Source organism: Anolis carolinensis, unplaced genomic scaffold (assembly GCF_035594765.1).
Source record: "Anolis carolinensis isolate JA03-04 unplaced genomic scaffold, rAnoCar3.1.pri scaffold_15, whole genome shotgun sequence".
Taxonomy (NCBI): domain Eukaryota; kingdom Metazoa; phylum Chordata; class Lepidosauria; order Squamata; family Dactyloidae; genus Anolis; species Anolis carolinensis.
In genome coordinates this window covers 3959338-4083127 of record NW_026943826.1, presented here as the reverse complement: position 1 = coordinate 4083127, position 123790 = coordinate 3959338, and the positions used below count along the sequence as shown (strand labels likewise).

The 123790-nt window shown below is 43.4% G+C and overlaps 5 protein-coding genes across 10 annotated transcripts; 3 read left to right on the top strand and 2 right to left on the bottom strand.

The window, feature by feature from the left end:
* Positions 1 to 20580: 20580 nt before the first annotated feature.
* Positions 20581 to 29998, bottom strand: fbxo2 (F-box protein 2). Of its 2 annotated transcripts, none has more exons than XM_003229330.4 (6): positions 29848 to 29998; positions 26997 to 27249; positions 25411 to 25537; positions 23045 to 23140; positions 22795 to 22930; positions 20581 to 21118 (listed from the first exon to the last, which is right to left on the bottom strand). In XM_003229330.4, the coding sequence occupies exons 2-6, from the start codon at positions 27247 to 27249 to the stop codon at positions 20984 to 20986; spliced, it is 747 nt and encodes a 248-aa protein (XP_003229378.1). In that variant the 5' UTR covers positions 29848 to 29998; the 3' UTR covers positions 20581 to 20983. The 2 variants fall into 2 exon arrangements, with proteins under 2 accessions (XP_003229378.1, XP_062821580.1); XM_062965510.1 differs by having other exon boundaries at positions 29767 to 29918.
* Positions 29999 to 32862: 2864 nt separating this feature from the next.
* On the top strand, positions 32863 to 42928 carry LOC103281550 (F-box only protein 44). The gene is made up of 5 exons (XM_008123363.3): positions 32863 to 33364; positions 35533 to 35813; positions 36467 to 36710; positions 36863 to 36983; positions 42400 to 42928. The coding sequence occupies exons 1-5, from the start codon at positions 33315 to 33317 to the stop codon at positions 42604 to 42606; spliced, it is 903 nt and encodes a 300-aa protein (XP_008121570.1). The 5' UTR covers positions 32863 to 33314; the 3' UTR covers positions 42607 to 42928.
* A 3713-nt stretch (positions 42929 to 46641) lies between these two features.
* LOC134292297 (F-box only protein 44-like) lies at positions 46642 to 75871 on the top strand. 5 transcript variants are annotated; one of them, XM_062965505.1, is made up of 6 exons: positions 46642 to 46781; positions 62986 to 63133; positions 68138 to 68418; positions 71902 to 72157; positions 72324 to 72441; positions 75348 to 75871. In XM_062965505.1, the coding sequence occupies exons 2-6, from the start codon at positions 63117 to 63119 to the stop codon at positions 75567 to 75569; spliced, it is 894 nt and encodes a 297-aa protein (XP_062821575.1). In that variant the 5' UTR covers positions 46642 to 46781; positions 62986 to 63116; the 3' UTR covers positions 75570 to 75871. The 5 variants fall into 5 exon arrangements, with proteins under 5 accessions (XP_062821575.1, XP_062821578.1, XP_062821574.1 ...); XM_062965508.1 differs by lacking the exon at positions 62986 to 63133 and adding an exon at positions 74023 to 74156 and having other exon boundaries at positions 46653 to 46781; positions 75348 to 75483; XM_062965506.1 differs by lacking the exon at positions 46642 to 46781 and adding an exon at positions 46782 to 46911.
* Positions 75872 to 79679: 3808 nt separating this feature from the next.
* LOC107983900 (F-box only protein 44) lies at positions 79680 to 100896 on the top strand. The gene is made up of 7 exons (XM_062965965.1): positions 79680 to 79913; positions 84235 to 84524; positions 85498 to 85828; positions 85978 to 86098; positions 93729 to 93934; positions 98580 to 98716; positions 99604 to 100896. The coding sequence occupies exons 1-7, from the start codon at positions 79882 to 79884 to the stop codon at positions 99759 to 99761; spliced, it is 1275 nt and encodes a 424-aa protein (XP_062822035.1). The 5' UTR covers positions 79680 to 79881; the 3' UTR covers positions 99762 to 100896.
* Positions 87242 to 92519, bottom strand: LOC134294440 (uncharacterized). The gene is made up of 2 exons (XM_062965503.1): positions 90748 to 92519; positions 87242 to 87519 (listed from the first exon to the last, which is right to left on the bottom strand). The coding sequence occupies exons 1-2, from the start codon at positions 92293 to 92295 to the stop codon at positions 87478 to 87480; spliced, it is 1590 nt and encodes a 529-aa protein (XP_062821573.1). The 5' UTR covers positions 92296 to 92519; the 3' UTR covers positions 87242 to 87477.
* Positions 100897 to 123790: the final 22894 nt, after the last annotated feature.

Below are 123790 nucleotides of genomic sequence, written 5' to 3'. Positions count from 1 at the left end.
TTTGAACTATTTCTAATGGATCGCACATACCTAATAGTTACCTGGCTCAGGAAATGGCTGGAGGGATTCTGCAAACCGGGTCACAGAGAGGTGGTTACATTTCACTAACTATACTTTGGAGACACTTTGGAAATGAAGCCCCCCAGTTTGGTAATTGCTTTTGAACCATTTCTAATGGATTGCACATCATCATCATCATCATCATCATCATCATCATCATCATCATCATCACATCACAGAGTCCTAAACACTTCGGCAGTATTTGACTTGTGATTTTGTGATACGAAATTCAGCATATCTATCTTGTTTGCTGTGTCAGGCTATGTCGTTGTGTCAATAATAATAATAACAATAACAACTTTATTTTTCTATCCCGCCACCATCTCCTAGTAGGAACTTGAGGCAGCTAACAACAGGTGAGGCCCGAGAACAATAAAACATAGTAAAACAGATTGAACATATTCAAATAAGTAAAACACAGTAAAACCAAGCACGAATACAAGTACAATGCTATTATTTTTATTATTATTATTATTATTATTATTATTATTATTATTATTATTATTATTACATCCCTAGTAACCACTTCTCTGTGACCCGGGTTGCAGAATCCCTCCAGCCATTTCCCAAGCCAGGTAACCATTAGGGATGTGCGATCCATTTAAAAAATGGTTCAAACGTCATTTCAAAACTGGGACAAGCTGGTGTTTTGTTTTTAAAGTGTTTCTAAAGTATAGTTATTATTATGTTCTTGGCATTAAATGTTGCCAATTGTGTAAGCCGCCCTGAGTCCCCTCAAGTGAGAAGGGCGGGGTATAAATTCTGGAAATAAATAAATAAATATAGTTAGTGAAATGTAACCACCTCTCTGTGACCCGGTTTGTAGAATCCCTCCAGCCATTTCCCAAGCCAGGTAACCATTAGGGATGTGCAATCCATTTAAAAAATTGTTCAAAAGTCATTTCAAAACTAGGACATGCTGGTGTTTTGTTTCTAAAATGTTTCTAAAGTATAGTTAGTGAAATGTGACCATCTCTCTGTGACCCAGTTTGCAGAATCCCTCCAGCCATTTCCCAAGCCAGGTAACTATTAGGGATGTGCGATCCATTAAAATGGTTCAAAAGTCATTCCAAGACTGGGAGGCACTGATATTTTGTTTCTAAAGTGTTTCTAAAGTATAGTTAGTGAAATGTAACCACCTCTCTGTGACCCGGTTTGTAGAATCCCTCCAGCCATTTCCCAAGCCAGGTAACCATTAGGGATGTGCAATCCATTAAAATGGTTCAAAAGTCATTACAAGACTGGGAGGAGCTGGTGTTTTGTTTCTAAAGTGTTTCTAAAGTATAGTTAGTGAAATGTAACCACCTCTCTGTGACCTGGTTTGCAGAATCCCTCCAGCCATTTCCCAAGCCAGGTAACTATTAGGGATGTGCAATCCATTAAAAATGGTTCAAAAGTCATTACAAGACTGGGACACGCTGGTGTTTTGTTTCTAAAGTGTTTCTAAAGTATAGTTAGTGAAATGTAACCATCTCTCTGTGACCCAGTTTGCAGAATCCCTCCAGCCATTTCCCAAGCCAGGTAACCATTAGGGATGTGTAATCCATTAAAAATGGTTCAAAAGTCATTACAAGACTAGGAGGCACTGGTGTTTCATTTCTAAAGTGTTTCTAAAGTATAGTTAGTGAAATGTAACCACCTCTCTGTGTCCCGGTTTATAGAATCCCTCCAGCCATTTCCCAAGCCAGGTAACCATTAGGGATGTGCGATCCATTTAAAAAATGGTTCAAAAGTCATTTCAAAACTGGGACATGCTGGTGTTTTGTTTCTAAAATGTTTCTAAAGTATAGTTAGTGAAATGTGACCATTTTTCTGTGTCCCACTTTGCAGAATCCCTCCAGCCATTTCCCAAACCAGGTATACACATACACAGACACGGATTGACCGGAAGATACCTTCCAGTTCTAGGATTCTAAGCATTATAGAAAAACTTCTTTTTGCAAACAAATCAAAACCAGTTGTACAAAAAAGGGGGCGAGAACAACCATAGAAAGGGAAAAATCTAATATGTTTCTCCCCCCCCCCCCCTCATTCAATTAACAACGTCGCGATAATTTGCCGAGTTGGTGCCATTAAGCAAATGCACTTTAAATTGATTTTAAATTAGCAGATTAATGATTCTTTCCCAGATGGGCGAGATGGAAAAACCTTTTGATTCCCCAACTAGGTGCGCTTTAATGGGGCCTTTTTTTAAAAAAAATCACCACCCGAAACCAGTAATTGGACTTATTTTATACACATCAAAAGCAGGAGGAAAATACGAACTGCTGACTTTCTCTCCGGCGGGAAGAAGAAGGTTTTGTAAAAATAGTCAGGATCAGCATTTTATTCTCCGTTAAGAGCATCCCGATAAAGGCGCTTTAATGCCTCCAAATTGACGCGGCATTGTTAAATAACCTTGTCATTTATAGCTCCATTAAAAGTTTATTCCATTGGATGTGGGGCACTGTGGCCTTTATAAAAATGGGGCCAATTCGTGAATCGGGGGGCAAAGCGCTGCAATGAAATGCCAGAACAAAGCCTTTGGAGAAGATAATACGAGCCAGGCAGCAGAAACATCCTCTACGAGGAACGTGAATGTCTTAAAGGGTTCTTTTGGGGGGGGAGTGGGGGGCTTTCTTGTCGAGAGAAAAAAGGGGCAAGACTCTCGTTTTAACTGGAAAAGGCTGGCGATAATTCAGCCCAGCCGAGAGGAGCAATTTGATATCGCTGAGCTGGGCCTCGGACTGAACAGAAAATCGATGGCAGGCGCTGGATTTGTGTCAGAGGGGAAAAGAGGAAGACGAGGAGGAGGAGGAGGAAGAGGAGGAGGAGGAAGAGGGGGACGAGGAGGAGGAGGAGGAGGAGGAGGAGGAGGAGGAGGAGGAGGAGGAGGAGGAATACGGACCTGCTGAAGCTGCATCCTCCTTCCTTCTTTCTATCCATCTCCTTCCTTCCTTCCATCCACTTCTTGACTGTTTCCCTTCCTATCCCTTTCTATCCATCACCTTCCCTCCGTCCATCCATCTCTTAATTGTTTCCATCTTCCTTCCTTCCTTCCCACTAGACATGTCCAAAAAATCGTTTTGAATTGTATATTGGAATTATTTCAGATTGTTCTCGCTTTTTGATAGGCATTCCGAGACATTGTCTCACAGCGCAACCAGCAATGTAATTTGAACCATTGTTGGACCATTCTCTAATTGTCTCTTAATGTTTTGTTAATTTTCCCCCCCCCATAAATTTTTTTAAAATATATATATATATATATATATATATATATATATATATATATATATAAATTTGTTTCTGCAACCTACCTTGAATGGGAGCTTAGCGCAGCCTAACGTGGCTGCCGCTCCCCAGCCAATCAGAAGCTTCCACGATGGATGCAAAGGTGGGGGCTAACGTCCTCTGTGTCCACATGAAAGATTGCCATACAAGCCCGGTGTGTAGCGATTGCGCATGCGCGTCCGCCATTTTAGAAACATTTAGAATCATTACGAATTTTCGGAAATATCCGAAATTTTTGGGTGAAAAAATCGGAAATACTTTCTATATCGAAGCGCCAGCGCCCCCTACTTTAGAAACGAGAATTGAAACATTTTTTTCATCGATCGGACATGCCTACTTCCCTCCTTCCTTCCTTCCATCCATCCATCCATCCACTTGATTGTTTCCACCTTTCCTTCCTTCCTTCCTCCCTTCCTTCCCACCTTCCTTCCTTCCTTCCTTCCTTCCTTCCTTCCTTCCTTCCTTCCTTCCTTCCTTCCTTCCTTCCTTCCTTTCATCCATCCATCCATCCATCCCTCCATCCACTTCTTGATTGTTTCCATTCCTATCTCTTTCTATTCATCTCCTTCTTTCCTTCCTTCCTTCCTTCCTTCCTTCCTTCCTTCCTTCCTTCCTTCCATCCATCCACTTCTTGATTGTTTCCAGCTTGCTTGCTTGCTTGCTTCCTTCCTTCCACTTCTTGATTGTTTCCAGCTTGCTTGCTTGCTTGCTTCCTTCCTTCCACTTCTTGATTGTTTCCAGCTTCCTTCCTTCCATCCATCCATCCCTCCATCCACTTCTTGATTGTTTCCATTCTTCTCTTTCTATTCATCTCCTTCCTTCCTTCCATCTATCTCTTGCTCATTCCCATTCCTACAACTTTTTGCTTTCCTTGCCTTTCTCAGCCGGAGGAAAGCCCAACACCTGCTTGATCCGTGTCCTGATGGACCCATTGAGAGAGGCGAGAAAGGGGGCTAGATGTCCCTACTCTTGTTTTCCAATGCCTTGACTCCCCAGTTTTGCAAGATCTGAGTTGGCCACAAGTTTTTGCTTTCCTTACCTTTCTCAAACGGAGGAAAACCCATCACCTGCTTGATCCATGTCTTGATTGATCCATTCAGACAGGCGGGAAAGGGGGCTAGACATCCTGACTCTCTCGTTTTCCAATGCCTTGACTCCCCAGTTTTGCAAGACCTGAGTTGACCACAGGTTTTTCCTTTCCTTGCCTTTCTCAACCAGAGGAAAACCCAACACCTGCTTGATCCGTGTCCTGATGGACCCATTGAGAGAGGCAGGAAAGGGAGCTAGACATCCCTACTCTCTCATTTTCCAATGCCATGAGTGTGGCAATAAATGCCTTTTTAGTTCTTCGCCAGTGGCTTTCTGCATCATGCATAAAAGAAGAGTGATGAGATTTCATCACCATAAGGTCAACTCGGCATATTCTGAATATATCGCCGGCGATTATGTCTGGACGCCTGGCCTTTCCGGCAAGTTTGTAGCCCGAGAGAGAGGTCGGAAGGGCAATCTGCGGTAACCTTTGCAAAAGTGGACTCAGCAGGAGATGCAAATGGCTTTGACATGGCTCTGTCTCATGTTCGACCTTTTCCCACCGATGTGCAAAGCACTCCCAAAAGAGGCCCATCCAAACAGTGAAAGAATCCTTGAGAAGGTTTATTTATTTATCATGTCAGAAGTAAATTGAGGGTACAGATGCATCATCCGTTCTGGGTTGTAGTCCAAATTTTAAAGATGTGAATGGACAGCATAGGGCAAAAGTTATATATACTTTTAAGGGATGAAATTGTAGTTCCTACTCAACTTTTCCTGGGTTTAATAACTCATTGATTTCCTCCTGCAATCGCCTTTTAACTCAATAGAAGGCACTTGATCCGATCAATAAATGGCCAGGGATTCAGACTGAGAAAGGTGTCGACAGTTGAAATGACAGGCGTCTTGCGTTGTCGAATTAATGCTCCTTGAATTGACACAACTCAAGACTGAGCCATCCTGGGAGTTGTAGTTTGCCACAAGGACCTCGTACAACTACAACTCCCAATTTTTTTAAATGGCGAGAGAGTCACCTTTGCATCAAAATGCACCCAAGTACGAGGGTTGAATGAAAAGTAATGCCTCCACCTTCGTTACTTGGGTTTGGATGGGAATATTTTAATAAATGAAACGCATAAACGATCCTTAGAATGTGCTCTTTAACTACCACTATTCACTTTATTCACTTTAACTACCGCTATTCACTTTTCCACATCATCACCAGACAATTGGATACATTTCTGCCAACGATGAATGGGTTTTCTGAAGCCATCACAGAAGAAGTAGATACTCGGTTTCTTCAACCAGCGTCTCACAGGACCCATCGTGCACCTTACTCGCACAGTACTCACATCAACACAATCACCATAAACAACTTGTATTCTCCGATGAATCTCCTTTGCGGTGACGCCTTCTGCTGTTAAGAATTCAGTGTCTGCATGTTGCTTAAGTTGCATTGACTGACTGTCTGCACAGGGTTCCATACTTCGCCCTTTAACAACACAACCGTTCAATGCTAAGGCTTCCCCGTCTGCGCAGGGTTCCATAATTCGCACTTTAACAACACAACCGTTCAATGCTAAGGCTTCCCCGTCTGCGCAGGGTTCCATACTTCGCACTTTAACAACACAACCGTTCAATGCTAAGGCTTCCCCGTCTGCACAGGGTTCCATACTTCGCCCTTTAACAACACAACCGTTCAATGCTAAGGCTTCCCCGTCTGCGCAGGGTTCCATACTTCGCACTTTAACAACACAACCGTTCAATGCTAAGGCTTCCCCGTCTGCGCAGGGTTCCATACTTCGCACTTTAACAACACAACCGTTCAATGCTAAGGCTTCCCCGTCTGTGCAGGGTTCCATACTTCACACTTTAACAACAAAACCGTTCAATGCTAAGGCTTCCCCGTCTGCGCTGGGTTCCATACTTCGCCCTTTAACAACACAACCGTTCAATGCTAAGGCTTCCCCGTCTGCGCTGGGTTCCATACTTCGCCCTTTAACAACACAACCATTCAATGCTAAGGCTTCCCCGTCTGTGCAGGGTTCCATACTTCACACTTTAACAACACAACCGTTCAATGCTAAGGCTTCCCCGTCTGCGCTGGGTTCCATACTTCGCACTTTAACAACACAACCATTCAATGCTAAGGCTTCTCCATCTGCGCAGGGTTCCATACTTCGCACTTTAACAACACAACCGTTCAATGCTAAGGATTCCCCGTCTGCGCAGGGTTCCATACTTCACACTTTAACAACACAACCGTTCAATGCTAAGGCTTCCCCGTCTGTGCAGGGTTCCATACTTCGCACTTTAACAACACAACTGTTCAATGCTAAGGCTTCCCCGTCTGCGCAGGGTTCCATACTACGCACTTTAGCAACACAACCGTTCAATGATAAGGCTTCCCCATCTGCGCTGGGTTCCATACTTCGCACTTTAACAACACAACCGTTCAATGCTAAGGCTTCTCCATCTGCGCAGGGTTCCATACTTCGCTCTTTAACAACACAACCGTTCAATGATAAGGCTCCTCCGTCTGCGCAGGGTTCCATACTTCGCCCTTTAACAACACAACTGTTCAATGCTAAGGCCTCCCTGTCTGCGCAGGGTTCCATACTTCGCCCTTTAACAACACAACCGTTCAATGCTAAGGCTTCCCCGTCTGCACTGGGTTCCATACTTCGCCATTTAACAACACAACCGTTCAATGCTAAGGCTTCCCCGTCTGCGCAGGGTTCCATACTTCTCACTTTAACAACACAACCATTCAATGCTAAGGCTTCCCCGTCTGTGCTGGGTTCCATACTTCACACTTTAACAACACAGCCGTTCAATGCTAAGGCTTCCCTGTCTGCGCAGGGTTCCATACTTCGCACTTTAACAACACAACCGTTCAATGCTAAGGATTCCCCGTCTGCGCAGGGTTCCATACTTCACACTTTAACAACACAACCGTTCAATGCTAAGGCTTCCCCGTCTGTGCAGGGTTCCATACTTCACACTTTAACAACACAACCGTTCAATGCTAAGGATTCCCCGTCTGCGCAGGGTTCCATACTTCGCACTTTAACAACACAACCGTTCAATGCTAAGGATTCCCCGTCTGCGCAGGGTTCCATACTTCACACTTTAACAACACAACCATTCAATGCTAAGGCTTCCCCGTCTGTGCTGGGTTCCATACTTCGCCCTTTAACAACACAACTGTTCAATGCTAAGGCTTCCCCGTCTGTAAGTCATATATACAAGCTTTGGGTCCCATCTCCACGGGATCTCATAGCCGTAATGTCTCATTATGCATATGCAAATATTCTCACCGCCAGTTATCCCCAGTCTGTGGATGATGGGAGCCAGCGTTGTGTTTATTCTTCTTCTCTTGAATGACAGGAGTGTGACCGAATGCCTTTGGAATTATCTTGATTTTAATTTCATTCGCGTCTCCCGCTAATTGGCGTCAGCTGTGTTTGTTTCGGCCGATGCGTAATGGGTTTCCGCCACCATTGTCTGGCGGAAATTACCCTTTAAATATCCCCCCAAAATTGCCACCTGGACATTATATTTCCCTCCAGATGTTCCGCAAAGGATAAAGCCACATTATGCGCCATGCAATTAAAGGGAAGCGCATTAAGAGGCCTTGTCCTTGCTTGGCGGGATTGCATTCCTCTCTCTTCCTTTGTCTCTTGTTCGCTCCCTTCTTTACTCAACAATTCCAACATTCAACCATTCCAAATCCCTTCTATATTATTATTATTATTATTATTATTATTATTATTATTATTATTATTATCACCATCATTAAGTATTATTATGTATTACTAGCTGTGCCCGGCTACTAATACTATTAATAACAAGTATTATGTATTAATAGGTATTATTATTAATTATCATTAATATTATTATTACTAATAATAATTAATAATAATGAGGATGATAATAATATTCCAAATCCTTTCTATATTATTATTATTAAGCATTATATTATATTATATTATATTATAGCATTATTATATTATATTATTTATTATCTATTAATATGTATTATTATTAACTCCCAGAATTATTATTAATACTTAATAATAATAATAATATTTTCCAAATCCCTTCTTTATTATTATGGTCCCCATGGGTGGTGGGCAGGATGGTGTTTGTGGAGGACACTGGTGGGGCTCTTGAACATGTTCATGGCCATTAGTGTCTCCACACCAATGGAGGGAGTCAGAAGCACTGGGATGTCTGTGGTGGAGGAAAAGCAGAAAACCTAGGATGAGATGGTCCCCTCGGGTGGTGAGATGGTGGTTGTGGAGGATATTGGCAGGTTTCTTAGACATGGGCCATTGCTGTCTCCACACCAATGGAGGGAGTTAGAAACACTGGGATGTCTGTGGTGGAGGAAAAAGAGAAAATCTAGGATGAGATTGTCCCCTTGGGTGATGGGATGGTGTTTGTGGAATACGTTGGCAGGGCTCTTGGACATGGGACATTAGTGTCTCCTTACTAATGGAGAGAGTCAGAAACACTGGGATGTCTGTGGTGGAGGAAAAAGAGAAACTCTAGGATGAGATTGTCCCCTTGGGTGATGGGATGGTGTTTGTGGAGGACGTTGGCAGGGCTCTTGGACATGGGCCATTGCTGTCTCCACACCAATGGAGAGAGTCAGAAGCACTGGGGTGTCTGTGGTGGAGGAAAAGCAGAAAACCTAGGATGAGATTGTCCCCTCAGGTGGTGGGATGGTGTTTGTGGAGAACATTGGCAGGGCTCTTGGACATGGGCCATTGCTGTCTCCACACCAATGGAGGGAGTTAGAAACACTGTGGTGTCTGTGGTGGAGGGAAAACAGAAAATCTAGGATGAGATGGTCCCCTCGGGTGGTGGGATGGTGTTTGTGGAGGACGTTGGCAGGGCTCATGGGCATGGGCCATTGCTGTCTCCACACCAATGGAGAGAGTCAGAATCACTGGGTGTCTGTGGTGGAGGAAACACATCAAGATTGGTCCCTGAAGGCATCTTATTCCTTTTGCTGCTCTTTCACGAAGCTCTATTTCTGACAAAGAGGGAAACCTCAAGGATTTGACTCAGTGTTTTGTCCTTTAATTATAGGAAGAGGCTTTTCCCCCCTGCATTAAAGCCTTACGGTAATGAGAGCCTTTGTCAAAGGCTTTGCGCCACAGGGAGAGGAGGAGGCTGCCTTTTAGAGACGGATTAAAAGCATCTATCCATGAGCCTTCCCCCCCTGAAAGCATCGCAATACACGACTGCTATTAATCTCGCCTTTTTTCATCAGAGGCAGACCAGGCGTTTTGGACCCAAGCTTTGAGATGTTCTGCCCCGGGAATCGTCTTTAAACAAAGCCTCGCCAATGAAATTGATTTACTTAGCGCCCAAGAAAGTGTTTCCAGATATTTATTATTTACTAATTTGGGTACCCAGGGGGGACGTCATTCGTGGGTGTCGCAGTGGTCTCTGTAAGTGAGTGACGGTACTGCAAATCCCATCAGGGGTCCATGTGCCAAGTTTGGTCCAAGCCCATCGTTCGTGGGTGTCGCAGTGGTCTCAGTAAGTGAGTGAAAGTACTGCAAATCCCATCAGGGGTCCGTGTGCCAAGTTTGGTCCAAGCCCATCATTCGTGGGTGTTGCAGTGGTCTCAGTAAGTGAGTGAAAGTACTGCAAATCCCATCAGGGGTCCGTGTGCCAAGTTTGGTCCAAGCCCATCATTCGTGGGTGTCGCAGTGGTCTCTGTAAGTGAGTGAAAGTACTGCAAATCCCATCAGGGGTCCATGTGCCAAGTTTGGTCCAAGCCCATCATTCGTGGGTGTCGCAGTGGTCTCTGGAAGTGAGTGAAAGTACTGCAAATCCCATCAGGGGTCCATGTGCCAAGTTTAGTCCAAGCCCATCGTTCGTGGGTGTCGCAGTGGTCTCTGCAAGTGAGTGAAAGTACTGCAAATCCCATCAGTGGTCCATGTGCCAAGTTTGGTCCAAGCCCATCGTTCGTGGGTGTCGCAGTGGTCTCTGTAAGTGAGTGAAAGTACTGCAAATCCCATCAGGGGTCCATGTGCCAAGTTTAGTCCAAGCCCATCGTTCGTGGGTGTCGCAGTGGTCTCTGTAAGTGAGTGAAAGTACTGCAAATCCCATCAGGGGTCCATGTGCCAAGTTTGGTCCAAGCCCATCATTCGTGGGTGTCGCAGTGGTCTCTGGAAGTGAGTGAAAGTACTGCAAATCCCATCAGGGGTCCATGTGCCAAGTTTGGTCCAAGCCCATCATTCGTGGGTGTTGCAGTGGTCTCTGGAAGTGAGTGAAAGTACTGCAAATCCCATCGGGGGTCCGTGTGCCAAGTTTGGTCCAAGCCCATCATTCGTGGGTGTTGCAGTGGTCTCTGTAAGTGAGTGAAAGTACTGCAAATCCCATCGGGGGTCCGTGTGCCAAGTTTGGTCCAAGCCCATCATTCGTGGGTGTTGCAGTGGTCTCTGTAAGTGAGTGACGGTACTGCAAATCCCATCAGGGGTCCATGTGCCAAGTTTCGTCCAAGCCCATCATTAGTGGGTGTTGCAGTGGTCTCTGTAAGTGAGTGACGGTACTGCAAATCCCATCGGGGGTCCATGTGCCAAGTTTGGTCCAAGCCCATCATTCGTGGGTGTTGCAGTGGTCTCTGTAAGTGAGTGACGGTACTGCAAATCCCATCAGGGGTCCATGTGCCAAGTTTCGTCCAAGCCCATCATTAGTGGGTGTTGCAGTGGTCTCTGTAAGTGAGTGACGGTACTGCAAATCCCATCAGGGGTCCATGTGCCAAGTTTGGTCCAAGCCCATCATTCGTGGGTGTTTCAGTGGTCTCTGTAAGTGAGTGACGGTACTGCAAATCCCATCAGGGGTCCATGTGCCAAGTTTGGTCCAAGCCCATCATTCGTGGGTGTTGCAGTGGTCTCTGTAAGTGAGTGACGGTACTGCAAATCCCATCAGGGGTCCGTGTGCCAAGTTTGGTCCAAGCCCATCATTCGTGGGTGTTGCAGTGGTCTCTGTAAGTGAGTGACGGTACTGCAAATCCCATCAGGGGTCCATGTGCCAAGTTTCGTCCAAGCCCATCATTAGTGGGTGTTGCAGTGGTCTCTGTAAGTGAGTGACGGTACTGCAAATCCCATCAGGGGTCCATGTGCCAAGTTTGGTCCAAGCCCATCATTCGTGGGTGTTGCAGTGGTCTCTGTAAGTGAGTGACGGTACTGCAAATCCCATCAGGGGTCCATGTGCCAAGTTTCGTCCAAGCCCATCATTAGTGGGTGTTGCAGTGGTCTCTGTAAGTGAGTGACGGTACTGCAAATCCCATCAGGGGTCCATGTGCCAAGTTTGGTCCAAGCCCATCATTCGTGGGTGTTTCAGTGGTCTCTGTAAGTGAGTGACGGTACTGCAAATCCCATCAGGGGTCCATGTGCCAAGTTTGGTCCAAGCCCATCATTCGTGGGTGTTGCAGTGGTCTCTGTAAGTGAGTGACGGTACTGCAAATCCCATCAGGGGTCCGTGTGCCAAGTTTGGTCCAAGCCCATCATTCGTGGGTGTTGCAGTGGTCTCTGTAAGTGAGTGACGGTACTGCAAATCCCATCAGGGGTCCATGTGCCAAGTTTGGTCCAAGCCCATCATTCGTGGGTGTTGCAGTGGTCTCTGTAAGTGAGTGACGGTACTGCAAATCCCATCAGGGGTCCATGTGCCAAGTTTGGTCCAAGCCCATCATTCGTGGGTGTCGCAGTGGTCTCTGTAAGTGAGTGAAGGTACTGCCCGGAAAACCCAAAACAACCCTGTGTTCCAGCCATGAAAGCCTTCGACAACACAGTGGAGGAAAGGCTTCAATTTCTCGGAGACCTTTGAAATCGATCGGCTGAAACAAAACCCCGGGAAGCCGGCCCTTCGGAGCCAGAGAGGCGGCTAATGGGGGTCATGTCTGCGGATCGATCCGAAAGTGTCAAGGCTGAGATTTCCTCCCCGCTGTTCATTTCGTCCTGGAACGAGAAAGAGATGACAGAAGAAGAAAGGAAGGAGGGAGAGAAGCAGGGAAAGACAGGGAAAGAGAACAAGCGGGATAAACCACCCAGTTGCAGTAAATCTTGCCAGTTGAAAGGTTGATAGTTCGGGTGATCTCCTGGCTGCCACCTACGTAGCGGTTCAAAAAACAAAATGTGAGTAGATAAATAGGTACCGCTTAAAAGCAGCAAGATATTTTAAGGCAATGCCAGAAAAATGTCTTTGGCAGGGAGATGGAGCAACAGCGCCCCCCTGAGGCCGAAGCAGAGCACAATTGTCCTTGATGCCAAAGATGGGAAAAGCCTATATGTACATCTATTCTATGTACAATTGTCTGTCTTGTCAGTGTTGAATGTTTGCCGCATATGTATATTCTGTGATCCGCCCTCAGGTTGAGAAGGGCCGAATATAAATACTGCAAATAAATAAATAAAACTAGGCATATTGGTCTAACAACTGAGGAACCTAAACTGCCTTGCATGAATACTTGTGGATATTTACCACTAAGGAGAGGATTGATTCAAGCGAGAAAGTACAGAGTATAAATATTGTAAATAAAATAAATAAAACCAGGGATATCAGTCTAACAACTGAGAAACCTAAATGGCCCTGGCACAAATACTCGTGGATATTTACCACTAAGGAGAAGATTGACTCAAGCAAGAAAGGGCAGAGTATAAATACTGTAAATAAAATAAATAAAACCAGGGATATGGGTCTAACAACTGAGAAACCTAAATGGCCTTGCATGAATACTCGTGTATATTTACCACTAAGAAGAAGATTGACTCAAGCGAGAAAGGGCAGAGTATAAATACTGTAAATAAAATAAATAAATAAGAAATGATGCCGAAGTTGGAAATACTCCCATTGACATCCTTTCTGTCTCTATGCTACCCTCTTGTGGCTGCTTCCTGACACTGCATACGACTATTGTTCATTTTGGGGGCTTTGTTCCCAAAATGAGGGAAAAAATTAATCGAAACCCAGCCAGTATTTTAAGTTAGATCCTGAAGATTTTGTGTGCCAACTTTCGCCCGGATCCATCTAGACATTTAGGAACCTTTGTGGATCAAACCAATGCACAAACAGGTTGCTTTATGGATGCATTGCCTGGTATGTTGGGGTGGCATAGTAGGCAATACATCCGTATTGCACTTGAGTCAACATACCACTATATATTTTTAATTGCATCCCATAGGAGCCAACTTCCTTTGCAATGATTCAATTTTACTCTTCGTTCTTTTGCACGAATGTATAGTTTACAATCCAATTACAGCCAACTTTAATAGAGTTAGCCGAAGGCCGGGATTAGTCACCCCCGAGTTCTGGCTTCCTTTCTTCAGATGAATTTGCTAATTTTCTAATTATTTCCTCTCGTCTTGGAGGAAAGTCATAGTATCGCTCTATTCTTCTTATGTTAGGCCTCACTTAGATCAATGGTCATTATTATTATTATTATTATTATTATTATTATTATTATTATTTTATTTTAACTTTCCATGCAATGTTTTGTTGTGCCAGCTGTCAGCTCTAGTTTGTAGTGCGGTTTTCTTGTACTGCTTATTATTATTATTATTATTATTATTATTATTATTATTATTATTATTATTATTATTATCAACACAACGACGTTGTATGGCACAGCAAACAAGATAGATATGCTGGATTTCGTTTTGCAAAACCACAAGTCGAACACTTCCCAAGTGTCTAGGACTGTGTGATGTATTTTCTGATGATGTGTGCAGATCCCAGTAGGGTGGCCTTTTGCAGTTGGCAGATGGTGATTTTGTCAATGTCTATTGTTTCCAAATGCCGGCTGAGATCTTTTAGCACGGCACCCAGTGTGCCCATCACCACCGGGACCACCTGCACTGGTTTCTGCCAGAGTCTTTGAAGTTCAATCTTGAGGCCCTGATAGCGGTTGAGTTTTTCCTGTTGTTTTTCATCTATGCGACTGTCACCTGGGATGGCGACATCAATGATCCAAACCTTGTTCTTTTCCACAACTGTGATGTCTGGTGTGTTGTGTTCCAGAACTTTGTCAGTCTGGATTCGGAAGTCCCACAGTATCTTTGCGTGCTCATTTTCCAAGACTTTTGCAGGTTTGTGATCCCACCAGTTCTTTACTGCAGGGAGGTGATATTTGAGGCATAAGTTCCAATGAATCATTTGGGTCACAGAGTTGTGCCTCTGTTTGTAGTCTGTCTGTGCGATTTTCTTACAGCAGCTGAGGATATGATCAATGGTTTCGTCAGCTTCCTTGCACAGTCTGCATTTTGGGTCATCAGCTGATTTTTCGATCTTGGCCTGAATTGCCTTTGTCCTGATGGCTTGCTCCTGGGCTGCAAGGATCAGGCCTTCTGTCTCCTTCTTCAGGGTCCCATTCGTGAGCCAGAGCCAGGTCTTCTCCTTATCAGCTTTTCCTTCAATTTTGTCAAGGAACTTTCCATGCAATGTTTTGTTGTGCCAGCTGTCAGCTCTAGTTTGTAGTGCAGTTTTCTTGTACTGATTCTTCTTCTTCTTCTTCTTCTTATTATTATTATTATTATTATTATTATACAGGCGAAACCGCAAACAGAAAGGGCCAATGTGATTCTAGGCTGCACTCATAGGAGTCGGGATGGAGGGAAGTCATAGTGTCGCTCTATTGTATTTATGTTCATCCTCAGAAACATGGTGAATATCTTATTATATTTATTATTTATTATTATTTATTATTATTATTATTGATAGAAGAAGGAAGGAAAAAGTGGATGGATGGACGGGAGGAAGGAAGGAAGGAAGGAAGGAAGGAAGGAAGGAAGGAAGGAAGGAAGGAAGGAAGGAAGGAAGGAAGGAAGGAAGGAAAAGTGGATGGATGGATGGATGGAAGAAGTAGGATAGATAGATGGAAGAAGGAATGGATGGATGGATGGATGGATGGATGGATGGATGGATGGATGGAGGAAGGAAGGGAGGAAGGAAGGAAGGATTGGTGGATGGATGGGTGGATGGATGGGTGGAAGAAGGTAGGATAGATGGATGAAAGAAGGAATGAATGGATGGATGGATGGAGGAAGGAAGGGAGGGAGGAAAGAAGGATTGGTGGATGGATGGATGGATGGAAGAAGGTAGGATAGATGGATGGAAGAAGGAAGGATAGATGGACGGATGTAAGAAGGAATGGAAGGATGGATGGATGGAAGAAGGAAGGGAGGATGGAAGAAGGTAGGAAGGATAGATGGATGTAAGAAGAAATGGATGGTTGCGTGGACGAAGGAAGGAAAGAAAGCAGGGAAATGGAAAGGGGGAGAGAAAGAATGAGAGAGAAAGAAAAATGAAGAGAGAGAAGGAGAAGAGAAGGAAAGAAAAAGGCCGAATGGGGAAAAACAAAGAGAAAGGAAAATGGAAAGGCCGAGAAAGCCCAAGAGCCAGTCGGTGGGGAATTATGATGATGATGAATGGCCGAGGCGGCCTTGTCTGCTCTCAAAGGGTGAAATGAGGCAAATCCATCGCGAAAGAGGGTTTAATCACCATCCCCGGCGCTGACATTTAAATTACAGATGGCGTTTTCAATTAAACAGACGCTCCCGGCAGATTTGATTCAGCCATCCGTTCTGCTCGGGGATTTATTTATTCCTTTTCCCCTCCCAACACGACAAAATAATGTTCAAAAAGGCAAATAAATAAACAAAGGCACCAAAGGGGGAATGAACGGATGGCAAGAGTGTTGGGTCGAGGGGTATGAAAATAAAGTTGTTGTTGTTGTTGTTGTTGTTGTTGTTGTTGTTGTTGTTGTTATTATTATTATTATTATTATTATTATTATTATTATTATTATTATTATTATTATTGGTACCCTAATCCCACCAATTCTGCTCTAAGTTTCCATCATTCCAGGCCAAGTTGTTTCCTTATTATTTTCCTTGTTCTTTGGGATCCTGGGAGATATAGTGCCCTAGGATATAGTTTCAATACTCTGAGAGATATAGTGCAATAGGATATAGATTCAATGCCCTGGGAGACATAGTGCTCATAAATGCAGATCCGAGACCCTAGGAGACATAATGCTCATAAATACAGATCTGAGACCCTGGGAGACATAGTGCCCTAGGATATAGTTTCAATACTCTGGGAGATATAGTGTGATAAGATATAGATTCAATGCCATGGTGCCATAATGCAATAGGATATAGATTCAATGCCATGGTGCCATAATGCAATAGGATATAGATTCAATGCCATGGTGCCATAATGCAATAGGATATAGATTCAATGCCCTGGGAGACATAGTTCACTAGGATATAGATTCAAGTCCCTGGGAGACATCGTGCCCTGGGATATAGATCCAAGGCCCTGGGAAACAATAAAATAAAATAAAATGAAATAATAAAAATAAATTTAAAATAAAATAAAATAAAATAATAAAACAAATTAGAAATTTTAGAAGTTGTTATTATTATTATTATTATTATTATTATTATTATTATTATTATTATTATTATTATTATTGGTACCCTAATCCCACCAATTTTGCTATCGGTTTCCATCATTCCAGGCCAAGTTGTTTCCTTACTATTTTCCTTGTTCTTTGGGATCCTGGGAGATATAGTACCCTAGGATATAGATTCAATGCCCTGGGAGACATAGTGCATTAGGACATAGATTTAAGGCCCTGGAAGACATAGTGACCTATGCACATATCCTAATGCACTATGTCTCCCAGGGCCTTGAATATATATCCTAGAGCACTATGTCTCCCATAGCCTTGATTCTACATTCTAGAGCACTAAGTCTCCCAAGGTTTTGAATCTATACCCTAGGGTACTATGTCTCCCAGGACCTTGAATCTATATCTTCTCAGATATAGATTCAAGGTCCTGGGAGACATAGTACCCTAGGGTATAGATTCAAAACCTTGGGAGACTTAGTGCTCTAGAATGTAGAATCAAGGCTGTGTCTCCCATGGCCTTTATATCCTAGAGCGCTATGCCTCCCAGAGCCTTGAATGTATATCCCAAGTTCTTGAATCTATATCCTAGAGCACTATGTCTCCCATGGCCTTTAATCTATATCCTAGAGCGCTATGCTTCCCAGAGCCTTGAATCTATATCCTAGGATACTATGTCTCCCAGGGCCTTGCATGTATATCCTAGGGCACTATATCTCCCAGGGCCTCGAGTCTAAATCCCAAATTCTTGAATCTATATCCTAGAGCACTGTGTCTCCCATGGCCTCGCATCTATATCTGAGGGTACTATGTATCCCAGGGCCTTGAATATATATCCTAGAGCACTATGTCTCCCAAGGCAGTGATTCTATATCCTAGAGCACTATGTCTCCCAGGGCCTTGAATGTATATCCCAAGTTCTTGAATCTATATCCTAGGGAACTATGTCTCTCAAGGCTTTAAATCTATATCCTAGGACACTATGTCTTCCAAGGACTTTATATCCTAGAAAACTATGTCTCCCAGGGCCTTGAATCTATATCCTAGAGCGCTATGTTTCCCAGAGCCTTGAATCTATATCCTTAAGATATAGATTCACCCAAGGCTTTAAATCTATATCCTAGAGCACTATGTCTTCCATGGCCTTTAATCTATATCCTAGAGCACTATGTCTTCCATGGCCTTTAATCTGTATCCTAGAATACTATGTTTCTCAGAGCCTTGAATCTATACCCTTAGGATACGATGTCTCCCAGGACCTTGAATCTACATCGTATTTGGATCCCAGTGGCAAACCGCGATTTACAAGGTAGGTTGTCCGAGGATGATGGGACTCGTAGTCCCATGATCCGGAGTTTTAGGGAAACAATGTTCTTTTGGAAATGATGTGTTTTTGCATCTTGTGCAATTGGTGCAACCCAAATTTCCTATTTAAAAGCTCCTTCTGCAAGGAGTTCCACTTTGCAAAGAACGGATCAATGGCGACATCTGTGGGCTGCTTTGGGAACTCACATTTGATGAATATTTATTCAGTCCATGGAAAAATCCACTTTCGTGGGTGTCCCGAACTCACAAGGAGGCCTATCTATATATATAAAAAATTGCTGTGCCCGGCCATGCGTTGCTGTGGTGAAGTGGTGGTGGTATTGGTTAAAAATTGTTGTGTAATTTTTATTTGACGTTATTTGTATTTTTTAATTAATTTTATTGTAAATTATCTTTATATTTATTATATTTTATTATTTTCTTGTATTATTTTTAGTTATTTTCTGTTATTATAGTATTTTATTGTATTAATTTTTTTAGTGTTTTTAATTATTTTTTAGGTTTTTTTAGTGTTTTTTATTGGGTTGCTAGGAGACCAAGTTGGAGGAGCATAGCCTTCTAACTGGCAACAATTGGATAAAAGCAATTACTCCTCTCCCTCTAATTAGGACTTCATTTTTCTTTTCTTTTTGTTGTATCAACCTGGAAGCATGGATGATGGGTTGTGTTGTCAAATTTCGAGGTTGGGGGACCTGTAGTTTTGTTGTTTTGTGGGTCGCCGTGATGCCATCACTCTTTTATATATATAGATGTAATGTGTGTTTTTCCCATGGAGTAAACAACAAAACCACCGAACCGAATTTGGTGTGATTTGGTTCGGTGGTTTTGTTGTTTACTCCATGGGGAAAACACACATCCCAGAATGCCAAGGTATATTCACAAGCTTTAGGAAACAACCTATACTAACTACCACCAATTCCTTAATACTTTATTTCCCATACCACCACACTTCACCACAGCGACACGTGGCCAGGCACAACTAGTTTTATGAGTTTCAACTTTTTTGACTTTCGTGATAAGGTGACTTGGGTCCCAACTGGAAACAAAGTTGAGGGTAAAAATAAAGTGACGAACGGATGGAAAGCGTTTTAAAAGTTCGGACTAAAACCCAGAACGTAACGCCTTAGATAGTAATGTCTCCTGAACCTCTTCCTCCATAACCACATTTTCCCTTTTCCGTGAGAACGTGACTAGAAGTCAATCCATACTCATCGTCCACTAATAATAATAATAATAATAATAATAATAATAATAATAATAAGCCCCATGGCCAACTGAACATACTGTAGGGGTTTGTGATAATGGACTTTGATATTGCGAGTTGTAGTTCACCCTTATCCAGAGAGCCCTGAACCCAGCCATCAAATGCTCCACGCTAATAATAATAATAATAATAATAATAATAATAATAATAATAATACATCACACAGTCCTAAACACTTGGGAAGTGTTTGACTTGTGATTTTGTGCTACGAAATCCAGCATATAGATCTCGTTTGCTGCGTCATACTATGTCTTTGTGTCAATAATAATAATAATAATAATAATAATAATAATATGAAATCCAGCATATATATCTCGCTTGCTGTGTCATACCATGTCTTTGTGTCAATAATAATAATAATAATAATAATAATAATAATAATAATAATAATAATAACAACAAACAGAGGCACAACTATGTGGCCCAAATGATTCATAGGAACTTATGCCTCAAGTACCACCTCCCAGCAGCAAAGAACTGGTGGGATCACAAACCTGCAAAAGTATTGGAAAATGAACACGCAAAGATACTGTGGGACTTCCGAATCCAGACTGACAAAGTTCTGGAACACAACACACCAGACATCACAGTTGTGGAAAAGAACAAGGTTTGGATCATTGATGTCGCCATCCCAGGTGACAGTCGCATTGACGAAAAACAACAGGAAAAACTCAGTCGCTCTCAGGACCTCAAGATTGAACTTCAAAGACTCTGGCAGAAACCAGTGCAGGTGGTCCCGGTGGTGATGGGAACACTGGGTGCCGTGCATTTGTGTCAATAATAATAATTATAATTATAATACAATAATAATAATAATAATAATAATAATAATAATAATAATACAAAATCCAGGATATATATCTCGCTTGCTGTGTCATACTATGTCTTTGTGTCAATAATAATAATAATAACAATAATATCGTAATAATAATAATAATAATAATAATAATAATAATATCGTAATAATAATAATAATAATAATAATAATTATACGAAATCCAGGATATATATCTCGCTTGCTGTGTCATACTATGTCTTTGTGTCAATAATAATAATAATAATAATAATATGAAATCCAGGATATATATCTCATTTGCTGTGTCATACTATGACTTTGTTTCAATAATAATAATATCATAATCATAATCATAATCATAGAGAGATCTTTAGAAATACCGAAACACTGGAAGGCTTGCGGTGAGATATTTATTTGCGTGTCAGTGTGCCTGTCCAAGGAGACTTGGGTTCGAATCATTATTGGCCATGGAGACCCATTGGGTGGCCTCAGGCGAGTCACACTCTCTCAGCTTCAGAGGAAGGCAATGGCAAACGGGGAAACCCTGCCATAGGGTTGCCGTAGGTCAGATACAAGCCAGCACAAGATTGCGACTTTCCATTGAGTCTATTATTTCCAAACTCAACAGGGGGTTGGCTTGGACTACAGTGCCCAGCATCCCCCCCTCATATGGGCATGTGGTGTTCAAGCTATGCGTAGCTGCATTTCTATGAGGAAGGCAATATTGGATTGGGGAATTCGATAGGATCCTGTTGTCCCCAGAGGTCCTGAATCCCGTCGAACACTCTATTCGAGATCCTTAGGGCTCGACCGTGACGCTGCTGTGAGTCACCCGCGCCCCATACCATCCCTTCCAGAAACAGGTGTCCTGGCCTCCATGTTCGAAGCGGATGAAGCGGGCGCCCGGGCCGTAGTCGCTGAAGGTGTGAGTAATCTGTGGGGACAGAATAAGACACGGGTTAGAGTTTGAGAGCTGGACTTCTAGAGTTATCATTATGTAGAGTAAGAATTAGTTTGAGTCAGATTTAGAGTTTGTTTGAGCTATAGTAAGACAGAGTTAGACTTAGAGAATTCAAATTCGTAAGAGTTAGAGAATTACTTAGAGTCCTAGACTTAGTTAGAGAGAGTTAGAGTTTTAGAGTTATATTTAAAGTTAGTTTGAGCTAGAGTCAGATGGAGGTAGAGAATTACTAAGATTAGAGTCGTAGACAGTTAGAGAGAATTAGAGTATTAGAATTATATTTAAAGTTAGTTTGAGCTAGAGTCAGATGGAGGTAGAGTTAGAGAATTACTAAGATTAGAGTCATAGACTTAGAGAGAGTTTGAGTTTTAGAGTTAAGAGTTATATTTAAAGTTAGTTTGAGCTAGAGTCAGATGGCGGTAGAGAATTACTAAGATTAGAGTCGTAGACTTAGAGAGAATTAGAGTTTTAGAGTTAGAGTTATATTTAAAATTAGTTTGAGCTAGAGTCAGTTGGAGTTAGAGAATTAGAGTTCATAAGAGTTAGGGAATTACTTAGAGTCCTAGACTTAGTTTGAGAGAGTTCGAATTTTAGAGTTAGAGTTATATTTAAAGTTAGTTTGAGCTAGAGTCAGTTAGAATTAGACTTAGAGAATTAGAGTTCATAAGAGTTAGAGAATTACTTAGAGTCCTAGACTTAGTTTGAGAGAGTTCGAATTTTAGAGTTAGAGTTATATTTAAAGTTAGTTTGAGCTAGAGTAAGACAGAGTTAGAGTTAGAGAATTTGAGTTCGTAAGAGTTAGAGAATTACCAAGATTAGAGTCCTAGACTTAGTTAGAGAGAGTTATAGTATTAGAGTTAGTTATATTTGAAGTTAGTTTGAGCTAGAGTCAGATGGAGGTAGAGTTAGAGAATTAGAGTTTGTAAGAGAGAATTACTAAGATTAGAGTCCTAGACTTAGTTAGAGAGAGTTAGAGTTTTAGAGTTAGTTATATTTAGAGTTAGTTTGAGCTAGAGTAAGACAGAGCTAGAGTTAGAGAATTAGAGTTTGTAAGAATTAGAGAATTACTAAGATTAGAGTCCTAGACTTAGAGAGAGTTTGAGTTTTATATCTAGAGTTAGTTTGAGCTAGAGTCAGAGAGAGTTAGAGCTAGAGAGATAGTCTGAGTTACAATAAGAGTGACGGCCCTTCCACACAGGCTTATATCTGCTTTGAACTGGGTTTTTTGAGTCAGATAATTTGGGATTTTCTGCCTTGATATTCTGGGATATAGGGAAGAGCTCTTAGAGAGTTAGAGGCTGGATCTATAATGCAATTAAATGCACTGAATCAGATGGTCAGTGTAGACACATATCACGCAATCCGAGCTGCATTATTTGGCAGTGTAGATCCAGGCAGAGAGTTAGTTAGAATTAAGGTTGGTTAAAGTTTTAGAGTAAGAGTTTTAGAACTTTAGAGTCCTCTCTGCTTTGGGAAACGGACAGCTCTGAGTGTGTCCTTAGCTGACCACTCTCTATCTGTTGTTCTGGTCTGGATTAGGTTGATTCGCCAATTGATGGGTGAGTCAACTCTTAGCTCAATCCCATTCATGGAGTGGGGTCGCTCCGAGTCTCCTCCTGGCCTCCTCTCCCCGTAGACAGGAGACGAACCTCGTTCCATTCGCCTTCATTGTCCTGGGGGACCGCGATGGTGTCGCTCTCGAACTCGGCCACCACGTCCTCGTTCTCGGAGAGTAGCTTGACCTTCAGGCTGTAGAGGCAGCCAGCGTCGCATCGAGCAGCGTACCTGGCGGGCATGAGAAGGTTTTGTTCAGTTTTGAAATCTAACCTCCTTTTACAAATGCCTTTTTACATCCAAAATGAATTGTCAACTCTCTCTCTTCCCCTTCTCTCCACTTACCAGTCTTTCACCACAATTTTGGGCTGGACGGTGTCCATCAGCTCTTCCCAGTAGCCCTCAGCCCGGAGATCGATGACTTGAGCCTTGCTGCACCAGCTGTGATACAAACAAACATAACAAACAGGTGAGCCAGCGAGTGTGAACTTTGCTGTTGAGACAGAACTCTGAGAGCAATAATAGTCAGTGTTCATTCTGTTTGTTTTGTCAGGGAGGAAATGGAAAACAGAAAAGAGGGAGGAAGTTGGGCAGAGTTCAAGTGAGTTAGAGTTAGTTGAGTTATAGTTAGAGCTAGAGTGAGTTAGAGTTAGTGTCAGAGATGGAGTTAAAGTCAGATAGAGTTAGAGTTAAATTGACTTAGAATTAGAGTTAAAATTAGAGTTAAAGTGACTTAGAGTTAGAACGTTAAAATGAGTTAAAATGACCTAGAGTTAATTAGAATAAGAGTGAAAGTGATGTAGAGTTAGAGTGATTTAGAGTTAGAATTAGAATGAGTTACAGTTAAAGTGACTTAGCGTTAAAGTTAGAGTTAGAATGAGTTCAAGTGATGTAAAGTTATAGTGACTTAGGATTAGATTGAGTTAAAGTTAGAGTGACCTAGAATGATCTAAAGTTAGTTAGAATGAGTTAGAATTAAAGTTAGTAGTGTGAGCTTGACTTAGAGTTAGAATGAGTTAGAGTTAAAGTTAGAGTTAAAGTTAGAGTGACTTACAGTTAGAATGAGTTACAGTTAAAGTGACTTAGAGTTAGAGTTAAAGTTAGTTAGAATGAGTTAGAGTTAAAATGTGTTACAGTTAGGGTGACTTCGAGTTAGAGTTAGTATAAGTTAGAGTTAAAGTTAGTTCGAGTTAGAGTGACTTAGAGTTAGAATGGGTTAGAGTTAGAGCGACAGTTAGAATGAATTAGAGTGACTTGGAGTTAGAATGAGTTAAAGGTTAGCGTCAGAATGAGTTAGAGTTAGAGTGACTTAGAGTTAGAATGAATTAGAGTAAAGGTTAGAGAGAATGAGTTAGAGTTAGAGTGACTTAGAATGAGTTAGAGTAAAGGTTAGAGTTAGACTGAGTTAGAGTGACTTAGAGTTAGAGTTAGAATTCTAGTTCTAAGTTAAAGTGACATAGAGTTAGATTGAGTTAGAGCTAGAATGAGTTAGAGTTAGAATAAGAGCTAAATTTTGTTAGAGTTAACTTAGAGATAGTGTTAGAATGAATTACAGTTTGTTTGAATTTTGAAACAGTTGAAAACCAACTCACTAATGCCTTGAAAGACGTCTCCAGCTACTACAAAGAGAACCACCTGAAGCCTAACCCTGCCAAGACACAAGTGTGTGCTTTCCATCTACGTAACCGTGAAGCCAACAGGAAACTGAAAGTTACTTGGGAAGGCCAAGAGCTCAAACACTGTTTCCATCCTAAATACCTTGATGTGACCTTAGATCGAACACTAACATATAGGAAACACTGCATGAACACCAAGCACAAAGTAGCTGCACGCAATAACATCCTGCGGAAACTGACTGGCAGCGCATGGGGTGCAGACCCACAAGTAATAAGAACATCAGCCCTGGTCTTGTCTTTCTCAACTGCTGAGTATGCCTGTCCTGTTTGGCACAAGTCTGCCCATGCAAAGCAGGTGGACATAGCACTGAATGAACATGCAGAATCATCACGGGATGCCTTAAACCTACACCTGTTGATAAACTCTACAAGTTAGCTGGCATTGCCCCACCTGACGTGCGACGGGAAGTTGCTGCTAATGGTGAGAGAAATAAGGTCGAACACTGTGAAAGCCACCCACTGCATGACTATCAGCCTCCTCCCACCAGACTCAAATCAAGGAAGGGCTTCATGAGAACCACCACTCCTCTTGATGTTCCTCCAGCAGCAGCAAGGGTGTCCCTCTGGGCAGCTAAACCTGTCAATTCCAACTGAATGGCCCCCCCATGAAGGTCTTCCTCCAGGGGCAAACCAGGAATGGACAACTTGGAAGTCCCTGAACAGACTCAGAAGCGGAGTGGGCAGATCTAAAGACAACTTGGCAAGGTGGCACTACCTGGAGGAATCCTCCACCTTGTGTGACTGTGGAGCAGAACAAACAACTCCGCATATGTATGCTTGTCCACAATGTCCTGCCTCATGTACAGAGGAGGAGTTGCTTAAAGCTACGGACAATGCAGTTGCTGTTGCCTGCTTTTGGCCTAAAACTATTTAGTTGTTTTGTGATTTCCTCTATTTTTTTTTCATCATTTTTAAAATGTATTTGTTATGCAATGCTTTTGACACAAAATAAATAAACAGTTTGTTTGAATCAGAGTGAGTTAGTGTTAATTGGAGCTACAGCTAGTTTGAGTTAGAGTGAGAAGCCAAACATACCCAAAGGATGAGACGAAGTACTGATGGACGTCTTCAATGGGGAAGTCCTTCCCAAAATCTCCGGGCAAGTCCTCCGTATTCCACCCATCGCCCCCGTTCTCCAGATCCACCCAATGTTCCAAACCCTCTGTGAGACAACAGAGTTATTGCTATTATTATTATTATTATTATTATTATTATTATTATTATTATTATTGCAGTTTACTTTTATGACACCATCAATGGTAGTTTACAAGCTCCAAAATCATGCCAAATATGTATGATGGAGGTGAGGTGGATATATTGAGACACTTACAGCTGTCCGTCTCAATACTCCCCTCCATCCGGCAACTCAGCATCTGCCTAGTAGCACGAACAAATAAAACTGCATAGCTGCCAGCCAACCCGGCTTTAATGTATTTTATTTACACCGCTATTTACATAGACAGCAGCCGGAACTGCTCGCACACATATTTCTCCGACAGAAGATTAATGGTGACTGCACGAACTTTTATCAGTAAAGAATAACTCCTACCAAATTCCATCCTCGGTGACATGTTTCCTTCTATGTAGGCAACAGCAGAAGTTTCATTCCTTTTCTATCTAGGCAGTAAATCATTGCTCTATGCGATTAACTACTTCAGTCCTGGATTGCCTACCGAAGCACACACATATTGTAGGCAACAGCAGAAGTTTCATTCCTTTTCTCTCTAGGCAGTAAATCATTGCTCTATGTGATTAACTACTTCAGTCCTGGATTGCCTACTGAAGCACACACATATTGTAGGCAACAGCAGAAGTTTCATTCCTTTTCTCTCTAGGCAGTAAATCATTGCTCTATGCAATTAACTACTTCAGTCCTGGATTGCCTACCAAAGCACACACATATCGTTGGCAACAGCAGAAGTTTCATTCCTTTTCTATCTAGGCAGTAAATCATTGCTCTATGCGATTAACTACTTCAGTCCTGGATTGCCTACCGAACATTCCTTTTCTATCTAGGCAGTAAATCATTGCTCTATGCGATTAACTACTTCAGTCCTGGATTGCCTACCAAAGCACACACATATCGTTGGCAACAGCAGAAGTTTCATTCCTTTTCTATCTAGGCAGTAAATCATTGCTCTATGCGATTAACTACTTCAGTCCTGGATTGCCTACCGAAGCATACACATATCGTAGGCAACAACAGAAGTTTCATTCCTTTTCTATCTAGGCAGTAAATCATTGCTCTATGCGATTAACTACTTCAGTCCTGGATTGCCTACCAAAGCACACACATATCATAGGCAACAGCAGAAGTTTCATTCATTTTCTATCTAGACAGTAAATCATTGCTCTATGCGATTAACTACTTCAGTTCTGGATTGTCTACCGAAGCACACACATATCGTAGGCAACAGCGGAAGTTTCATTCCTTTTCTCTCTAGGCAGTAAATCATTGCTCTATGCGATTAACTACTTCAATCCTGGATTGCCTACCGAAGCACACACATATTCACTTTAACAATGAGTGAACATTACACACACTACAATAACCATTACTCTGACAAATCAGACATGACTTCTCAGCACACAGTGATGAACCCACGTTCACAGCTACTCGCCTTCTCCGTTTGGGTTCTTGATGAGGTTCCTCTTCCTCTTGTTGAGAAAATATAGTGTCTGCCAGCTTTCAGCGCTGTCCTCTTCCGCCTCTTGTCCTGCAAATCCTTCTTGCTGGCATTTCAGGAGCCAAAGGGCCGCCCCGTCAATCAAGGCCTTCCATTGAGAGCAAACCAGGCGACACACCAGGACCAGATCCACCGCCGGCAAGAAAGACAGGATACGGAGCAGCAGTGGTTCGGGAAGTGTCTCCATCTTTGGACGAAGGACAGAAAGGCTTAAACAATCCTCCAGATACGTGGGAGAAATATGTATCACCTGCTAATCTTCTAAGATTAGCAAGACATTGTAAATACAACCCATCGTGGTTCCGACATTGTAGGAGAAGTCTGTTGGATTGGAAGAGTCGGATCTGGTTGGGCAGGAAATCCGCTCAAGGTTTTGGATAGTTTGCAAGTAGCTCTCCAAACCGAACCAAAACCTGGCATGAATGGGCTGCCTGATCTGCTCTTGGATCAAATAATAGATCGATAGACAGATAGCTAGATCAATAGGTAGGTAAGCACTCTCAAAAGTAGATAGTAGCTGGATGGATGGATAGATTAGGCAGACAAAAAAATACGTGGGTAGGTAGATAGATTGTCTAATGAATAGTTAAGAGAAAAAGATCAATACATAGGCAGATAGGCAGACTAAAAGGTAAGCAAGTAGATAGCTCATTAGGTAGACAAATAGGTAGGTAGCTAGGCTAATAAATAGGCAGGCAAACAGTCTAATAGGTAGGTAAGTAGATAGGTTGGTAAATTGACAAAAAGATAGGTAGACAGGCTAAAAAATAGGCAGGCAAACAGTTCAATAGGTAGGCAAGTAGATAGGTTGGTAAATGGATGAATAGATAAGTAGCTAGGCTAATAAACAGGTAGGCAAACAGTCCAATAGGTAGGCAAGTAGATAGGTTGGTAGATGGCTAAATAGATAGGTAGCTAGACTAATAAACCGGTAGGCAAACAGTCTAATAGGTAGGCAAGTAGATAGATTGGTAGATGGACAAATAGATAGGTAGCTAGACTAATAAATAGGTAGGCAAGTAGATAAGTAGGTAGCTAGACAAATAGATAGGTAGCTAGGCTAATAAATAGGTAGGCAAACATAATAATAGGTAGGCAAGTAGATAGATCAGTAGTTGGACAAATAGATAGGTAGCTAGACTAATAAATAGGCACGCAAGTAGGTAGGTAGGTAGCTAGACAAATAGATAGGTAGCTAGGCTAATAAATAGGTAATCAGACAGTCTAATAGGTAGGCAAATAGATAGATCAATAGATGGACAAATAGGTAGTCAGGTAGCTAGGCTAATAAATAGGTAGGCAGACAGTTTAATAGATAGTCAAGTAGATAGGTCAGTAGATGGACATATAGCTAGGCTAATAAATATTTAGACAAACAGTTGAATAGGTAGGCAAGTAGATACTAGGTCAGCAGATGATCAAATAGATAGTCAAGTAGGCTAATAAATAGGTAGGCAAACAGTCTAATAGCTATGCAAGTAGATTGGTTGGTAGATAGAAAAATAGGTACTCAGGTAGCTAGGTTAATACATAGGTAGGCCGATAGTCTAATAGGTAGGCAAATAGATAGGTCAGTAGATGGACAAATAGATAGGTAGCTAGTGTAATAAATAGGTAGGCAAACAGTCCAATGGGTAGGGAAGTAGATAGGTTGGTAGATGGGAAAATAGGTAAGGTAGCTAGGCTAATAAATAGGTAGGCAGGTAGTGTGATAGGTAGGCAAATAGAGGATAGGTAGATGAACAAAGAGGTGGTCAGGTAGCTAGGCTAATATATAGGTAGGCAGATAGTGTAATAGGTAGGCAAGTAGATAGGTCAGTAGATGGACAAATAGGTAGCTAGACTAATAAATAGGTAGGTAGGTAGACAAATAGATAGGTAGCTAGGTCAATAAATAGATAAGCAGACAGTGTAATAGGTAGGCAAGTAGATAGGTCAGTAGATGGACAAATAGGAAGCTAGACTAATAAATAGGTAGGTAGGTAGACAAATAGATAGGTAGCTAGGTCAATAAACAGGTAAGCAGACAGTCTAATAGGTAGGCAAGTAGATAGGTCAGTAGATGGACAAATAGGTAGCTAGACTAATAAATAGGTAGGTAGGTAGACAAATAGGTAGGTAGCTAGGTCAATAAACAGGTAAGCAGACAGTCTAATAGGTAGGCAAGTAGATAGGTCAGTAGATGGACAAATAGGTAGCTAGACTAATAAATAGGTAGGCAAGTAGATAGATAGATAGATAGATAGATAGATAGATAGATAGATAGATAGATAGACAAATAGATAGGTAGCTAGGCCAATAAATAGGTAGGCAGACAGTCTAATAGGTAGGCAAGTAGATAGGTCAGTAGATGGACAAAGGTAGCTAGACTAATAAATAGGTAGGTAGGTAGACAAATAGATAGGTAGCTAGGTCAATAAATAGGTAGGCAGATAGTGTAATAGGTAGGCAAGTAGATAGGTCAGTAGATGGACAAATAGGTAGCTAGACTAATAGGTAGGTAGGTAGGTAGGTAGACAAATAGATAGGTAGCTAGGTCAATAAATAGGTAAGCAGACAGTCCAATAGGTAGGCAAGTAGATAGGCCAGTAGATGGACAAATAGGTAAGCTGACAGATAAATAAGTCGACTGAGTAATAGGTAGGTAGGCCAATAGGTAGAAAGTAGGTAGATTAATTAATAGATATGAGGTTCGTGTCTATACCTTGCGTTTCCGATTGATTTTCTCAAATGAAGTAGGAAGAAAGGAGAAGGATGTCGAAGCTGCAGAAGAGGAAAGCGTTACCTTTGCTGTCGGCGGGGTCTTCCAACCCGCAGGCGAGATCAGGGTGCTTCTGCCTCAGCCCTGAGAGTGACACAGCAAGCTCTGAGCTGCTCCTCCGTCCTCTTTTTGGCTCTGAGCATCCTCTGTACAGGCTCCGCCTTGGAGGACCGGGCCTGTCGCAGGCAAGCAACTGCTGGCAAAGACAAGAAAGGGTTTTGCAAGCCATGCATCTCTGGGGAGCAAGGCCCCAGGAAGCATTTCTGCAACATCAGCTCACATTGAATGCCCACTGCCTCTCCCTTAACCCTTTCCTACCCTTTCCTATGGGACACAGCAAACAGAGAAATTGATCAGCAACAGCAATTCTATGGGGAGAATGATTTATAGGAGTTGTAGGTATGTATAGTTCACCTGCAATCTAAGAGCACTCTGAACTCCACCAATGATGGATCTGGAACTCACTTGGCACTCAGAACCCCATGACCAACAAAATATACTGGAAGGATTTATGGGAATTGTAGTTCACCTACATCCAGAACCCAAACAATGATGGATCTGGACAAAACTAGGCATGCATACTCAATAAGCCCACATTTGAATACTGGTGGGTTTTGAGGGGAATTGGCCTGGACATTTTGGAGTTGGAAGTACTGGGATTTATAGTTCTCCTGCAATCAATGACCATTCTGAACTCCGCCAAAAATGGAGTTGGGCCAAACTCGGCACATGGAGCCTCCATGACTGGCAAAAAAATACTGGAGGTCTTTGGGAAAAATTCACCTTGATTTGCAGGAGTTGTAGTTCACCTACATCCAGAGAGTACTGTGAACCCAACCAACGATGGATCTGGACCAAACCTGCCATGGATGATGGGATTTGCAGTACCTTCACTCACTTCCAGAGATCACTGCGACCCACACAAATGACAGACCTGAACCAAGCTTGGCACAGACTCCCTATGACCAACAGAAAATACTGGAGAAGTTTGAGAGAAATTGACCTTGATTTATGGGAATTATAGTTCACCTCATCCAGAAAAACTGTGCCCCCCACCGACAATGGATCCGGACCCACCTTGACACAGAGAAGCCCCATGACCAACTGAACGTACTGCAGGAGTTTGTGGGAATGGGCCTTGATTTTGGGAGTTGTAGTTTGCCTGCATCCAGAGAGCACTGTGGACCCAAACAACGATGGATCTGGACCAAACTTGGGATTTTCAGTACCTTCATTTATTTCCAGAGACCACGGTGATCCTTGTTATTGGGAGTTATTGAGATATTGGAAATTCGCCTTGATTTGTGGGAGTTGTAGTTCACCTACATCCAGAGAGCACTGTGAACCCGAACACTGATTAATCTGGACCAAACTTGGTACACAGACGTGATATGCCGAAATTTGATGACTGGAGGGGTTTCGGTTAGGGTTAGGGAACTGACTTTCCTTTCTGGGAGTTGTAGTTCACCCACTACCAGGGTAACTGTGACCTCCACCAATGATGGATCTGGACCTAACTCAACACACAGAAGCCCCATGACTAACTTAACCTACTGGAGGGGTTTGAGAGGACTGACTCGCCGTAGTGGGAGGAAGTGACCTTCCTTTCTGGGAGTTGTAGTTCACCCACAACCAGGGAAACGGTGACCTCCACCGACGATGGACCTGGACCAAACTTGGCACATAGGACCTCCATGACTAACTCAACCTACTGGAGGGGTTTGTGGGGACTGGCTCACCATAGTGGGAGTTGTAGTTCACCCTACATCCAGAGAACACACTCAACCCCACCGATGATGCATTCAGAGCGAAGTTGCCCAACATCACAAACTTTTAAGTCCTGATGGAGTTTCTAGGGGTTCACCTGGCATGATGTGAGTTGTAGTTCACCCAGGTACAATAATGTAAATAATAATGTAAACATAAATAATAGGCACGTCCGATCGATGAAAAAAATGTTTCAATTCTCGTTTCTAAAGTAGGGTGTGCTGGCGCTTCGATATAGAAAGTGTTTCCGAATTCTTCACCCAAAAATTTCGGATATTTCCAAAAATTCGTAATGATTCTAAATGTTTCTAAACTGGCAGACACGCATGCACAATCGCCAAAAAAAAGGAACCCGGGGGGGACTTTTACAGGGCTCTCCCGCCCTCATTTCTTGAGCTATCCTCATCAAATTTGGTACAGTGGGAGAACACATTCAACACTCTTAGCTCAACAAATTGCAGACGTTTCCTGTGTCCTATGATTTTTGGCGAATTTTCATAACTTTTTATAATACACTATTTTTTAATATTTGAAGAAACCTGTTCCTGGTTTGAAAGTCTTATTTCCTGTTCAATTGGGTACTTAGAAGTAGTCCCTCTTCTACTTGTGTATCTTTGTTTTTGTGGCTGGAAATCCGCGAAAATTGTGGACATTTGCAGACTTTGAAAACTAGAAATTCCCTTGATATATTTTTAAGCAAGAAGGACACTGGAAATCAATGGTGTCTCTGGCTATGTGGTCCCACAAGCCTCAACCCAATGCCTTCAATTAGAAATGGACCAGCGACCACCACGTCAAGCAATGCCCTGGCAAGGTGTGCAAAGATACTTTGAAAACTAGAAATTCCCTTGCTAAGAGAAGGAACCAGCAACAAAACCCTAACCCTTTCTCCAAACCCCTCTCTGGGAACAGCCAGACCGAGCCCCTTCACCCTCTCTCTCCCTCAAGACAGGAGGCTTGCTTGCTTTCGGTTTGCAGACCACCACCCTCTCCGCGCAAAAAAATTTGGGGGGGGGGGGGAATTAACGAAACATTAAGAGACAATTAGAGAATGGGCCAACGATGGTTCAAAATACATTGCCAGTTGCGCCGTGAGACAACGTATCGGAATGCGTCTCAAAAAGCGAGAACAATCCGATATCAATCCGATATAACATTCAAAATGATTTTTTGGACATACCTAATAAATAAGCAATTTAAAAGACTATAAGACCCTCTAAAACTAGTATGGGATCATAGGATAGAAAACAAATTGCGGGATCCTGAGATATAGAGCAAATGATGGGGTTCAAAGATGTAAGGCACGTAATAGGGTCCGATGATGATGATGATGATGATGATGATGATGATGATGATATATGGCAAATCATGGGATCGTGGGGTATTGTGATGTCTATTGTGTCTTGTCAAAAGCTGGCCCTTGGAATAGCCTTGAATTAGGCCACGGGAGACCTGGGTTTGAATCCCCGCTCAGCTCTGGCTGATGCTGAGCATGTTGTGTTCCTTCTCTTGGAAGGAATAATTGGAGAAGGCATCAAGAGATGAATCACGCAAGGCAGAGTTCGCATGGCTGGGCGTTGTGCCAAGCCACAAGTCCGCTGACGTCTCTCCACTTCCCGGTTTGCACGGCATGAGCCACTCCTCCTGCTCACTAAACAAGAGAAGTTAGGAGCTGAAGGCATTTCCCAGGCCCTGACTCCCTTGACTCCTGATCCCATCATCCCATGCCTTCCTCTGGAGGTGACCACTGCTGCCTGCCTCTTCGCCAACCCAGGTAAGTCTCCCACACTGGGTCCCTTCCAAGTTCGGACTAAAACCCAGAACCCATAAAAGGTGAAAATCCCATAAGGAAGTCCCTTGAAATCTTAAGAGAGCAGACCAGAAGGAGGTCAAGAGTTTGTCCAGAGGTCTCTCCTTTTAAAGTTTGGATGAAAAACAAGAGCGGACACCCAGTCTCCTTTGGATAATAATAATACGGCTACTGCAACTGTCATGGCTGGATGATGATAATGATGATGATGATGATGATGATGATGATGATGATGATGATGAGGCAACCATTGAACTGCCATGGCTGAATGCTGTGGACTTCTGGAAATTGCAGTTAAGATAGCCTTGCATTTATACCAGGATCTGACTATTAATGATAATGATAATTATAATGATAATAATAATACGGCCACTTGAACTGTCATGGCTGGATGATGATGATGATGATGATGATTATGATGATGATGAGGCAACCATTGAACTGCCATGGCTGGATGCTGTGGACTTCTAGAAATTGCAATTAAGATAGCCGTGCATTTATACCAGGATTCTGGACTATCTATTTTATTATGACACAACAAACAAGATATGCTGGATTTCGTATCACAAAACTACAAGTCGCACACTTCCCAAGTGTCTAGGACTGTGTGATGTATTTTCGGATGATGCGCGCAGATCCCAGTTGGGTGGCCTTTTGCAGTTGGCAGATCGTGATTTTGTCAATGTCTATTGTTTCCAAATGCCAGCTGAGATCTTTTGGCATGGCACCCAATGTGCCCATCACCACCAGGACCACCTGCACTGGTTTCTGCCAGAGTCTTTAAAGTTCAATCTTGAGGTCCTGATAGTGGCTGAGTTTTTCCTGTTGTTTTTCATCAATGCGACTGTCACCTGGGATGGCGACATCAATGATCCAAACCTTTTTCTTTTCCACAACTGTGATGTCTGGTGTGTTGTGTTCCAGAACTTTGCCAGTCTGGATTCGGAAGTCCCACAGTATCTTTGCGTGTTCATTCCCCAATACTTTTGCAGGTTTGTGATCCCACCAGTTCTTTACTGCTGGGAGGTGGTATTTGAGGCATGAGTTCCAATGAATCATTTGGGCCACATAGTTGTGCCTCTGTTTGTAGTCTGTCTGTGCGATTTTCTTACAGCAGCTGAGGATATGACCAATGGTTTCGTCAGCTTCCTTGCACAGTCTGCATTTTGGGTCATCAGCTGATTTTTCGATCTTGTCCTGAATTGCCTTTGTCCTGATGGCTTGCTCCTGGGCTGCAAGGATCAGGCCTTCTGTCTCCTTCTTCAGGGTCCCATTCGTGAGCCAGAGCCAGGTCTTATTATTATTATTATTATTATTATTATTATTATTATTATTATTATTATTAATTGCCTTTGTTCTGATGTCTTGCTCCTGGGCCGCAAGGATCAGGCCTTCTGTCTCCTTCTTCAGAGTCCCATTCGTGAGCCAGAGCCAGGTCTTCTCCTTATCAGCTTTTCCTTCAAGTTTGTCAAGGAACTTTCCATGCAGTGTTTTGTTGTGCCAGCTGTCAGCTCTAGTTTGTAGTGCGGTTTTCTTGTACTGGTTTTTTGTCTGCTGTGCTTTGAGGAGTTTCTGATTTTTGGCTTCAATCAAAGCAGGTTCTTCACTTTGCTTTACATATTCTGCCAGGGCATGTTCTTCTTCTTTGACTGCTTGTTTGACTTGTAAGAGTCCTCTGCCCCCTGATCTTCTAGGCAGATATAGCTGGTCAACATCACTGCGAGGGTGCAGTGAATGTTGAATGGTCATGAGTTTTCTTGTTTTTCTGTCCAGATTGTCCAGTTCCGCCTGTGTCCAGTTTATGATGCCAGTAGTATATCTTATGACAGGTATGGCCCAGGTGTTTATGGCCTTGATGGTGTTGCCTCCATTGAGCTTGCTTTTGATAACAACAACAACAACAACAACAACAACACAACCGCTTGAACTTCCATGGCTAAATGCTATGGACTCCTGGAAGCTGAACCCCCAAAAGATCTGGAGAACCTCTAGTTTTGAATGAATTGTTTCTTAGCAAAGTCCTCTATCCCTCTTCATCTTGTTTTGGTGGACGGTGGATGATAGTGTGGATTCCAAACTCATCTGATCTTTGGTTCGTGGTTTCGTTCTCATCCCTGTTTTTTCCCCACCAGTTGGATGCGATCTCTTCTGAGGAAAAAAGTGACCATCTCAGACGTCCCAGAGGAGCTCCTCCTCCACATCCTCTCTCTGGTCCCAAGGAAGTACTTGGTCCTCAGCTGCCGCCGGGTTTGCTCTCGCTGGAGGGATCTGGTGGACCTCCCCATCCTTTGGAAGCACAAGTGCCGGCGGATGGGCTTCCGCATGGAGGGGTCAGATAGTGGCCTCCCAGACTGGATGACCTTCTGCTTCCGTCAGAGCCAGAGGAACCTGGTCAAGAACCCCTGCGGAGAAGGTGGGTACTGTCTTTCCAAAAATCTCCAGATCTTCCATAGAGCCCCCTTGGAGACTCATTGAAAGATCTTCCATAGAGTCATCTTGGAGAATTGAAAGAACTTCCATAGAGACATCTTGGAGACCCATTGAAAGATCTTCCATAGAGTCATCTTGGAGACTCATTGAAAGATCTTCCATAGAGACATCTTGGAGACTCAATGAAAGATCTTCCATAGAGACATCTTGGAGACTCATTGAAAGATCTTCCATAGAGACATCTTGGAGACTCATTGAAAGATCTTCCATAGAGACATCTTGGAGACTCATTGAAAGATCTTCCATAGATTCACCTTGGAGACTCAATGAAAGATCTTCCATAATCTTGGAGACTCATTGAAAGATCTTCCATAGAGACATCTTGGAGACTCATTGAAAGATCTCTAGATCTTCCAATGATATCCCTTGGAGACTTACTGAAAGATCTCTAGGTCTTCCATAGAGACACCTTGGAGACTCATTGAAAGATCTCCAGATTTTCCAATGATATCCCTTGGAGACTTACTGAAAGATCTCAAGATCTTCCATAGAGACACCTTGGAGACTTTAGTGTGTTTTGATCTGCATATGAATAGGTATGGAAACTACTTTTTTTTATTTCGGGCTTTTTTATAGCATTCTTTGATTTCTGGGAATCAGAGAACCAGCCACATTGGGAGGTCTCCAAGCACGTTCTGTTGTGGGATTGCACCCAGTTCTATGAAAGGTGCCTGAGGATTCCCCATCCGCTGCGGGAGATCCAGAGATGCTTTGTTTGTAACAGGAGTGGGATCAAGCGGCAGCGGATTACTTTGCGGGAGGAAGGCTACTCAGACCGGCTGATGGATGAATCAAGGCCCAAAATCATCGTGAAAGATTGGTGAGTTCCGGAGAAGAAGGAGCCTGATAGATCCCCAAACATAATATGTCCACACTGTCATGACTTTAGTGTTGAATGTTGAGTCTCGGGTTTGAATGCCCACTCAACTGTGGAAACCTAATGCTTTCTTCTATGTCTCCCTCTCCAAATAGGCACTATTACAGCTGGAAGTGTCATAGCCAACTCCGTGTGAAGCTGCTGTCGGCTGGATTGGAGGTCCTCCAAGAATGCACCCTTCCAAATGCACCCTTCCATCATGGCTTGTGGGATGAGGTACAGCTATGGATGTAATATTATACATCTATATATATAAAATGATAAAGTTGTTTGCGCAGTGACTATAACAACAAAACTAAACATCCCAGAAATACGAAATTTGGCAACACAATACAAAAGGCTTGCCTCCAGGTTACAACCGCACAACCACACCACAAAACCACACCGGACCCACAAAACTCACAACAACACAACATGACTATAACAACACAACTAAACGCCCCAGAAATACGAAACTTGGCACACAACTAAACGCCCCAGAAATATAAAACTTAACAACACAACGCAAAAGCCTTGCCTCCCGGTTGTAACAACACAACCACACCACAAAACCACAATCCGGACCAACAAAACTCACAACAACGCATCGTGACTATAACACAACAAAATGCCCCAGAAATACAAAATTTGACAACACAACGCAAAAGCCTTGCCTCCCAGTTGTAAGAACACACCACAACACAAAACCACAATCCGGACCCACAAAACTCACAACGCATCATGACTATAACAACACAACTAAACGCCCCAGAAATACAAAACTTGGCAAAACAATGCAAAAGCCTTGCCTCCCGGTTGTAACAACACAACCACACCACAAAACCCACTTTCAGGGAAATCATGTGATAACCCATCGGCTGTGTTCCTGGCCTGCTCGTACCTCCTTATATGGCCATTTCCTCCTACCCCTTCATTCCTGCCTTAATACAAGTATTATATTTTCCCAATACACCTTCATCTATCTAAATCTAATCTAAATTTTCTAAATCTAAATCTAATCTAATCTAAATCTAATCTAATATCTAATCTAAATCTGTCTAATCTAATCTACATTTAATCTAATCTAAATCTATATTAAAAGCAAAAACCCATATGTGTGTATGTGGCACGGACGTCTGCTCACATGGCGGGGCCATGCAAATTCCACAGCAGTGGAGAACCCTGGGATGCCTGCCTGTGGTGGAAGAAAAAGCAAAATCTAGGATGAAATGGTCCCCAAACGAAAGCATTCCTTGGGTGGTGGGCCATAGTGTTTGGGAAGGACATTGGCAGGGGCTGGGATACATGTTCATGGCGCTCGCTGTAACCACAATGTCAGTGGAAAAGAGTGACTCTTCTGAACCCTGGGAACTGTAGAGTGTTTGTGGAGGCTGGAGGCTGTCTAACACTCTATAGTTCCCAGGGTTCAGAATCTAGCAAGTCACTCTTTTCCACTGACATTGTGGTTACAGCGAGCGCTATGAAAATGAAGCCCAGCCCCTGCCAATGTCCTTCCCAAACACTACAGCCCACCACCCAAGGAATGCTTTCGTTTGGGGACCATTTCATCCTAGATTTTGCTTTTTCTTCCACCACAGGCAGGCATCCCAGGATTCTCCATTGCTGTGGAATTTGCATGGCCCCGCCCACTGCCCTTTCCTTTCCAATTTCTCTGCATAACAAACACAGCAGAACTGAGCTGCAACTAAACTTACTGGAGGAGTTTAGGGATTGACTCCACATGCTGGAAGTTGTAGTTCACTGTCACTCCTACTGGGGAATATAGAGGAGTTGTGGTTCACCTACACCCAGAACGCTATGAACCCAAATAATGATGGCTCTCAGCCAAACTTCCCATGCAGACCCGATAGGCCCAGATTTGACTACTGGCGGGTTTGGAGGGGAACTGGACTGGAAGTTGAGGAGTAGTAGTGTGATGTCGCTAAAGCCACTTGGGAAGACTCAAGCCAATTGTAATGGTGTCAAATCAAATAGTAAATGGCAAATGCTGTTTCCACTGCTGAGAAGATTTTTGAATCTTTTAATCCCTCTCTAGATTATATATATATCACCTTTATATGAGGGGAAGGATTACAAGGGGTGATCTTTATTTCAAGATCCCAGCCTCTGTCTCTGTAGTTAGGGATTTCTGTGTTGTTGTTCCCTTTCTGAGGTAACTGTGACTATTACTCTTCCCCAATTAGGTGATTTATTAAAGTAACTGCCACCAACGTGAGGCTTTTGAATTATCACCGATGAAATTTGGCTCCACAGACGCAGATGAGATGAAATGAGTCAGTTGTTAACAAAGAACAACAAGTTTATTGCGTACAAAGATAATGGTTGCAGGTTAATTGATTTACTTATGGAACTTTAGATAAACAAGTGGTTTAATAACTCTTATAACCACCACAACAGTAGTCTCTGGTGTAATTCCATTCTCACTCTCCTACTGATGATATAAATTGTAGCGAACTCTAACCTCAGCTGAGCTCCTTAGTGAACAATGTCCCAACTACAATAAAAGCCTTTAATTTAATCTACTATCGATCAAATTCCTGATCACTAGTCTTTCCCAACTAGCGATCTTGACTAGGCTCCCTTTAGTCTGCCTTGACTAAAGATTTTTGGCCAGGCTTGTCTCCTCAGCCCTTCTTGACTGAAGAAAAACCTCCAGCCACCCACGCCTCCTTCACTTCCTCCTTTTTTAAAAAAAAAACCTCCCCTTTTTCCTTTTCTTGGCTCCGCCCACTTCTCCCTCTGGTGAGCTAGCCAGCTCCGTCTCCTTGGTAACAGCACTACTATGGATTGAAACAAGATGGCTTCTGTTTCAGCTACTGTGTCAACTAAACACAAATACATACTCTAACAGTTAAAATTAAGCATAATAACTATGACTTCTCCACAAGAAGCAACTGGGATTTATAGTTCATCTGCAATGAATGAGCATCACACTTGGCACACAGAGCCCCCATAACCAATACAACATAGTGGACAAGTTTGGGGAAAAGGGAGTTATAGTTCACCTGCAGCCAGATAAACACTGACCCCCACCGACAATGCACTAGGAGCACACTTCACACAGAGAAGCCTCATGACCTACTGAACATACTGCAGGTATTTGTGGGAAGGGGCCTTGATTTTGAAAGTTTTAGTTCACCTCCACTGAACCCAGCCAATGACGAATCTAGACCAAACTTGGCACACAGACTGAATATTGCGTCCTGTGGATACTGATAGATATTTTGGGACAATTGCCCCGGGAACCTGGAACTTGCAGTACTGCACTGCAAGAGCACTGAGAGCACTGCAGCACACCTGGTACACACACCCAAAATGGCCAACTTATAATACTGGCAGGGTTTGGGAAGGATTCAGCAACAATTCTGGGAATTGTAGTTCACCCACTCCAAACAGAATACATAACATTAAAAGTCAAATAATACCATTATCAAATGACCCGGGCATCGCTGGGCCCCCAAGCTAGTCACCTATAAAATACCAGGAAGCAGCCAGGATTTGAAGCTGAAAGGCCATTATGTACTAATCATTCTGGCTAATTGCAGCATTCATACTTGCCTCCAGCAATGGCCAACAGTGACTATATTATATAATATACTAGCTTGGGTACCCAGCGTTGCCCAGGTTATTTGAAAAATGCATCAAGTTGGGGGTGAACTACAACTCACATCATTCCAGGTGAACCCCAGAAACTCCATCAGGACTTAAAGCGTGTTATGTTGGGCAAGATTGTCCTGGATGCATCATGGGTGGAGTTCAGTGTGCTCAGGGTGAACTACAACTCCCACTCTGGTGAGTCAGTCCCCTCAGATCCCTCTAGTAGGTTGAGTTAGTCATGGAGGTCCTATGTGCCAAGTTTTGTCCAGGTCCATAGTCGGTGGAGGTCACCGTTTCCCTGGTTGTGGGTGAACTACAACTCCCAGAAAGGAAGGTCACTTCCTCCCACTACGGCGAGTCAGTCCTCTCAAACCCCTCCAGTAGGTTAAGTTAGTCATGGGGCTTCTGTGTGTTGAGTGAGGTCCAGATCCATCATTGGTGGAGGTCACAGTTACCCTGGTAGTGGGTGAACTACAACTCCCAGAAAGGAAAGTCAGTTCCCTAACCCTAACCGAAACCCCTCCAGTCATCAAATTTCGGCATATCACGTCTGTGTACCAAGTTTGGTCCAGATTAATCAGTGTTCGGGTTCACAGTGCTCTCTGGATGTAGGTGAACTACAACTCCCACAAATCAAGGCGAATTTCCAATATCTCAATAACTCCCAATAACAAGGATCACCGTGGTCTCTGGAAATAAATGAAGGTACTGAAAATCCCAAGTTTGGTCCAGATCCATCGTTGTTTGGGTCCACAGTGCTCTCTGGATGCAGGCAAACTACAACTCCCAAAATCAAGGCCCATTCCCACAAACTCCTGCAGTACGTTCAGTTGGTCATGGGGCTTCTCTGTGTCAAGGTGGGTCCGGATCCATTGTCGGTGGGGGGCACAGTTTCTCTGGATGAGGTGAACTATAATTCCCATAAATCAAGGTCAATTTCTCTCAAACTTCTCCAGTATTTTCTGTTGGTCATAGGGAGTCTGTGCCAAGCTTGGTTCAGGTCTGTCATTTGTGTGGGTCGCAGTGATCTCTGGAAGTGAGTGAAGGTACTGCAAATCCCATCATCCATGGCAGGTTTGGTCCAGATCTATCTTTGGTTTGGCTCACAGTACTCTCTGGATGTAGGTGAACTACAACTCCCGCAAATCAAGGTGAATTTTCCCCAAAGACCTCTAGTATTTTTTGCCAGTCATGGAGGTAAATGTAATAACAATAATAATGTCAGGACAAAATAATAAATGTATTAATAATAATAAACACTAGCTGTGCCCGGCCACGCGTTGCTGTGGCTAAGTATGGGAAATAAAGTAGATAATCTGTATTTTATAGGCAATGTGGAAGAGGCCTAAGTGAGGCCTAACTCTGCCTTCTAACTGGCAGCAATTGGATAAAAACAATTATTCATCTCCCTGTAATTAGGACTTTATTTTTCTTTTCTTTTTGTTGTATGAACGTAGAGGCATGGATGAGGGGTTGTGCTGCCAAGTTTAGTGTTTCTGGGATGTGTAGTTCTCTTGTTTTGTCCTAGGCCGAAATTTCATTACCCTTTTATATATATAGAAGATGGCTCTTTAAGCAAGCCTTTGGTCTTACTTAGGTTTTTAAGGATTAGTCCGAGGATTTACCGTGGGCATCACGTCAGCACTGGACTACGTCAACTGAATCAACTCGTTTTTATCACAGCTGTGACTGCATTTTATGAATTTTAATGTTTTACATTGTAATTATGTATGTGTGTAGTTGGGAAATGGCTGGAGGGATTCAGCAAACTGGGCCACAAAGAGGTGGTTAGTGGTTACATTTTGATACATATATTAGGAACGGTTTATACATATAAAAAAGAGAAAATCTATACAAATTATACCAACATCATCCAATGGATGCATTTATTAAAGGGTTTGATATGATAGAGTTCTTGGGGTCCAGATGGCCAAACGGACTCTGCTTTGAAACCTCCAGAAAGGAGACTCCGCTGTCATTAATGACCTCGAGATTCACACCTTCCTCATGTTGTCTGTGTATTTCATCTTTCCAGATTTCACACACTTTCGAGGGCTACCCTTCCGGCGTCCGTCACATCGATCTGGAGCATAAAGTGGAAGCAACGGATTTAGTCAAAATCACCGGCACCAGAGTCACCATCGACCCCGAAGGGACCCAAGAAGAAGGAGCTGCCACCGCCGAAAAGTCCGGCTTCCCCAACATTTTCAATCTCTGCCTCCCTGCTATGTCACGATTGTAATCCTGGGAGTTGTAGTTTCCCAAAGTCCCGAGAAATTGTGGAATGACACATCCCGGGAGCCTTGGTGGACGGAAAGCGGGGACGGTAGGCTGTTAGGAATTGTGGGAGTTGGAGTCCAAAACACCCGGAGGACCAAAGTTTGCCCATGCCTGTTATAGACACACCGGAAGACTTTAGGAAACTACAACTCCCAATATCCCATAGCCTTCATCCCAAGCGGCAATTAATGACTCCAATTTGTCCATTATGGATTTTTTAATGTTTGCAATGGGTTTTGTGCCATCACTTTGCTGTCTTTATATTATTAAATCCTATTTATTCAGTGGAGTGTTTTGTGTGGATGAGTTGAAAGACGCTCTATTTTGTGACGGACTATAATATTATATTATAATATAATAATGTAATATAATTATAATAATATACTATATATCCAAAAGACACTCTATTTTGTGACTGACTATAATATTATATTATAATGTAATATAATAATGTAATCTATATATATAAAAGAGTGATGGCATCACGGTGACTCACAAAACAACAAAAGTACAGGCCCCCCAACCTCGAAATTTGACAACACAACCCATCATCCACGCCTCTAGGTTGATACAACAAAAAGAAAAGAAAAATAAAGTCCTAATTAGAGGGAGACCGATAATTTTTTTTATCCAATTGCTGCCAGTTTAGAGGGCTAATCTCTGCCCACTTGGTCTCCTAGCAACCAAGGGACAGCCAGGGTTCAGTTAGGGGACAGGCAGACTTAGGCCTCACTTAGGCTTCTTCCACAGATTATCTAATTTGTACTGGATTATATGGCAGTGTAGACTCAAGGCCCTTCTACACAGCTATATATCACATTTATAATCTTATATTATCTGCTTGGCACTGGATTATCTTGACTCCACACTGCCATATAATCCACTTCAGTGTGCATTTTATACAGCTGTGAAGAAGGGGCCTCATATAATCCAGTTCTAAGCAGAAAATATAAGATTATAATATACAGTAGACTCTCACTTATCCAACATAAACAGGCCAGCAGGATAAGTGAATATGTTGGATAATAAGAAGGGATTCAGGAAAAGCCAATTAAACATCAAATTAGGTAATCGTTCTACAAATTAAGCACCAAAACATCATATTATACAACAAATTTGACAGAAAAAGTAGTTTCATATGCAGTAATGCTATGTAGTAATTACAGTAGAGTCTCACTTATCCAACGCATTTTTGTAGTCAATGCTTTCAATATATCATGATATTTTGGTGCTAAATTCATAAATACAGTAATTACTACATAGCATTACTGTGTATTGAACTACTTTTTCTGCCAAATTTGTTGTGTGACATGATGTTTTGGTGCTTAATTTGTAAAATCATAATCTAATTTGATGTTTAATAGGCTTTTCCTTAATCCCTCCTTATTATCCAACATATTCACTTATCCTGCTGGCCTGTTTATGTTGGATAAGTGAGACTCTACTGTACTGTATTTACAAATTTACCACTAAAATATCACAATGAATTTAAAACACTGAGTACAAAAACATTGATTATGAAAAGGCAGACTGCGTTGGATAATCCAGAACATTGTATAAGCGAATGTTGGATAAGTGAGATTCTACTTTAATATGAAATAATTACTGTGATAGAATAATGCAGAACAATATAATCTCTAAAACCAGGACAGTAAATAAAGACCAACAGTCTGAAAGCAGGGAAATTGGAAATTCCACAAAGGAAACAATCAGGGCCAGCTAACACAGACAAAAAAAATCAAAAATATTGTATATTTACAACCTTTAGAAAATAATATCCCCGGATGGTGCAGCGTATTAAAGCGCTAAGGTCGCAGGTTTGAATTGAGAGAGCCCCCACTGTTGGCCCCAGCTTCTGCCAACCCTAAAGTTCAAAAACATGCAAATGAGAGTAGATGAATAAGTACTGCTCCGGCAGGAAGGTAACGGCGCTCCATGCGGTCATCCCACATGACCTTGGAGGAGTCTACGGACAACGCCGGCTCTTCGGCTTAGAAATGGAGATGAGTAGCAACCCCCAGAATCAGACATGACTGGGCTTAATGTCAGGGGAAAACGTTTACCCTTGACCTTAACTACCACCAATTCCTCAATACTTTATTTCCCAGACCACCATACTTCGCCACAGCAACGCGTGGCCGGGCATAGTTAGTAATATAATATAATATAATATAATATAATATAATATAATATAATATAATAATGTAATATAATTATAATAATATACCATATATCCAAAAGACGCTCTATTTTGTGACAGACTATAATATAATAATGTAATATAATTATAATAATATACTATATATCCAAAAGACGCTCTATTTTTGTGACGGATTATAATATTACATTATAATATAATATAATAATGTAATATAATTATAATAATATACTATATATCCAAAAGACGCTCTATTTTTGTGACGGACTATAATATTATATTATAATGTAACTAGCTGTGCCCGGCCACGCGTTGCTGTGGCAAAGTCTGGTGGTATGGGAAATAAAGTATTCAGGAATTGGTGGTAGTTAAGGTAAAGAGTAAACGTTTTCCCCTGACATTAAGTCCAGTCGTGTCCGACTTTGGGGGTTGGTGGTTATCTCTATTTGTAAGCTTGAAGAGCTGGCGTTGTCCGTAGACTCCTCCAAGGTCATGTGGTATGACTGCATGGAGCACCGTAACCTTTCCGCTGGAGTGGTACCTATTCATCTACTCTCATTTGAATGTTTTTGAACTTTAGGGTTGGGAGAAGTTGGGGCTAACAGTGGGGGCTCTGTCTGTTCCTCGAATTCAAACCTGCAACCTTTCGGTCCAGAAGTTTAGCAGCTCAGCGCTTTAACACGCTGCACCATCAGGGGGTATTATTTTCGAAAGGTTGTGAATATACAATATTTTTGATTGTTTTTGTCTGTTGGAGGGAAGTATGAATGCTGCAATTAGGAAAAATGATTAGCATGTAATGACCTTGTAGCTTTAAAGCCTGGCTGTTTCCTCCCTGAGTGAATTTTTTGTTGGGAGGTGTTAGCTGGCCGTGATTGTTTCCTCTCTGGAATTTCCTTGTTTTCAGAGTGGTGTTGTTTGTGATATTTTATGTGCTTCTACTGTCTGTGACCCTCAGAAAACAGAGGATTTGCCAGACTTTGGCGATGGGAATACTTTGTTGGGAGGTGTTAGCTGGCCCTGATTGTTTCCTGTCTGGAATTCCCGTTTTCAGAGTGGTGTTCTTTATTTAGTGTTGTGATTGTAGAGATTATATTGTTGTGTATTACTGCACCACAGTAATTATTTCATCTTACAGTAGAATCTCAGTTATCCAACATTTGGTAATGCAATGTTCTGGATTATCCAACGTAGTCTGCATTTTAGTAGTCAATTTTTGTGTATTCAGTGTTTTAAATTGTGATACTTTTTCTGTCAAATTTGTTGTATAACATGATGTTTTGGTGGTTAGTTTGTATAATGATTCCCTAATTTGATGTTTAATTGGGATTTCCTGAATCCGTTCTTATTATCCAACATATTCAGTTATGCAATGTTGTGCTGGGATGTTTATGTTGGATAAGTGAGATTCTACTGTATATTTATAATTTTGCAAGGAAGGCGTTTGCGCCATCCCCCGAGCCCTGGAAAAGGGTAAATAAATAAGAGAAGAGGAGAAGGCGCTCTGTACGTGCTCAGGGGCCAGGCGGGAGGCGTGGCGGGGTGAGGTCTGCCCTTCCCCTTTGCCCCTCAATCCCGGCCCTTCCCCTCCTACCGGAGGTGGCGCCGGTGTGGTGGTGGGTTGTAGGCCAGGCAAGAGCGGGCTCCAGTGGAGGCGCAGGCCTGGGGCGTCGCGGCTTCCTCCCCGCCTCCGCGCTTCCCGATGCCGGCCTCCATGTTCTTCCCGCGGAGGACAGGAGGAGGCCTGAGCAGCGGCGAGGAGGAGGAGGGGAACCGGGCCAGGAAGGCGGGCAACGTGGTGCTCGTCCGCCGCTGCAGGCCCGAGAGGAAGAGAAAGGGGTGGGAAAGGCTGCCCCTCCACACAGAGGGAGAGAGGCAGGACTCGCTTTCCCAGAAGTGCCTGGCGCGGCAATGACAGTGTTGGCGCCAAAAACCAGGAAGGTCCCGAGGGAGGGAACTTTTTGTTTTCCAGGCGAGAGGTGAGGGCAGGGAAGGGTCGGCTTAGGAGTGTTTTGGAGTGGAACTCCCGATTCGAGGATGGGGAGCTCAGCCTCGTGAGGCGGAGATGTGCCTTCTCGTGCAGAGTCCCTGGCTTCGGCGGTGGAGGAGGTGCAAGAGAGGGAGGGAGGGGGAACGGTTCTGTGTGTGTGCGCGCGCGCGGAAAGAGTTGGGAGGACTGTGTTTCTGCGCATGCGCAGATTGCCTGTTGTGTTTTTTTGGTGGTGTGATTGTGTTTTTTGTTTGATTATGTTGTATCTTACTGGAGACGGGGATGATGGATTGTGTAGGTAATTTTAGAGTTTGAGGGATGTTGGGTTTTGTTGTTCTGTGCATCGCCACGATGCCAAAAGCCTTTTATATATATAGATATAATAATGTAATATAATTATAATTATATACTATATATCCAAAAGACGCTCTATTTTGTGACAGACTATAATATTATATTATAATATAATATAATATAATAATGTAATATAATTATAATAATATACTATATATCCAAAAGACGCTCTATTTTGTGACGGACTATAATATTATATTATAATGTAATATAATAATGTAATATAATTATAATTATATACTATATATCCAAAAGACGCTCTATTTTGTGACAGACTATAATATTATATTATAATATAATATATAATATAATATAATAATGTAATTATAATAATATACTATATATCCAAAAGACGCTCTATTTTGTGACGGACTATAATATTATATTATAATGTAATATAATAATGTAATATAATTATAATTGTATACTATATATCCAAAAGACGCTCTATTTTGTGACGGACTATAATATAATATTATAATGTAATATAATAATGTAATATAATTATAATTATATACTATATATCCAAAAAACGCTCTATTTTGTGACGGACTATAATATTATATTATATTATAATGTAATATAATAATGTAATATAATTATAATAATATACTATATATCCAAAAGATGCTCTATTTTGTGACCGACTATAATATTATATTATAATGTAATATAATAATGTAATATAATTATAATTATATACTATATATCCAAAAGACACTCTGTTTTTGGGACAGACTATATAATTATGATATAATATAATATAATAATGTAATTATAATAATATACTATATATCCAAAAGACTCTCTATTTTTGTGACAGACTATAATATAATAATGTAATATAATTATAATAATATACTATATATCCAAAAGACTCTCTATTTTGTGACGGACTATAATATTATGATATGATATAATATAATAATGTAATATAATAATATACTATATATCCAAAAGACGCTCTATTTTTGAGACGGACTATAATATTATATTATAATGTAATACAATAATGTAATCTAATTATAATAATATACTATATATCCAAAAGACTATAATATTATATTATAATGTAATATAATAATGTAATATAATTATAATAATATACTATATGTCCAAAAGACGCTCCATTTTTGTGACTGACTATAATACAGTATTATATTATAATATAATATAATAATGTAATATAATTATAATAAAATACTATATGTCCAATAAATGTCAATAACATAATATATGATCTAAAGAAATCTATACACATAATAAAAGTGTATGTGGCTGGGGTTATAATAATATTGTTATTATTATTATTATTGTTATAATTGTTGTTATTGCCATTGCTGTCATTGCTATTTACTATTGCTACTAATTTATATATATATATATATTTATATATATATATATATAAATATATAAATATATATATATATATATATATATATATATATATATATAAAAATTAGTAGCAATAGTAAATAGCAATGACAGCAATGGCAATAACAACAATTATATATATATATATATATATATATATATATATATATATATATGCTGTTCCCGGCCACGCGTTGCTGTGGCGTAGTCCTAAGTGGGGTTTTCTTTGTGGCATCCAAGGTGGCCTAGAATCATAGAATCATAGAATAGTAGAGTTGGAAGAGACCACATGGGCCATCTAGTCCAACCCCCTGCTAAGAAGCAGGAAATCGCATTCAAAGCACCCCCGACAGATGGCCATCCAGCCTCTGCTTAAAAGCCTCCAAGGAAGGAGCGTCCACCACGGCCCCCGGGAGAGAGTTCCACTGTCGAACAGCCCTTCTCACAGTGAGGAAGTTCTTCCTGATGTTCAAGTGGAATCTCCTTTCCTGTAGTTTGAAGCCATTGTTCCGTGTCCTAGTCTGCAGGGCAGCAGAAAACAAGCTTGCTCCCTCTTCCCTATGACTTCCCTTCACGTATTTGTACATGGCTATCATGTCTCCTCTCAGCCTTCTCTTCTGCAGGCTAAACATGCCCAGCTCTTTAAGCCGCTCCTCATAGGGCTTGTTCTCCAGACCCTTAATCATTTTAGTCGCCCTCCTCTGGACGCTTTCCAGCTTGTCAACATCTCCCTTCAACTGTGGTGCCCAAAATTGGACACAGTGTGATTCCAGGTGTGGTCTGACCAAGGCAGAATAGAATAAGGGGGAGCATAACTTCCCTGGATCTAGACGCTATTCCCCTATTGATGCAGGCCAGAATCCCATTGGCTTTTTTAGCAGCCGCATCACATTGTAGGCTCATGTTTAACTTGTTGTCCACGAGGACTCCAAGGTCTTTTTCGCACACACTGCTGTCAAGCCAGGCGTCCCCCATTCTGTATCTTTGATTTCCATTTTTTCTGCCGAAGTGAAGTATCTTGCATTTGTCCCTGTTGAACTTCATTTTGTTAGTTTTGGCCCATCTCTCTAGTCTGTCAAGATCGTTTTGAATTCTGCTCCTGTCTTCTGGAGTGTTAGCTATCCCTCCCAGTTTTGTGTCGTCTGCAAACTTGATGATTGTGCCTTCTAACCCTTCGTCTAAGTCGTTAATAAAGATGTTGAACAGAACCGGGCCCAGGAAGGAGCCCTGCGGCACTCCACTTGTCACTTCTTTCCATGATGAAGACGACGCATTGGTGAGCACCCTTTGGGTTCGTTCGCTTAGCCAATTACAGATCCACCTAACCGTAGTTTTGTCTAGCCCACATTTTACTAGTTTGTTTGCCAGAAGGTCGTGGGGGACTTTGTCGAAGGCCTTACTGAAATCCAGGTACGCTACATCCACAGCATTCCCTGTATCGACCCAACTCGTAACTCTATCGAAAAAAGAGATCAGATTAGTCTGGCATGACTTGTTTTTGGTAAATCCGTGTTGACTATTAGCAATGACCGCATTTGTTTCTAAGTGTTCGCAGACCACTTCCTTAATGATCTTTTCCAGAATTTTGCCTGGTATTGATGTGAGGCTGACCGGACGGTAATTGTTTGGGTCGTTCTTTTTTCCCTTCTTGAAGATAGGGACCACATTCGCCCTCCTCCAATCTGCTGGGACTTCTCCCATTCTCCAAGAACTCTTGAAGATAATTGCCAGTGGTTCTGAAATAACTTCCGCTAGTTCCTTCAGTACTCTTGGGTGTAGCTGATCTGGCCCTGGGGACTTGAATTCGTTTAGAGAGGCCAGGTGTTCCTGGACAACGTGTCTCCCTATTTGGGGTTGGATTTCCCCCAATCCTTCGTCCATTCCGTGTTGCTGAGGTTGAAGATGGCTTTCTTTTTCTGAGAAGACCGAGGCAAAGAAGGCATTGAGCAGTTCTGCCTTTTCCCTGTCCCCTGTCGCCATCACCCCATCTTCTCCTTGCAGAGGCCCTATCGCCTCCTTTTTCTTCCTTTTTCTACCAACGTAAGCAAAAAAGCCTTTTTTGTTGTTTTTTATGTCCCTGGCAAGCCTGAGCTCATTTTGCGCTTTAGCCTTGTGAACCTTTTCCCTACAGGTGTTGGCTATACATTTGAATTCTTCTTTGGTGATTTCTCCCCTTTTCCACTTCTTGTGCATGTCACTTTTGAGCTTTAGCTCAGTTAGAAGTTCTTTGGATATCCATTCTGGCTTCTTTGCACTTGTCTTATTTTTCTTCTGTGTTGGCACTGTTTGCATTTGCGCCTTGAGTATTTCACTTTTGAAAAACTCCCATCCATCCTTAACTCCCTTGTTTTTTAATATCGGCGTCCATGGAATGCCGCTCAGTAATTCCTTCATTTTTTGGAAGTCAGCTCTCTTAAAGTCCAGAAAGCGTGTTTGACTTGTCTTAGTTTCAGCCTTCCTTTGTATTGCAAACTGCAGGAGCACATGGTCACTTGCCCCTAAGGATCCAACCACTTCAACTGTATTGATCAGGTCTTCCACATTAGTTAAGATTAGATCAAGAGTTGCTGATCCCCTTGTTGCCTCTTCTACCTTCTGGACCATAAAATTATCTGCAAGGCAAGTGAGGAATTTGTTGGACTTTGTACTCTTGGCTGAGTTTGTTTTCCAGCAGATATCGGGATAATTGAAATCGCCCATGACTACTATATCTCTTCTTTGTGCCTGTTTGGTCAGCTGTTGACAGAAGGCTTCATCAAGTCCTTCATCCTGACTCAGAGGTCTGTAGTAGACACCCACGACAAGATCTTTTTGAGTCCCGGTTCCCTTGATTCTTATCCAGATGCTTTCAAGCTGGTTTCCTGGATTACAGTCTTGCATTTCTTCTGCAACGTAACTGTTTTTGACATATAAAGCTACTCCCCCTCCTCTCCCCTTTGTTCTATTTCTGTGAAAGAGGTTATAGCCCTCAATGGTTAAATTCCAGTGATGGGAGTCATCCCACCATGTTTCAGTGATGCCTATGACATCGTATGTGTGGTGCTGTGCTAGGAGTTGGAGTTCGTCTTGCTTATTTCCCATGCTCTGAGCATTAGTGTAAAGACATGTAAGCCCCTGTGACCTCCTCTCGAACTGTTTATTTGGGATTATTGTGCTCTCTGTACTTGGTCCTTGCTGTGTTTGTGCAGCCCTCCGTTTAGCCTTTCGGCGGTTCCCTGTGGTCGTGGGTAATATATTGTTCGCCAGGCTGTTGTTCCCCTCCCCCAGTGGATCTAGTTTAAAGTGCGCCTGATGAGGTTTGTGAGTCTGTGTGCAAAAAGATGTTTTCCTACTTGTGTGAGATGCACCCCATCGCTTGCCAGTAGTCCATCCTCTTGGAAGAGTAGACCATGGTCAAGGAAGCCAAAATGCTCCTCTTGACACCATTTTCTGAGCCAGTTATTGACCTGTACTATTTTTCCGGCCCTTGTAGAGCCGTGTCCTACAACAGGGAGGATGGATGAAAAGATCACATGTACATTATACAGTTTTAGCTTTGTTCCCAGAGCTCGAAAATCATTTGTGATCTTTTGAAAAGTATGCCTAGCGGTGTCATTGGTACCTACATGTATCAACATAAGGTGGGGAGGGTGATGGGGCTTTAGGAGCCTGCTGAGCCTCTGAGTGATATGGTGTATTTTTGCCCCCGGGAGGCAGCATGTTTCTCGAGCCATCCCATCCGGTCTGGAAATGATGGCTTCCGTTCCTCTAAGGAGGGAGTCACCTACTACCAAGACCTGTTTCCTTTGAGGATTGACAGGGTCCCTTTTGTGCAAGACAGTGTGTATGTCCCCTGAAGAGTGTTCCTGTTGAAGTGAATCATGTAGGTGTAAAGTGTTGTCCTCCTCCTCAACATCCCCAGTGCATTCATCAATGACAATCCATTGAGATACATCCGAGAGCCCATTACTCTCCCAAGGATGTTCCTGTTGCTCCTGGTCTATGATTGGGGATGGAGCATTTGCATGATTACATAAGTGTGACTGTGGTGATGCACTGTCCCCGTCAGGGCTATCCCCTGCGCATTGATCCAGGGTGGTCCACTGAGTGGTATCTAAGAAACTGTGGTCCTCCACAAGATGTGTTTCCTGATTGTATGTTAATGATGTAAGAATTTCAAATCTGTTGTGTAAATGCAGCTGAGCAGAGGAGTTCTGCGGAGGCTGCCTGGTCCTGCGTCTCCTTCTATGGGTGACCTCCTTCCAAGCCTGAGGGTTGTCTACCTTTGAGTTGATCTCCCCATAAGGTTCCTGATCATGGTCTTGGTGGTGTTGGTGTGATGCAGGCTGCTGATCTACAGCAGCGTGTTGTGCAGTGTCCAAGAAGAGCTCGAGTGCCTGAATGTCCTTAAGGGTCTTAATATGGTGCTCGAGCTGTTGGATCCTCTGCTCCATCAGAGTCATCTGTTTGCATTTGGAGCAGATGTAGTTGTCTAGTTTTTGTGTGAAAAAGCGGAACATGCCACAGCTGGTGCATGTGATGGGAATGTTTTGCTTTTGTTGCATCTCTTGGTGAGTGTGGTGGCCAAGTGCGATCTTTGTACAGTTAAGTAATATGCACGCACTTTATGTGCAAACTGCAACAAACCACCTCTTTGTGTATTTGTTTATGTTGCTTTGTTTCCTGTATGTACTGCAAAGGATAGTTAGTAAAGGTGCAAAGGATAGTTAGTAAAGGTGCCGACACTGGCAAATAAAGCTTTCCCAGAAACTCAATTAACAGGGGACAATGCCTGCTGTCAATCAACTTAAGTACCTGGCTCTCTTTCAACACAACAGTCACACAACAGTTAGACTTTGACCACAGGAGCCAAGCCCACACTCAGTTTAAAATCTTAGCCAAATCTTAGCCAAATCCTACCTGAAGCCAGGGAGCAAAAATGTCCTCCTGCTGCCTCTGCTTCTGCGAGAACCAACTGCCCTTCTGGGATCAGGCTCTGGCAGAAACTCACACTGGCAAATAAAGCTTTCCCAGAAACTCAATTAACAGGGGACAATGCCTGCTGTCAATCAACTTAAGTACCTGGAAAGGATTCCCCTAGGTATGAAGCAGCCAGGCTTTGAAACTGTGAGGCTGTTCAATAGTATTCAAGTTGGGTAGCAACTTGACAGCATCACCTTCCAAGATTTTAAACAACTCAGCTGGGATCCCATCGTCTCCTGCTGCCTTGCTATTAGCAATGCTTCTTAAGGCCCATTCAACCTCACTCCTCAGGATGTCTGGTTCTGATTCACTCACCACACCAACAAAGCTATCCTTGATATTATTATCCTTCCTATAAAGATCTTCTGTATAATCTCGTCATCTTCTCTTGATCTCTTCAGCTTGATCTCTTCAGCTGGCATCCCGTCGTCTCCTGCTGCCTTGATATTAGCAATGCTTCTTAAGGCCAATTCAACCTCACTCCTCAGGATGTCTAGTTCTGATTCACTCACCACACTGTCAAAGCTATCCTCGATATTATTATCCTTCCTATACAGATCTTCTGTATAAACTCGCCATCTTCTCTTGATCTCCTCAGCTTGATCTCTTCAGCTGGCATCCCGTCGTCTCCTGCTGCCTTGATATTAGCAATGCTTCTTAAGGCCAATTCAACCTCACTCCTCAGGATGTCTATTTCTGATTCACTCACCACACTGTCAAAGCTATCCTCGATATTATTATCCTTCCTATACAGATCTTCTGTATAAACTCGCCATCTTCTCTTGATCTCTTCAGCTTGATCTCTTCAGCTGGCATCCCCTCGTCTCCTGCTGCTTGTTATTAGCAGTGCTTCTTAAGGCCCATTCAACCTCGCTCCTCAGGATGTCTGGTTCTGATTCACTCACCACCCCGTCACAGCTATCCTTGATATTATTATATTATATTACAAGATTTGCAAACAAATAGAAGCACCACTCCTACTCGTAAGTCCATATAAACAATTTAATGTTTGTTTCCTGGAGAAAACCTTTCCTTCTCTCTGAGTGTGCCATAAAGACATTATGTCATCCTTATTGCTGGAGCATGAGTGTTGTAAACTCATTACGTCAGTGCTGGATAATCTGCCTCCTTGTTTGTTCCTATCGGCCTATGAGAAGATTTATTGCCTTGCTGTGTCAACCATTTTTCTCCCCAAGTACATCACCCTGTCCTGAACTACAACTCCCAGATTCCCAGGGCAATCACCTATAAACCCTGCCAGATACATTTTCGGTAAAGGTCACAGTATCAGAGAAGGTACTGCAAGTCCTATCATCCAAGGCAAGTGTAGTCCAGATCCATTGTCGGTGGAGGTCACAGTATCAGAGAAGGTACTGCAAGTCCCATCATCCATGGCAAGTGTAGTCCAGATCCATTGTTGGTGGGGGTCACAGTATTAGAGAAGGTACCGCAAGTCCCATCATCCATGGCAAGTGTAGTCCAGATCCATTGTTGGTGGGAGTTACAGTATCAGTGAAAGTACTGCAAGTCCCATCTTCCGTGGCAAGTGTAGTCCAGATCCATTGTCGGTGGAGGTCACAGTATCAGTGAAGGTACTGCAAGTCCTATCATCCAAGGCAAGTGTAGTCCAGATACATTGTCGGTAAAGGTCACAGTATCAGAGAAGGTACTGCAAGTCCTATCATCCAAGGCAAGTGTAGTCCAGATCCATTGTCGGTGGAGGTCACAGTATCAGTGAAGGTACTGCAAGTCCCATCATCCGTGGCAAGTGTAGTCCAGATCAATTGTCGGTGGGGGTCACAGCATCAGTGAAGGTACTGCAAGTCCCATCATCCGTGGCAAGTGTAGTCCAGATCCATTGTCGGTGGAGGTCACAGTATCAGTGAAGGTACTGCAAGTCCTATCATCCAAGGCAAGTGTAGTCCAGATCAATTGCCGGTGGGGGTCACAGCATCAGTGAAGGTACTGCAAGTCCCATCATCCGTGGCAAGTGTAGTCCAGATCCATTGTCGGTGGAGGTCACAGTATCAGTGAAGGTACTGCAAGTCCCATCATCCGTGGCAAGTGTAGTCCAGATACATTGTCGGTAAAGGTCACAGTATCAGAGAAGGTACTGCAAGTCCCATCATCCATGTCAAGTGTAGTCCAGATCCATTGTCGGTGGGGGTCACAGTATCAGTGAAGGTACTGCAAGTCCCATCATCCATGTAGTCCAGATCCATTGTCGGTGGGGGGGTCACAGTATCAGTGAAGGTACTGCAAGTCCCATCATCCATGGCAAGTGTAGTCCAGATCCATTGTTGGTGGGAGTTACAGTATCAGTGAAAGTACTGCAAGTCCCATCTTCCGTGGCAAGTGTAGTCCAGATCCATTGTCGGTAAAGGTCACAGTATCAGAGAAGGTACTGCAAGTCCCATCATCCGTGGCAAGTGTAGTCCAGATCCATTGTTGGTGGGGGTCACAGTATCAGTGAAGGTACTGCAAGTCCCATCATCCATGTAGTCCAGATCCATTGTTGGTGGGGGTCACAGTATCAGTGAAGGTACTGCAAGTCCCATCATCCATGTAGTCCAGATCCATTGTCGGTGGGGGTCACAGTGTCACGCTCACTTCAAAGGATCAGTCTGAACGCAGATCAAAGATAGCTGCTCTCAAATCCAATCTTTATTGAAGAATACATGACTTTGGAAAAGTCGAGAATGACCTAATGTTTACATACATTCAATTTTATCACTTCTGATGCAACGTAATAGCACACGCAAATATCATCATCAAACCCCACCCTCCGGATCACATTACTACCATTCCCACACACTACATCAATTATAATTGTTTATACTTTCAACCCTGAGTTCCCAGGCTCATTTTATCTTCTCCCGCCAGGTGCTTGCAGGGTTGTTTTATGTTATGAAGCCAGATTCAGGGCTTGGAAATCCAGCCCTGGGATTTGGCTCCATGACATGGCGCCCTCGTTTTCTTCGTCCTCCTCTCCGGTTCTTCTTTCATCATAGTCCTGAAACAAATCAAACAATAACTCTATGTGTCCATTTTGTCCAAAGTCCCCATATACTTTTTCAGTAAGCTGCGATGGAATACTGGGTGTATTTTCCCTAAACTTTTTGGCAATGCCAACTGGAAAGTTACTTCATTGATAACACCCTGTATTCTGAATGGTCCAATATATTTGGGGCCCAATTTTCTCGAAGGTAGCCCCAATTTGATGTTTTGGGTACTTAACCACACTAGATCTCCTTTATCCAATTTTTCGCCTTCCACCCTCTTTCTGTCTGCGAACGCTTTATACTTTTTGTGTGCTTCCTTTAAGGATGCAGTCACTTGACTCCAGCATTCTAGCATTTGCGTTTTCCATTTTCCTGCCTCTGTTTCCTCATTCTCTGTCCATCTTGGCAACTGGGGCAAAGGCTGTATTTCATACCCGTAAACTACTTCAAAGGGGGTTTTATTTGTTGCTGAATGTATAGTCGAATTAAAAGCTAGTTCTGCAAAAGCCAACCACCTAGACCAGTCATTTTGTCTCATGTTGGAGTACATTCGAAGGAACTGCCCAAGTGTCTGCTGAGTACGTTCTACTGCCCCGTTTGTCATGGGGTGAAAAGCAGAACTTAGACTCCTTTCTGCTCCTAGCATTTCCAAGAATTTTTTCCAAAATTTTGCTGTGAATTGTACTCCTCTGTCACTGACCACTCTACTGGGACATCCATGCAGTTTGTAAATATGGTTTATGTACAATTCAGCTAGTTTCTCGGCCGATGGCAGTTTCGTCAGTGCTATAAAGTGGGCCTGTTTAGAAAACAGGTCTAATACTGTCCAAATATAACGATGTCCTTTGCTAACCGGCAGTTCCCCCACAAAGTCCATAGCTACACATTCCCAAGGTCTGGTAGGTTCCGCTACTGTTTGTAATAATCCCATAGGCTTCCCTCCTCTCGATTTATTTCTGGCACAATCATCACATTGAACAACATGATTCTTTATGTCCTTCCTCATTCCTGGCCACCAACAATGTTTTGCTATTGCCTTCGTTGTTTTTGTAATTCCTGTATGACCAGCGCTCTGGTTATTGTGAAAACGATGCAAAATCTTAATCCTTAATATTGCTGGGATATACAGTTTCTTGTTAACAAACCAAAATCCCCCCTTCTGCTCCCCCTTTTCTGCGTTGGATGCGATCCACTGATCTCCTTCATAAGACTGTTTCAGTTCGTTTCCCCAATTATCTTCCCCGTCGAGTTCAACAATAGCCGTGTTCTCCTTTTGGGTTTGCGCTCTTGTCCTGACAGCTAAGCCCCATTGTTTATCAGAGAATATTGTCCCTTCTTTTGCTGTGGTTATGCCTTCGTGTTGAGGCATGCGTGAAAGAGCATCTGCCAAGACATTCTGCTTCCCTTGAAAAAATTTTAATTGGAAATCGAACCTGCTGAAGTATTGCGCCCATCTAATTTGTTTGGGGGACAATTTTCGAGGAGACTTTAAATACTGGAGGTTCTTATGGTCAGACCAAATTTCAAATGGGATTCCGCTTCCTTCGAGGAAGTGTCGCCAGCATTCTAAGGCTTTTAATATGGCTAATGCCTCTTTTTCCCATATTGGCCAACATTTTTCAGTTTCGCTGAACTTCCGGGACAAATATCCACAGGGTTTTAAGTTCCCATTTTGATCTTTTTGCAATAGTACTGCCCCGTACGCACAGTCTGAGGCATCGCAATGGATTATGAAAGGGCTTTTGATATCTGGATGTTTTAGGATGGGTCCTTCTGTGAAGCATTCTTTTAGTGTTTCGAATGCCTTTTGGCATTCTGGCGTCCAACTCAGTTTGGCGCCAGGAGCTTTTACTTTTGCTGTCTCCCCTTTCCCTTTTGTTTTTAAAAGTTCAGTAAGGGGTGCGGTTATTTGCGCGAAGCCTTTTATGAAGGATCTATAAAAATTTGCAAACCCCAGAAATGATTGCAATTGCCTCCTTGTTTGAGGCACTCCCCATTCTTTTACATCTGATACTTTAGCTGGATCCATAGCTAACCCTTCTGGAGATATCCGATACCCCAGAAAGTCAATTTGAGTTTTATTAAATTCACATTTGGACAGTTTTGCGTACAGCTTTGCTTCTCTTAGTCTCTGCAACACTTCCCGGACCAATTTCACGTGCTTTTCCTTATCTTCGCTCACAATCAAGATATCATCAAGGAATATGAATACCCCTCTGTACAACAATGGGTGTAGTATTTCATTTATAAGCTGCATAAAGCAACCGCCTCCGTTTTTTAATCCGAAAGGCAAAATTTTATATTCAAAATGGCCGAATGCGCAGGAAAATGCAGTTTTCCAAGTATCCTCCGGTTTGATTCTTAATTTATGATATGCTTCAATTAAATCCAGTTTAGTAAATATGCTCCCTTTCTTCAATACGGTAATTAAATCCTTTACTAAGGGCATAGGGTATTTATTGTCCTTAGTAATTGCATTTAAATTTCGATAATCAATGCACAATCTTAGGGAGTTGTCTTTCTTTCTCCTAAATAACACTGGGGCCCCGAGAGGAGAATTGGATGGCTTAATGAAGCCTCGCGCCAGGTTTTTATCAATATATTTCCTCAATTCCTCCTTCTCCTGCACAGACATGGGATACACTTTTGGTTTTGGTAAGTTTGCTCCTGGGGTTATTTCAATTTCTACTTCTATATTCCTTTTGGGAGGTAATTTACTTGCTTCTTTCTGATTGAAAACATCCACAAAGTCTCTGTATTCAGGTGGCAATAGCTGTGGGTCTATTTCACCTGCTTCATCTCCCTCGTCTTCCTCTTCTGCAATTTTGCTTATCTCCCATTGCGTCTGCTGTTCTTTAAATGCTAGGCTCTTTCCTCTCCAGTCTACTTCAGGATTAGCCTGTTCGAGCCATGGTATCCCTAATATTACGTGGTATGCGGCAATAGGGGCTATCACAAAGGATATTCTTCCTTCCCATTTGCCTATTTTACATGGGACCCCCCGTATTTCCTTTGTAGATACTTCCCCAGCAGCAACTGATCCATCTAGCTGCGAAAATGCAATTGGGGAGTCAAGCGCCATCTGCTGGCACTTCAGCGCTCCTGCTAGTTCCGGAGTTATAATGTTCCTAGAACAACCACAATCCACGAATGCCTTGCAGGTGGCCCGATTCTCTAGCCCCGAGATGCAGATTGGCACTACTATCATGCGTTTGTCCCGACTCACCAGTTTTTCCGAAGATTCTGGGGCTTGCACCTCCTCCTCCGCACGCCTCCCGGTTGCTGGCTTGGGTTTTGAGGGTTTTGGTGGCTCCCCCTTCCGTGCCCAACATTCTGCTGCTCGATGGCCCGTCTTCCCACACACAAAGCATCCCGGTTTAGGTTTGTTGTCGTCTCCTCTGGAGGGAATCCCCGGCCTCCCTCCGGACCTTTCCTGCTTCCTCGTTTCTCCTCGGCCTCTTGCCACCGGTCTTTGCTGGCCGCCGCTGCTCCTGAAGCGCTTCACTTGGGCCAGGGTGGACTCAACGCGCCCCGCTAGTTGAATCCATCCCTGGAGCGTTTCGGGGTCATCTCTGTGCGCTGCCCAGCTGAAAACCTCGGGGCGTAGTCCCTCTTTAAATATTTCCACTTTGGTCACTTCAGACCACTCTGGTACCCTTTCCGCGAGGTGGAGGAATTCCTCTGCGTACTCGGGCACCGTTTTGTCCCTCTGCTTTATTCCTTTAAGCTGGTCTCGAGCCCCCAATTGCTCTAGCCGGTCTCTGAACCGGTTTTCCAGTGCGGCGAGGAAGCGGGGCACTGACCTCAGGCATGGGTCGCGTCTGGCATGTAGTTGCACATACCAGCTTGCAGCTCCTCTCTTTAGTGTGTTGCCGATGGCTCGAACCCTGCTTGCTTCGGAGGGGAATGTGTGTGCATTGTCTTCCATGTATCCTCTGATGCTAATTAGAAAAAAGTTCAATTCAGCTGATTCCCCTCCGTATTCTAGTTTGAGATCTTCCCTCCTTGGCATCCATTCTGCGGCCCGTTGGTGCTGTCTGGGAGGCAGGGGGAAGGGTTGCATCGGGTTACCTTGGACGGCCCCTCTGAACACGCCGCGCCCCACTCCGGTGGTCATTCTGCGCGGCTCCCGAAATTCTGCCGCCGCTGTCGGCCCTTCCACCCATCCGCATACGGGCCTCGCTGTAGCCCCCGCATCTCGTCTTCCCTCGTCGTACAGCACATTCTCCTCCTCTTCCTGGATCTCCTGCTCCTCTCCGCCTTCGTCTGCTAATCCACTGGACCCGATCCCTGGCCCCAGTGGTCTTTCCACCCCGACGCCCATTCGGGGGGTTGGGAGCTCTGTTGGAGATGGCGGCCTCAGAGTTCCCAGAGCTCGCTGGCGCTCCACTTCGCGTGCCATTCTGTCTCGGAACTCCAGCTCCTGCCAATATTCCTCATCTCCCTCGCCCCTCGCCGCCACGGGACTCTGCGTTGATGCTCGCTGGCCCCTCTGGCTCCAATCTCCTTCTTTACTTGGCTCTCTCTCGGCGCCATATCGGATGGGCTCCTTTTGGAGATTCTCTTCCAATAGTGGCACCAACCTCCCTACGGTTTCCGACAGCCTGGATAAATTTGTTTCCAGGATGGATAACCGCAGGGCCACGGTCCCCGGCATGCTTCCTCCAGATCCCCAACTGGTTTCCGCAGCCGCAGGGACGCCTCTTCCTCCCCTGGGAATCCTCTGGGTCACGCCGTCCGGCCTGGGGTACCCCGTAGAGGAAGCTATGGCTTGCAGCGTCTCTTCTCCCAACGGCCGGGCCCCTTGCAAAGGCCTCCCTGCTCCATTTGGGCTTTGATCTCCTTCTCCACTCATTATCACTTCACTGCGAATTCCGCAGGAGGGTGAGAACGGGATTCTCGACTTAAGTGTCACGCTCACTTCAAAGGATCAGTCTGAACGCAGATCAAAGATAGCTGCTCTCAAATCCAATCTTTATTGAAGAATACATGACTTTGGAAAAGTCGAGAATGACCTAATGTTTACATACATTCAATTTTATCACTTCTGATGCAACGTAATAGCACACGCAAATATCATCATCAAACCCCACCCTCCGGATCACATTACTACCATTCCCACACACTACATCAATTATAATTGTTTATACTTTCAACCCTGAGTTCCCAGGCTCATTTTATCTTCTCCCGCCAGGTGCTTGCAGGGTTGTTTTATGTTATGAAGCCAGATTCAGGGCTTGGAAGTCCAGCCCTGGGATTTGGCTCCATGACATCACAGTATCAATGAAGGTACTGCAAGTCCGATCATCCATGGCAAGTGTAGTCCAGATCCACTGTCGGTGGGGGTCACAGTATCAGTGAAGGTACTGCAAGTCCCATCATCCATGTAGTCCTGATCCATTGTTGCTGGGGGTCACAGTATCAGAGAAGGTACTGCAAGTCCCATCATCCATGTAGTCCAGATCCATTGTTGGTGGGGGTCACAGTATCAGTGAAGGTACTGCAAGTCCCATCATCCATGTAGTCCAGATCCATTGTTGGTGGAGGGGTCACAGTATCGGTGAAGGTACCGCAAGTCCCATCATCCATGTAGTCCAGATCCATTGTTGGTGGGGGTCACAGTATCAATGAAAGTACTGCAAATCCCATCATCCATGTAGTCCAGATCCATTGTTGGTGGGGGTCACAGTATCAGTGAAGGTACTGCAAGTCCCATCATCCATGGCAAGTGTAGTCCAGATCCATTGTTGGTGGAGGGGTCACAGTATCAGTGAAGGTACCGCAAGTCCCATCATCCATGTAGTCCAGATCCATTGTCGCTGGGGGTCACAGTATCAATGAAGGTACTGCAAGTCCCATCATCCATGTAGTCCAGATCCATTGTCGGTGGAGGTCACAGTATCAGTGAAGGTACTGCAAGTCCCATCATCCATGGCAAGTGTAGTCCAGATCCATTGTTGGTGGGGGTCACAGTATCAGAGAAGGTACCGCAAGTCCCATCATCCATGGCAAGTGTAGTCCAGATCCATTGTTGGTGGAGGGGTCACAGTATCAGTGAAGGTACCGCAAGTCCCATCATCCTTGTAGTCCAGATCCATTGTCGCTGGGGGTCACAGTATCAATGAAGGTACTGCAAGTCCCATCATCCATGCAGTCCAGATCCATTGTTGGTGGGGGTCACAGTATCAGTGAAGGTACTGCAAGTCCCATCATCTGTGGCAAGTTGGTTGGGTTCACAGTGTTCTCTGGAAGTAGGTCAAATACAACGCTTGGAAATCGTGGTGAATTCTCCCCAAACCTCTTGTTCGGTTGCTGATCGATTCCTCTGTGAACTGTGTGCCATAGGAAAGGGTAGGAAAGGGTTAAGGGAGAGGTCTTGAATTACGAAGTTTGCATGGCTGGGCCTTGAGCCAGGACACGAGTCCGCTGACGTCTCTCCACTTCCCGGTTTACACGGCCTGAGCCACTCCTCCTGCTCTGAGACACTTTCCTTGCTCACAGAACAACAGACAGAAGTTTGGAGAAGAGAGTCCAAGTTCGGACTAAAACCCAGAACCCATCAAAGGTGGAAATCCCATAAGGAAGTCCCATGAAATCTTAACAAGATCAGAAGGAGTCAAGAGTTTTTCCAGATGTCTCTCCTTTTCAGGTTTGTATCAAAAACCCGAACGGACACCCAATCTCCTTTGGATAATAATAATAATAATAATAATACGGCCATTGGAACTGTCACGGCTGGATGCTGTGGACTCCTGGAAGTTGCAGTTAAGATAGCCTTGCATTTATACCAGGATACTGGACTATGTATTAATATTATTATTATTAATGATGATGATGATGATGATGATGATGATGATGATGATGATGATGCAACCACTTGAACTGCCATGGCTGAATGCTGTCGACTCCTGGAAGTTGCAATTACAATAGCCTTGCATTCATACCAGGATTTTGGACTATCTAATAATACTAATAATAGCAATAATAATAATACAACCACTTGAACTGCCATGGCTGGATGTTGTGGACTCCTTGAAGTTGCAGTTAAGATAGCCTTGCATTCATACCAGGATTTTGGACTATCTGTTAATACTAATAATAGCAATAATAATAATAATAATAATAATACAACTGCTTGAACTGCCATGGCTAGATGTTGTGGACTCCTGAAAGTTGCAGTTAAGATAGCCTTGCATTCATACCAGGATTTTGGACTATCTGTTAATACTAATAATAGCAATAATAATAATAATAATAATACAACCGCTTGAACTGTCATGGCCAGGATGTTGTGGACTCCTGGAAGTTGGAGTTAAGATAGCCTTGCATTCATACCAGGATTTTGGACTATCTGTTAATACTAATAATAGCAATAATAATAATAATAATGCAACCGCTTGAACTGCCATGGCTAGATGTTGTGGACTCCTGGAAGTTGCAGTTAAGATAGCCTTGCATTCATACCAGGATTTTCGACTATCTATCAAAACTAATAATAGCAATAATAATAATAATAATAATAGTAATACAACCGCTTGAACTGCCATGGCTAGATGTTGTGGACTCCTGGAAGTTGCAGTTAAGATAGCCTTGCATTCATACCAGGATTTTGGACTATCTATTAATACTAACAATAGCAATAATAATAATAATAATACAACCGCTTGAACTGTCATGGCTGGATGTTGTGGACTCCTGAAAGTTGCAGTTAAGATAGCCTTGCATTCATACCAGGATTTTGGACTATCTATTAATACTAATAATAGCAATAATAATAATAATAATACAACCTCTTGAACTGTCACTGCTAGATGTTGTGGACTCCAGGAAGTTGCAGTTACAATAGCCTTGCATTCATACCAGGATTTTGGACTATCTATTAATACTAATAATAGCAATAATAATAATAATAATAATAATGCAACCGCTTGAACTGCCATGGCTAGATGTTGTGGACTCCTGGAAGTTGCAGTTAAGATAGCCTTGCATTCATACCAGGATTTTCGACTATCTATCAAAACTAATAATAGCAATAATAATAATAATAATAATAATACAACCGCTTGAACTGCCATGGCTAGATGTTGTGGACTCCTGGAAGTTGCAGTTAAGATAGCCTTGCATTCATACCAGGATTTTGGACTATCTGTTAATACTAATAATAGCAATAATAATAATAATAATAATACAACCGCTTGAACTGCCATGGCTGGATGTTGTGGACTCCTGGAAGTTGCAGTTAAGATAGCCTTCCATTCAGACCAGGATTTTGAACTATCAATTAATACTAATAATAGCAATAATAATAATAATAATATTGCAACCGCTTGAACTGCCATGGCTGGATGTTGTGGACTCTTGGAAGTTGCAGTTAAGATTGCCTTGCATTCATACCAGGATTTTGGACTATCAATTAATACTAATAATAGCAATAAATAATAATAATAATAATAATACAACCGCTTGAACTGCCATGGCTGGATGTTGTGGACTCCTGGAAGTTGCAATTAAGATTGCCTTGCATTCATACCAGGATTTTGGACTATCTATTAATACTAATAATTGCAATAATAATAATAATAATACAACCGCTTGAACTGCCATGGCTGGATGTTGTGGACTCCTGGAAGTTGCAGTTAAGATACCCTTGCATTCATACCAGGGTTCTAGACTATCTATTAATAATAATACTAATAATGCTAATAACAATACTACTACTTCTACTACTACTACTAATAATAATTATATCACTTGAACTGCCATGGCTGAATGCTGTGCACTCCTGGAAGTTTCAGTTAAGATAGTCTTGCATTCATACCAGGATTCTGGACTAGCTGTTATTATTATTATTATTAATAATAATAATAATAATACTTGATAATAATAATAATTGTTGTTGTTAATATTATTATTATTAATACAACCGCTTGAACTGCCATGGCTGAATGCTGTGGACTTCTAGAAGTTGCAGTTAAGATATCCTTGCATTCATCACCAAAGTTCTGGACTATATATTATTAATAATAATAATAACAACAACAACAATAACAATTCATTACCAGGGTTCTGGGATATCTATTAATAATAACAATAACAATGACGATTACTATGACGATGATGATGATCATAGAATCATAGAATAGTAGAGTTGGAAGAGACCACATGGGCCATCCAGTCCAACCCCCTGCTAAGAAGCAGGAAATCGCATTCAAAGCACCCCCGACAGATGGCCATCCAGCCTCTGCTTAAAAGCCTCCAAAGAAGGAGCCTCCACCACGGCCCCCGGGAGAGAGTTCCACTGTCGAACAGCCCTTCTCACAGTGAGGAAGTTCTTCCTGATGTTCAGGTGGAATCTCCTTTCCTGTAGTTTGAAGCCATTGTTCCGTGTCCTAGTCTGCAGGGCAGCAGAAAACAAGCTTGCTCCCTCCTCCCTTTGACTTCCCTTCACGTATTTGTACATGGCTATCATGTCTCCTCTCAGCCTTCTCTTCTGCAGGCTAAACATGCCCAGCTCTTTAAGCCGCTCCTCATAGGGCTTGTTCTCCAGACCCTTAATCATTTTAGTCGCCCTCCTCTGGACGCTCTCCAGCTTGTCAACATCTCCCTTCAACTGTGGTGCCCCAAATTGGACACAGTATTCCAGGTGTGGTCTGACCAAGGCAGAATAGAATAAGGGGGAGCATAACTTCTCTGGATCTAGACGCTATTCCCCTATTGATGCAGGCCAGAATCCCATTGGCTTTTTTAGCAGCCGCATCACATTGTTGGCTCATGTTTAACTTGTTGTCCACAAGGACTCCAAGGTCTTTTTCGCACACACTGCTGTCAAGCCAGACGTCCCCCATTCTGTATCTTTGATTTCCATTTTTTCTGCCGAAGTGAAGTCTCTTGCATTTGTCCCTGTTGAACTTCATTTTGTTAGTTTTGGCCCATCTCTCTAGTCTGTCAAGATCGTTTTGAATTCTGCTCCTTTCTTCTGGAGTGTTGGCTATCCCTCCCAGTTTTGTGTCGTCTGCAAACTTGATGATCGTGCCTTCTAACCCTTCGTCTAAGTCGTTAATAAAGATGTTGAACAGAACCGGGCCCAGGACGGAGCCCTGCGGCACTCCACTTGTCACTTCTTTCCATGATGAAGACGACGCATTGGTGAGCACCCTTTGGGTTCGTTCGCTTAGCCAATTACAGATCCACCTAACCGTAGTTTTGTCTAGCCCACATTTTACTAGTTTGTTTGCCAGAAGGTCGTGGGGGACTTTGTCGAAGGCCTTACTGAAATCCAGGTACGCTACATCCACAGCATTCCCTGTATCGACCCAACTCGTAACTCTATCGAAAAAAGAGATCAGATTAGTCTGGCATGACTTGTTTTTGGTAAATCCGTGTTGACTATTAGCAATGACCGCATTTGTTTCTAAGTGTTCGCAGACCACTTCCTTAATGATCTTTTCCAGAATCTTGCCTGGTATCGATGTGAGGCTGACCGGACGGTAATTGTTTGGGTCGTTCTTTTTTCCCTTCTTGAAGATAGGGACCACATTCGCCCTCCTCCAATCTGCTGGGACTTCTCCTGTTCTCCAAGAACTCTCGAAGATAATTGCCAGTGGTTCTGAAATAATTTCCGCTAGTTCCTTCAGTACTCTTGGATGTAGCTGATCTGGCCCTGGGGACTTGAATTCGTTTAGAGTGGCCAGGTGTTCCTGGACAACTTGTTTCCCTATTTGGGGTTGGATTTCCCCCAATCCTTCGTCCATTCCATGTTGCTGAGGTTGAAGATGGCTTTCTTTTTGTGAGAAGACCGAGGCAAAGAAGGCATTGAGCAGTTCTGCCTTTTCCCTGTCCCCTGTCGCCATCACCCCATCTTCTCCTTGCAATGGCCCTATCGCCTCCTTTTTCTTCCTTTTTCTACCAACGTAAGCAAAAAAGCCTTTTTTGTTGTTTTTTATGTCCCTGGCAAGCCTGAGCTCATTTTGTGTTTTAGCCTTGCGAACCTTTTCCCTACAGGTGTTGGCTATACGTTTGAATTCTTCTTTGGTGATTTCTCCCCTTTTCCACTTCTTGTGCATGTCACTTTTGAGCTTTAGCTCAGTTAGAAGTTCTTTGGACATCCATTCTGGCTTCTTTGCATTTGTCTTATTTTTCTTCTTTGTTGGCACTGTTTGCATTTGCGCCTTGAGTATTTCACTTTTGAAAAACTCCCATCCATCCTTAACTCCCTTGTTTTTTAATATCGGCGTCCATGGAATGCCGCTCAGTAATTCCTTCATTTTTTGGAAGTCAGCTCTCTTAAAGTCCAGAATGCGTGTTTGACTTGTCTTAGTTTCAGCATTCCTTTGTATTGCAAACTGCAGGAGCACATGGTCACTTGCCCCTAAGGATCCAACCACTTCAACTGTATTGATGATGATGATGATGATGATGATACAACCACTTGAACTGCCATGGCTAAATGCTTATGGACACCTTGAAGCTACAGTTGGATCCTGGGAGTTGAACCCCAAAAAGATCTGGAGAACCTCTAGTTTTGAATGCATTGTTTCTTAGTACAGTCCTCTATCCCTCTTCATAATGTTTTGGTGGACCGTGGATGATAGTGTGGATTCCAAACCCATCTGATCTTTGGTCCATGGTTTCATTCTTGTGTTTTTCCCATCAGTTGGATGCAATTCCTTCTGAGGAAGAAAGTGACCATCTCAGACCTCCCGGAGGATCTCCTCCTCGACATCCTCTCTCTGGTCCCGAGGAAGGACTTGGTCCTCTGCTGCCGTCAGGTTTGCTCTCGGTGGAGGGATCTGGTGGACCTCCCCGTCCTTTGGAAGCGCAAATGCCGACGAATGGGCTTCATCCTGGAGGAGTCGGATAGTGGCCTCCCAGACTGGAGGACTTTCTGCTTCCGTCACAGCCAGAGGAACCTGGTCAAGAACCCCTGCGGAGAAGGTGGGTCCTGTCGTTCCAAAGATCTCCAGATCTTCCACTGAGATCCCTTGAAGACTCATTGAAGGATCTCCAGATCTTCCATTGATGTCCCTTGGAGACTCATTGAAGGATCTCCAGATCTTCCATTGATGTCCCTTGGAGATTCATTGAAGGATCTCCAGATCTTCCATTGATGTCCCTTGGAGACTCTCATTGAAGGATGTCCAGATCTTCCACTGAGATCCCTTGGAGATTCATTGAAGGATCTCCAGATCTTCCACTGAGATCCCTTGGATACTCATTGAAGGATCTCCAGATCTTCCAATGAGATCCCTTGGAGACTCATTGAAGGATCTCCAGATCTTCCACTGAGATCCCTTGGAGACTCATTGAAGGATCTCCAGATCTTCCATAGAGGCCCTTTGGAGACTTATTGAAAGATCTCTAGGTTTTCCATAGAGACACCTTGAAAACTCATTGAAAGATCTCCACATCTTCCATAGAGGCCCCCTAAACATTGAAGATCCCTTGAAGACTCATTGAATGATCTCCAGATCTTCCATTGATGTCCCTTGGAGACACATTGAAAGCTCTGTAGGGTTTCCATAGAGACACCTTGAAAACTCATTGAAAGATCTCCAGATCTTCCATAGCCCCTTGGAGACTTATTGAAAGATCTGTAGGTTTTCCATAGAGACACCTTGAAAACTTCCTTGAAGGATCACCAAGTCTTCCATAAAGATCCCTTGGAGACTAATCGAAAGAACACCACATCTACTATAGAGACATGTTAAGGACTCAATGAAAGAACTCCAGATCTTCCATACAGGCAACTTAGAGAGTCATTAAAAGATCTCCAGATCTTCCATAGAGGCATCTTGGAGACTCTGTTAGATTGATAATGCACTGTTAGACAGGAATGCATTGTTTGTAGTCCCATTGTATAATACCGTTAGAAAATACAATTCTATTGGACATGTGATCACACACCTACTGAAGGGTTAAGTAGGTGGTGATGTGTAACTCTGACACACACATTGAAAGATCTCCAGATCCTCAGTGGGCTTTCCATCCAATAAAGAGATTTTAGAGATAGGGTTAGGTACCGATGTTTGGAGTATAACTTGGAGGTTTTCCATAGGGGTCCCTTGGAGATTAATTGAAAGATATCCAGGTCTTCCATAGAGACACCTTGGAGACTCATTGAACAATCTTGCATAGAGACATCTTGGAGACTCATTGAAAGATCTCAAGATCTTCCAATGATATCCCTTGGAGACTTACTGAAAGATCTCCAGGTCTTCCATAGAGACATTTTGGAGACCCATTGAAAGACCTTCCATAGAGACACCTTGGAGACTCATTGAAAGATCTTCCATAGAGACATCTTGGAGACTCATTGAAAGATCTCCAGATCTTCCAATGATATCACTTGGTGTGATGACTCATGGGCCATGTAGTCCTGTTCCTAGTACTATTGTGGCAGATGAAGATGAAAACATTGGGTTTTTGCCGGTTCAACAAGAACTGGAGTCTCTTCACCTGCCGGATGTTGATGTTTGCCCACAAGAATTCAGTAAACCAGGCCTTGGGCAGTACTCCCCTCCGTTTCCCAGGAAGGAATTTTATTCTAAAGACAGGGGAGTCAGGGAAGCTAATCGGAGAAGTCTAAGAATCGCTGCCAAACAAATGGCTGATTAGGTCTGCTTCCCTTGGGAAATTCTAAGGAGTCTTGCATCTGGACAGAGTTGGGTTTCACTTCCCGTTCTCTAGGGAAAGAGTTCTGTTAGCGGGAAAACGAGACCCAATATAGGTGTTTGGCGCGAGGGATTCTTTGCGGAGTCAATTGATCAGCTTCAGGAGAGAGATCGTGTGTGGACTTCGTAATCCCAGTTCCTTGCTTCCCGGATCAAGCTTCAAGCCTTGCCCTGCCTCGCGGTTTTACCACGGACCCTGCTTCATGCTTCATGTTTTGCCTTGTCTCCAGTCACGGACCTAGTCGAGAAACAAGTTTATTTCCAGCCTTGTTGTCAAGCTTCATTGGACTCTAAGACTCTGTTATTTCCCCACACTATTGCTTGGCAAAGTGTGTGTTTCGGTCAAGTGGATTAAAACTTTGAACTCTAATATCATTTATTGGACAATACATTTTTGGACTATATTTGACCTCATTTGAAAGGTCTGCTTCTGAACTATATCCTTCACTTGTTTTTATTGATTTTATATATTTCTTTAATAAAGATATTAGATAGAGACTGGCCTCTGTGCAAGGTTATTGGTGCCCAGCTGCCAGGGTCCTGACACTTGGAGACTTACTGAAAGATCTCCAGGTCCTCCATAGAGACACCTTGGAGACTCATTGAAAGATCTTCCATAGAGACATCTTGGAGACTCATTGAAAGATCCTCCATAAAGACACCTTGGAGACTCATTGAACAATCTTGCATAGAGACATCTTTGAGACTCATTGAAAGATCTCCAGATCTTCCAGTGATATCACTTGGAGACTTACTGAAAGATCTCCAGGTCCTCCATAGAGACATCTTGGAGACTCATTGAAAGATCCTCCATAGAGACACCTTGGAGACTCATTGAACGATCTTGCATAGAGACATCTTGGAGACTCAAAGATCTCCAGATCTTCCAGTGATATCCCTTGAAGATTTACTGAAGATCTCCAGGTCTTCCATACAGACGTCTTGGAGATTAATTGAAAGATCTTCCATAGAGACATCTTGGAGACTCATTGAAAGATCTTCCATAGAGATATCTTGGAGACTCATTGAAAGATCTTCCATAGAGACATCTTGGAGACTCATTGAAAGATCTTCCATAGAGACATCTTGGAGACTCATTGAAAGATCTCCAGATCTTCCAATGATATCCCTTGGAGACTTACTGAAAGATCTCCAGGTCTTCCATAGAGACACTTTGGAGACTCATTGAAAGATCTTCCATAGAGACATCTTGGAGACTCATTGAAAGATCTTCCATAGAGACACCTTGGAGACTCATTGAAAGATCTTCCATAGAGACACCTTGGAGACTCATTGAAAGATATTCCATAGAGACACCTTGGAGACTCATTGAAAGATATTCCATAGAGACACCTTGGAGACTCATTGAAAGATCTTCCATAGAGAAACATTGGAGACTCATTGAAAGATCTTCCATAGAGACATCTTGGAGACTCATTGAAAGATCTTCCATAGAGACATCTTGGAGACTCATTGAAGATCTCCAGATCTTCCAATGATATACCTTGGAGACTTACTGAAAGATCTCCAGGTCCTCCATAGAGACACCTTGGAGACTCATTGAAAGATCTTCTATAGAGACATCTTGGAGACTCATTGAAGATCTCCAGATCTTCCAATGATATACCTTGGAGACTTACTGAAAGATCTCCAGGTCTTCGATAGAGCCACCTTGGAGACTTTTGTGTGTTTTGGTCTGCATTTGGGAATGAATAGGGATGGAAACTCTTCTTTTTTTATCTGATAGAATTCTTTAATTTCTGGGAAGCAAGGCAGCCATGTTGGGAGGTCTCCAATGACATTATGTTGAGAAGATGCGTCCAGTTCTATGAAAGATCCCTGAGGATTCCCCGTCCACCGCAAGAGATCCAGAGATGCTTTATTTTTAGCAGTTCGGGTGGAACTTTGAGCGGGACCAAGCGGCAGCGGATTACTTTGAGGGAAGAAGGCTACTCAGACCGGCTGATGGATGAATCCAGGCCCAAAATCATCGTGAAAGACTGGTGAGTGATGGAGAAGAACGACCACAATCAATCCTGAAACATAATATGTCCATATTGTTGTGGCTTTAGTGTTGAATGTTGAGTCTTGGGTTTGAATGTCCACTCAACTGTGGAAACCTGCTATTCACTCCTAATGCTTTCTTCTATTTCTCCCTTTCCAAAATAGGCAATATTTCAGCTGGATGTCTGATAGTCAACTCCATGTGAAGCTGCTGTCAGCTGGATTGGAGGTCCTCCAAGAATGCAGCCTATCTGGTTTTGATATTTGTGACTGGTGGAATGAGGTACAGCTATAGATATAATATTATATTATTATATATCATAATTTCAGCCAATGACCAACATTCATTATATAATATATACTCTATATATATATATATATATATATATATATATATATATAATTTATATTAATATATAATATTAATTTCAGCCAATGACCAACAGCGACTATATTATATATTATAATATTATATATATATTTTAGGATATTATATTATATTAATATATAATATTAATTTTAGACAATGACCCATAGCAACTATATTATATATTAGAATATTATATATATATTTAGGATATTATATTATCTATATATATGAAAATGTAATGTGCGTTTTTCCCATGAAGTAAACAACAAAACCACTGAACCAAATCACACCAAATCTGGCCACAAAAGACATAGTCATTCAATCTGTGTCTTTGAATTAAAAAAACCTAGAGGACGAGGAAGAGCCGTTTTCCCCCTGGCTGCCAGTCAGCAGGGTAGGCTCCACCCCCTTTAGGTCCCCAATGGCCAACAGTGACTATATTATATATTATATTATATATATTTTAGGATATTGTATTATATTAATATATAATATTAATTTCAGCTAATGACCAACGGCGACTATATTATATATTATAATGCTATATATATTTTAGGATATTATATTATATTAATATATAATATTATTTTCAGCCAATGACCAACGGCGACTATATTATATATTATAATATTATATATACTTTAGGATATTATATTACATTAATATATAATATTAATTTCAACCAATGACCAACAGCGACTATATTATATATTATTATATTATATATACTTTAGGATATTATATTATATTAATATATAATATTAATTTCAGCCAATGGCCAACGGTGACTATATTATATATTATAATGTTATATATATTTTAGGATATTATATTATATTAATATATAATATTAATTTCAGCCAATGGCCAACAGTGACTATATTATATATTATTATATATATATTAGGATATTATATTATATTAATATATAATATTAATTTCAGCCAATGACCAACAGCAACTATATTATATATTATAATATTATATATGTTTTAGGATATTATATTATCTATATATATATAAAAGGCTTTTCGCATCGCGGCGACGCACAAAACAACAAAACCCAAAAAACCCCAAACTCGAAATTTTTCAACACAATCCATCATCCCCGCATCCAGTTAATTTCAGCCAATGACCAGCAGTGACTATATTACATATTATAATATTATATATTTTAGGATATTATATTATATTAATACTAGTTATGCCCAGCCACGCGTATCTGTGGCGAAGTATGGGAAATATGGGAAATAAAGTATTGAGGAATTGGTGGTAGTTAAGGTAAAGGGTAAAGGTTTTCCTCTGACATCAAGTCCAGTCGTGTCTGACTCTGGGGGTTGGTGCTCATCTCAATTTCTAAGCAGAAGAGCCAGCGTTGTCCTTAGACACCTCCAAGGTCATGTGGCCACTGGCATGACTGCATGGAGCGCCGTTAACTTCCCGCTGGAGCAGTACCTATTCATCTACTCTCATTTGCATGTTTTTGAACTTTAGGGTTGGCAGAAGCTGGGGCTAACAGTGGGGGTTCTCTCCGCTCCCCCAATTCAAACCTGCGACATTTCGGTCCAGAAGTTCAGCAGCTTAGCGCTTTAACACGCAGCGCCATCAGGGGATATTCTTTCCTAAAGGTTGTGAATATACAATATTTTTGAATTTTTTTTGTCTGTGTTAGCTGGCCCTGATTGTTTCCTTTGTGGAATTTCCAATTTCCCTGCTTTCAGGGTGTTGCTCTTTATTTACTGTCCTGGTTTTAGAGATTATATTGTTCTGTATTATTCTATCACAGTAATTATTTCATATTACAGTAGAATCTCACTTATCCAACATTCACTTATCCAATGTTCTGTATTATCCAATGCAGCCTGCCTTTTAGTAGTCAATGTTTTTGTAGTCAGTGTTTTAAATTCATTGTGATATTTTGGTGGTAAATTTGTAAATACAGTAATTACTACATAGCATTACTGCGCATGGAACTACTTTTTCTGTCAAATTTGTTGTATAACATGATGTTTTGGTGCTTAATTTGTATAATGATTACCTAATTTGATGTTTAATCGGCTTTTCCTGAATCCCTTCTTATTATCCAACATATTCACTTGTCCAACGTTCTGCTGGCCTGTTGGATAAGTGAGACTCTACTGTATATTGATAATCTTATATTATCTGCTTAGAACTGGATTATATGAGGCCCCTTCTTCACAGCTGTATAAAATGCACACTGAAGTGGATTATATGGTAGTTATTCCTCTCCCTCTAATTAGGACTTTATTTTTCTTTTCTTTTTGTTGTATCAACCTAGAGGCGTGGATGATGGGTTGTGTTGTCAAATTTCGAGGTTTGGAGGCCTGTAGTTTTGTTGTTTTGTCGGTCGCCGGGATTCCCTCACTCTTTTATATATATAGATATAATATTAATTTCAGCCAATGGCCAACAGTGACTATGTTACATACTATAATATTATATATTTTAGGATATTATATTATATTAATATATATTAATTTCAGCCAATGGCCAACCTTCCTAATCAGTCCACCACCCCTGCAGAGGTACTGATGGTTACCTGGTTTGGGAAATGGCTGGAGGGATTCAGCAAACTGGATCACAGAGAGGTGGTTAGTGGTTACGTTTTGATACATATATTTACATCATGGACTGTAAATCTATGGGGGATATCCAACCCAAATGAGACCATCGGAACCCTCCTGACAGATGGCCAAACGGACTCTGCTTTGAAACCTCCGGAGGAGGAGACTCCGCCATCATTAATGATCTGCGGATTCACACCTTCCTCATGCTTTCTATGTCTTTTGTATTTCCAGCTTTCGCACACTTTCGAGAACTGTCCTCCCGGCGTCCGTCACATCGATCTGGAGCATAAAGTGTCCACGAGGAATTTTGTCAAAATCACCGGCACCAGTGTCACCATCGACCCCGAAGGGACCCACGAGGAAGGAGCCACCACTGCCGAAAAATCCCGCTTCCCCGCCATTTTCAATCTCTGCCTCCCTGCTACATTGCAATTGGAAGCCCGGGAGTTATAGTTTCCTAAGGCCCCGGGAAATTGTGGAACTACACATCCCAGGAGCCTTGGTGGGCAGAAAGCGGAAATGAGCAGCATCTCTTCCACACTATAGACCTTGGACAACCTTGGACTCTCCGTGTGTTTTGGACTACAACTCCCACAATTCCTAACATGCACCGGAAGACCTTGGGAAACTGCAACTCCCAATATCCCATAGCCTGAAAGGAGAGTCATTGTCCGTAATGGGTTATTAAATGTTTGTCAAGGGTTTTGTGCTCTTTTCACGTTGGTGTCTTTATATGATTAAAATCTATTTATACAGTCGTGTGTTTTGTGTTTATGAGTTGAAAAACACTCTATTTTGCAACGGAATAATATATATATCTATATATATAAAAGAGTGATGGCATCAGGGCAGCGGACAAAACAACAAAAGTACAGGCCCCCCAATCTTGAAATTTGACAACACAACCCATCATCCATGCCTCAAGGTTGATACAACAAAAAGAAAAGAAAAATAAAGTCCTAATTAGAGGGAGAGCAATAATTTTTTTTTATCCAATTGCTGCCAGTTTAGAGGGCTAATCTCTGCCCACTTGGTTGCCTAGCAACCAAGGGACAGCCAGGCTTCAGTTCGGGGACAGGCAGATTTAGGCCTCACTTAGGCTTCTTCCACAGATTATCTAATTTGCACTGGATTATATGGCAGTGTAGACTCAAGGCCCTTCAACACAGCTATATAACCCATTTATAATCTTAGATTATCTGCTTGGCACTGGATTATCTTGACTCCACACTGCCATATAATCCACTTCAGTGTGCATTTTATACAGCTGTGAAGAAGGGGCCTCATATAATCCACTTCTAAGCAGATAATATAAGATTATCAATATACAGTAGACTCTCACTTATCCAACATAAACAGGCCGGCAGGATAAGTGAATATGTTGGATAATAAGAAGGGATTCAAGAAAAGCCGATTAAACATCAAATTAGGTAATCGTTATACAAATTAAGCACCAAAACATCATGTTATACAACAAATTTGACAGAAAAAGTAGTTCCATGCGCAGTAATGCTATGTAATAATTACAGTAGAGTCTCACTTATCCAACGCATTTTTGTAGTCAATGCTTTCAATATATCGTGATATTTTGGTGCTAAATTCATAAATACAGTAATTACTACATAGCATTACTGTGGATTGAACTACTTTTTCTGCCAAATGTGTTGTCTAACATGATGTTTTGGTACTTAATTTGTAAAATTATAACTTAATTTGATGTTTAATAGGCTTATCCTTAATCCCTCCTTATTATCCAACATATTCGCTTATCCAACGTTCTGCCGGCCCGTTTATGTTGGATAAGTGAGACTCTACTGTACTGTATTTACAAATTTACCACTAAAATATCACAATGAATTTAAAACACTGACTACAAAAACATTGATTATGAAAAGGCAGGCTGCGTTGGATAATCCAGAACATTGTATAAGCGAATGTTGGATAAGTGAGATTGTACTTTAATATGAAATAATTACTGGGATACAATAATGCAGAACAATATAATCTCTAAAACCAGGACAGTAAATAAACAGGGGAATTCCACACAGGAAACAATCAGGACCAGCTAACACCTCCCAACCAAGTATTCCCATCATCGAAGTCTGGCAAATCCTCTGTTTTCTCAGGGCCACAGACATTAGAAGCACATAAAATATCGCAAACAACACCACTCTGAAAACAAGGAAATTCCAGACAGGAAACAATCAGGGCCAGCTAAAACCTCCCAACAAAAAATTCACTCAGGGAGAAAACAGCCAGGCTTTAAAGCTGCAAGGCCATTACATCCTAATCATTTTTCCTAATTGCAGCATTCATACTTGCCTCCAACAGACAAAAAAACCAATCAGAAATATTGTATATTCACAACCTTTAGGAAATAATATCCCCTGATTGTTAAAGCGCTGAGCTGCTGAACTTCTGGACCGAAAGGCCGCAGGTTTGAATTGGGGGAGCGGAGAGAGCCCCCACTGTTAGCCCCAGCTTCTGCCAACCCAGAAGTTCAAAAACATGCAAATGTGAGTGCATCAATAGGTACTGCTCCGGCGGGAAGGTAATGCCGCTCCATGCAGTCATCCCACATGACCTTGGAGGAGTCTACGGACAACGCCGGCTCTTCGGCTTAGAAATGGAGATGAGCACCAACCCCCAGAGTCAGACATTTCTGGACTTAATGTCAGGAGAAAACCTTTACCCTTTACCTTAACTACCACCAATTCCTCAATACTTTATTTTCAATACCACCAGACTTCACCACAGCAACGCGTGGCCGGGCACAGCTAGTTGTAATATAATATAATAATATAATATAATAATAGGTTTGTTGTATGACTTTCGGGCTGTGTGGCCATGTTCCAGAAGTATTCTCTCCTGACGTTTCGCCCACATCTATGGCAGGCATCCTCAGAGGTTGTGAGGTATAATATAATATAATAAGAATACAATATAATATAATAATGTAATCTATATATATAAAATTGTAAAGTGCATTTGCTATGGAATGAACAACAAAACCACTGAACCCAATCACACCAAATTTGGCCACAAAAGACATAGTTGATAATATAATAATACACTCTGTATGGAAAACACTCTATTTCACAATGGGATATAATAATGTAATATAATATAATGTAATCTAATCTAAATCCATAATAAAAGCGAAAACCCATATGTGTGTATGTGGCACAGGTATCCATTTACGTAAGCTTTACAGGTTATAGTGAGCGCCACATCCCAGAGTTCCTTTCTCTCTCGGTGTAGAATTTGCATGATCCCGCCCACTCCCTCTCCCTTAACCCTTTCCTACTATTCTCACACAGCAAACAGAGGAATTGATCAGCAACGGAAAATACTGGAGGGGGTTGGGGGACTGACTCAACAGGGTGGAAGTTGTAGTTCACCTTGCATCAACACATTTGGCACACAGATCCCCCGGGGAATTGACCTTGATTTGTAGGAGTTGTAGTTCACCTACATCCAGAGAAACTAGGACCCTCACTAGCAATGGACTGGGACCAAACTTGGCACAGAGAAGCCCCATGAACATACTGCAGGGGTTTGTGGATGCAAAGATGTTATTATTATATATTTTATATCCACTGCCACCAGTTATTAAAGATGTCTTGTTTAAACGCTGCCACCAGATGTTAAGGGGATTATCAACTCTTGCCACTACTATTGGAAGATTTAGCCACTGGCTACTTAGAGAGGAGACATTTTAAATTTTGTTTTTCTTTCTTCTTGTTGTTTATTCTTAATGTGTGTATATATGATAGAGACTGAGATGTTTGAAGGAAAAGAACAATAACACGTTTATTGAGGCACAAGCTTAATAGTTACAATTCTCACTTAGAGGCACTTTCCTTAACAGTTGCAATAACAGAATGAGGTGATTCAAACTTCCTAAAATGTCACTTCTTTCTCCACTTCTTTCTATACTGCTTTAACTGCTTTTACCCTGTGAATTACAAACACAGACTATCTGTTCCTTATCTGGAAACAGACTACCTTAAAATAAGTCACCAAACTTATTTTAAAATTGACTCAAAAATCAAACATTTGAGCCACCCTGATCCCTCAACCAGAATCAGTCTCCCGGTACCTCATAAGGGCACCGACTCTAAAAACTAACCTTCCCTATGGTTCTCTGACCACAGACTGACTGCTTTTTAAAACATTCCCTCCTTTTTCTCCAAACGGTGGTTGGCTCCGTCCCCTTCTCCATGACAACCACTCATGAGAGCAGAGTAACTGAAATACTGACTCTAAAACTTACCCTTTTAAACATAGTTAAACATGACTTTTAAATCACAATTAAACATGACATCTGTAAACTAAAAAATTCACACTTCTTTACAGTGGGCATTGCCCTTGTGTTTGGGGAGTTGTAGTTCACCTGCACCCAGAGAGCACTGAATCCAGTCAGTGTCGGATCTGGACCAAACTTGGTACACAGACCCAACATGGTCAACCGTCCTGGGTCTTGTCAAAAGCCAGCCATTGGAATAGCCTTGAATTAGGGTCACAGGTTCGAATCCCTGCTCAACTCTGGCTGTTGCTGAGCATGATGCACACCTTCAAGGCTGGGCCTTGAGCCAGGACACAAATCTGCTTCCTCGTTTACACAGCATGAGCCACTCCTCCTGCTCTGGGACCGTTTCCTCGTTCCCGAAACAAGAGGAAGAAGTTTGGAGTCGAAAGAGTTCTCAATGTCTTGCTTGCCTTGACTCTCCATTCCATCGTCCTGGCCCTTCATCTGAACCCCATGTCTTCCTTTGGAGTGGCCCACTTACCCAGGTAAGTCTACCACATTGGCACTTGGGTTCCAAGTTCGGACTAAAACCCAGAACGGATCCAGCCCCCAAAGAGGTAGTAATTGTTCGAATTCAACCCCACCCTGCCCAAGTCTCAAGTCCTCAGTGAGGAACAAGTTAGTTAGCTTAGAATAGGCTGAGAGATTCTCTTCGCCCCTTCTCTCCTCTCTGTTTCTGCTCTCATTCTGATTGGTTGTGTAGAATTGATATTTTCCTACTGCAATCCTTTCCTTTTGACTTTTGCATCTGAGTGTGTGTTGTGTGCATTGGGATCACTCTCTGCTTGTGTGTCAGGAGAGATGTAGTGCTTAGAGATTTTTCCCTCTCCTTGAAATCCTAGAAGAGATGGAGCTCTAGAGTAGCTAGGACCAAGTTCTTCCCTGTGAATTGTTTTGTAAACACACCTTTTGTGGTTGTAAAGACAGAACTCTGGACCTTTGCCTCCTCAGCATTCAATTCTTTACAGCCACATGGCACTTCACGCTCTGCTTGCTGTGAGCTGAATGCTCAACTTTTCTTTCCAGACTTTTTCTTAGGTGTTTTGAAATAATAAAGTGTTGTTCATGATTTATTTTTTTGTAAACACACCTTTTGTGATTGTAAAGACACAACTCTGGACCTTTGCCTCCTCAGCCCTGAATTCTTTACAGCCACATGGCACTTCACGCTCTGCTTGCTGTGAGCTGAATGCCCAACTTTTCTTTCCAGACTTTTTCTTAGGTGTTTTGAAATAATAAAGTGTTGTTCTTCATGATTTTTTTTTGTAAACACACCTTTTGTGATTGTAAAGACACGACTCTGGACCTTTGTCTCCTCAGCTATTAATTCTTTACAGCCACATGGCACTTCATGCTCTGCTTGCTGTAAGCTGAATCCTCAATTTTTCTTTCCTGACTTTTTCTTAGGTGTTTTGAAATAATAAAGTGTTGTTCTTCATGACCTTTTTTTGTAAACACACCTTTTGTGATTGTAAAAACACAACTCTGGACCTTGGCCTCCTCGGCCCTCAATTCTTTACAGCCACATGGCACTTCACGCTCTGCTTGCTGTGAGCTGAATGCCCAACTTTTCTTTCCAGACTTTTTCTTAGGTGTTTTGAAATAATAAAGTGTTGTTCTTCATGATTTATTTATTTGTCGTGTCAGAAGCCAATCGAGGGTACAAGTTGTAATGTATTTGAAAGCACAAAGTTTTTTAAAACAACAACAACAACTAGCATACAAAGTTTTTTAAAAAGAACAGCAACAAAAACAACAACAACAACTTGGCATGATACTAAATGTCCTTTAACCAGTAGCTGGCCACTTGGTGTAGAATGGATTTTTTTCAACTGCAGGCCTTTACTTTTGACTTCTACTTTTGCATCTGTGCGGTGTGTATTGAAATCACTCTCTGCTTGTGCATCAGGAGAGATTTAGTGTTTAGATATTGTTCCTTCTCTTTGAAACCCACAAAGAGATGGAGTTATAGAGTAGCTAGGACCCAGACCTTCCCTATGAAGAAATGTATATATTATTTTTCGTAAACAAACCTTTTGTGATTGTAAAGACAGAGCTAATTATTATATATATATATATATATATATATATATATATATATATATATAATGATAAAGTTGTTTGCGCAGTGACTATAACAACAAAACTAAACATCCCAGAAATACAAAATTTGGCAACACAATGCAAAAGGCTTGCCTCCAGGTTACAACAACACAACCACACCACAAAACCACAATCCAGACCCACAAAACTCACAACAACGCATCATGCAATAACAACACAACTAAACGCCCCAGAAATACAAAACTTGGCAACACAATGCAAAAGCCTTGCCTCCCAGTTGTAACAACACAACCACACCACAAAACCACACAGGACCCACAAAACTCACAACAACGCATTGTGACTGTAACAACACAACTAAACGCCCCAGAAATACGAAACTTGGCAACACAATGCAAAAGCCTTCCCTCCAGGTTGTAACAACACAACCACACCACAAAACCACAATCCGGACCCATAAAACTCACAATAACGCATCGTGACTATAACAACACAACTAAACGCCCCAGAAATACGTAACTTGGCACACAACTAAACGCCCCAGAAATACAAAACTTAACAACACAACGCAAAAGCCTTGCCTCCCGGTTGTAACAACACAACCACACCACAAAACCACAATCCGGACCCACAAAACTCACAACAATGCATTGTGACTATAACAACACAACTAAACGTCCCAGAAATACGAAACTTGGCACACAACTAAACGCCCCAGAAATATAAAACTTGACAACACAACACAAAAACCTTGCCTCCCGGTTGAAACAACACAACCACACCACAAAACCACAATCCAGACCCACAAAACTCACAACAACGCATCGTGACTATAACACAACTAAACGCCCCAGAAATACAAAACTTGGCAAAAAAATGCAAAAGCCTTGCCTCCCGGTTGTAAGAACACAACCACACCACAAAACCACACCGGACCCACAAAACTCACAACAACGCATCATGACTATAACAACACAACTAAATGCCCCAGAAATACGAAACTTGGCAACACAACACAAAAGCCTTCCCTCCCGATTGTAACAACACAACCACACCACAAAACCACAATCCGGACCCACAAAACTCACAACAATGCATCGTGACTATAACAACACAACTAAATGCCCCAGAAATACAAAACTTGGCACACAACTAAATGCCCCAGAAATACAAAACTTGGCAACACAACACAAAAGCCTTGCCTCTCAGTTGTAACAACACAACCACACCACAAAACCACAATCCGGACCCACAAAACTCACAACAACACATTGTGACTATAACAAATACAAAATTTAACAACACAACTCATCCACCTCCCCAATCCCTACATTCACACTTGGCCTCCAAAAAAAATTACAATAATAACAATGACAACAACAACAACAACAACAATAAGAATCAACACCATCACAGGCAAGAAACAGCCAGGCACTGAGGCTGAGAGGCCAGTCAGTGCTACACTGGGCCTCCAAAAAACAATACAGTAGCATCTAACTTATCCAACCTTCATGACCACTACAACAACAACAATAATAATAAACACCTACACAGGCAAAACAAAAAAAAGACTATTGTACCACAATAAAAATATAAACCGCACTCAGCAGAATCAGACATTACAATTAACAACAAACCAAAGACAACAGGGATCTCAAGCAATTATCAATCAACACAAAAATTGAAGAAGGTAACAGACTTCAAATACTACTACTAATGTGAGTATAAAGAAGGGTGGAGGTCACAGCATCAATACAACCTAATGTAGACTGACCAACACCACCAGACTAAGCCACAGCAACGCGTGGCCGGGCACAGCTAGTATATATATATATAAATGTAATGTGCGTTTTACTATGGAGTAAACAACAAAACCACTGAACCAAATCACACCAAATTTGGCCACAAAAGACATAGTAATCCAAAATATGTCTTTCAAACAATAAAATCTAGAAAAATAAAGTCCAAATTAGAGAACCAGGAAAAGCCGTTTTTTTACTAGCTGCCAGTTAGAAGGGTAGGCCTTGCCCACTTTGTCTCCTAGCAACCAACTCAGTCACAATGGAGCTCAGGACCTCTTCACTCGGTCCTCTTCCACACTGCCTATAAAATGGCCAGACGTTGAGGCTGCAAGGCTATTCACTGCTATTCCACCCGGTCAACACATAATTCCCATAAGCCACAGCAACGCGTGGCCGGGCACAGCTAGTAAATAATAATAAAACTTTATTTATAACCCGCTTCCATCTCCCCAAGGGGACTCGTAGCGGTTCACATGGGGACCAAGCCCAATCAACAGATAAGACAACATGACAACAGCATATATAATTAAAACAATAACAGTAAAGACTGGATGTTGATGGACTGGGTGGACCTACTGTTTGAAAGCATGTTGGAACATCCAAGTTGTTGGAAGTTGCAGTTAAGATATCTTTGCATTCCTCACCAGGTTTCTTTACTAATAACAACAGCAACAACAACAACAACAACAACAACAACACACCCTCTTGAACTGCCATGGCCTAATGCTCTGCAGTCCTGGAACTAGCAGTTGGATTCTGGGAGTCGAACTCCCAAAAGATCTGGAGAACCTCTAGTTTTGAATGCATTGTTTCTTAGCAAAGTCTTCTATTTCTACTTCATCATGTTTTGGTGGACCATTAATGATAGTATAGATTCCAAACTCATCTGATCTTTGGTCCGTGGTTTCTTTCCCATCCCTCCCCATTTCCCCCCCACCAGTTGGATGCGATCCCTTCTGTGGAAGAAAGCAACCATCAAAAACCTCCCAGAGGAGCTCCTCCTCGACATCCTCTCTCTGGTCCCGAAGAAGGACTTGGTCCTCAGCTGCTGCCGGGTTTGCTCTCACTGGAGGGATCTGGTGGACCTCCCTATGATTTGGAAGCGCAAGTGCCGGCGGATGGGCTTCTGCCTGGAGGAGTCGGATAGTGACCTCCCAGACTGGAGGTCCTTCTACTTCCAACAGAGCCAGAGGAACCTGGTCAAGAAACCCTGCAGAGAAGGTGGGTCCTGTCTCTCCAAAGATCTCCAGATCTTCCATAGAAGCATCTTAGAGATCTAATTGAAAGGTTTCCAGATCTTCCATTAAGACCCCTTGGAGACTCATTGAAAGATCTCCAGATATTCAAATGATATCCCTTGGAGACTTACTGAAGACTTACTCCAGGTCTTCCATAAAGACACATTGAAGACTTAATTGAAAGATCTCCAGGTTTTCCATAGGGGTCCCTTGAGGACTCATTGAAAGATCTCCAGATCTTCCATAGAGACACCTTGAAAACTTAATGGAAAGATCTCCAGATCGTCCATTAAGATCCCTTGAAGACCCATTGAAAGATCTCCAGATCTTCCATTGATATCCCTTGGAGACTTATTGAAAGATATCCAGATCTTCCATTAAGATCCCTTGAAGACCCATTGAAAGATCTCCAGATCTTCCATTGATATCCCTTGGAGACTAATTGAAAGATCTCAAGGTCTTCCATAGAGACATCTTGGAGATTCATTGAAAGATCTCCATGTCTTCCACAGGGATCCCTTGAAGATGAATTCATAGATCTCCTCAGCTTCCATAGTGGCACCTTAAAGACTCATTGAAAGATCTCCAGATCTTCCGTAATGATCTCTTAAAGACTCACTGAAAAATCACCAGATCTTTCATAGAGGCAGCTTAGAGAGTCATTGAAATATCTCAAGATCTTCCATAGAGGCATCTTGGAATTCCAGTTAGATAGATAATGCACTGCTAGACAGGAATGCATTGGCTGTAACCCCATTGTATAATACTGCTGGAAAATACGATTCTAATGGACATGTGGTCACACACCTACTGAAGGGTTAAGTAAGTGGCCATGTGGAACTTCAACACACTTATTGAAAGATCTCCAGATCCTCAGTGGACTTTCCACCCCTTTATGAGATTTTAGAGATAGGGTTCGGTGCCGTGGGCCTCTCCTTTGATGTTTGGAGTATAACCCATCTGTTTTTGGTCTGCATTTGAGAATCAACAGGGATGGAAACTCTTCTTTTTTATTTGGGACCTTTTGATAGATTTCTTTGATTTCTGGGAATTGACGAACCAGCCTCATTGGGATGTCTCCAGAGACCTGTCAGGTGAGTCGGGAGGATGCGTCCAGTTCTCTGAAGCGTGTCCGAAGATTCCCTGTCCGCCGCAGGAGGTCCAGAGATGCTTTGTTTTTAGCAGTACGGGTTGGCGTCAGTGCGGGATGAAGCGGCAGCGGATTACTTTGCGGGAGGAAGGCTACTCAGACCAGCTGATGGACGAATCCAGGCCCAAAATAATCATGAAAGACTGGTGAGTTCCGGAGAAGAAGGACCACGACAGATCCCCAAACATAATATGTCCATATTGTCGTGTAGTGTTGAATGTTGAGTCCTGGGTTTGAATGCCCACTCAGCCGTGGAAACCTAATGCTTCCTTCTATTTCTCCGTCTCCAAAATAGGCACTATTACACCTGGAATTGTCCGAGTAGCCAACTCCATGTGAAGCTGCTGTCGGCTGGATTGGAGGTCCTCCAAGAATGCACCCTACCAAAGAATTATAATGGTGATTGGTGGAATGAGGTACAGCTATAGATGTGATATTATATATGATAATATAGCATAATTTCAGCCAATGGAGAATAATGACTATATTATTATTTAACTAGCTGTGCCCGGCCACGCGTTGCTGTGTCTTATGGGAATGCTTTGTTGGCCAGGTGGAATAGCAGTGAATAGCCTTGCAACCTCAAAAGCCTGAACCCTAGCTGTATCCCAGCATCATTGTGGTCGAGGGGGTTGCTAGGAGATGAAGTGGGTGGGGCCTAAAAGGGGCAGGGCTTACCCTTCTGACCAGCAACCAGGGTTGAAAACGGCTCTTCCTCATTCTCTAGTTTGGATTTTATTTTCCAGGTTTTTTGTTTGAAAGACATAGCTTGAATGACTATGCCTTTTGTGGCCAAATTTGGTGTGATTTGGTCCAGTGGTTTTGTTGTTTACTCAGTCCTACAAACGTACATTACATTTTTATATATATAGATAGGTAAAGGTTTCCCCTGACGTTAAGTCCAGTCGTGTCCAACTCTGTGGGTTGGTACTCATCTCCATTTCTAAGCCAAAGAGCCAGCGTTGTCCGTAGACACCTCTAAGGTCATGTGGCCACAGGCATGACTACATGTAGCGCTGTTACCTTCCCACCGGAGCAGTACCTATTGATCTACTCACGCTCTGTGGGTTGGTGCTCATCTCCATTTCTAAGCCGAAGAGCCAGTGTTGTCCATAGACACCTCCAAGGTCATGTGGCCATAGGCATGACTACATGGAGCGCCCTTACCTTCCCGCCAGAGCAGTCCCTATTGATCTACTCACACTCTGGGGGTTGGTGCTCATCTCCATTTCTAAGCCGAAGAGCTGGAGCTGTCTGTAGACACCTCCAAGGTCATGACTGTGCAGAGTGTCATTACCTTCCCGCCGGAGCGGTACCTATTGATCTACTCACCTTTGCATGTTTTCGAACTGCTGGCAGAAGCTGGAGCTAACAGCGGGCACTCACCCCGCTCCCCGGATTTGAACCTGCAACCCCTAACATATTCCAACAAAAGATTCCCTCAGGCAGAAATCAGCCAGGCTTTGAAGCTGAAAGGCCATTACATGCTAGTCATTCTGGCTCATTGTAGCATGTCAGCTCACCACAGCCGCTCCTGAATGAACACACGAGACTCTCTGTGGTATCACCAGGAACTTTTACTGTAGGAAACATGAACATCAGAAAAGCCAAGAATGGGAGGCTCCGGCCAACCCTCCTTTATATACCCTCCCCCTCATTTGAACAGTCTCTTCCCGCTCAGTAAAACCCCGCGCAAATTCCCCGCCAAGACCATCAGCCGTTTCTCCTCCGAGTCCTGGGACGCAGGTGTCTTATCAATGTCAGTGACCCTGAAACTCAGAGCCACATCCAGGCTCTAGTAGCAGGGTTCTGACATGGCGTCCTCCTCCCCTTCGTCCTGGAAGGAAAAGATTAAACACAACTATTGTTCTCCGCTGTCCAGAGTTCCTTTATACTTTTTTAACAGGCTGCAATGGAATACCGGGTGTACCTTTCCTAGGTCCTTTGGTAGCCTCAGCTCATAGGTCACTTCGTTTATTCTTTTTGCTACCCTGAATGGCCCTATATAGCGTGGAGCCAATTTCTTGGATGGGAACCCCAATTTCAGGTTTTTTGTGCTCAGCCAAACCAGATCTCCTTCGCCCAATTTGTCCCCCTCTCGGCGCCTACGATCCGCAAAGAGCTTGTACTTCTTTTGTGTTTCCCGCAATGCCTCTACCACGGTTTGCCACCCTTGCTTGATTTTGGCCGGCCATTCCTCGTCGGTCTGGCCCTCCCCTTCCTTCCACTCGGGTAGCCTGGGGAAAGGTGCCACCTCCTGTCCGTATACTATTTCGAATGGGGCACGACCTGTGGCCGAATGTACGGCCCCGTTAAAAGCCATCTCAGCAAACGGAAGAAGGTCCGCCCAATCATCCTGTCTATAATTGGTGTACATCCTTAAGAATTGGCACAGTGTCTGTTGGGTACGTTCGACCCCCCCGTTGGTCGCGGGATGAAAGGCCGAGCTCAGGTTCCTTTCTGCTCCTAACAGCTGTAAGAATTTTCCCCAAAATTTTGCAGTAAATTGGACTCCCCGGTCACTAATTATCTTGTCGGGACACCCATGTAGGCGATATACATGCTTCACATACAAATCAGCAAGTTTTTCAGCTGAAGGGAGTTTTGGCAGAGCCACAAAGTGTGCCTGTTTTGAGAATAGGTCCAATATTGTCCAAATGTATCTGTGGCCTCTGCTGGGGGGTAGTTCGCCTACAAAATCCATGGCTACGCATTCCCATGGCCTCATGGGCTCCACCACCTTCTGCAATAGCCCCTGGGGCTTCCCCGGTGGTGTTTTTCCCTCTGCACATAATTCACACTGCGTGACGTATCCCCTGGCGTCTTTCCTCATTCCGGGCCACCAGCATTGTTTGGCCAACAGTTTAATAGTCCTGGTGGGGCCTAGATGACCCGCACCCTTGTTATCATGGTACTTCCTTAACATTTCTCGTCTTAAACATTCAGGAATATACAATTTCTTATTTACAAACACCAAATCCCCACACAATTCTCCCTTTTCTTTGTTTGTTTGTAACCATTTGTCCATTCCATACGCTCGCTTCAACTCTTCCTCCCATATTTCTCCTCCCCCCGTGGAAATGGCAGTACGTTTGTTTTCTTTGGCCGCTTGTGCTCGAGTTAGTACTGCCAGGCCCCATTGCTTATCAAGAAAAATACTCCCTTCAGATTCCTGAATTCCTCCCCCGTGCTGAGGCATCCGAGAGAGAGCGTCAGCGAGTATATTATGTTTCCCCTGGAAGAACCTGAGTCTGAAATCAAAACGGCTGAAATATTGGGCCCATCTAATTTGCTTCGCTGATAGTTTACGAGGGGATCTTAGATACTGTAAATTTCTATGGTCAGTCCACACCTCAAACGGTGTTCCACTTCCTTCCAGAAAGTGTCTCCAGCACTCTAGTGCTTTTAGAATCGCTAAGGCTTCTCTCTCCCAAATCGGCCAGTTTTTTTCTGTATCGCTAAACTTTTTTGACAGATAGCCACATGGCTTCAGGTTCCCCCCCTCGTCTTTCTGTAGCAGAACTGCCCCATATGCCCGGTCTGACGCATCGCAATGTAATACAAAGGCTTTAGACATATCAGGGTGCTGTAGGACAGGCTCCTCAGTAAAACGCTTTTTAAGGGCTTCGAAAGCTTCCTGGCATTCTATTGTCCAGGTCAGTTTGGCCCCTGGGGCCTTCACTTTGGCTGTTTCTCCCCTACCTTTAGTCTTTAACAAATCCGTTAATGGCAAAGTGAGGCGCGCAAAGTCCTTGATAAATGTTCTATAGAAGTTTGCGAACCCTAGGAAGGATTGCAGCTGCTTCCGTGTTTTGGGGGCTTCCCACCCCCTCACGTCTTCTACCTTCGCAGGGTCCATCGCCACTCCCTGGGAGGAAATCCTATACCCCAGAAAGTCTATCTGGTCTTTATTGAACTCGCACTTGGCAAGCTTCGCATACAGTTTTGCTTCTCTCAACTTTTGCAGGACTTCCCTGACTAGTTCTATGTGTTGCTCCTTAGTCCGAGATACTAACAATATGTCATCTAAAAAAACAAAGACTCCCTTGTACAACAATGGATGCAACACTTCGTTGATTAATTGCATGAACGCGGCGCCTCCGCCGCACAAACCGAAAGGGAGCACACGATAATTGAATAATCCGAATGCACAGGAGAAGGCCGTCTTCCACCTGTCCTCTGGTTTAATCTGCAATTTATGGTACGCTTCAATTAAGTCCAATTTAGTGAATATCTGTCCCTCCGATAACTGGGCGATCAAGTCCTTCACTAAAGGTAGGGGGTATTTATTTCCAGAGCTGATTGCATTCAGGCCCCTGTAGTCAATGCAGAGCCTCAGCGTTTGGTCCTTTTTGCGCCTGAACAACACAGGCGCCCCTAGAGGGGAATTTGAAGGCTCTATGAAACCCCTCGCTAGGTTTTTATCAATGTATTTTCTCAGTTCCTCCTTTTCCCTAGCCGACATTGGGTATATTTTTGCCTTAGGAAGCTCTGCTCCTGGGACTAGCTCTATCTTCACTTCAACTCTCCGCTTCGGTGGGAAACTGTCTGCTTCCTTCTCATCAAATACGTCCACAAAATCCCGATACTCTGGGGGTAATTTATCTGCCAGTTCTGCTATCCTGATAGAGTCTTCCTCCCCCCTTTTCCCCGGCTCCCTTTCCACTTCCTGGCTCCCTCCTTCCAACTTCATCCTGAAGATCATGCTCTTATCCTCCCAGTTGATTTGCGGGTTGGCCTGCCCCAGCCATGGCATGCCTAGTATAACATTATAGCTGGCTATTTGTGATATCACAAATGACACCTTTCCTTCCCAACTCCCTATCTTACACTTTACATCTTCGGCACTGTACTTAGCTAATGATCCCGATGCTGTGGATCCGTCCAACTGCGAAAAAGCTATTGGGGATTCTAGGTTCGTTCTTTCGCATCCCAATCCCTCGGCTAATTCAGGGGAGATGATGTTCCTGGAACATCCACAATCCACAAATGCTTTGCAGGTTGCTTGTTTGCTGCCACTTTCCAGCTGAATGGGGACCACTATCATGGCTTTGTCCTGACTTACCAACCCCCCCGAGTGGTGCCTCATCGGTGGTTCTTCCTCGGCGCGTTTCCCTGCCACGGCTCTTGGTTTGGGCGGGCCTCCGCCTTCCCCTTTTCTCTGCCAGCACTCGGCAGCCCTGTGGCCCAAACGGCCGCACACGAAGCAGCCCCTCCTGCTGGTGCTCACGTTCCCTGTCGGCTCCGTTCTCCTCCCGGCTGGGGTTGATCCCTCCTTCCGGCTCCCCTCTTTCATCTGCGGCCGCTGCTGTAGCCCTCCTCGGTGCCTCCTCGCCTGGGCCAGCGATGTCTCGATGCGCCCCGCCAGCTGAATCCATCCGCGCAGTGTGTCAGGCTCATCACGATGCACCGCCCAGGAGAGGATCTCCCGCCTGAGCCCCTCTTTGAAGAGTTCTATCTTTGTCACTGCAGACCATTCCGGCACCTTTTCAGCGAGGCATTGGAACTCCTCCGCATACTCAGATACCGACCTCTGCCCCTGGGAGACGGTCTTCAACTCCTCCCTCGCCCGGATCTGCTCCAGTGGATCTCGGAAACGGGTCTCCAGGGCCCCCATAAAGCGTCGGAGTGACCCCAGACATGGGTCGCGCCGCGCGTGTAGTTGAACGTACCAGCTGGCCGCTCCCCTCTTCAACACTGCACCAATGGCCCGTACCCGGCTGGATTCCGTTCTAAAAGTGTGGGCATTGTCCTCCATATAGCCCCTCACCGTGGTCAGGAAAAAATCCAGTTCAGAGGACTCTCCCCCAAACTCGATCCTTAGTTCCTCTCGTCTCGGTAGGGGTCCCTGTGGTGGCAATCCCCAATTCTCCGCCCGTCGCAAGCCCCCTTGCGGGCCAGTGGGCCCCGCTGCTGCTTCCCTTTGTCCTGTGCCACGCCCGGCATTCGCCAGGGGCACCAGGGTCTCAGTTGGGAGCGTAGCCGGGATTCTCGGAGGCTTTTCCCCTTCGTCGTCACTCTCCTCCACCCGCGTCAGGCTCGTTTGGATCTTGGGCCGGGCACCGGGCTCCTTTCGCATTTCCCTTCCCTTCGGTGCTGGGAGGTCTGCAAAGCCCTGGCTGCTTCCCATGCTCACGTCCCACATTGAGCTAGCCCGGAGTTCCCTTCCTCGCTCCGGCTCCGCCAAAACCGCCAGGCGCTCCATCGCCCTCGACATCACTGCCAGGGTGGTCTCCATCGCCGACATCCTCTCCTCCAGAAACACCATCTTTTGCGGACCTGGGGAAGGTGAACCTTCCTCTCCTCCGGTGCTATCTCCCCGCACCACTCCGCGCCTCTGGGTTACCCCATTTGGCTGGGCATAAGCGGTGGATGACGCCAGGGCCGCCAGCTGGTGGAACTCAGCGTCCGTCTCGGGAGTGGCCCTTTCCGACCTTCCTCCTCCGGCGCCCAAGAGCTCTTCATCCTCCACTTGCATGTTACACCTCACCGCTACAGCGGGATGGTGTCCGTATTCTTGGCTTAGTGTCAGCTCACCACAGCCGCTCCTGAATGAACACACGAGACTCTCTGTGGTATCACCAGGAACTTTTACTGTAGGAAACATGAACATCAGAAAAGCCAAGAATGGGAGGCTCCGGCCAACCCTCCTTTATATACCCTCCCCCTCATTTGAACAGTCTCTTCCCGCTCAGTAAAACCCCGCGCAAATTCCCCGCCAAGACCATCAGCCGTTTCTCCTCCGAGTCCTGGGACGCAGGTGTCTTATCAATGTCAGTGACCCTGAAACTCAGAGCCACATCCAGGCTCTAGTAGCAGGGTTCTGACAGTAGCATTTATACTTGCCTCCAACCGACAAAAAAAAAAAAAAGAACAACCAGAAATATTGTATATTCACAAGCTTTAGGAGATAACATATACTAACTACCACCAATTTCTCAGTACTTTATTTCCCATACCACCATACTTCGCCACAGGTTGCTGGCAGGGTACCGCTAGTCTATATACAATAGAGTCTCACTTATCCAACATAAACGGGCCGGCAGAATGTTGGATAAGCGAATATGTTGGATAATAAGGAGAGATTAAAAAGAAGCCTATTCAACATCAAATTAGGTTATGATTTTACAAAGTAAGCCCCAAAACATCATGTTATACAACAAATTTGACAGAAAAAGTAGTTCAATACACAGCAATGCTATGTAGTAATTACTGTATTGATGAATTTAGCACCAAAATATCACGATGTATTGAAAACATTAACTACAAAAATCCGTTGGATAATCCAGAACGTTGGATAAGTGAGTGTTGGATAAGTGAGACTCTACTGTGTGTGTGTGTGTGTGTGTATATATATATGTAATGTACGTTTGTAGGACTGAGTAAACAACAAAACCACTGAACCAAATCACACCAAATTTAGCCACAAAAGACATAGTCATCCAATCTATGTCTTTCAAACAAAAAACCCTGGAAAATAAAGTCCAAACTAGAGAACGAGGAAGAGCTGTTTTCAACCCTGGTTGCTGGTCAGAAAGGTAAGCTTTGCCCCCTTTAGGCCCCGCCCACTTCATCTCCTAGCAACCCCCTCGGCCACAATGGCTCCAGGATACAGCCAGCCTTCAGGCTTTTGAGGCTGCAAGGCTATTCACTGCTATTCCACCTGGGCAACAAAGTATTCCCATAAGCCACAGCAACATGTGGCCGGGCACAGCTAGTATGTGTGTATGTGTGTGTGTGTGTGTGTGTGTGTGTGTGTGTGTGTGTGTATATATATATATACTGCATATATATATATGCAGTCATGCCCGTGGCCACATGACCTTGGAGATGTCTATGACAACACCGGCTCTTTGGCTTAGAAATGGAGATGATCACCAACCCAGAGTCAGACATGTACGTTTGTAGGACTGAGTAAACAACAAAACCACTGGACCAAATCACACCAAATTTGGCCACAATACACCAACACAGTAGGCTCCGCTGTAATTAATGATCTCGGGATTCACACCCACCTCATGCTTTCTGTGTATTTCATGTTTCCAGGTTTCACACACTTTTGAGAGCTACCCTCCCGGCGTCCATCACATCAATGTGAAGCATATCGTGCAACGGAGTGATTTAGTCAAAATCACCGGCACCAGCGTGTCAACGCTGAAGAAACAAGCGGAAGGAGCCGCCACCACTGATGGACTGGGTGCTTTGCGGATTCCTTGGGCCAGACACCCTTTCTTTCCCTCGACTTTCCAAAGGTAAACCCACCAAAAACCCAGAAAGGGTCTTGCATTGTGGAATCATAGAATCATAGAATAGTAGAGTTGGAAGAGACCTCATGGGCCATCCAGTCCAACCCCCTGCCAAGAAGCAGGAAATCGCATTCAAAGCACCCCCGACAGATGGCCATCCAGCCTCTGCTTAAAAGCCTCCAAAGAAGGAGCCTCCACCACGGCCCCGGGGAGAGAGTTCCACTGTCGAACAGCCTTTCTCACAGTGAGGAAGTTCTTCCTGATGTTCAGATGGAATCTCCTTTCTTGTAGTTTGAAGCCATTGTTCCGTGTCCTAGTCTGCAGGGCAGCAGAAAACAAGCTTGCTCCCTCCTCCCCATGACTTCCCTTCACGTATTTGTATCATGTCTCCTCTCAGCCTTCTCTTCTGCAGGCTAAACATGCCCAGCTCTTTAAGCCGCTCCTCATAGGGCTTGTTCTCCAGACCCTTAATAATTTTAGTCGCCCTCCTCTGGACGCTTTCCAGTTTGTCGACATCTCCCTTCAATTGCGGTGCCCAGAATTGGACACAGTGTGATTCCAGGTGTGGTCTGACCAAGGCAGAATAGATGGGATCATGACTTCCCTGGATCTAGACGCTATTCCCCTATTGATGCAGGCCAGAATCCCATTGGCTTTTTTAGCTGCTGCATCACATTGTTGGCTCATGTTTAACTTGTTGTCCACGAGGACTCCAAGTTCTTTTTCGCACACACTGCTGTCAAGCCAGCATCCCCCATTCTGTATCTTTGATTTCCATTTTTTCTGCCGAAGTGAAGTATCTTGCATTTGTCCCTGTTGAACTTCATTTTGTTAGTTTCGGCCCATCTCTCTAGTCTGTCAAGATCATTTTGAATTCTGTTCCTGTCTTCTGGAGTGTTGGCTATCCCTCCCAGTTTGGTGTCGTCTGCAAACTTGATGATCGTGCCTTCTAACCCTTCGTCTAAGTCGTTAATAAAGATGTTGAACAGAACCGGGCCCAGGACGGAGCCCTGCTTGTGGGGCTCCACTCGTGACTTCTTTCCATGATGAAGACGATGCATTGGTGAGCACCCTTTGGGTTCGTTCGCTTAGCCAATTACAGATCCACCTAACCGTAGTTTTGTCTAGCCCACATTTTACTAGTTTGTTTGCCAGAAGGTCGTGGGGGACTTTGTCGAAGGCCTTACTGAAATCCAGGTACGCTACATCCACAGCATTCCCTGTATCAACCCAACTCGTAACTCTATTGAAAAAAGAGATCAGATTAGTCTGGCATGACTTGTTTTTGGTAAATCCATGTTGACTATTAGCAATGACCGCATTTGTTTCTTAGTGTTCGCAGACCACTTCCTTAATTATCTTTTCCAGAATCTTGCCTGGTATCGATGTGAGGCTGACCGGACGGTAATTGTTTGGGTCGTTCTTTTTTCCCTTCTTGAAGATAGGGACCACATTCGCCCTCCTCCAATCTGCTGGGACTTCTCCCATTCTCCAAGAACTCTTGAAGATAATTGCCAGTGGTTCTGAAATAACTTCCGCTAGTTCCTTCAATACTCTTGGATGTAGCTGATCTGGCCCTGGGGACTTGAATTCGTTTGGAGAGGCCAGGTGTTCCTGGACAACTTGTTTCCCTATTTGGGGTTGGATTTCCCCAAATCCTTCGTCCATTCCATGTTGCTGAGGTTGAAGATGGCTTTCTTTTTGTGAGAAGGCCAAGGCAAAGAAGGCATTAAGCAGTTCTGCCTTTTCCCTGTCCCCTGTCACCATCACCCCATCTTCTCCTTGCAGTGGCCCTATAGCCTCCTTGTTCTTCCTTTTTCTACCAATGTAAGCAAAAAAGCATTTTTGTTGTTTTTTATGTCCCTGGCAAGCCTGAGCTCATTTTGCGCTTTAGCCTTGCGAACCTTTTCCCTACAGGAGTTGGCTATACATTTGAATTCTTCTTTGGTGATTTCTCCCCTTTTCCACTTCTTGTGCATGTCACTTTTGAGCTTTAGCTCAGTTAGAAGTTCTTTGGACATCCATTCTGGCTTCTTTGCACTTGTCTTATTTTTCTTCTTTGTTGGCACTGTTTGCATTTGCGCCTTGAGTATTTCACTTTTGAAAAACTCCCATCCATCCTTAACTCCCTTGTTTTTTAATATTGGCGTCCATGGAATGCCGCTCAGCAATTCCTTCATTTTTTGGAAGTCAGCTCTCTTAAAGTCCAGAATGTGTGTTTGACTTGTCTTAGTTTCAGCCTTCCTTTGTATTGCAAACTGCAAGAGCACATGGTCACTTGCCCCTAAGGATCCAACCACTTCCAACTGTATTGATCAGGTCTTCCACATTTGTTAAGATTAGATCAAGAGTAGCCAATCCCCTTGTTGCCTCTTCTACCTTCTGGACCATAAAATTGTCTGCAAGGCAAATGAGGAATTTGTTAGACTTTGTACTCTTGACTGAGTTTGTTTTCCAACAGATATCGGGATAATTGAAATCGCCCATGACTACTATATCTCTTCTTTGTGCCTGTTTGGTCAGCTGTTGACAGAAGGCTTCATCAAGTCCTTCATCCTGACTCGGAGGTCTATACACCCACAACAAGATCTTTTTGAGTCCCGGTTCCCTTGATTCTTATCCAGATGCTTTCAAGCTGATTTCCTGGATTACAGTCTTGCATTTCATCTGCAATGTAACTGTTTTTGACATATAAATCTACTTCCCCTCTTCTCCCTTTTGTTCTATTTCTGTGAAAGAGGTTATAGCCCTCAATGGCTACATTCCAGTGATGGGAGTCATCCCACCAGGTTTCAGTGATGCCTATGACATCGTATGTGTGGTGCTGTGCTAAGAGTTGGAGTTCGTCATGCTTATTTCCCATGCTCTGTGCATTAGTGTAAAGACATGTAAGCCCCTGTGACCTCCCCTTGAGCTGTTTATTTCTGATTATTGTGCTCTCTGTACTTGGTCCTTGCTGTGTTTGTGCAGCCCTCCGTTTAGCCTTTCGGCGGTTCCCTATGGTCATGGGTAATATAGTGTTCGCCAGGCTGTTGTTCCCCTCCCCCAGTGGATCTAGTTTAAAGTGCGCCTGATGAGGTTTGTGAGTCTGTGTGCAAAAAGATGTTTTCCTACTTGTGTGAGATGCACCCCATCACTTGCCAGTAGGTCATCCTCCTGGAAGAGTAGACCATGGTCAAGGAATCCAAAATGCTCCTCTTGACACCATTTTCTGAGCCAGTTATTTACCTGTACTATTTTTCCAGCCTATGTAGAGCCGTGTCCTACAACGGGGAGGAGGGATGAAAAGATCACATGTACATTATACAGTTTTAGCTTTGTTCCCAGAGCTTGAAAATCATTTGTGATCTTTTGAAAAGTATGCCTAGCGGTGTCATTGGTTCCTACATGAATCAATATAAGGTGGTGATGGGGCTTTAGGAGCCTGCTGAGCCTCTGAGTGATATGGTGTATTTTTGCCCCCGGAAGGCAGCATGTTTCTCGAGCCATCCCATCCGGTCTGGAAATGATGGCTTCTGTTCCTCTAAGGAGGGAGTCACCTACTACCAAGACCTGTTTCCTTTGAGGGTTGACAGGGTCCCTTTTGTGCAAGACAGTGTGTATGTCCCCTGAAGAGTGTTCCTGTGGAAGTGAATCATGTAGGTATAAAGTGTTGTCCTCCTCCTCAACATCCCCAGTGCATTCATCAATGACAATCCATTGAGATACATCCGAGAGCCCATCACTCTCCCAAGGATGTTCCTGTTGCTCCTGGTCTACGATTGGGGATGGAGCATTTGCATGATTACATAAGTGTGAATGTGGTGATGCGCTGTCCCCGTCAGGGCTATCCTCTGCGCATTGATCAAGGGTGGCCCACTGAGTGGTATCTAAGAAACTGTGGTCCTCCACGAGATGTATTTCCTGATTGTATGTTAGTGGTGTAAGAATTTCGAATCTGTTGTGTAAATCCAGCTGAGCAGAGGAGTTCTGCGGAGGCTGCCTGGTCCTGTGTCTCTTTGTATGGGTGACCTCCTTCCAAGCCTGAGGGTTGTCTACCTTTGAGTTGATCTCCCCATAAAGTTCCTGATCATGGTGGTGTTGGTGTGATGCAGGCTGCAGATCTACAGCAGCGTGTTGTGCAGTGTCCAAGAAGAGCTCGAGTGCCTGAAATGTTCTTAAGGGTCTTAATACGGTGCTCGAGCTGTTGGATCATCTGCTCCATCAGAGTCATCTGTTTGCATTTGGAGCAGATGTAGTTGACTAGTTTTTGTGTGAAAAACCGGAACATGATGGGAATGTTTTGCTTTTGTTGCATCTCTTGGTGAGTGTTAATACTATTAGTATTAGTATTGTTGTGTCTTTATTATTATTATTGTTATTATTATTATTAACATTGAGGCTGGGAGTCAGGGTTGCTTTGCTTGTGCTTTTGGTGCACAAAGGCAGAAGGGGGTTAGACTAAATGGCCCAAAGAGTATCTTCCAACCCTCATTATTATTATTGTTATTATTATTGTAGTTGTTATTGTTGTTTGGTGGCCAACTATAGTCCAGCCCCCAATGGTCTGAGAGATCATGAACGCCCACCCCCACCCCCAGTCTAAAAGGTTTGGGGACCCCCGAGAGGACCTATACTACAAATCTCTTACTTTTTGCTCTGTCTCCCATAGCAAAGTCCAAGTTCTTTACGGCGGGACAGATTTGTTCAACTACAAGGTCCGGAAGACCTTCAACAACGACATGTTGCTGGCCTTCAGCAGCAGCAGTTGCATCGCTGTCCTGGCCTATATCCTCGCTTCTTGCTCCGGTGAGTTGCAATTATATTTGTACTAGCTTGGGGACCCGGAGGTGCCCGGGTTATTTGAAAAAGGCATTATTTGTCTTTGAATGTTATGTATTCTCAGTTTGGAGTGGGTGAACTACAATTCACAGAATCGTGGGCCAATCCTCCCCAAACCCTGCCAGTATTCAAAGTTGGCCATTTTGGGTCTGTGTACCAAGTGTGGTCCAGATCTGTCATTGGCTGGGTTCAGTGCTCTTTGGATGCAGGTGAACTACAACTCGCAAATTCAAGGCCCATTCCCACAAGCCCTGCAGTATGTTCAGTTGGTCTTGAGGCTTCTCTGTGCGAAGTTTGGTCCTGGTCCATTGTCGGTGGGGGTCACTGTTTCTCTGGATGCAGGTGAACTACAACTCCCAAAATCAAGGCCCATTCCCACAAGCCCTGCAGTATGTTCAGTTGGTCTTGAGGCTTCTCTGTGCGAAGTTTGGTCCTGGTCCATCATCGGTGGGGTTCAATTGCAGGTGAACTATACATCCCAGTACTTACTACTCCCAAATGTCCAGGCCAATTCCTCTCAAAACCCACCATTATTCAAATCTGGGCCTATCGGGTCTGCATGGCAAGTTTGGTCCAGACCCATCATTGTTTGGGTTCATAGCGTGTTTGGGTTCATAGCGTGTTTGGGTGTAGGTGAACTACAACTCCTCTAAATTCCACAGTAGGAGTCACAGTGCTCTGATTTGATGCAGGGTGAACTACAACTTCCAACATGTGCAGTCAATCCCCCAAACTCCTCCAGTAAATGTAAATAAAATCACATTCATTCAACAATAGGTTCAACTTGCGAGTTGCTCTAAGTCGGACGCATCCATTCTTTGCACATTCGTCCTCATTCTTTCTCTCTCCTCCAGTCTTCCTCTCGTTCTTTGAGATTCCTAGTATCGGACTCAGCTGCCTGGTGGCCCTTTTCCTCTACCATGTGGTCTTTGGGATCCAATATTTGGGAATCCTGAACGGAGTGGCGGTTTTTGTGATTGTCGGGATCGGTAAGTTGAGTTACCCTTCCTAGTAATCACCCAGCAAATCTTTCGGGGATTGTGGGTGCTGAAGTACAGTTTCTTTGCTCTAAGATATAGATTCAAGGTCCTGGGAGACATAGAGCTCTAGGATTTAGATCCAAGTCCCTGGGAGACATAGTGCTCTAGGATATAGATGTTATCGAGACCGCAATTAGCCCAGATCTGCCCTGTGAGGGAGATCCGACCGCTCCGAGGAGGAGGGAACGAGCCTTGGCGAGCCGTCAGGGAGGCAGAAAATAACCCGGAATATAAATTTACCTGAGATCGAAAGGAAAAGACTCTGCCAAGTTGAAGGAAAAAACTGCCAAAGTGTTTATTTAGCGATTCAGCTGAACGGACATCGAGCAGCGATAGATCGACATGCAAGATGTAACGATACATTGGAAATAAAGCCATTTTATACATTTTACAAGTTTGAATATTTGAACTTCCCTCCCCGTCCCTCTGCTCATCTGGCTGCTGATAGGTCGAGGGTGTCACACTAGGCGGGAGCTAGGCTTCCCGCTCTGCATCCTGGCCAATGAGGGACAACCTTCGCCTCTGCCAGGGCCAATCGGGTTGGGGAAGGCGGGAGTCAACTAGACAATGGGTTCTGGTGAATGAATCATTGGGGTTATCTTATGCAAAAGCGACCACCTGAGGCTAGCGCCTTCCAAGATAATCTTAAGATTATTGCTGTTTTTGAATAGGGTCATTTGGGTTGTCCGGGGTCCTTTACGCACGTACACTGTTCATGAATACCTTGAGGTATGGCGGAGATGTCAGTTTATATTGACACTATGGGAGTACGGAGACAGGACCAGTGGGGAGTCTTCCTTTTGGCTCCCCAGGGGTCCAGGATGGGATTGTGGTCAACATTACCATATGAAATCTTATCACCCGTGGGGCTGCTCCGATTTAGGGGTCAATCTCTGGCTATGGGCCATGCAGTTGCAAAATAGATTAAATCTTTTTGGTGACAGTTTACCTTCTTATATGTGTGAAGCCCAGAATTTTAGGGTGAGGGAATGCAGGAATTTCCAGGGGTTAGCTAGAGTTCAGACTTGATTAATTGATTAAAATATACTAGGGGATATAGAAAATCATATCTTATCAATTTCCACCCAAAATTGCCGAAAAATATACTGAATATTAGCGTTTATAGCTTATTTTCCTTTCCTGCGCTAATAGTGCACGGCGGGAGGCGATTTAGGCAAAGAACGCAATTTGACAGTCAGCTGGTGACCGGAGAAGAAATGGTAAAAAATGATCTCTGTTGGTTGTCTTTTAAAGGTTAGGCGATTTTAGACATAAATATGAATTAGGGTGATTCTTGGTGCGAAATTGAGTGAGTTCTGAGTGGAAGTATAGCCTGGGGGTGGGGGTGTGGGATATCGCGGGTTTCCTGAGAACCGGGAGGAGATTCAGATTCCCTCCGCTTTTAAAGCGAAGGAAGGAACCCAGGTTTTTTCTGTAATATATTATATATAAAAGGGAAATATGTGGGTTTGGGGGTTTTCCAGGGAACCCATAGACCAAGTTACCTTAATCAGCTAATAAAGAATTGATCCCAATATTTCATAAACATATAAGCATGCAATTCATGGAAAGTTCATAAGCAGTTCAGACAATAATAATGCGAAGGGATTCATGTTAATTCCAGTTCTTGGTAGCCCGGCGATTCATAGAACTGAAGGCAAGCATATGAATGAGAAGTCCGGTCATTCATAAAAATGAAGATGAATGGATGAACGGGGGAGGATCGCGGCTGGTCCTTGAGGAAACTACACTTCTCTCCCAGGGAATGGCAGTCTGCCACCAGCAGCCTTGGAGAGAAGTCCAGGTTCCCTGGAAACAGCCCGCCAGCCGTGAGAGCCGAGAAGCGGCTGTTGCGGAGAAAGAGGCAAACAGAACTGGCTTTTTTGACAGTCAGCTGATTTGGAGCTTCAAACTGGACCCATTCGGGCGCTGTTGGTGGTGCCGGAACCAGGAGCCTCAAAGAGTGTTAAATATAAGAGATAGGCATGCTTGGAGTGTTTTTGATGAAGTTATGGTCCAATTTGTTCCGTTCCAATGGCAAGGAGAACGTGGCGAGGTTAATGGAGGAAGGGGGGGGGGGATTTCATGCAAGGGAGTCAAAAAGGATACAAAAAAAACACTGGAGAGGATTTCAAGTTAAAAGGAAAGGATAATTTTTATTTAAGGATTGGTTACAATGTTAAGGCTGGGGAAAGCAATGAAAAGAATTCAATAATAATAATTTGTTGCGGTCTGAACGTTCTCCCACTTTGCAGGCGATCCGGATTTGTGGAACCCCTCGCTGCAGGTCAGATGAATTTAAAAGGGGGGGTGGGGTTCGCGCTATCAATGATTCAAAACCCTGAGAGATATACTGCCCTAAGATATATATTCCAGGTCCTGGGAGACACAGTGCTCTAGGACATAGATTCAAGGCCCTGGGAAACATATTGCCCTAAGATATGTATTCCAGGTCCTGGGAGACATAGTGCTCTAGGATATAGATTCAAAACCCTGGGAGACATACTGTCCTGAGATATATATTCCGGGCCCTGGGAGATATAATACTCTAGGATATAGATTCAGGACCCTGGGAGACATAGTGCTCTAAGATATAGATTCAAGGCCTTAGGAGACATAGTGCTCTATGGCATAGATTTAAGGATGTGGGAGACAAAGTACCCTAGGATATAGATTTAAGGTCCTGGGAGACACCAACCTGCCTATATTATTCCCTGGCATGAACGATAGTCACAATCCATGGTTTCCTAGGCTTTGAAGGCCCTTTGGTCTACCAGTGTTGGTTGTACTACAACTCGCATGAGCTTCATTCCAACCTGCCTATATTATTCCCTGGCATGAACTATAGTCACAATCCATGGTTTCCTAGGTTTTGAATGCCCTTTGGTCTACCAGTGTTGGTTGCCCTACAACTCGCATGAGCTTCAATCCAAACTGCCAATATTATTCCCTGGCATGAACTATATTCACAATCCATGGTTTTCTAGGTTTTGAAGGCCCTTTGGTCTACCAGTGTTGGTTGTCCTACAACTCGCATGAGCTTCATTCCAACCTGCCTATATTATTCCCTGGCATGAACTATAGTCAACATCCATGGTTTCCTAGGTTTTGAATGGCCTTTGGTCTACCAGTGTTGGTTGCCCTACAACTCGCATGAGCTTCATTCCAAACTGCCAATATTATTCCCTGGCATGAACTATATTCACAATCCATGGTTTTCTAGGTTTTGAAGGCCCTTTGGTCTACCATTGGTGGTTGCTCTACAACTCCATGGGCTTCAATCCAACCTGCCTATATTATTCCTTGGCATGAACTATAGTCACAATCCATGGTTTCCTAGGCTTTGAAGGCCCTTTGGTCTACCAGTGTTGGTCCTACAACTCGCATGAGCTTCATCCAACCTGGCTATATTATTCCCTGGCATGAACTATAGTCACAATCCATGGTTTCGTAGGTTTTGAAGGTCCTTTGGTCTACCAGTGTTGGTTGTCCTACAACTCGCATGAGCTTCAATCCAATCTGCCTATATTATTCCCTGGCATGAACTATAGTAACAATCCATTGTTTTTCTAGGTTTTGAAGGCCCTTTGGTCTACCATTGTGGGTTGCCCTACAACTCGCATGAGCTTCATTCCATCCTGCCTATATTGTTCCCTGGCATGAACTATAGTCACAATCCATTGTTTTTCGAGGCTTTGAAGGCCCTTTGGTCTACCATTGTGGGTTGCCCTACAACTCGCATGAGCTTCAATCCAACCTGCCTATATTATTCCCTGGCATGAACTATAGAAAACCTCTATGCTTGCCTAGGCTTTGAAGGCCCTTTGCTCTACCAGTGTTGGTTGTCCTACAACTAACATGAGCTTCATTCCAACCTGCCTATATTATTCCCTGGCATGAACTATAGTCACAATCCATGGTTTTCTAGGTTTTGAAGGCCCTTTGGTCTTCCAGTGTTGGTTGTCCTTCAACTCGCATGAGCTTCATTCCAACCTGCCTATATTATTCCCTGGCATGAACTATAGTCACAATCCATTGTTTTTCTAGGTTTTGAAGGCCCTTTGGTCTTCCAGTGTTGGTTGCCCTACAACTCGCATGAGCTTCATTCCAACCTGCCTATATTATTCCCTGGCATGAACTGTAGTCACAATCCATTGTTTTTCGAGGCTTTGAAGGCCCTTTGGTCTACCATTGTGGGTTGCCCTACAACTCGCATGAGCTTCAATCCAACCTGCCTATATTATTCCCTGGCATGAACTATAGAAAACCTCTATGCTTGCCTAGGCTTTGAAGGCCCTTTGCTCTACCAGTGTTGGTTGTCCTACAACTAACATGAGCTTCATTCCAACCTGCCTATATTATTCCCTGGCATGAACTATAGTCACAATCCATGGTTTTCTAGGTTTTGAAGGCCCTTTGGTCTTCCAGTGTTGGTTGTCCTTCAACTCGCATGAGCTTCATTCCAACCTGCCTATATTATTCCCTGGCATGAACTATAGTCACAATCCATTGTTTTTCTAGGTTTTGAAGGCCCTTTGGTCTTCCAGTGTTGGTTGCCCTACAACTCGCATGAGCTTCATTCCAACCTGCCTATATTATTCCCTGGCATGAACTATAGTCACAATCCATGGTTTCCTAGGTTTTGAAGGCCCTTTGGTCTACCAGTGTTGGTTGCCCTACAACTCGCATGAACTTCATTCCAACCTGTCTATATTATTCCTTGGCATGAACTATAGTCACAATCCATGGTTTTCTAGGTTTTGAAGGCCCTTTGGTCTACCAGTGTTGGTTGTCCTACAACTCGCATGAGCTTCATTCCAACCTGCCTATATTATTCCCTGGCATGAACTATAGTAACAATCCATGGTTTTCTAGGTTTTGAAGGCCCTTTGGTCTTCCAGTGTTGGTTGCCCTACAACTCGCATGAGCTTCATTCCAACCTACCTATATTATTCCCTGGCATGAACTATAGTCACAATCCATTGTTTTTCGAGGCTTTGAAGGCCCTTTGGTCTACCATTGTGGGTTGCCCTACAACTCGCATGAGCTTCAATCCAACCTGCCTATATTATTCCCTGGCATGAACTATAGAAAACCTCCATGCTTGCCTAGGCTTTGAAGGCCCTTTGCTCTACCAGTGTTGGTTGTCCTACAACTAACATTAGCTTCATTCCAACCTGCCTATATTATTCCCTGGCATTAACTATAGTCACAATCCATGGTTTTCTAGGTTTTGAAGGCCCTTTGGTCTACCAGTGTTGGTTGTCCTACAACTCGCATGAGCTTCATTCCAACCTGCCTATATTATTTCCTGGCATGAACTATAGTAACAATCCATTGTTTTTCTAGGTTTTGAAGGCCCTTTGGTCGTCCAGTGTTAGTTGCCCTACAACTCGCATGAGCTTCATTCCATCCTGCCTATATTGTTCCCTGGCATGAACTATAGTCACAATCCATTGTTTTTCGAGGCTTTGAAGGCCCTTTGGTCTACCATTGTGGGTTGCCCTACAACTCGCATGAGCTTCATTCCAACCTGCCTATATTATTCCCTGGCATGAACTATAGTAACAATCCATTGTTTTTCTAGGTTTTGAAGGCCCTTTGGTCTTCCAGTGTTGTTTGCCCTACAACTCGCATGAGCTTCATTCCAACCTGCCTATATTATTCCCTGGCATGAACTATAGTCACAATCCATGGTTTCCTAGGTTTTGAAGGCCCTTTGGTCTACCAGTGTCAGTTGTCCTACAACTCGCATGAGCTTCATTCCAACCTGCCTATATTATTCCCTGGCATGAACTATAGTCACAATCCATGGTTTTCTAGGTTTTGAAGGCCCTTTGGTCTACCAGTGTCAGTTGTCCTACAACTCGCATGAGCTTCAATCCAACCTGCCTATATTATTCCCTGGCATGAACTATAGTCACAATCCATGGTTTCCTAGGCGTTGAAGGCCCTTTGGTCTACCAGTGTTGGTTGTCCTTCAACTCGCATGAGCTTCATTCCAAACTGCCTACATTATTCCCTGGCATGAACTATAGTCACAATCCATGGTTTTCTAGGTTTTGAAGGCCCTTTGGTCTACCATTGGTGGTTGCTCTACAACTCCATGGGCTTCAATCCAACCTGCCTATATTATTCCTTGGCATGAACTATAGTCACAATCCATGGTTTCCTAGGCTTTGAAGGCCCTTTGGTCTACCAGTGTTGGTCCTACAACTCGCATGAGCTTCATCCAACCTGGCTATATTATTCCCTGGCATGAACTATAGTCACAATCCATGGTTTCGTAGGTTTTGAAGGTCCTTTGGTCTACCAGTGTTGGTTGTCCTACAACTCGCATGAGCTTCAATCCAATCTGCCTATATTATTCCCTGGCATGAACTATAGTAACAATCCATTGTTTTTCTAGGTTTTGAAGGCCCTTTGGTCTACCATTGTGGGTTGCCCTACAACTCGCATGAGCTTCATTCCATCCTGCCTATATTGTTCCCTGGCATGAACTATAGTCACAATCCATTGTTTTTCGAGGCTTTGAAGGCCCTTTGGTCTACCATTGTGGGTTGCCCTACAACTCGCATGAGCTTCAATCCAACCTGCCTATATTATTCCCTGGCATGAACTATAGAAAACCTCTATGCTTGCCTAGGCTTTGAAGGCCCTTTGCTCTACCAGTGTTGGTTGTCCTACAACTAACATGAGCTTCATTCCAACCTGCCTATATTATTCCCTGGCATGAACTATAGTCACAATCCATGGTTTTCTAGGTTTTGAAGGCCCTTTGGTCTTCCAGTGTTGGTTGTCCTTCAACTCGCATGAGCTTCATTCCAACCTGCCTATATTATTCCCTGGCATGAACTATAGTCACAATCCATTGTTTTTCTAGGTTTTGAAGGCCCTTTGGTCTTCCAGTGTTGGTTGCCCTACAACTCGCATGAGCTTCATTCCAACCTGCCTATATTATTCCCTGGCATGAACTGTAGTCACAATCCATTGTTTTTCGAGGCTTTGAAGGCCCTTTGGTCTACCATTGTGGGTTGCCCTACAACTCGCATGAGCTTCAATCCAACCTGCCTATATTATTCCCTGGCATGAACTATAGAAAACCTCTATGCTTGCCTAGGCTTTGAAGGCCCTTTGCTCTACCAGTGTTGGTTGTCCTACAACTAACATGAGCTTCATTCCAACCTGCCTATATTATTCCCTGGCATGAACTATAGTCACAATCCATGGTTTTCTAGGTTTTGAAGGCCCTTTGGTCTTCCAGTGTTGGTTGTCCTTCAACTCGCATGAGCTTCATTCCAACCTGCCTATATTATTCCCTGGCATGAACTATAGTCACAATCCATTGTTTTTCTAGGTTTTGAAGGCCCTTTGGTCTTCCAGTGTTGGTTGCCCTACAACTCGCATGAGCTTCATTCCAACCTGCCTATATTATTCCCTGGCATGAACTATAGTCACAATCCATGGTTTCCTAGGTTTTGAAGGCCCTTTGGTCTACCAGTGTTGGTTGCCCTACAACTCGCATGAACTTCATTCCAACCTGTCTATATTATTCCTTGGCATGAACTATAGTCACAATCCATGGTTTTCTAGGTTTTGAAGGCCCTTTGGTCTACCAGTGTTGGTTGTCCTACAACTCGCATGAGCTTCATTCCAACCTGCCTATATTATTCCCTGGCATGAACTATAGTAACAATCCATGGTTTTCTAGGTTTTGAAGGCCCTTTGGTCTTCCAGTGTTGGTTGCCCTACAACTCGCATGAGCTTCATTCCAACCTACCTATATTATTCCCTGGCATGAACTATAGTCACAATCCATTGTTTTTCGAGGCTTTGAAGGCCCTTTGGTCTACCATTGTGGGTTGCCCTACAACTCGCATGAGCTTCAATCCAACCTGCCTATATTATTCCCTGGCATGAACTATAGAAAACCTCCATGCTTGCCTAGGCTTTGAAGGCCCTTTGCTCTACCAGTGTTGGTTGTCCTACAACTAACATTAGCTTCATTCCAACCTGCCTATATTATTCCCTGGCATTAACTATAGTCACAATCCATGGTTTTCTAGGTTTTGAAGGCCCTTTGGTCTACCAGTGTTGGTTGTCCTACAACTCGCATGAGCTTCATTCCAACCTGCCTATATTATTTCCTGGCATGAACTATAGTAACAATCCATTGTTTTTCTAGGTTTTGAAGGCCCTTTGGTCGTCCAGTGTTAGTTGCCCTACAACTCGCATGAGCTTCATTCCATCCTGCCTATATTGTTCCCTGGCATGAACTATAGTCACAATCCATTGTTTTTCGAGGCTTTGAAGGCCCTTTGGTCTACCATTGTGGGTTGCCCTACAACTCGCATGAGCTTCATTCCAACCTGCCTATATTATTCCCTGGCATGAACTATAGTAACAATCCATTGTTTTTCTAGGTTTTGAAGGCCCTTTGGTCTTCCAGTGTTGTTTGCCCTACAACTCGCATGAGCTTCATTCCAACCTGCCTATATTATTCCCTGGCATGAACTATAGTCACAATCCATGGTTTCCTAGGTTTTGAAGGCCCTTTGGTCTACCAGTGTCAGTTGTCCTACAACTCGCATGAGCTTCATTCCAACCTGCCTATATTATTCCCTGGCATGAACTATAGTCACAATCCATGGTTTTCTAGGTTTTGAAGGCCCTTTGGTCTACCAGTGTCAGTTGTCCTACAACTCGCATGAGCTTCAATCCAACCTGCCTATATTATTCCCTGGCATGAACTATAGTCACAATCCATGGTTTCCTAGGCGTTGAAGGCCCTTTGGTCTACCAGTGTTGGTTGTCCTTCAACTCGCATGAGCTTCATTCCAAACTGCCTACATTATTCCCTGGCATGAACTATAGTCACAATCCATGGTTTCGTAGGTTTTGAAGGCCCTTTGGTTTACCAGTGTTGGTTGTCCTTCAACTCGCATGAGCTTCATTCCATGCTGCCTATATTGTTCCCTGGCATGAACTATAGTCACAATCCATTGTTTTTCTAGGCTTTGAAGGCCCTTTGGTCTACCATTGTGGGTTGCCCTACAACTCGCATGAGCTTCAATCCAACCTGCCTATATTATTCCCTGGCATGAACTATAGAAAACCTCCATGCTTGCCTAGGCTTTGAAGGCCCTTTACTCTACCAGTGTTGGTTGCCTACAACTAACATGAGCTTCATTCCAACCTGCCTATATTATTCCCTGGCATGAACTATAGTCACAATCCATGGTTTTCTAGGTTTTGAAGGCCCTTTGGTCTACCAGTGTTGGTTGTCCTACAACTCGCATGAGCTTCATTCCAACCTGCCTATATTATTCCCTGGCATGAACTATAGTCACAATCCATGGTTTTCTAGGTTTTGAAGGCCCTTTGGTCTACCAGTGTTGGTTGTCCTACAACTCGCATGAGCTTCATTCCAACCTGCCTATATTATTCCCTGGCATGAACTATAGTCAACATCCATGGTTTCCTAGGTTTTGAATGGCCTTTGGTCTACCAGTGTTGGTTGCCCTACAACTCGCATGAGCTTCATTCCAAACTGCCAATATTATTCCCTGGCATGAACTATATTCACAATCCATGGTTTTCTAGGTTTTGAAGGCCCTTTGGTCTACCATTGGTGGTTGCTCTACAACTCCATGGGCTTCAATCCAACCTGCCTATATTATTCCTTGGCATGAACTATAGTCACAATCCATGGTTTCCTAGGCTTTGAAGGCCCTTTGGTCTACCAGTGTTGGTCCTACAACTCGCATGAGCTTCATCCAACCTGGCTATATTATTCCCTGGCATGAACTATAGTCACAATCCATGGTTTCGTAGGTTTTGAAGGTCCTTTGGTCTACCAGTGTTGGTTGTCCTACAACTCGCATGAGCTTCAATCCAACCTGCCTATATTATTCCCTGGCATGAACTATAGTAACAATCCATTGTTTTTCTAGGTTTTGAAGGCCCTTTGGTCTACCATTGTGGGTTGCCCTACAACTCGCATGAGCTTCATTCCATCCTGCCTATATTGTTCCCTGGCATGAACTATAGTCACAATCCATTGTTTTTCGAGGCTTTGAAGGCCCTTTGGTCTACCATTGTGGGTTGCCCTACAACTCGCATGAGCTTCAATCCAACCTGCCTATATTATTCCCTGGCATGAACTATAGAAAACCTCTATGCTTGCCTAGGCTTTGAAGGCCCTTTGCTCTACCAGTGTTGGTTGTCCTACAACTAACATGAGCTTCATTCCAACCTGCCTATATTATTCCCTGGCATGAACTATAGTCACAATCCATGGTTTTCTAGGTTTTGAAGGCCCTTTGGTCTTCCAGTGTTGGTTGTCCTTCAACTCGCATGAGCTTCATTCCAACCTGCCTATATTATTCCCTGGCATGAACTATAGTCACAATCCATTGTTTTTCTAGGTTTTGAAGGCCCTTTGGTCTTCCAGTGTTGGTTGCCCTACAACTCGCATGAGCTTCATTCCAACCTGCCTATATTATTCCCTGGCATGAACTATAGTCACAATCCATTGTTTTTCGAGGCTTTGAAGGCCCTTTGGTCTACCATTGTGGGTTGCCCTACAACTCGCATGAGCTTCAATCCAACCTGCCTATATTATTCCCTGGCATGAACTATAGAAAACCTCTATGCTTGCCTAGGCTTTGAAGGCCCTTTGCTCTACCAGTGTTGGTTGTCCTACAACTAACATGAGCTTCATTCCAACCTGCCTATATTATTCCCTGGCATGAACTATAGTCACAATCCATGGTTTTCTAGGTTTTGAAGGCCCTTTGGTCTTCCAGTGTTGGTTGTCCTTCAACTCGCATGAGCTTCATTCCAACCTGCCTATATTATTCCCTGGCATGAACTATAGTCACAATCCATTGTTTTTCTAGGTTTTGAAGGCCCTTTGGTCTTCCAGTGTTGGTTGCCCTACAACTCGCATGAGCTTCATTCCAACCTGCCTATATTATTCCCTGGCATGAACTATAGTCACAATCCATGGTTTCCTAGGTTTTGAAGGCCCTTTGGTCTACCAGTGTTGGTTGCCCTACAACTCGCATGAACTTCATTCCAACCTGTCTATATTATTCCTTGGCATGAACTATAGTCACAATCCATGGTTTTCTAGGTTTTGAAGGCCCTTTGGTCTACCAGTGTTGGTTGTCCTACAACTCGCATGAGCTTCATTCCAACCTGCCTATATTATTCCCTGGCATGAACTATAGTAACAATCCATGGTTTTCTAGGTTTTGAAGGCCCTTTGGTCTTCCAGTGTTGGTTGCCCTACAACTCGCATGAGCTTCATTCCAACCTGCCTATATTATTCCCTGGCATGAACTATAGTCACAATCCATTGTTTTTCGAGGCTTTGAAGGCCCTTTGGTCTACCATTGTGGGTTGCCCTACAACTCGCATGAGCTTCAATCCAACCTGCCTATATTATTCCCTGGCATGAACTATAGAAAACCTCCATGCTTGCCTAGGCTTTGAAGGCCCTTTGCTCTACCAGTGTTGGTTGTCCTACAACTAACATGAGCTTCATTCCAACCTGCCTATATTATTCCCTGGCATTAACTATAGTCACAATCCATGGTTTTCTAGGTTTTGAAGGCCCTTTGGTCTACCAGTGTTGGTTGTCCTACAACTCGCATGAGCTTCATTCCAACCTGCCTATATTATTTCCTGGCATGAACTATAGTAACAATCCATTGTTTTTCTAGGTTTTGAAGGCCCTTTGGTCGTCCAGTGTTAGTTGCCCTACAACTCGCATGAGCTTCATTCCATCCTGCCTATATTGTTCCCTGGCATGAACTATAGTCACAATCCATTGTTTTTCGAGGCTTTGAAGGCCCTTTGGTCTACCATTGTGGGTTGCCCTACAACTCGCATGAGCTTCATTCCAACCTGCCTATATTATTCCCTGGCATGAACTATAGTAACAATCCATTGTTTTTCTAGGTTTTGAAGGCCCTTTGGTCTTCCAGTGTTGTTTGCCCTACAACTCGCATGAGCTTCATTCCAACCTGCCTATATTATTCCCTGGCATGAACTATAGTCACAATCCATGGTTTCCTAGGTTTTGAAGGCCCTTTGGTCTACCAGTGTCAGTTGTCCTACAACTCGCATGAGCTTCATTCCAACCTGCCTATATTATTCCCTGGCATGAACTATAGTCACAATCCATGGTTTTCTAGGTTTTGAAGGCCCTTTGGTCTACCAGTGTCAGTTGTCCTACAACTCGCATGAGCTTCAATCCAACCTGCCTATATTATTCCCTGGCATGAACTATAGTCACAATCCATGGTTTCCTAGGCGTTGAAGGCCCTTTGGTCTACCAGTGTTGGTTGTCCTTCAACTCGCATGAGCTTCATTCCAAACTGCCTACATTATTCCCTGGCATGAACTATAGTCACAATCCATGGTTTCGTAGGTTTTGAAGGCCCTTTGGTTTACCAGTGTTGGTTGTCCTTCAACTCGCATGAGCTTCATTCCATGCTGCCTATATTGTTCCCTGGCATGAACTATAGTCACAATCCATTGTTTTTCTAGGCTTTGAAGGCCCTTTGGTCTACCATTGTGGGTTGCCCTACAACTCGCATGAGCTTCAATCCAACCTGCCTATATTATTCCCTGGCATGAACTATAGAAAACCTCCATGCTTGCCTAGGCTTTGAAGGCCCTTTACTCTACCAGTGTTGGTTGCCTACAACTAACATGAGCTTCATTCCAACCTGCCTATATTATTCCCTGGCATGAACTATAGTCACAATCCATGGTTTTCTAGGTTTTGAAGGCCCTTTGGTCTACCAGTGTTGGTTGTCCTACAACTCGCATGAGCTTCATTCCAACCTGCCTATATTATTCCCTGGCATGAACTATAGTCACAATCCATGGTTTTCTAGGTTTTGAAGGCCCTTTGGAATACCAGTGTTGGTTGTCCTTCAACTCGCATGAGCTTCATTCCAACCTGCCTATATTATTCCCTGGCATGAACTATAGTCACAATCCATGGTTTTCTAGGTTTTGAATGCCCTTTGGTCTAACAGTGTTGGTTGTCCTACAACTAACATGAGCTTCATTCCAACCTGCCTATATTATTCCCTGGCATGAACTATAGTCACAATCCATGGTTTTCTAGGTTTTGAACGCCCTTTCGTCTACCAGTGTTGGTTGTCCTTCAACTCGCATGAGCTTCATTCCAACCTGCCTATATTATTCCCTGGCATGAACTATAGTCACAATCCATTGTTTTTCTAGGTTTTGAAGGCCCTTTGGTCTTCCAGTGTTGGTTGTCCTTCAACTCGCATGAGCTTCATTCCAACCTGCCTATATTATTCCCTGGCATGAACTATAGTAACAATCCATTGTTTTTCTAGGTTTTGAAGGCCCTTTGGTCTTCCAGTGTTGGTTGCCCTACAACTCGCATGAGCTTCATTCCAACCTGCCTATATTATTCCCTGGCATAAACTATAGTCACAATCCATGGTTTCCTTGGTTTTGAAGGCCCTTTGGTTTACCAGTGTTGGTTGCCCTACAACTCGCATGAGCTTCATTCCAACCTGCCTATATTATTCCCTGGCATGAACTATAGTCACAATCCATGGTTTTCTAGGTTTTGAAGGCCCATTGGTCTACCAGTATTGTTTGCCCTACAACTCGCATGGCATAAATCCAACCTGCCTATATTATTCCCTGGCATGAACTATAGTCACAATCCATGGTTTTCTAGGTTTTGAAGGCCCTTTGATCTACCAGTGTCGGTTGTCCTACAACTCGCATGAGCTTCATTCCATCCTGCCTATATTGTTCCCTGGCATGAACTATAGTCACAATCCATTGTTTTTCGAGGCTTTGAAGGCCCTTTGGTCTACCATTGTGGGTTGCCCTACAACTCGCATGAGCTTCATTCCAACCTGCCTATATTATTCCCTGGCATGAACTATAGTAACAATCCATTGTTTTTCTAGGTTTTGAAGGCCCTTTGGTCTTCCAGTGTTGTTTGCCCTACAACTCGCATGAGCTTCATTCCAACCTGCCTATATTATTCCCTGGCATGAACTATAGTCACAATCCATGGTTTCCTAGGTTTTGAAGGCCCTTTGGTCTACCAGTGTCAGTTGTCCTACAACTCGCATGAGCTTCATTCCAACCTGCCTATATTATTCCCTGGCATGAACTATAGTCACAATCCATGGTTTTCTAGGTTTTGAAGGCCCTTTGGTCTACCAGTGTCAGTTGTCCTACAACTCGCATGAGCTTCAATCCAACCTGCCTATATTATTCCCTGGCATGAACTATAGTCACAATCCATGGTTTCCTAGGCGTTGAAGGCCCTTTGGTCTACCAGTGTTGGTTGTCCTTCAACTCGCATGAGCTTCATTCCAAACTGCCTACATTATTCCCTGGCATGAACTATAGTCACAATCCATGGTTTCGTAGGTTTTGAAGGCCCTTTGGTTTACCAGTGTTGGTTGTCCTTCAACTCGCATGAGCTTCATTCCATGCTGCCTATATTGTTCCCTGGCATGAACTATAGTCACAATCCATTGTTTTTCTAGGCTTTGAAGGCCCTTTGGTCTACCATTGTGGGTTGCCCTACAACTCGCATGAGCTTCAATCCAACCTGCCTATATTATTCCCTGGCATGAACTATAGAAAACCTCCATGCTTGCCTAGGCTTTGAAGGCCCTTTACTCTACCAGTGTTGGTTGCCTACAACTAACATGAGCTTCATTCCAACCTGCCTATATTATTCCCTGGCATGAACTATAGTCACAATCCATGGTTTTCTAGGTTTTGAAGGCCCTTTGGTCTACCAGTGTTGGTTGTCCTACAACTCGCATGAGCTTCATTCCAACCTGCCTATATTATTCCCTGGCATGAACTATAGTCACAATCCATGGTTTTCTAGGTTTTGAAGGCCCTTTGGTCTACCAGTGTTGGTTGTCCTTCAACTCGCATGAGCTTCATTCCAACCTGCCTATATTATTCCCTGGCATGAACTATAGTCACAATCCATGGTTTTCTAGGTTTTGAATGCCCTTTGGTCTAACAGTGTTGGTTGTCCTACAACTAACATGAGCTTCATTCCAACCTGCCTATATTATTCCCTGGCATGAACTATAGTCACAATCCATGGTTTTCTAGGTTTTGAACGCCCTTTCGTCTACCAGTGTTGGTTGTCCTTCAACTCGCATGAGCTTCATTCCAACCTGCCTATATTATTCCCTGGCATGAACTATAGTAACAATCCATTGTTTTTCTAGGTTTTGAAGGCCCTTTGGTCTTCCAGTGTTGGTTGCCCTACAACTCGCATGAGCTTCATTCCAACCTGCCTATATTATTCCCTGGCATAAACTATAGTCACAATCCATGGTTTCCTTGGTTTTGAAGGCCCTTTGGTTTACCAGTGTTGGTTGCCCTACAACTCGCATGAGCTTCATTCCAACCTGCCTATATTATTCCCTGGCATGAACTATAGTCACAATCCATGGTTTTCTAGGTTTTGAAGGCCCATTGGTCTACCAGTATTGTTTGCCCTACAACTCGCATGGCATAAATCCAACCTGCCTATATTATTCCCTGGCATGAACTATAGTCACAATCCATGGTTTTCTAGGTTTTGAAGGCCCTTTGATCTACCAGTGTCGGTTGTCCTACAACTCGCATGAGCTTCATTCCAACCTGCCTATATTATTCCCTGGCATGAACTATAGTCACAATCCATGGTTTTCTAGGTTTTGAAGGCCCTTTGGTCTACCAGTGTTGGTTGTCCTTCAACTCGCATGAGCTTCATTCCAACCTGCCTATATTATTCCCTGGCATGAACTATAGTCACAATCCATGGTTTTCTAGGTTTTGAATGCCCTTTGGTCTAACAGTGTTGGTTGTCCTACAACTAACATGAGCTTCATTCCAACCTGCCTATATTATTCCCTGGCATGAACTATAGTCACAATCCATGGTTTTCTAGGTTTTGAACGCCCTTTCGTCTACCAGTGTTGGTTGTCCTTCAACTCGCATGAGCTTCATTCCAACCTGCCTATATTATTCCCTGGCATGAACTATAGTAACAATCCATTGTTTTTCTAGGTTTTGAAGGCCCTTTGGTCTTCCAGTGTTGGTTGCCCTACAACTCGCATGAGCTTCATTCCAACCTGCCTATATTATTCCCTGGCATAAACTATAGTCACAATCCATGGTTTCCTTGGTTTTGAAGGCCCTTTGGTTTACCAGTGTTGGTTGCCCTACAACTCGCATGAGCTTCATTCCAACCTGCCTATATTATTCCCTGGCATGAACTATAGTCACAATCCATGGTTTTATAGGTTTTGAAGGCCCATTGGTCTACCAGTATTGTTTGCCCTACAACTCGCATGGCATAAATCCAACCTGCCTATATTATTCCCTGGCATGAACTATAGTCAAAATCCATGGTTTCCTAGGCTTTGAAGGCCATTTGGTCTACCATTGTGGGTTGCCCTACAACTCGCATGAGCTTCATCCAACCTGGCTATATTATTCCCTGGCATGAACTATAGTCACAATCCATGGTTTCCTAGGTTTTGAAGGCCATTTGGTCTACCAGTGTTGGTCCTACAACTCGCATGAGCTTCATTCCAACCTGCCTATATTATTCCCTGGCATGAACTATAGTCACAATCCATGGTTTCGTAGGTTTTGAAGGCCCTTTGGTCTACCAGTGTTGGTTGTCCTACAACTCGCATGAGCTTCATTCCAACCTGCCTATATTATTCCCTAGCATGAACTATAGTCACAATCCATGGTTTTCTAGGTTTTGAAGGCCCTTTTATCTACCAGTGTTGGTTGCCCTACAACTCGCATAGCATCAATCCAACCTGCCTATATTATTCCCTGGCATGAACTATAGTCACAATCCATGGTTTCCTAGGCTTTGAAGGCCCTTTGGTCTACCATTGTGGGTTGCCCTACAACTCGCATGAGCTTCAATCCAACCTGCCTATATTATTCCCTGGCATGAACTATAGTTACAATCCATGGTTTCCTAGGTTTTGAAGGCCCTTTGGTCTACCAGTGTTGGTTGTCCTACAACTCGCATGAGCTTCATTCCAACCTGCCTATATTATTCCCTGGCATGAACTATAGTCACAATCCATGGTTTTCTAGGTTTTGAAGGCCCTTTGGTCTACCAGTGTTGGTTGTCCTTCAACTCGCATGAGCTTCATTCCAACCTGCCTATATTATTCCTTGGCATAAACTATAGTCCATTGTTTTTCTAGGTTTTGAAGGCCCTTTGGTCTTCCAGTGTTGGTTGCCCTACAACTCGCATGAGCTTCATTCCAACCTGCCTATATTATTCCCTGGCATAAACTATAGTCACAATCCATGGTTTCCTAGGTTTTGAAGGCCCTTTGGTTTACCACTGTTGGTTGCCCTACAACTCGCATGAGCTTCATTCCAACCTGCCTATATTATTCCCTGGCATGAACTATAGTCACAATCCATGGTTTTCTAGGTTTTGAAGGCCCATTGGTCTACCAGTGTTGGTTGCCCTACAACTCGCATGGCATAAATCCAACCTGCCTATATTATTCCCTGGCATGAACTATAGTCAAAATCCATGGTTTCCTAGGCTTTGAAGGCCCTTTGGTCTACCATTGTGGGTTGCCCTACAACTCGCATGAGCTTCATCCAACCTGGCTATATTATTCCCTGGCATGAACTATAGTCACAATCCATGGTTTCCTAGGTTTTGAAGGCCATTTGGTCTACCAGTGTTGGTCCTACAACTCGCATGAGCTACATCCAACCTGGCTATATTATTCCCTGGCATAAACTATAGTCACAATCCATGGTTTCGTAGGTTTTGAAGGCCCTTTGGTCTACCAGTGTTGGTTGTCCTACAACTCGCATGAGCTTCATTCCAACCTGCCTATATTATTCCCTGGCATGAACTATAGTCACAATCCATGGTTTCGTAGGTTTTGAAGGCCCTTTGGTCTACCAGTGTTGGTTGTCCTACAACTCGCATGAGCTTCATTCCAACCTGCCTATATTATTCCCTGGCATGAACTATAGTAACAATCCATTGTTTTTCTAGGTTTTGAAGGCCCTTTGGTCTTCCATTGTGGGTTGCCCTACAACTCGCATGAGCTTCAATCCAACCTGCCTATATTATTCCCTGGCATGAACTATAGTTACAATCCATGGTTTCCTAGGTTTTGAAGGCCCCTTGCTCTACCAGTGTCGGTTGTCCTACAACTCGCATGAGCTTCATCCAACCTGGCTATATTATTCCCTGGCATGAACTATAGTCACAATCCATGGTTTCCTAGGTTTTGAAGGCCATTTGGTCTACCAGTGTTGGTCCTACAACTCGCATGAGCTTCATCCAACCTGGCTATATTATTCCCTGGCATAAACTATAGTCACAATCCATGGTTTCGTAGGTTTTGAAGGCCCTTTGGTCTACCAGTGTTCGTTGTCCTACAACTCGCATGAGCTTCATTCCAACCTGCCTATATTATTCCCTGGCATGAACTATAGTCACAATCCATTGTTTTTCTAGGCTTTGAAGGCCCTTTGGTCTACCATTGTGGGTTGCCCTACAACTCGCATGAGCTTCAATCCAACCTGCCTATATTTTTCCCTGGCATGAACTATAGAAAACCTCCATGCTTGCCTAGGCTTTGAAGGCCCTTTACTCTACCAGTGTTGGTTGCCTAAAACTAACATGAGCTTCATTCCAACCTGCCTATATTATTCCCTGGCATGAACTATAGTCACAATCCATGGTTTTCTAGGTTTTGAAGGCCCTTTGGTCTACCAGTGTTGGTTGTCCTACAACTCGCATGAGCTTCATTCCAACCTGCCTATATTATTCCCTGGCATGAACTATAGTCACAATCCGTTGTTTTCTAGGTTTTGAAGGCCCTTTGGTCTACCAGTGTTGGTTGTCCTTCAACTCGCATGAGCTTCATTCCAACCTGCCTATATTATTCCCTGGCATGAACTATAGTCACAATCCATGGTTTTCTAGGTTTTGAATGCCCTTTGGTCTAACAGTGTTGGTTGTCCTACAACTTACATGAGCTTCATTCCAACCTGCCTATATTATTCCCTGGCATGAACTATAGTCACAATCCATGGTTTTCTAGGTTTTGAACGCCCTTTCGTCTACCAGTGTTGGTTGTCCTTCAACTCGCATGAGCTTCATTCCAACCTGCCTATATTATTCCCTGGCATGAACTATAGTAACAATCCATTGTTTTTCTAGGTTTTGAAGGCCCTTTGGTCTTCCAGTGTTGGTTGCCCTACAACTCGCATGAGCTTCATTCCAACCTGCCTATATTATTCCCTGGCATGAACTATAGTCACAATCCATGGTTTCCTAGGTTTTGAAGGCCCTTTCGTCTACCACTGTTGGTTGTCCTTCAACTCGCATGAGCTTCATTCCAACCTGCCTATATTATTCCCTGGCATGAACTATAGTCACAATCCATGGTTTCCTAGGCGTTGAAGGCCCTTTGGTCGGCCAGTGTTGGTTGCCCTACAACTCGCATGAGGTTCATTCCAACCTGTCTATATTATTCCCTGTTATGAACTATAGTCACAATCAATGGTTTCCTAGGCGTTGAATGCCCTTTGGTCGGCCAGTGTTGGTTGCCCTACAACTCGCATGAGGTTCATTCCAACCTGTCTATATTATTCCCTGGCATGAACTATAGTCACAATCAATGGTTTCCTAGGCGTTTAAGGCCCTTTGGTCCAACAGTGTTGATCGTCCTATAACTCTCATGAGATTCATTCCAACCTATCTATATTATTCCCTGGCATGAACTATAGTCACAATCAATGGTTTCCTAGGCGTTGAAGGCCCTTTGGTCCACCAGTGTTGGTCGTCCTACAACTCGCATGAGCTTCATTCCAACCTGTCTATATTATTCCCTGGCATGAACTATAGTCACAATCCATGGTTTTCTAGGTTTTGAAGGCCCTTTCGTCTACCAGTGTCGGTTGTCCTACAACTCGCATGAGCTTCATTCCAACCTGTCTATATTATTCCCTGGCATGAACTATAGTCACAATCCATGGTTTCCTAGGTTTTGAAGGCCCTTTGGTCTTCCAGTGTTGGTTGCCCTACAACTCGCATGAGCTTCATTCCAACCTGCCTATATTATTCCCTGGCATAAACTATAGTCACAATCCATGGTTTCCTTGGTTTTGAAGGCTCTTTGGTTTACCAGTGTTGGTTGCCCTACAACTCGCATGAGCTTCATTCCAACCTGCCTATATTATTCCCTGGCATGAACTATAGTCACAATCCATGGTTTTATAGGTTTTGAAGGCCCATTGGTCTACCAGTATTGTTTGCCCTACAACTCGCATGGCATAAATCCAACCTGCCTATATTATTCCCTGGCATGAACTATAGTCAAAATCCATGGTTTCCTAGGCTTTGAAGGCCATTTGGTCTACCATTGTGGGTTGCCCTACAACTCGCATGAGCTTCATCCAACCTGGCTATATTATTCCCTGGCATGAACTATAGTCACAATCCATGGTTTCCTAGGTTTTGAAGGCCATTTGGTCTACCAGTGTTGGTCCTACAACTCGCATGAGCTTCATTCCAACCTGCCTATATTATTCCCTGGCATGAACTATAGTCACAATCCATGGTTTCGTAGGTTTTGAAGGCCCTTTGGTCTACCAGTGTTGGTTGTCCTACAACTCGCATGGCATCAATCCAACCTGCCTATATTATTCCCTGGCATGAACTATAGTCAAAATCCATGGTTTCCTAGGCTTTGAAGGCCCTTTGGTCTACCATTGTGGGTTGCCCTACAACTCGCATGAGCTTCATCCAACCTGGCTATATTATTCCCTGGCATGAACTATAGTCACAATCCATGGTTTCCTAGGTTTTGAAGGCCATTTGGTCTACCAGTGTTGGTCCTACAACTCGCATGAGCTACATCCAACCTGGCTATATTATTCCCTGGCATAAACTATAGTCACAATCCATGGTTTCGTAGGTTTTGAAGGCCCTTTGGTCTACCAGTGTTGGTTGTCCTACAACTCGCATGAGCTTCATTCCAACCTGCCTATATTATTCCCTGGCATGAACTATAGTCACAATCCATGGTTTCGTAGGTTTTGAAGGCCCTTTGGTCTACCAGTGTTGGTTGTCCTACAACTCGCATGAGCTTCAATCCAACCTGCCTATATTATTCCCTGGCATGAACTATAGTTACAATCCATGGTTTCCTAGGTTTTGAAGGCCCCTTGCTCTACCAGTGTCGGTTGTCCTACAACTCGCATGAGCTTCATCCAACCTGGCTATATTATTCCCTGGCATGAACTATAGTCACAATCCATGGTTTCCTAGGTTTTGAAGGCCATTTGGTCTACCAGTGTTGGTCCTACAACTCGCATGAGCTTCATCCAACCTGGCTATATTATTCCCTGGCATAAACTATAGTCACAATCCATGGTTTCGTAGGTTTTGAAGGCCCTTTGGTCTACCAGTGTTCGTTGTCCTACAACTCGCATGAGCTTCATTCCAACCTGCCTATATTATTCCCTGGCATGAACTATAGTCACAATCCATTGTTTTTCTAGGTTTTGAAGGCCCTTTGGTCTTCAATTGTGGGTTGCCCTACAACTCGCATGAGCTTCATTCCAACCTGCCTATATTATTCCCTGGCATGAACTATAGTCACAATCCATTGTTTTTCTAGGCTTTGAAGGCCCTTTGGTCTACCATTGTGGGTTGCCCTACAACTCGCATGAGCTTCAATCCAACCTGCCTATATTTTTCCCTGGCATGAACTATAGAAAACCTCCATGCTTGCCTAGGCTTTGAAGGCCCTTTACTCTACCAGTGTTGGTTGCCTAAAACTAACATGAGCTTCATTCCAACCTGCCTATATTATTCCCTGGCATGAACTATAGTCACAATCCATGGTTTTCTAGGTTTTGAAGGCCCTTTGGTCTTCCAGTGTTGGTTGCCCTACAACTCGCATGAGCTTCATTCCAACCTGCCTATATTATTCCCTGGCATGAACTATAGTCACAATCCATGGTTTCCTAGGTTTTGAAGGCCCTTTCGTCTACCACTGTTGGTTGTCCTTCAACTCGCATGAGCTTCATTCCAACCTGCCTATATTATTCCCTGGCATGAACTATAGTCACAATCCATGGTTTCTAGGCGTTGAAGGCCCTTTGGTCGGCCAGTGTTGGTTGCCCTACAACTCGCATGAGGTTCATTCCAACCTGTCTATATTATTCCCTGGCATGAACTATAGTCACAATCAATGGTTTCCTAGGCGTTGAATGCCCTTTGGTCGGCCAGTGTTGGTTGCCCTACAACTCGCATGAGGTTCATTCCAACCTGTCTATATTATTCCCTGGCATGAACTATAGTCACAATCAATGGTTTCCTAGGCGTTTAAGGCCCTTTGGTCCACCAGTGTTGATCGTCCTATAACTCTCATGAGATTCATTCCAACCTATCTATATTATTCCCTGGCATGAACTATAGTCACAATCAATGGTTTCCTAGGCGTTGAAGGCCCTTTGGTCCACCAGTGTTGGTCGTCCTACAACTCGCATGAGCTTCATTCCAACCTGTCTATATTATTCCCTGGCATGAACTATAGTCACAATCCATGGTTTTCTAGGTTTTGAAGGCCCTTTCGTCTACCAGTGTCGGTTGTCCTACAACTCGCATGAGCTTCATTCCAACCTGTCTATATTATTCCCTGGCATGAACTATAGTCACAATCCATGGTTTCCTAGGTTTTGAAGGCCCTTTGGTCTTCCAGTGTTGGTTGCCCTACAACTCGCATGAGCTTCATTCCAACCTGCCTATATTATTCCCTGGCATAAACTATAGTCACAATCCATGGTTTCCTTGGTTTTGAAGGCCCTTTGGTTTACCAGTGTTGGTTGCCCTACAACTCGCATGAGCTTCATTCCAACCTGCCTATATTATTCCCTGGCATGAACTATAGTCACAATCCATGGTTTTATAGGTTTTGAAGGCCCATTGGTCTACCAGTATTGTTTGCCCTACAACTCGCATGGCATAAATCCAACCTGCCTATATTATTCCCTAGCATGAACTATAGTCACAATCCATGGTTTTCTAGGTTTTGAAGGCCCTTTTATCTACCAGTGATGGTTGCCCTACAACTCGCATAGCATCAATCCAACCTGCCTATATTATTCCCTGGCATGAACTATAGTCACAATCCATGGTTTCCTAGGCTTTGAAGGCCCTTTGGTCTACCATTGTGGGTTGCCCTACAACTCGCATGAGCTTCAATCCAACCTGCCTATATTATTCCCTGGCATGAACTATAGTTACGATCCATGGTTTCCTAGGTTTTGAAGGCCCTTTGGTCTACCAGTGTTGGTTGTCCTACAACTCGCATGAGCTTCATTCCAACCTGCCTATATTATTCCCTGGCATGAACTATAGTCACAATCCATGGTTTTCTAGGTTTTGAAGGCCCTTTGGTCTTCCAGTGTTGGTTGCCCTACAACTCGCATGAGCTTCATTCCAACCTGCCTATATTATTCCCTGGCATAAACTATAGTCACAATCCATGGTTTCCTAGGTTTTGAAGGCCCTTTGGTTTACCACTGTTGGTTGCCCTACAACTCGCATGAGCTTCATTCCAACCTGCCTATATTATTCCCTGGCATGAACTATAGTCACAATCCATGGTTTTCTAGGTTTTGAAGGCCCATTGGTCTACCAGTGTTGGTTGCCCTACAACTCGCATGGCATAAATCCAACCTGCCTATATTATTCCCTGGCATGAACTATAGTCACAATCCATGGTTTCGTAGGTTTTGAAGGCCCTTTGGTCTACCAGTGTTGGTTGTCCTACACCTCGCATGAGCTTCATTCCAACCTGCCTATATTATTCCCTTTCATGAACTATAGTCACAATCCATGGTTTCCCAGGTTTTGAAGGCCCTTTGGTCTACCAGTGTCGGT

What these genes read in the sequence shown, in the direction of transcription:
- LOC134294440 (XM_062965503.1), bottom strand. Translation starts at nt 92,295, where the DNA reads ATGTTCATGTTTCCTACAGTAAAAGTTCCTGGTGATACCACAGAGAGT. An exon ending in GGCACCACTCGGGGGGGTTG is followed by an intron (nt 87,520 to 90,747) that starts GTAAGTCAGGAC and finishes TTTTCCTTCCAG; the next exon opens with GACGAAGGGGAGGAGGACGC.
- fbxo2 (XM_003229330.4), bottom strand. Translation starts at nt 27,249, where the DNA reads ATGGAGACACTTCCCGAACCACTGCTGCTCCGTATCCTGTCTTTCTTG. An exon ending in CAAGAACCCAAACGGAGAAG is followed by an intron (nt 25,538 to 26,996) that starts GCGAGTAGCTGT and finishes GTTGTCTCACAG; the next exon opens with AGGGTTTGGAACATTGGGTG. An exon ending in AAAATTGTGGTGAAAGACTG is followed by an intron (nt 22,931 to 23,044) that starts GTAAGTGGAGAG and finishes CATGCCCGCCAG; the next exon opens with GTACGCTGCTCGATGCGACG.
- LOC107983900 (XM_062965965.1), top strand. Translation starts at nt 79,882, where the DNA reads ATGTCTTCCTTTGGAGTGGCCCACTTACCCAG. An exon ending in CTGCAGAGAAGGTGGGTCCT is followed by an intron (nt 84,525 to 85,497) that starts GTCTCTCCAAAG and finishes AACCCATCTGTT; the next exon opens with TTTGGTCTGCATTTGAGAAT. An exon ending in TTTCCCTCGACTTTCCAAAG is followed by an intron (nt 93,935 to 98,579) that starts GTAAACCCACCA and finishes TGTCTCCCATAG; the next exon opens with CAAAGTCCAAGTTCTTTACG.
- LOC103281550 (XM_008123363.3), top strand. Translation starts at nt 33,315, where the DNA reads ATGCCTTCCTCTGGAGGTGACCACTGCTGCCTGCCTCTTCGCCAACCC. An exon ending in AAAATCATCGTGAAAGATTG is followed by an intron (nt 36,711 to 36,862) that starts GTGAGTTCCGGA and finishes CTCTCCAAATAG; the next exon opens with GCACTATTACAGCTGGAAGT. An exon ending in ATCATGGCTTGTGGGATGAG is followed by an intron (nt 36,984 to 42,399) that starts GTACAGCTATGG and finishes TCATCTTTCCAG; the next exon opens with ATTTCACACACTTTCGAGGG.
- LOC134292297 (XM_062965504.1), top strand. Translation starts at nt 46,714, where the DNA reads ATGACAGTGTTGGCGCCAAAAACCAGGAAGGTCCCGAGGGAGGGAACT. An exon ending in CAAGAACCCCTGCGGAGAAG is followed by an intron (nt 68,419 to 71,901) that starts GTGGGTCCTGTC and finishes TTTATCTGATAG; the next exon opens with AATTCTTTAATTTCTGGGAA. An exon ending in TTTGTGACTGGTGGAATGAG is followed by an intron (nt 72,442 to 75,347) that starts GTACAGCTATAG and finishes TTGTATTTCCAG; the next exon opens with CTTTCGCACACTTTCGAGAA.